We start from the raw sequence: 144179 nt of genomic DNA, 5'->3' as shown, positions 1-144179 counted from the left end.
GTCCCAGTATAAATTAATTATTTTAATGTTTAACCTCTCGCCTGGATACCAAACCTGATTATTGCCTCAACTCTTCATGATTGTCTCCAGAGCTGACGTCAAGGATCACGTGGTTACAATATGCAACCTGGCTGATACTGTGTCACCGTGCCCCGAAGCCGTGGGTGGGTGCTCATGCTGTCAATCACTAGTATATTTTGACTCGATTATTTACAGGCAGCATTATAACTGTAAGGTTACTGCGTCGAAGTCTACAGATATCTACGGGTGTCTGAATATATCTTAGATTCGAACCCATAAATAGTGGATCCTGGCGCGGAGAAGGCACGCAACTCTGCACATCCACACCCAACACCAATGACCGCCCGTACCAGTGAGTGAGTGAGTGAAATGGGGTTTAACGCCGCTTTTAACATTATTCCAGTTATATCACGGCGTGTCAGCTTAATGTGGGAGAAAAAGCCCGAAGTAATGCAGGTCTCAGACGTTTACCACTTCGGTGAAACCCAAGAGCACGGGTATGGTTCTGACAAACCTAGAAACATAATCGGGGCGAACCGTGATTCGAACCCACAATCATAGGTTTCTGGCGTGCCCATGGGACGCAACTCTGCACAGCGAATCGCGGCGCCTTAGACGACTGGGCCACCCGTGCCCCCGACCGCCCGTACCCAGGGGAGGACCTGCACCAGCCTACATGCACATATCATGCTGTGAACAACGTGCTGTTGTACTCATTCATGTCTTTTATTGGGGATGAGTGTATGATTTCAGGTATCCATTTCTGGTGTCCGCCGCCGTAATATTGCTGGAATATTGCTAAAAGCGGCGTAAAACCATACTCACTCACTTCAAGTCCAATCCGAACTCAATATGAATCGAACAGAAAGGTGTATGTTATGAGATCAAAATTTCAGAAAGGAACGCTGGAATGCCAATGCTTTACACGACAGCAGCGAAGCTACACAGACGATCTGTGGGAGACAACATCCCTTTAGAACACCCCGTGAGGGTACCGAGTTAGAGCTCCACCCAAACACGCCCGCCTCACACCATGCTAGTGTCCCCAAACACTTACATTCAAGGAAAATCGCTATACGTGTTGCCTTAAATTCTTTCTCTGTTTGATAGGATAAATACACCACGCACTTACACCAAACATGCATGCGTTCTGTGTTTCACGTCGAGAGTTAAATGCCCCTCGTCCGCAGTTTTTAGAAATGTGGATAAAAATCTCATACTTAATTACTTTTGACATAATACTTGGTATCAGAAATGTGGGAGAAAATCTAACTCTTATTTTTGGACCCAATACATGCCTATTTTGCCTAGAAATGCGTATAAATTTAATAATTAGTTTATTTTGGCCTAAAACATAGTACAGTAGAGTACGGTTATAACGAACTCAAAGGGACTACTAAATTTAGTTCGTTATAAGCGTATGTTCGTTATAAGCATATATACAGTATAACTACAGCAAATAGTCGGGACCTAAAAAGTAAGTTCGTTATATCCGTAAGTTCGTTATAAGCGTGTTCGTTATAACCGTAGCTTACTGTATTAGAAATGCGGAGAAAGTCTAATATGTAATGTATTTTGGCCTATTATATACCTGCCTTGTTTGAAACATCCGTTCCAGCGCGGAGGCGTATCACCTGTTCTACCACAGCAACAAACAGTCATGAGTTTAATCACTCTGTCAAGCTAACCTGTGCCTAGAAGAATCACCTGTTCTGTTTCATCCACATCTCTGATACAGAACATCAACAACACATCACCCCTTCCTCCGAGGGAACAGTTGCTACACTCGTGTCTTTAATTCACAGACAGACGCAAAGGTTAATTGACCTTGTGCGATGTAGTGCGTTACTGACTACGAGTGGTCACCTTCTGAACTTTGACAGAGGTTGTGAATCGGGTTGATTTGGGTTAAGCGGTGTTGCTATTTTCGTTGTTTGTTTGCCATTATCTATGGGTGTGTTTAAACATTGGTTTCGTCACCGTCTGGGGACTGAGTCATTTTCGTATAAATATATACAGTGTAATGTAGATGTATATGCGATAGATCCAATTGGTTTCTTGTTAAAAAATATGTACTCGACTTAACGTTATTTGATAAGTTTACTATTTCGGGTTAGGTAAGATGGCTTCATACAGTACTTAACTTCTTTAATTGAATTGGGTTTGGCTTGGAGTACGGAACCGTACACACATCCATTAAAAGATAACTTTAAACATTTGTCTAACAGGAAAAGCCTGAAAATGCCCATATCGTTGAGCTGATTAAACTGAGTATGTAAGTCACAAGCCTATTTCTAAAATTAGTTTCATGAAATATGAGCGATAAAAGGGTTTTATTGCACCACTTATTCGAGCAATGTCAAGCATGTTAACAACAAGAGTATGTTTCACACATTGTACACGTCTCGGGAATCGACCCCGGGACTCCAGCTGAATTAGCGAACGATTTAACCACTAAGCTTCCACACCACACCTTAGTGCAGCGGGGGGTAGCCTAATGTTTAAAGAGTTAGCTCGTCACGCCGAAGACTAGGTTCAAGTCCCTATATGAGCTCATTGTGTGACACCATGACCGTGGAATATATTTATTTTATGAAAAAAATATAATCTAGAAATGCATACAAAAGCAAGTCTAGCCAGCTCAAGCTAGCTCTATTCCACTCTGAAATCAGCAGTCAAGAAGGATATTGCGTAATATAAGATTTCAGAGACTAAATGTTAGTCTATGTGACACCCATTTCTGGAGTTTCCCGTCGTGATGTTGCTGAGACGTTGCTGAAAGCGGCGTAAAACAATTCATTCACTGATGAATGAAACAAGAAAGACAATCCTGTACCAAAAAAAGGAGGATCTGCTTCTATAAAAGACACAGTGAACAACATCGTGATAGGTCTTAATGGATGTTTTGCTGCATGTAGCGACAAATCTGACATCTAGCCAAATTCAGACTGGATCGTGTCTGTGTAATCTATTCTGGTACCTGTTCTTGAAGTGCCATGGTAACCTGCAACAGAAGCAGTATCCATCATCCGATCCACCGAATTCGTACCATCTGCGTTTTTGACCGAGATTGTTTCATTTCTGTTACCATGACATTAAAACATAAACACAATCGTATCAGAAATATATACTTAACTGTGTGATGAAAAGCCCCTGTAAGTGGTGGATCTATTCTACTGATTCAACTCATGGAAACAATTGCACTTAAACAGATGCTACATGGTCCCAGATGAACAGTAAGTGATGAATATGAGCGATTTAAGAAGAATTCTTGGCTAACATCGAGTTACAGACAACTTCATTGCACCATTTTTTACATCTTTTATCAAAACTTTCAAAAAAATAAATAATGCGGTTTTATCTACAAAACAATTCTTTAAATGTAAATCAGATGTGTTTTTTTAAAATAAAAGAATACGAATTGTAACCTATACTTACCAGTCAATGAAGAAACACGTCCGTGTATATAATATATGACCGTCTAGCTTACGGGTCCTTCTGAAGTATTATATAAACTATATTGCCTCTTGTATTTAATAAATGTCACGTTGAAGTTATTCCTCTCGCTCATAGCAATACAATGTGTTAATAATCGACCCAAAAGCTCCATGATATAAATTTGAGATTTCCACAAAAATAATTGTCAGCTCCTGATAAGAATGAATGTAAATGTTTTGCACGCGGGTGAAAGTTTAGTTGGTGTCTTCCGGTCGTGGATGGCTACAATGTGTTGCGTCCGTAACCTTCCCTCTCCAAACCCAGGAACACATGTGGTTGCACAGAACCCGACCTTCTCGCTCGGTGGCCATAGACTGGTGCCGCCATATGGCGGCGGCTGTGCAGCCTCTTTATGGCTGAGAAGCAATTGTGAACTATGTGAATGAACACTGTGATAGTAGACCTATCTATCCATCTGTCTGTCTGTCTGTCTGTCTGTCTGTCTATCTATCTAGACCTATCTATCTATCTGGCTGTGTATGGCTGTCTGTCCATCATTCTCTATAGATATCTATGTCCCTCAAATCTATCTATCTATCTATCTGGCTGTATATGGCTGTCTGTCCATCATTCTCTATAGATATCTATGTCCCTCAAATCTATCTATCTATCTATCTATCTATCTATCTATCTATCTATCTATCTATCTATCTGGCTGTATATGGCTCTCTGTCCATCATTCTCTATAGATATCTATGTCCCTCAAATGTATCTATCTATCTATCTGGCTGTATATGGCTGTCTGTCCATCATTCTCTATAGATATCTATGTCCCTCAAATCTATCTATCTATCTATCTATCTATCAATCTGGCTGTATATGGCTGTCTGTCCATCATTCTCTATAGATATCTATGTCCCTCAAATCTATCTATCTATCTATCTGGCTGTATATGGCTGTCTGTCCATCATTCTCTATAGATATCTATGTCCCTCAAATGTATCTATCTATCTATCTATCTATCTATCTATCTATCTGGCTGTATATGGCTGTCTGTCCATCATTCTCTATAGATATCTATGTCCCTCAAATCTATCTATCTATCTATCTATCTATCTATCTATCTATCTATCTATCTGGCTGTATATGGCTGTCTGTCCATCATTCTCTATAGATATCTATGTCCCTCAAATCTATCTATCTATCTATCTATCTGGCTGTATATGGCTCTCTGTCCATCATTCTCTATACATATCTATGTCCCTCAAATGTATCTATCTATCTATCTGGCTGTATATGGCTGTCTGTCCATCATTCTCTATAGATATCTATGTCCCTCAAATCTATCTATCTATCTATCTATCTATCTATCTATCTATCTGGCTGTATATGGCTCTCTGTCCATCATTCTCTATAGATATCTATGTCCCTCAAATGTATCTATCTATCTATCTGGCTGTATATGGCTGTCTGTCCATCATTCTCTATAGATATCTATGTCCCTCAAATCTATCTATCTATCTATCTATCTATCTATCTGGCTGTATATGGCTGTCTGTCCATCATTCTCTATATATATCTATGCCCCCAAATCTATCTATCTATCTATCTATCTATCTATCTATCTATCTATCTATCTATCTGGCTGTATATGGCTCTCTGTCCATCATTCTCTATAGATATCTATGTCCCTCAAATGTATCTATCTATCTATCTGGCTGTATATGGCTGTCTGTCCATCATTCTCTATAGATATCTATGTCCCTCAAATGTATCTATCTATCCATCTGTCTGTCTGTCTGTCTGTCTGTCTATCTATCTATCTATCTATCTAGACCTATCTATCTATCTGGCTGTGTATGGCTCTCTGTCCATCATTCTCTATAGATATCTATGCCCCAAAATCTATCTATCTATCTATCTATCTATCTATCTATCTATCTATCTATCTGGCTGTATATGGCTGTCTGTCCATCATTCTCTATAGATATCTATGTCCCTCAAATGTATCTATCTATCTATCTATCTATCTATCTATCTATCTATCTATCTGGCTGTATATGGCTCTCTGTCCATCATTCTCTATAGATATCTATGCCCCAAAATCTATCTATCTATCTATCTATCTATCTATCTATCTATCTGGCTGTATATGGCTCTCTGTCCATCATTCTCTATAGATATCTATGCCCCCAAATCTATCTATCTATCTATCTGGCTGTATATGGCTCTCTGTCCATCATTCTCTATAGATATCTATGTCCCTCAAATGTATCTATCTATCTATCTGGCTGTATATGGCTCTCTGTCCATCATTCTCTATAGATATCTATGCCCCCAAATCTATCTATCTATCTATCTATCTATCTATCTATCTGGCTGTATATGGCTCTCTGTCCATCATTCTCTATAGATATCTATGCCCCCAAATCTATCTATCTATCTATCTATCTATCTATCTATCTGGCTGTATATGGCTGTCTGTCCATCATTCTCTATAGATATTTATGTCCCTCAACTCTATCTATTTATCTAAGATGATATTCGTTCGCTTCAATATTGTTGCAGTACAGTTGACTACGGTTATAACGAACTCGAGGGGGACACTAATTTTAGTTCGTAATAACCGAAGTTCGTTATAAGCATATATACAGCATATATACAACAAATGGTCGGGACTAAAAGTAGGTTCGTTATATCCGTCAGTTCGTTTTAAGCGTGTTCGTTATAAACGTAGTTTACTGTATTTAGTTTTTTCGGCATTGAAACGTCATGTGTACCAAACATATCCGGTCTCTCGGTATAATAGCAACGTAGCAAGTTCAATCTATTAATGAAAAAAGCATGTGTTGTATTGCAAAATAGCCACACTATGGTTCTAGAAATCATATTCACGAGAGTTACTGAAAGTATCTGGCTGTGTATGGCTGTCTGTCCATCATTCTCTATAGATATCTATGTCCCTCAAATCTATCTATCTATCTATCTGGCTGTATATGGCTGTCTGTCCATCATTCTCTATAGATATCTATGTCCCTCAAATCTATCTATCTATCTATCTATCTATCTATCTATCTATCTATCTGGCTGTATATGGCTCTCTGTCCATCATTCTCTATAGATATCTATGTCCCTCAAATGTATCTATCTATCTATCTGGCTGTATATGGCTCTCTGTCCATCATTCTCTATAGATATCTATGTCCCTCAAATGTATCTATCTATCTATCTGGCTGTATATGGCTGTCTGTCCATCATTCTCTATAGATATCTATGTCCCTCAAATGTATCTATCTATACATCTGTCTGTCTGTCTGTCTGTCTGTCTATCTATCTATCTATCTATCTAGACCTATCTATCTATCTGGCTGTGTATGGCTCTCTGTCCATCATTCTCTATAGATATCTATGCCCCAAAATCTATCTATCTATCTATCTATCTATCTATCTATCTATCTATCTATCTATCTGGCTGTATATGGCTGTCTGTCCATCATTCTCTATAGATATCTATGTCCCTCAAATGTATCTATCTATCTATCTGGCTGTATATGGCTCTCTGTCCATCATTCTCTATAGATATCTATGCCCCCAAATCTATCTATCTATCTATCTATCCATCTATCTATCTATCTATCTGGCTGTATATGGCTCTCTGTCCATCATTCTCTATAGATATCTATGCCCCAAAATCTATCTATCTATCTATCTATCTATCTATCTATCTATCTGGCTGTATATGGCTCTCTGTCCATCATTCTCTATAGATATCTATGCCCCCAAATCTATCTATCTATCTATCTGGCTGTATATGGCTCTCTGTCCATCATTCTCTATAGATATCTATGTCCCTCAAATGTATCTATCTATCTATCTGGCTGTATATGGCTCTCTGTCCATCATTCTCTATAGATATCTATGCCCCCAAATCTATCTATCTATCTATCTATCTATCTATCTATCTGGCTGTATATGGCTCTCTGTCCATCATTCTCTATAGATATCTATGCCCCCAAATCTATCTATCTATCTATCTATCTATCTATCTGGCTGTATATGGCTGTCTGTCCATCATTCTCTATAGATATTTATGTCCCTCAACTCTATCTATTTATCTAAGATGATATTCGTTCGCTTCAATATTGTTGCAGTACAGTTGACTACGGTTATAACGAACTCGAGGGGGACACTAATTTTAGTTCGTAATAACCGAAGTTCGTTATAAGCATATATACAGCATATATACAACAAATGGTCGGGACTAAAAGTAGGTTCGTTATATCCGTCAGTTCGTTTTAAGCGTGTTCGTTATAAACGTAGTTTACTGTATTTAGTTTTTTCGGCATTGAAACGTCATGTGTACCAAACATATCCGGTCTCTCGGTATAATAGCAACGTAGCAAGTTCAATCTATTAATGAAAAAAGCATGTGTTGTATTGCAAAATAGCCACACTATGGTTCTAGAAATCATATTCACGAGAGTTACTGAAAGTTTTCGACTATTGACAAATCTACACACAAAAATCAATATGGCCGGAAATTTCAAGATGGCCGACATTGTGCCCGACATTGTGCCCATGTGGGGAATCGAAGCCGGGTCTTCGGCGTGACGAGCGAGCGCTTTAACCACTCGGCTACCCTACCGCCCCCGGCTCCGAGTATGTTAAGTGGGCTCGCGCTATGAAACCGGCATTAATCCGGAATAGTACCCACACACACGCACACACACATTTCACCTCACCTATATTCTGTTTCCGAAGTATTCCGGTGGTATAAATCATCTTTGCAAATCATGTTCACCTGAGGGAAATTTACACCGAGAATATATGACCTTTCCCTCTGTCCAATATAACCGTGCTTGTATAAGGGCGCCCTTAAAGGGGGGATCCGCGCCTGGTAAGCATGTCTGGTCTTCGAGGTTGTAACTATATAGTGCCCAATGTGAATCTGAGACGTCTCTATGAGATAAAAGGGTTAATTACCTGCTGGATTGATCTATATATATAAACAACTGTGTTTGTTTGTTGTTTAACGCCGCACTCAGTAATACTCCAGCCATATGACGGTAGTTTGTAAATAATCGAGTCTGGGCCAGACAATCCAGTGATTGACATTATGAGCACCGATCCACGCAATTGGGATACGAAGACATGCATCAACCAAGTCAGCAGCCCTGACCACACGATGCCGTTAGTCGCCTCTTACGACAAGCGTAGTCGCCTTTTTCGCATGGGTTGCTGAAGACCTATTCTACCCCGGATCTTCACGGGTTAGTCGGACATGTCAAATTGCCGCAGCCTCGCCTGCACCATCTTCGGTTATCCAGGACGTTATATCTCCATTCCATTATGATATATACTGACACACAATGAACACGCGTGATCATGTTTTTAAGGTGAGGTGAAATTGGGTTTAACGTCGCGTCCAAGATTATTGCACTGATATAGCGACGTGCATGCACGTGTGTGTGTGTGGCTGCTTGTACTAGTCCGGACTGATGCCGATTTATAGTGTTAGCTCACTGAGATACCATGCCGAAGTTTAACATGAATACCCCACTCAGACACAGTATACTGACTCCGAGCCGACCAGTCCTTGTTTTAGCCCCTTAATGTCGAGCGCCAGACAGGGTAACAACAAGTACCATCTTTCAACGTCTTTTGGTATGACGTGGTCGGGGATCGAACCCCGGACCTTCCGCTCTCCGGGCGGACGCTCTACCACAAGACCACGGAGGCGGCACGATCATGTTTTTAAGCATCAGACAAGATGTAATTTGGTGCTCAAGTCCATCTTGAAAAAAATCGAATGACATTCATACACCAAGCGAAAACGTTGTTGTTTTTGATTATCTCAAGGTTAAAGGCTTAATACCCAGAACACATTAATTAGATTTCTGTGGCAATTTTGCCAAATATGTCCCTCCCCTCACACCCCTTCTCACAAGCGAGAGACATTTTGAGCTACGTTAGAGGGATGGGGATGATGACGTCACTTCCGGAACGAAGCTTTTGTGGCACTTGTGTCCAGGATATTTATCATTGAACACTGGATAAACGAGGATGAGATTCCATACAAGAGACCGGTGGACAAATTTTATCAAATATGTCATGTATCTTTGCGCTCATCACAAGTTTTAAGAAAAGCGCAATGTGCTGTGCAACGTAATATTGTGAAACACGTCAACAAAATTGTAATAAAATTTGCAGGCTGCTATGGTAAATAATGGACAATCAACGTGTGATGTAAAGGGTACCTAACCGTGCGAATGGAGGTCAGAACAGCAAGGTCTGGCTAGCTCATGGGCAACGTACCGGTGTACTCGGCAGGTTGAATCATTTTCTGGACCAATTGTGCTGCGTCCTTGACCTACGTACCACAGGCGTTAACGGCAGGAAGGACAACCTTCGCGAAATACTGGTATCATCACTATCCATTTACAGTGATTCGTGCGTGATGATTGTTACATGCCTCCCTTCAAGTTTGTTGGACTTTAACTAAAAGCGAGCATTATTATAATACACTTAATGCGTTGGCATTTTAAACTTGTGTTTATGTCTTTGTGCCTACGAAGAGAATTGAATCCAAGCTCCACCCCCGCTCGTTACACGTCCGTTACTCTTCCGGTATCATCGCGATCCAAGGGCTGTCGCTGTGAGAATCTTCCGGGTTTATGTACGTAAAAGAGACCACATATTGATGGCCACGTGATATGATAGGCTAACATTTAGTCCCAGCAAGAAAGGTATCTCATTTAAAAAATATATATCCACAAAATAAGCAGTAAAATCCAAATGGAGCCTAGGACAATGCTTAATTTCGGTACTGGTCATTTTTTTAAGTAGGCTTCACAAATCATTCTAGACTTGAAATCGGACTCCTTTTTAACATATTCTCTTGGGTCTTGAACTGAGGCAAGCCAGATTACCAAATAATTCTAGACTTGCGTTGGGCTCGTTTGAAATATATTCGCTACAGTCTGGACTAGACTAACATCTAGTCTCCGAAATGAATATATCGTACAGAAAAAAATAGATGTTAAATTTTCTTAATACAAATTTGATAAAAAGGAGCCCAGAGACTCTCTTCATTTTCAGTATTTCCTGATACTGCAGAAATCTAGACTTGCCAAACATTATAGACTTGCATGGGCTGTAAGACAGACTAGGGTCTGGGCGACAGGTCAGTGATATGGCAGCGACATTAAGGCCACGCAATTCGCTATTGCATCCCTCAGGCGTACCAGAACTCTGTGATCGTAGTTTGGCATGTTCTGTCCATCATATGTTCTTGTCGGGTTGTAATCACCAAACGGGAACTTCAATTCATCAAAGTTACGTCACATACCTTTGTTGAGCCGCACTACCTTGTCATAAATTATAACATAACGTAATACCGTGACCGTGCATCTGCTTTACGCATGTCCCAATATATCATTGCCATTATGGCGGTCAATCATCAAGCTGCATGACGGGACTACGTGTCCCAGCGGTCTATTCTTCCCGTGACCTCAACAGCATTCTAAATCTACATAAAAGCTCATTACTCGAGTTTATGCAACTGTACCCCCTCACGGCACGGAGCTGGCTGACGGACGGCTGATGAATCAGAAGATATGACTCAATGGAATGTCGTCTGCCTCTGGGCAAAATGGCGGGAAACTATGGCAGTGACAGATCAGTATGGATCTCAACGGCTCGTTACGCGCAGATATGCACCATGTATGTGGCCCGCTAAATACTGCCAGCAATTATTGCTATCACTGGCTGTATGGTTGACATACCACATCATCGTATATCATCAAGGAAGTAGTTTTTCTGTGTATTTTTAACTCTGACATTATTTTATTATTCGTCACTCCGTGACTAGTTAATGTTAATTCTCTTCGTGCCCACATAAGGACTGTGTGTTGATGAGGGAGAAACATACCAAGACGATTAATAGCGTGACGTGAGTGGGTTTTTTCAGGCAGTCTTTGTGTCTGTTTGAAGAGAATTTAGAGTTAGCGACGTTATTGAAACTGTGGCATTGTCTCAGTGGAAATGGCTATCACTAAGTAATAGATAAAATAAAATTTGAGTTTGCAGACCTACAACAAGAATCAATCTAGCAGGCAACCACAACCAATGTCCCCTTTAAACTCACGACTTGATAAGTTTCCACATTTTATTATACCAAATATAGTAGCCAGGTGAGGTGAAATGGGTTTTAACGTGTCGTCCAAGATTATTGCACTTATATAGCGACGTGCATGCACGTGTGTGTGTGATGCTGCTTGTACTAGTCCGGACTGATGCTGATTTATAGTGTTAGCCCACTGTGATACCATGCCGCAGTTTAACATGAACACCCCACTCAGACACAGTATACTGACTCCGAGTCGACCAGTCCTTGTTTAAGCCCCTTAATGCCGAGCGCGAGACAGGGCAACAACAAGTACCAACATTTAACGTGTTATAGTATGACGCGACGGGGATCGAACCCCGGACCTTCCGCTCTCCGCTCTACCACTGGACCACGGAGGCGGCCCAAGGACAGGTAATATCTTGTTATTCAGTTCATGAAATTCCAGATTCGCATCCTTGTCATCAAGTAACTGCATGTCAACTCTGCTCTCAACAATGTGACGTGAAGTCATGCACATCCTTGTTCCGCTAACTTCAGCAAGCCTCACCTGACTGGAGCGCCGTATTTTGTTTCTGAGTAAATGGAATTGAATGTTGTGTTGCATAATATTGCAACTATATCCCGACTGTCTGTAAATCATTACGTGTACGCCAGGCAAACCAGTGACTGATAGTATGAACACATTCACAACGTCACACACGACGCCATGTCATTTTGGTCGATATACACATTAACTTTTAAAAAAAAGTCTTTAAACATAGAATTAAATATTTCATTTAAAACCTGAAATCTAAACTTGCGATAACTGTTTCGAATATTTTATTTCAGGGGTCCGTTCCACAAAGCGATCGTAGCGCTTAGGTGATCGTAACTCCAATATACCTTTAGTTACGGCCGTCGTACCGCTACGATCCCTTTGTGGAGCGGGGCCCTTTTTAGATGCAAGTCCTGCACCATGACCGTGGAATATATTTATTTTATGAAAAAAATATATCCAGAAATGCATACAAAAGCAAGTCTAGCCAGCTCAAGCTAGCTCTATTCCACCATCTGAAATCAGCATAGGGAATTATTTATATTTTTAGAGTCAAGAAGGATATTGTGTTATATAAGAATTCAGAGACTAAATGTTAGTCTACCTAGATGCCCGTATGAGAGACTAAAATATCACTTCGCGAGGATTTACATTAACTTCGTTTTAACCGATATCTCGCTTTTAGGCGATTTCGGTACATACGAACTCCACAAAGAGCATGTACTTTGATTATACTCCCTAGGGAGCTGAGAATGCATTTTGAAGGCGCGTTGATTCCTTGACCTGGATAATAATGCCCTGCGCATGGAGTGAACCCTCCGTTGTATGGCGTATTTTCAAAGCTGAATAAGAGGCCTAGTCTCATTTATCATTTTTGTATGTAATCAATCAAAAACAACATAAAATATGTTGCACAGAGCCATCACAGACAATAAACAATATTGTTTCATCCCTCTGCCTGAGGCACAACGATTATGAGAATAATATACTGCCCCGGAATATCTGCAATCCGAAGTTTGCTCTGAGTAGGTTTCAGTTTGAGGTGGCATTTTATTTGTTTGTTGGTTTCGTTCCTTTTTTGTTGGACAACACTCAGCAATATTCCAGCTATATGACGGCAGTCTGACAATCAGACAATCCAGTGATTGGCATCATGAGCATCGATCCACGCAACTGGAATACGATGACATGCAATAGCCAAGTCAGCGAGCCTGACCACCCGATCCCGTTAGTCGCCTCTTACGACTAACCCGGATCTTCACAGGCGGGGCATTTTATCATCCTCGATTGTCCAGGGTATATTATCGCCATATTATTTTGATAATTACCCTGGACCATTCGCCTCAATAACTTCGTTTTCAAGCCGAGTGAGATTGAGATGATGGTACTCCCGAAACAAAGCCTTGAGGCGAATGGGTCCAGGCTATGTATTACAACAGAATGGCGATATATTTCCCTTGACCACCGAGGATGGCATTTGATTCAGTATGTCCCCGTGCGTGGACAGATGACTGGAAGAGGAAGGCAAATGCCGGGGGTCTTCTCTTAAATGTCAGCTACACCGAACAAGCTTCAGTGTTCAATGCCCAAATCGGGAATTTACATTATCACCTACTCACGAAACGGACATTAGATAAGCTGAAAATAATGGCTGTCCATTGAGAAATTATGAGAATAGAATATATGGAATGGTTTTCGTTTGATTTCACACTGATTTTATTGATGTTAAGCCCACACCACGCTGTGTCCAGTTCGTGAAGGGGCGATAGGCTTGCATGAATTAATTCACTCGCTGAATCTGTGAGTGTAAATAAATAATACAATGAATAACCAATTTATCGATTATTGGTTCATATTGATATCATTGTAAATAAACCAGACATTTATCATAAAACGTTAAAAGAGGGTTATAAACCGTTCTTAATGACAGTAACACGATTCCATATGAACAATAATTATCAATTGATATGATTCCTACGGTGCTAAAACATAAAATTATTACTCCGAAATGCTAATGAATTGTTTGATTGACATCATGAAATCAAAACCTTACAAAAGAATATCTATCATTCACTTGAGGCAATATTCACGAATTATTTTCAGCTTCGTCAAAATCAGATAGCTAAAGTGCATAAAAAATCCCTTACTACCGTCCCGTGCTCGGACCGCGACAACTGACGGATGAGAAGAAATGTACAATGATGTCAGTATTCAAATTCAAATGTAACGCGTGCACTAGTTGCCAGTGCAATGGCGCCGGGCAATAAACATTGTTCTGGATGGCGCTCGCATTAGCTAGTTTATAGAAATAGAGGGTTTCCGGTCGGCTTTGTCAGACTCCCTTATTCCCGGCCCCCACATGGGCCCCAGCTGAATAAGTACATCGTCTATAGCATGTACTTTGCTATCAATAAACACCGCGGCCGTGCGTCTAACATTGGACGGGGGTTGTGCATGAGGTGTGGATTTCAGTTGTGGCGTTGTAATTGAGATTTGAAAGAATTACGATTGATTATAGGTGTGTGTGTGTGTGTGTGAGTGTGTGTGTGTGTTGGCATTTCATTGAGGGTAAGTGGATGTGGAGCGACCGGTCGATTGACAGTTCTGGCAAGTTTGTTGCAAGTCGTAAAAGTCTCACTGTTTATGGTCTGTTACTAACATAACATGGTCTTGATCAATATTCGTTGATGATTATGCCCGTTGTTTATAATGACACCCATTGGAAACCGTGGCCAAACTTGATTATTTTAGCTGGGATGTTGTGGTATACTGACTGCGGCGTAAAACAACAAACATCAACTCAAAGAATATGATACTTCATTACAAGATCTCCATATAGAAAACACCGCATAAAGTACGGTACATTTATTATAGGGGAGGGGGCCGGTGGAATTTGTGTTCGGGTTGGGTCAGGGGTGGGGTGAGGTGGGGTGGAGTAGGGTGGGGATTGTAATGGAAAAATGATAGGGGAGGCGCCAGAATGTATCGCAACTATGGGATGGGGTGAGGATTGCCATGGAAAAGTGACAGAGTGGGAGACGCCAGACATTTATCATAAGGGAGTAACAAACTGTCACAGTTCTATTTCTTTCTTTTTTTAAAGTTATATATTCAAAACTTATTCAGGTATCTGGGACTGGTAGGGGGAGTGGTCATGGAAAAATGTTACATTAATGGGTGGGGTTGTGGGTGGGGTGTCAGCAAAATTCCATACAGTCTTGAGACCAGTCTCACCGGCCCCCTACCCCCAATAATAAATTGCCAGTTCCATATAATCTATAAAAAATATATTTATATATCATAAACAACGATGAGGACTGAGTCAGGAAATGTTTGAATTTTCGATGGGGCTTACTTACACTGTTATTCCTCAACACGTTTTCAAACATGTTAAATATTGCCATGTTTGACCCATTTTCCGGAATAGATCTAATCGATTTGTCAACAAATGATTGTCAAACCTGACCTTACCACGTCCACAACGAAATAAACACTACAAGCGGGAATTAATGTTAATGCGTTGTTACCTCATTACAGTATCAAATCATATTCCATTTCCTTAAACTTCACGGAAACAGATACATACTAAACCCATGTTTTAAGCGAGTCCTCAGACTAGGATACACTTTCCACAGGATTCCTTGCAGCCTTCCACGCGACATCACTTCGTTATGTTTAAACAACAATATTGGTGAGTGTGCTGCAAAGGGTTCGGATCCCGACATTTTGCCTCTTAGTGTTGTCGACTAGTGACAGTATGGCGTTGTATCGAGACTCATAACGGACTGCAAGGGAAGTTGAGCAAGTCTAGGTGTTCGTGTCGGTGTTAGCAGCAAGGCAAGAGCATGGCGAGTCCCCGTGCTCTGTCAACAGCTGTAACACTGCGTTCAAACACAAAACGCGCGCCAGTGCCGAGTTCTTGGTGTCACGTGACCACCGTGCTTCTCCCCGCTGCTTCCGTCAGATTTGTCTTAAAGGCACAATCCGACATACATAAACAGACTTGCGGGTATTATTGAGGTAGATTCCCGTCGGTTGCAAATGGATTTTTCTGGGTATCAGTTATGCCGGATGAATTTCCGGGTTTCAAATATTCAATAACACCCGCAAGTCTAAAAAACACGTTATATTTTTGGACATAGTAAATACTGAAATTGTTTTCGGCAATTTTCCGAAGCACTATTTTTCTACGCGTACTTAAACAGCTGTGAATCATCCATGACGTCACTTTGGAATACTATGACATCTTTATACAATGGGTGACGTCATATGCTACAAAACCCTGCCGCGACTTAACCAAAGGTAGCCAGCCGGTCATGGATTCCGCGACCTTGACCTTTGAGTGAAAACGATTGTCATCTTAACTGTATCGCTGATTTAAAGTGAACATGTCGGGAAGAGGAATGACGGTCCTGCTTTTGTTGCAAACGTTATTGCTTTTTCGAATTTCGATCCAGTAAGTGGTTGTCTGTTGTCGAGAAGAATATAAATTTCGTTTAAAAAAAATACATCCACAGCAATGATTGTAAGGTGAAAAATAATTATTCACAAATGTTGACTATTTGGAGGGCTTCTATAACAGTAGAAGATCTCTTCTGGGATCGATCTACTTTGAAGTAGTATCTAATTTCTATAATCAATTTGAACGCGACGTTAAACCCCATTTAACGTCACCTCACCTCTATTGTATCAGTAAATAGTTGATATTTGAGGATTTGGGGTAGGACTTGGATATGTATTTGTAAAAACATCAAGTGTGAAAATTTATGTATAAACATAACCTTTTCTTACCTAACGTACAAAATGTAGATGCGGAGTATTGTGGTAATGTATATTGTAATGCTTTTGCTGTTTTATGTTTTTTCATAGTTTTCCTTGTATCAAGTATGTAAAAAACTTAATTTACGTCCCTATTGTGAATGTAATATTGTTCTCTCGAAACTGAAAAGATATAATTCTAACCACAGACAGTTCAGAACGGTTAAACTTTATAGATGATATCGACCACGCTCGCAATTAAATGAAAACTTGAATACGTAAATATTTAGTTTAGACACTCCTGTACCCCAAACTGTATTGTAAACATAAGAGGCAAACATCGACAAAAGAGAAGCCGATACACACAGCCATCGATTAATCTATACGAAGGCAAATTTAATTAAGTGGTATGTAACCATTTCAGTTTCAGTATCGTCTTCCTGCGCTCTTCTCTCTAAAACGCGGACATCAACGTCAATAAAGTATCCATTGTGGGCGAGCAGGCCCGACTGCAGCAGGCATGGCGTTTGTCGGGCGGGAGTCGCTGATTCATGTTCTCCGGATAATAACGATAGAGGGAGCTTTGCCAAGTCACGGATTTCCTCGAACGTGATTCAGATGTTGCATCAGACGGAACGTTCTGGACGTGCTGTAATACAAGGCACCTCCTTGTGTCTGCCATGTTTAAGACAATCGCGTAAAAGTAGGGAAAACTGAAGCCTCGCCAACAACCTTTTTCTTTTCGTTTATGTTAAGATTTCCCCCTGATATATCGAAGTGGATGAGTGAGTTGTTTTTTACGCCGTGTTTTTTACACATATTTGTGTGTCTGATAAAGATGTGGTAGGAAAGCGCAAAGTGAAGCGGGCCTACATTATCCACAGTATTATATCGCCATTCTATTATTTCAAATAATCATGAAACATTCACTGCCATAGCTTCGTTTTGAGTCCGATTGGAGTAGCTCGACGCTAAAAATAGCCATCCAATGAAAGTAGTCCCACGAGCGAAAGAGATTCTGTGCTAAGTTTGAGGTGAGGTTAGAGATGGAGGGATGTGGTTAGTGATGTCACTTCCGAAACAAAGCTATAGTGGCGAATGGTGCGTGTTATGTCTCTAACTAGAATGGAGATATAAAATACCCAGGCCCAAGACGTTTAATAATGGCTATTTATACTGCGCCAGTTTCCACATTCCCCTACATACCTGTGAAGATCAAGGTCAGAATAGGTCTTCAGCAAGCCATGATTGTCGTTAGAGGCGACTAACGGGATCGTATCCCATTTACGCAGATCGATGCTCATGATGTCAATCACTCGATTGTCTGGCACATACTCGTTTATTTTACGCCCGAGAAGATCCGGGGTAGAATAGGTCTTCAGCAACCCATGCTTGCCGTAAAAGGCCACTTTGTTTGTCGTACGAGGCGACTAACGGGATCGCGTGGTCAGGCTCACTGACTTGGTTGATGCATACCATCGTATCCCAACTGCGCAGATCGTTGCTCATGATGTCAATCACTGGATTGTCTGGTCCAGACTCGATTATGTACAGACCGCCGTCATGTAGCTGGAATTTTGCTGAGTGCGGCGTTAAACAACAAACAACAAACAAACACACACACACCCCAACATGCTCGCAACCGCTCAGCTATAAAGTTGAGGAATAAAATATACATTACATAAGCCTGTAGGATGTGTAATCCTGTACAATAGGACCGTAAATTTATAAGTAGGCTATTGTGAATAGATATGTATAACAATGTCCAGTGTAGGGGAAAGCATGAGGTTCAGAGGTAAGGAATTCCACAGAGTTGAGGCATCATGTGGGGAAACCTGTCTTGTTAAATGAAGAGAGACGAGTTTTGGGGACTGTTAGTTGGAGTCGGTCTTGTGATCTGAGCGTTCTAGCAGGAGTGTACTTATTAAGGACCTCGGAGAGATGCGCCTTGTCTTGGTTGTGAAGACATTTGAAGACAATATCACTTTAATAAAACCCAATACGGTGAACCATAATTAATATTTACTTCATCAAAGGATGAAACAAAATGTATATTTCCAACAATGAAAAAAATATTTGTATATGAATGTCATTTTTATTATCTGCGTGTATTTTCTACCATGCGCACCCCGTAATCCCAGCAACAAAGGGAAATTACAGTGTAGCGCCAGCGCAACATACCCAGAAAACCAGGATGTATTTGGGTCACGTGTTATTTTAGGTCTTCCAGCCTTTTTGGAAAACTCGATGACTATCTTTAACGACTTTTCCATCCGTGTCATATTTCACTATTTCGAGATTCAAGTACTGTTTCACAAATCAGAATTTCCAGAAAGCACACATAGGATTAAATGTCAAGTCTTACTTTCTTAGGTGAAATCTCATTTCTTTTAAAGTAGAAGACAAAGTATTTAGATTCTCGGATTTCATGCCCACTCTTTCCAACACTAGGTTTGTGTTTGTTAGTTATATTATTTGTTTGTTGTGAGTGATTGTGTAGGTGGGTGAACGAAGCATGTTTCCAGTTACATGTTATACATCAGGACGGACTGCGGATTATTACGTATCGAGACCGCCACCGTGATCTAGTGGTAGAGCGTCCGCCTTGGGAACGGAAGGTCTGGGGTTCGATCCCCGCATCATACTAAAACATGTTAAAAGATGGTACTTATTGTTACCCTGCCTGACGCTCGGCGTTAAGGGGCTAAAACAAGGACAGGTCGGCTCTGAGTCAGTATACTGTGTCTGAGTGGGTATTCAAGATTAATTGCGGCATGGTATCTCAGTGGGCTAGCATCATAGTCCGGACTAGTACAAGCGGCCACACACTTTTAAACCCCATTTCACCTCACCTCACATTTACGGATCGTAAACGCAAGTATCCCGATACATCGATACTAATTAAGAGCGACCTCTAGCAGTGACGCTGTAAAACACTTACCACAGTTAGGGGCCTGGGGCTGTCGTTATTCGATGTGAAGAGTTGCGTCCCTTAACCGTCCAGGATCCTCTATGTATTCGTTCGAATCCAAGAACCATGTCCCTATGTGACATTTGGCTGGCCTCCCTCATCAAACTGAAATATCCCCCTATAATATAACGGGAATACACTTCAGAGCGTTAAATGGGAACTAGCCTCTGGTCAGTTGGTAAACCTAGAAAGGCTTTCAAAACCTACGTTGATCGTCTGAAACACTATTGTATAACACTATCACTAAAGAAAACCCATAAAGGTACAAACTATTTGATATCATGGGGGTGTTAAGGGGATTGTTTTCAGGGGTGGGGGTCAAAAAGGTTTTTAAAAATGAAAAACAAATTGTCCCCATGTTTTAACCATAGAAGTAGATTGTTCGATGGGTAAGCTCTATGTCCTGAAACAAATTGCGTCATTATGACCTAAAAAATATCCTGCCTCACAAAAATGCCAGTGCGCTGAGAGAGGCTTTAATCTAACCTCACCGGTGATCGCGATAATGTTACATTACTTGTGTAAACAAGATCACAGAAGCTTGCATAAACACCTGAGACAGACAGCTGATATGAAAGCAAACATCAGCAATATATGAAAGTAAACATACAGCCGTAAATATATCCACCTTGTCAATAACATGTAATTTTATACAAATCGAGGGGTGTCCGAGTATAACTCGGTTAACCATTAACAACAGTATAAAACACGTTTATTTGTTAAAAAATCACACGTTTTGAGACACGTCTACGATTAATGCCCTTCTTGATATTTGTCACCTTCATGGCAGGTCCAATGAAATCCTCTCATTTGATCACGTGACTGCTTGGTAAAGATTGTGTATGGTGCTGACAAACCTATAAACATTATTTCGGCAAACCAGGATTCAAACCCACGATCACAGGTTTCTGGAGTGCCCAATGGACGAATCGCGGCGAAGGAGACGACTGGGCCACCTGTGCCCCCTACGAATGTTGAGGGGCATAACGCTACACGCATACTTTAATATCTTTATGTATGTCAAGTATAAACGCACTAGTGGAGATCATCTAACTGAAATTTACAACCATAAGCATGTTTATGGAATATTTATTCAGTTTCAGGCAAACGCGACATGGCATGTCATAAATTAGCTGTAATTTGTTATTCCTAGTTAAAGTATAAGATATACCTAAAACAGATATACGTGTGCGTGTGTGTGAGGGGAGGGGTGGGGGTGGGGGTGGGGGGTCACACAGAATATTTTCGGTCAACTACGAAACATTTCTGTGAGCAAACAATTTTTCAGAACTAGTAGTAGCAGTAGTAGTACAAGGCCGTAGTTACCCCCCCCCCCCCCCCCCCCCCCCTCCGGCTGGCTATGGCACGGTAGTAGTAGTGGTAGTAGTAGTAGTAGTAGTAGTAGTAGTAGTAGTAGTGGTTTTGTTAGTAGTAGCTTATTTGTTTGTTGTTTAACGCACTCCGCAATATTCCACCTACACGACGGCGGAGAGCGTGGATTCACTGCCCAGGAATACCCATATACCCATATGCCCATATACCCATATACCCATATACCAGTGCTGTGGGAATCTCGTTTTGTAAATCCCCCATTTTCACGTTCTCTGAATCGTTTAGAATCCGAGTGAGGTGTATGTTTTGAGGGATTGGTCACTTGAAACCTTATTGCTCTTGTCGCTAATAAAGTCTGTCTATTTCCCACCCGATATTTCATTGAGAGGAACTGATTAACATAGATATTTCTATAGAAAGCATCTTGTCAAAACCCCAGCGAGCGTCAACTGGATAGGCCATATCATACATGTGCGTATGCAAACAAAGTTTTCATATAGCCTATATAATATATTGACACGCTTTGTGAGCCTCTGTGGCGGTTTCGGTTCGCACTTGGTAAACTATGGAGGTTTCTCATCGGCATTCTTGGATGGTTGTACAGAAATGAATGGGAAGGTGGGAAGATGTTTAATGTGTTTGGGGCATAATACCGTGAGAATATTGTCCCCGGAGCTTACCTGAGAGGTTCTTAATCAAATCTAGCTTTCCTATGTGGACCCGTGAAGATCCGGGGTAGAATAGGTCTTCGGAAATCCCTGCGACCATGCGTTGTGGTAAAAGGCGACTAACGGGATCGGGTGGTCAGGCTCGCAAATTGCGTAGATCGATGCTCACGATGTCAGTCACTGGATTGTCTGGTCCAGACTCGATTATTTACAGAACACAGTCATATAGCTTGAGTATTGCTGAGTGTGGTGTTAAACAACAAACAAACAAACAAACACTCTTATTACCAATAGGCCAAGATGAGGGCATCCTTTATTGTCAATAGGCCAAGACTAGAATGCCTCTTATTGTCAATAGGCCGAGACTAGAATACCTCTTATTGTCAATAGGCCAAGACTAGGATACCACTTATTGTCAATAGGCCAAGACTAGAATGCCTCTTATTGTCAATAGGCCAAGACTAGAATACCTCTTATTGTCAATAGGCCAAGACTAGAATACCACTTATTGTCAATAGGCCAAGACTAGGATACCACTTATTGTCAATAGGCCAAGACTAGAATACCTCTTATTGTCAATAGGCCAAGACTAGAATACCTCTTATTGTCAATAGGCCAAGACTAGAATACCTCTTATTGTCAATAGGCCAAGACTAGGATATCACTTATTTCCCAATACAGTGGCCCTTTTTTCCAATAGGTATAACTTGGATACCTTTTATTTTCCAATAGGCTAGCTCTTTTTTCCCAATAGGTAAGACTGGGATATCTCTTATTGCCACTAGGCCCGAAGTAGGATACCTCATATTTCCTGTAGAATAAGACAAGGGCACCTCTTATTTCCTACAGGCCAAGATTTGGGTACCTCTTATTTCCTACAGGCCAAGACTAGTGCACCTCTTATTTCCTACAGGCCAAGACTAGGGCACCTCTTATTTCCTACAGGCCAAGACTAGGGTACCTCTTATTTCCTACAAACCAAGACTAACCCCACCCAACCCCCACGATGTTGCTCACGCTATCGACCACTGATTTTTCTGACCCATACTCGATTATTACCAGACATCCATGGTCGAGCTAAAATATGTTTTACTGTGGCGTAAAAAGACCAAAACATTACTATCATCAAACATCCTGTCTCCACTCGACCATCGTTCACACGCGAAGCTCCATGCATATATGTATGAACTGCGTGTACATAGGAATAACTATACAATCGAATATATACACACACACCTACGCCCAAGACAGGGACAGTGCACGTTATGCCCTTATATAGCTCTATTAATAGCAGTAGATTTGTGTGAGTACCGGCGTCAAATGAATGAAATGCCACATTGTGTGGGCCGGCCATTGATCGACTTTGTAAAGCGATCCATTCTCTGATCTGAGCCATCAAGGAGCAATAGCTTGGTCATGGTTCGAGTTGCAGGATTGACAATGTCACCTCTGTACACAATATCACCGTAACGTCAACTGGCGTGTATTTTATAGGACTTTGCAAACTCTGCATATTTTATTGCGCCTAGCAAGACAGCCATTCGAGTTTGTTTACCTATTTTGGCGAGTATCGGGTCGGTAAATATATATGTTTTCCTCTTGAACTGAAAACGTCATACTTTCTGGTTCTATAATTTATTCATGTTGCATTTTTATCAGAAAGTATGCAGTTGCTTTTTTGTACTTATTTTGCTTTTGTTTTCAAACGTTCAATCTGAAACATCTTTATAGAGCGGTAGGGTAGACTAGTGGTTAAAGCGCTCGCTCGTCACGCCGAAGACCCGGGTTTGATTCCCCACATAGGTACAATGTGTGAAGCCTGTTTCTGGTGTCACACGCCGTGATATTGTTGAAATATTGCGGAAAGCGGCGTAAACCCACACTCACTCTAAACATACAGTAAACTGCGGTTATAACGAACTCAAAGGGACCACTAATTTTAGTTCGTAATAACCTTAGTTCGGTATAAGCATATATACTGCATATATACAACAAATGGACGGGGCTAAAATAAACGTTCGTTGTATCGGTAAGTTCGTTATAAGCGTGTTTGTTATAAACGTAGTTTCCTGTATATGTAGGGTCATAATAAACTATCTGATAATCCTCCCAAAGGGACGCAAAACCTCAGAAATTAATAATATGTCATATACGTATTCCATCACTTTATGAAGCTAGAGACGTTCAGAAATATTCTAAAATAACACAACCAACATTTGAAAAAAAATATCCCCTCTGCGAACTTAATTAACGTAAATCCGAATATCAGATGAGTTTTTTTAATAGCTTTAAGTGGAATTTGTAACGGAACTGTACCTTCAATGAAAATATGAGGAATTAATGTACTTTATTCCCTTAACTCGTACATAGTTCAACAGTCAAGAGTTCATAGTTGCAATGCATGAACATTGTAACTAGCCTTGCTCCAAGGCTCTACTGAAAGAAAAATCCATGGATGTGTAGTGATTCTATCCTCCTAATAGGCAAGTTTAGATATGTGGACAGTACAGGACTCCAGTCTCTTATAGGGACAACTTGTTCTTTATATTTACATAATCTAGAACTTGTGATTAAAACTAATAATTATTGCCTTAGAGACTTGGGCAATTCAACATTGCAATGACAGTTCACTGGGTGACTGTGAAGGTCAGGATGGGAGGGTGGGGGGGTGGGGGGGGGGGGGGGGGGGGGTCATATATCCCCAGGGATCAGAACCAGGGGTACAGCAACTATCTGTTCCGTGCCTGGCCATACATCTGTCAAGTAATCGGAGTCTCAGACCGATTGTGTTACCTGTCGTGTTTACCTGTGCATGTAGATCACCACCGCTCGCCTTGCTTTACCTACAAACCTGTCACCTGAGCGTTAACGCTGCGTATGTCTACACGCTTTGTGGGTTTACCTGTTTATTTATTTACATATTCCCTGTTTAGATAGCCTATTTTCATATATCTAACCAGGGTGGAGTTTCGTTAGTATACACTCTTGTTGTGTCCACAGTGTGTTGGTCCTCTGGTGTTAGCACTCACTGTCAAATACAGCATTACAAGTTGGGGTTTATTGTCCTGGGTCGTGTGCAACCAGGGGTTCACTGTGAGTGTTCTTCTCCGGGGCAAAGCATGCTTGTGTAACATGGCACATTTGAAGTAGATATCAATGACTGTGGGGAACTTTAAATCGATTTGAATATTGCAGAATTTCGATCCGTGGAATTCGGAAGTCTATGACTAAATTGCATAGGCCTTAAGGTTTGCCTGACATTGTCTGCTTGTTCATTTTCACATGTGTCATGCTAACACGACATTCTATCTAAATTACTCACACTATTTTCCACAAAACTAATGTTCATGTCGTTATTAAGTTTAGTCCAAATGTTAATCTTAATTTTATCGTAATACTGCCTTAACTTTAGATATTGTCAAAGCAAGTATAGCAAATATCGAATTGAATTAATTAAAAAAGATATATTCTGAAATGTGATTAGAGGTTATTCACAATGGCTCCATCAACAAAAACATGACGGCTTAAATTAAAAGTTCAAATCCTCAATATACTTGATGAATTCAAGCATACACCTTATCAGTCTCATTAAAATCAGATCTAAGTTCTCGCTGCCGCTAAACAAAGCTTTGTTTAGCGATAGCGAGAACAAAGATCTGATTTTAATGAGATTGACACCTTATCACAGTGTTGTGTTGACCCCTAATAAAACATGTACATGACACACAACTATGATTTGTCGTGTGGACAATAGTTTGGAGAGGCAGTTTGCCTTTTAAGGGCACAAGTTGGCGACTTATTCATCACGTCTATACATACATATTTAGAAGTAGCATACGCACCGTTGCTTTATCGGCATGAGGAAGTGTTTTGTGTTGTGATAATTCAAAAAGCTCACAGGCGTCATTGATATGCCTGTGTGAAGGTCTATATTCTTTATAGCGCTTGTTGGGCAGATTAGGTATAGACAGGATATGTTCACGCCTCTCGAAGGTAGTCATGGAACGCTCTTCCCAATCGCTGCTTTATCCCAGAACGAGGCTTACATTACCGTGCTATCTGAGTCCGAACCAGTACGTTGCTATAACGCTGGTGCAGTGTGCAGAAAGGTAGCTGGGTTGCTGAAGACCTATTCTACCCCGGACCTTCACGGGTCGCTACCGTAGGTATTCCAGCCTTTTGCGTGTCCACATTTTTTAAGCACACGAATCACGTATAAGAAACATATATTTGAAAACAGTCCACATCAGCAATACGACCCGAGAAGATCCGGGCTAGAATAATTTTTCTGCAACCCATGCTTGTCGTAAGAGGCGACTATGCTTGTCGTAAGAGACAACTCTGCTTGTCGTAAGAGACTACTATGCTTGTCGTAAGGGACAACTATGCTTGTCGTAAGAGGCAACTAAGGGGGTCTGGTGGTCAGGCTCGCTGACTTGTTGATGATTGTCATTGTATCCCAGTTGAGTGGATCGATGCTCATGATGTCAATCACTGAATTGTCTGGTCCAGACTCGATTATTTACAGACCGCCGTCATACACCTGGAATATTAGTGAGCGCGGCGTTAAACAACAAACAAACAAACAAACAAACAAACAAAACACCAGCAATACAGCTCCGCCTCAGTCTTTTCATGCTGTATAGCTCCCCAAAGGCGGAAGTTTGGCTTACGAATGTTTTCCGAATACATTATTGGCTTTCACCTAGCATGTACCCCTGCATGTGTTACTTTGAACGTTTGAATTAAGGCAAGATTAAGGTAAATAGATTGATCATAGCCCGTTAAAGTTTACTCGTAGGTAGGTAGGTAGGTAGGTGGGTAACTACGTGTCATCTGATACGTCACTACGTGTCATCTGTTACCTCACTACGTGTCAACTGTTACATCACTACGTCTCTTCTGTTGCATCAATACGTGTCTTCTGTTACATCACTACGTGTCATCTGTTATATCACTACGTGTCATCTGTTATATCACTACGTGTCATCTGTTATATCACTACGTGCCATCTGTTACATCACTACGTGTCTTCTGTGACATCACTACGTGTCATCTGTTACATCACTACGTGTCTTCTGTTACATCATTACGTGTCATCTGTTATATCTCTACGTGTCTTCTGTTACATTACTTAGTGTCTTCTGTTACATCACTACGTGTCATCTGTTATATCACTACGTGTCATCTGTTACATCACTACGTGTCTTCAGTTACATCACTACGTGTCATCTGTTACATCACTACGTGTCATCTGTTATATCTCTACGTGTCTTCTGTTACATTACTAAGTGTCTTCTGTTACATCATTACGTGCCATCTGTTACATCTCTACGTGTCTTCTGTTACATTACTAAGTGTCTTCTGTTACATCATTACGTATCTTCTGATACATCACTACGTGTCATCTGTTACATCACTACGTGTCATCTGTTACATCACTACGTGTCATCTGTTGTTACATCACTATTTGTCTTCTGTTACATCACTGTGTCTTCTGTTACATCACTACGTGTCATCTGTTACATCACTACGTGTCATCTGTTACATCACTACGTGTCTTCTGTTAAATCACCCAAAACCAAAAGTGTGTGAGGGCGTTGAGACTCAATGGGTCGAAAAACGAGCATATGAAAGTGTGAAGTACATTCTGTAGACAGTTATTAATAGCCATGTATGTATATCCTGATCTCATCCAACTTATATATGACATGATATTAAATACATCGGTGTTCATTTCACGTCCTGGAAAGTTATCGCGGCACTCGAACTCTTGTACAAGGATTTAGCTTCAGATTGCTACTGTGTAATAGAATGAAACTACGTTCAATTTACTTCCGTGAAAGCCCATATAATAACGTCTGCACGACTGTGGATTCGTCCAAGCATGTCCGTGCACGTGTGTGTTCATGCTCGTGTACGTGCGCGTGTACATGTGCGTTTACGCTTGCGTGATCGTGTACGTGTGAGTCTACGCTTGCATGTTCTTGTGTGCGTGTATGCTTGTGTGTTCGTGTTTACGTACGTGAGTGCGTGTGCGTGTGCGTGTGCGTGTGCGTGTGCGAGATCAATTCTGCACTTGGACTTGGCAAACTAGTGGTTGATGGCATGAGTATTTCTCCACGTGATCAAAGTTCGATGCCAAAACCAATCTCCACTCTATTCTTCAGTCTGTACATACGACAATTATAGTGTATTGAGGCAATTAACGAAAACACAGAACAGACACAAAATAAGGTTGTTGTTTTTTACAGCTTTTTTTACAGATAAATATCGTAAACTATTTAACTTGTGTGTTCATAAATATATGTTCCTTGTCCCTTTATCAACAACAAAAAACATATAATAAACTAAGGGGAAAGGAAACTATACCTCTTAGTTGATTTTATCGCATGTTTGATTTTCAATTGAAAATATCTTAAGTTTAGTCAGCACTCAAAGAATACTTCCATATGTTTTTATTTTTTTAAATGTAATTTGATTGAAAAAAACCAGGTGGGTATCTTAGACATCTTATCATTGAAAATCAATACATTTGCTTTTCTCGGCACAAATTTACACCATTTCAAACATTGTAAGGGTCATGTGGTTGCAAATCTATTTCTTACCCCACTCTTCAGCGAACCATTTCATATCTACACAAACTTACCCAGCCACAGATTACTTTTTACAAACTGATGCAGGAATGAGTGATGGTTTAATAGACATAATTACCTTAAACAACACTTCTTTTAACTTTCAATTACATAAAGAACCCAGTATACTTCTTTTGTCCCACGGTTTAGATTACCCTGTTATTGATAAAAAAAAATATATGATATTATGTCAATTATCGGGTGTAAGTGAATGGTTTCTTTACGCCACAGCCAAGGCAGCATGCACATTATCGAGGCTAACTAAGGCAAAGTAGTGGATAACAGCATGAGCATTTTATTTATTTATTTTGTTTTTATTTTATGTATTTTATTATTTACTTCAAAATAAGCTTGCCAATTCGCAAAACCGAACGCATAGGTTCCAATTTTTCCCAGCCTCTCAAATTAAGTGACATTATATTGAACCGGTCCTTATTTAGCCCGTAGGTGCTGCTATACTGGTCGGGTGGCCCCGGGCTTATCGAGTGGAAATGACATCATATTTACATCAGTCAGTGCTGGGCGGGATGTTCACGTAGTGAATCTTGGTTACGAAACATGAGAGAGATGGCATGTACCGATTCAGAGATTTAAAAACACACATTTATAACTATATGAGAGAGAGAAAGGGGAGGGGGTGGGGTGGGGTGGGGGTGGGGTGGTGAATAATACGATTAAAATATGTATGTAAACACAATATTGTGAATTATTTAGAGAGAGAGTTGTTTGCTTGTATATTGCCCATAAACTCCAAATACACAGCGATAAGTGTATTCCTAAGGGGACGTGCGTATGGCATGCTCATCGCCGCGTCTCTTTGATGATGAAACAACAGATACATTCCATTAAACAATACTGACAAATGTCAACAATAAAGAATAAAATGCTGTTAATTTAGACAAAGAAATATGTTTCAACCATTCGGCAATAACGGCAAATATTTGCCCATAAACAGTGATCGTAACGGTATGTATTACTGAAATTGACACATAATAATAATGATCGATTGCTTGTCAAACTGACGTGACTGATGTGACAAATATACACGTAATGATTGACAGCTGGCCTGGGAGAGCGATGGACGCGGGTGGTGTAACGCCGTGACGTTTTGTCAGGTGAAGGGATCTAATATACAGGTGATACTGGCTGACCAACATCTCAAGGACGTAACTGGACACTTGACCTACAGGCGTGACGATGAATATACATATATGTATTGTTCGTCATTATTGTGGAAACAATAGGTTACCTGTGAAGCCTGGAGAGAATATGGCCATTGTTGAAAATGTACCGCGTAGGTCTGGGTGATTAGAGACTAGTAATTTATGGGGCCCATTAAAGCCCCATTATAAATCAATGGACAGAGAATAATAGGAATTGCCAAGAAAAGTATATGGCAAGTAGATAAAATTGAGTTATTTTAAATTAAATTGTTATTTGGCACAATATTTATATGAATTTCATTCTATAATTTTAATAGACTGCCAGGCAAATAAAGTATGAAGCAAACGATATTTGGTGCTGAAGTATTTGATACGAGTATAATTTGTGTTTTGGACCTTAAAATTGCTGTGTTCAGCCTAATAACATTTGTAATTTGGTAAAATCCATTTTTCAAGTGTATACTTTCTTATGCCCGGTAATTAAGCCAGAGAGTGAGTTAAAATTAAACGTTGCATCAGCATTATTTCTGCCATATAGCAACCCGGCAACTCTGGCAATGTTGCGTCGTTGGGAGTAAGTATACACATATTATTAGGGTGACAAGAATGGGTGGGGTTGGTAGTGTGTGAAGGGAGTGTATGTGGGACGGGGGTGGGGGTGGGGGTGGTTAGTATGTGTGTACAAAACATTTTCATTATGGATGACTCGATTATTTAACAGGCCACCGTGATGTATTTGGAATATGCTGACTGCGTGGGTGGCGGTGGTAGTGTGAGGGGTGTGTATGCGTGTGGTGGTGGTGTGGTGGTGAGGGGGTGGGTGTGTGTGTGGTGGTGGTTGTGGGGGGGGGGGGGGGGGGGGGGTTATAGATGTACAGAACACTTTTATTATGGAAATCGAAACTGTCCCCAACGGTTTCTGGGGTAGAATTTTATCCCATGTTTGACGTTCGACCCGACTTCGGATCGGGTGTCCACAGTGCTCCATCCGACCGCCTCCGTGGTCTAGTGGTAGAGCTTCCGCCCGGAGAGTGGAAGGTCCGGGGTTCGATCCCCGGCCGCGTCATACCAAAAGACGTTAAAAGATGGTACTTGTTGTTACCCTGTCTGGCGCTCGGCATTAAGGGGCTAAAACAAGGACTGGTCGGCTCGGAGTCAGTATATACTGAGTCTGAGTGGGATATTCATGTTAAACTGCGGCATGGTATCTCAGTGAGCTAGCATCAGTCCGGACTAGTACAAGCAGCCACACAAACACAAGTGCAATTATATTGGACGCGACGTTAAATCCCATTTTACCTCACCCCACAGTGCTCCATCCGGCTTATTGCGTGTGTCGTACATCGTTGCTCATAGTATCAACCACTTGTTTGCCTGGTACTATCTACAGGCCGTCGTGATGTATCTGGAATATCGCTGACTGCGTGCGGCATTAAACAACACTCCCTCACTATTCCGGGTAAATGTGGTATCCGGTACTTCGCACTTATGATATCCTTTATGTAATCAATGCGCTGTGTCTTTGAGGCATAGCTGCCGGTGTACAGAAATATGAGGACGTAGGAATAGCCGACAGTGAATGAAACAAGAACGTGATCAATAAGGGTGCATATCGTGGTATGGTGTGTTTATTTGTTTGTTGTTTAACGCCGCACTCAGCTGTTCAAGCTATATGACGGCGGTCTGTAAATAATCGAGTCTGGACCAGACAATCCACTGATTGACATCATGAGCATCGATCCACGCAGCTGGGATACGATGACATGCATCAACCAAGTCAGCGAGCCTGACCACCCGATCCCGTTAGTCGTCTCTTACGACAAGCACAGTCGCCTTTTACGGCAAGCATGGGTTGCTGAAGACCTATTCTACTCTGGACCTTCATGGGTCGAATGTCGTGGTATTCGAGCGAAATATGCCCGGTCACGATTCTCGTGTAGCATGTGCTAACGGAAAGCATATTCAATAATTATAGTAAACTAATTTTGTAAGATACTTATGCTAATAGTTGTAAAATAGACAGTTCATTGACCATTCCAGCTCGTGGAATAATAGTAGTTCAGTTGAATACTGAGATAATGAATAATTGTGCAAATACAATGCAAATTCGCGTGTGTTTATATTATTTATATTATTTTAATATTCTAAAAAGATGAATAGACCTGAGTAGTGCTTATCACAACAATATTGTATACACCGGTTGACACTGTATTTATCATTTTATCTTACGATAACAAAAACGTCAGTCTATATAAATATGCATTAACTGCATTTGCCTATCCTTTCTTTTGTCTTTAAAAACACACATATATAAGTATATGAGAGTGAGAGAGAGAGAGAGAGGTATAAATAATTCGATTAAAATATATATGCAAACACAATATTGTGAATTAAAATAAACAGCCACCATAATTAACTGCATTTGCCTATCGTTTCTTTTCTTTCGTCTTTTAAAAAACACACACATATAAGTATAAGAGAGAGAGAGAGAGAGAGAGAGAGAGAGAGAGAGAGAGAGAGAGAGAGAGAGAGAGAGATGAATAATACCATTAAAATATATGTAAACTCAATATTGTGAAATAAAATAAACAGCCAGCATAATGAAAATTGTGTTCATGACAAGTTCACCGATATTAACCTGTGTAAAAACGTTTGAAAGTACATCATACCGAAATCACCACACAGTAGGCCATTAAGTAAATATTTATACTGATAGCTTATTTAGCCTTTAAGTAGCTTATGGGCAAGATAAACATCCCAATCGCTCTAATAATCATGGCTGCTGTATGTTTTATCTGTAACCTTTATTTTTTCAAGACATCTTATGAGAACTTCAGGAAAGTTCTTTCATATTGGAAAAGAAAGTCCCCATTGTGTTAAAATTTAATATTCTATAGTGACAGCACCTTTAAACCTCTAGCTGGGCGTCGTCTACCTCCGGCGGAAGTCAAGGTGCGTGAATCAGAACGAGGCATTACGTCGTAGAGGGGTCTGGCTATTGATTGACATCGGTCCCCACCCTATGACGGCCATATTGCGAACCGGTGCTTTACAAAACTAGGCTATTCAGCATTGACAGTTCCAGGGTGAGTTAAAATCGGCCTCACAAGTTGCAGTACGGTGATTATCATCACTCTTTCTTGCGGTACAAGTGCGGAATATGCTTGAATATTGCTGATGATGTGCACAGCTTAGTTTTTTTCTGCTGGATACTTGGCAAGCCTGTCACTCGTTATAACTTGTGATTTGAGGTGTGTTCACGCACATGGATGTAACCAAAAAGTTTATGTTTTGTGCTGTGCAGTGTTTGACTGTTCGTTTTGGATTTATTTTACTTATTTGGATTACCCCTTTAGAGCGCTCGACCGTTGGAGCTAAGGCGGGGGTGTTGTTCCTTCTCCCACCAGACCGTGTCACACGATCATGCGAGAGATTTCTAGGGAGGCGACACAGTATTTGAGCCTTCGAGCTTATGGCGCAAATAAGTGGTTAAAGCTGCCGATTTGTGTGTGTGTGTTTTTTCTACGCTCCTCCTAACCCGTCGAAATATTCGATACAATCCTCCTCCTAGGGCTGTAGAGAGATATGGACCTTGATTTCTCCCGGAACATGTATCGTGGTTTGCGTTTTATTTTTAGAAATAATGAAAAGGCATGTCTTTGAGGGATAGTTCAATAAAACCGGGTCTATTTAAAGACCTGGCCCATCCTCAATAGCGTCTTAGGGCTTTTTCACATTCCAACGAGAATATTTCATTAAGGAAAGTACATGTACATTGTTTGTAAGAAACGTGGATATGCATAGAGATATAATGTACCTTTGGAAAGGGGTGACACACCCCTGTACCGGATCTTTTTTTTGAATGACCTATTTTTATGCTTGAATGATTTTCGCCAGCAAAGCCATTTCTATGTAGTCCCTACTTTTGTTGCATATAGGTCTTCAGGAGATTTGACAGCGATGTCACATAAAACATTTTGCACGTTGATTGTGATCTTTTAGGCATACCAAATATTTATTTAATGTTGGAATTTAGTATTTATGCTAACAATTGCTTGACCGTACTCGAGGTAAAATTCAAATTAAAGCAAAAACGTTTTTGAAGTAAGTGTTATTAGGCTATAACAGGAGTCTGTGGAAGACATTCCATGTTTAGATTGATGTGTCAGGACCTGTCATCTCAGTTTTATCACTAACTACATTGGCAGGTGTTTGAAGGTGCAAGACATGATTTTAATTGTTTTGAGAATATATTGCATTGTACAAAGCTGACACGAAAAATGTCCTTTGAGAGTTGATATCTTGTGTCGACTGATGAAGATCTTTTCATGGGTTGTTTGAGATGATATTAGCTGTCTATTCTAAGCATACTGAAATGAATTAAAATCAATGTGTCATTTGAATGTACTGAATAACCATGATATCAAAGCAAAATACATGTTTCAATCAAATGTCTTTTTTTGAAAGTTACACTGACTGACTGGTAACAGCTAACCCATATACTTGATCACACCCCTTTTCAACTACAGAGATTTATCAAGATAACAACAACTAGGAAACATTACAATTGTGATTAATGACGCAATTTGAGGTGGGCCTGATGTGTGTTTTACGAAGAGCAATATATACAGCTTGACCACACCCAGGCTCATGTCTACCTCGACTCCACAGGATGATGTCACTGCTGTAGAGGATCGAGGGGGAGGAATGTGCTAACACCCTTTGTATGTCTAACTTGAAGCACCACTCCAACAGTTCACTCTTCTTTTGCAGGGATTTCAACACCAATCTGGTTTCTAGGGGGATCTCTAACACATTTTGGTTTTAGACGGCGGCTGAGGGTATACAATCAAAATGCCGAAGCCGGTAAGTACTCTTTTAAATATTTACTCTGGTTTTAGATAGTTTAGAAGGAAAGTTTGTGTTGGTTATCACTCAGACTGACAGGCGTATTAATGATGTAGGGCTGTGCTGGTCATGTTTTATTGGTTTGCCAATATGTTTAATTGTAGAGTGATAAATTGAGGCTATTCCATTATAAGTGTTAATGAGCCTTATTGTACATGCAATTAACTTTCGGCCATGTAGTTCTGTAAATATTGAGTATCTTATATGATGCTAGTTTAAGTGTAAATGTAGAGTCTGGTCATTTCACTGTCCTTTGTTGACAGGTTTTTATTGTCTAAATGTTTTTTATTATGCCATAACCTTTGATAGTCACTATCAAAAATAAATACAGCCGATGTGTCTTTAAATTTTAACTGACCTACCCACTTTAAATAATTAAGTCATTTTGTTTTCATTTTGTTGGTTTACTTATGCTTATACACATGAAACCACCTAACCACATGACTAGCCGTTTACCATATTTACTGTTCTAAGATCCTCGAGATTTTGCCAGTGATAAGAATGGATCGTCATGTTGTAACCTTATGTTTATTATGTTTATGTGGTCAGAAAGTAGCCTCAGTTGAATTTAGTACAGGGGTCTTTGAAGTTTGATCCGAAAGTATTTGAACCTAAGCAATAAGCACCTCATCTTTAACCAATATGTTAGTATAGTGATAAAGATTGCTTGACTTCCATGCTCAGTTTAAAAAACTGCTCACATAGTTTTGAAATACAGATAGATTCTGGAAAGGGTTGAAGAAAAGAAAAGCCCAGTAAAGATAAGAATGTATCTTTGAATTCTAAGGAAGTAAACATGGCTAACCCAAAGTCAGAATAAATACCTCCCTCTACTGTGGCCCAGTTGTCTTATGTAAACATAGGGAGTGACCATCTGTCTAGCTGCAACAGTTTGTGAAACAAACCATCTCTTTTGACAATTTATACACATGTTATTTAATTAAACTAGTTTGACCTCCTTTCCATAATTTGGGGAAAGTATATAGTAAAATCAGTTTGAGTCATGACTGGTGATTGTTTAAACTTTCCAACTGAAAGTTCCTGCAGCTGAGCTGACATTTATGAGTCATCCTACGACTGAGATTTGAATAGCTCTGACAATGAACATTTGAAACAAGAGCTTGCTTCTGGCTTCCTCTGCCATCAAAAGCAGGCTTGCCATTTGCAAAGGCTTAAGGCTCTTTAAAAGATGTTTGGCCGCGAATAAACCAGAAATATGTAATAAACCTAACATTTAACCTTTGTTGAATGAAATATAGGTCAGGTTTATGTTACGGTAAATGAAACAGGTTCATATCCTGGCACTGGCCTAATTCATTTCCGAACTACTTTCTGAAATATGCAGCTGTGAATATAATTTCGAAAATGTGACAGCAGGTTTTCAAGTTGAGTGCATGAGAAAGACCCATTGAGCTGGATGTTGTTCACAGACATTCCCTTAATTTGATCAATACAATTGCCCTGTTCTTTCCTCGATGTAATGTTTGCGCTTTTTTTAGAGTGCATGAACTGCCTTTATTACTAGAAATCTTACATGGCTAATGTTCCTCACTTGATATCACGTTGCACATTGCAGTGCCAGACAGCTCTGTTTACACATGATCAGCTCTCACGCATCTAATGAGGTCTTGTCAGGGTCGGGGTGACCCAGTCTTAAGCGTTCATGTGCATGTCATTGGCTCCTTCATCTCATGCTTCCTGGAGCCTATTGCATCCTGAATAATTAATCATAATGACATTGTCAATCAATCTTCAAATTCAAATGCATAGTGTTAAGCGAGTTCTACTGAAAAAGCCCATATGTGGGTTGTTTATTTTACGAACTTCAATCAGAGCTTTGTTACATGTGATAATGGTATTCCAGAGAGAGCCACAAGTTGAGCTTGATGTGTAATTCAATAATGAGCATGGATTTAATGAGGATATTGCACAAAGGCATTGTTAGGACTTGAGGCATCATTGAGAAGCTGTAAATGGAGTGTGAAAAAAGACGAAACTTTTTATGTTAAAATTTTGAAAGTGCTGGCAACCCTATTCACATGCACGGAATATAATTATGTATGCATGGACATGTACTTTACACTACCATTTGATCAGATTCCTGGCCAAATAAAATCAGTGTTCATGGTATTTGAATCTGGGGACCCCTAAATCTTTAAATTTTGACATTAAGTTAATGACAAGGCCCCGTTGACTTTTCTGCTGTATTTCAGACACAGTAAAGGGTATTGCAAGCTTTAAAGTTCCTTGTGTTGGAGTGCAAATGATGCAGATAAAATTGTAGTGCCATGTTTAAGAGTTTGTGGATACAACTGCTTATTATCTAGCTCGTGGTGAAATGGCATTCGTTGAATGTATGTATGGACTCCAGTTTCTGCATCAGGGTCCAGACCATAACCAGTATTTTCATTATAGCTGTATAATTGAAATTGTTGTGATTGATAGACTTGTAATTCCATGTTACGGGCATTGACCAGTGACATTGAGTGTAATACAGTATTGATTGCAAGAATAAAAGACAACCATTTCCAATAACCTATAATTTAAATGTTCATTGATCAAAAGGTATTATTAGTACCCCACTCACATTCTATAGGACACTCACATTAGAATGTTTGTTCATTCTTATACATTGTATAACATTAAAAGCATTCTTGACTGGCATGTTGAGGAAAGGTTGAATTCTATGATAATGATAATATATTTGGATGTTAACTTTTGTTAAGATATTTTGAGAATGTGTGCTTGAATGGTACTCAATGTTACAACTTATCAGAGATATAGCTCACATATTTTATTTACAGGTCAATGTCCGTGTTGTCACTATGGACGCGGAACTGGAGTTCGCGATCCAACCCAACACAACTGGCAAACAGTTATTTGACCAGGTAGGTTTATACCTTTCTTTCTGTCTTCAATTTATCAAACATGCTATATGGTTTCTCAAGTTGAAGGAATTATTTATGATGTTCTAGGTGGTGTCATGTAGTACATCTATCACAGGTATTGTCAAGTAGTACATCTATCATAGATGTTGTCATGTTGTACATCTGTCATAGGTGTTGTCAGGTAGTACATCTATCATAGATGTTGTCATGTAGTACATCTATCCAAGGTGTTGTCAGGTAGTACATCTATCATAGATGTTGTCAGGTAGTACATCTATCATAGATGTTGTCATGTAGTACATCTATCATAGATGTTGTCATGAAGTACATCTATCCAAGGTGTTGTCATGTAGTACATCTATCCAAGGTGTTGTCATGAAGTACATCTATCCAAGGTGTTGTCATGTAGTACATCTATCCAAGGTGTTGTCATGTAGTACATCTATCATAGATGTTGTCATGTAGTACATCTATCATAGATGTTGTCAGGTAGTACATCTATCATAGATGTTGTCATGTAGTACATCTATCATAGATGTTGTCATGTAGTACATCTATCATAGATGTTGTCATGAAGTACATCTATCCAAGGTGTTGTCATGTAGTACATCTATCATAGATGTTGTCATGAAGTACATCTATCCAAGGTGTTGTTATGTAGTACATCTATCCAAGGTGTTGTCATGAAGTACATCTATCCAAGGTGTTGTCATGTAGTACATCTATCATAGATGTTGTCATGAAGTACATCTATCCAAGGTGTTGTCATGAAGTACATCTATCCAAGGTGTTGTCATGAAGTACATCTATCCAAGGTGTTGTCATGTAGTACATCTATCCAAGGTGTTGTCATGAAGTACATCTATCCAAGGTGTTGTCATGTAGTACATCTATCCAAGGTGTTGTCATGTAGTACATCTATCCAAGGTGTTGTCATGTAGTACATCTATCCAAGGTGTTGTAAAGTAGTACATCTATCCAAGGTGTTGTCAGGTAGTACATCTATCCAAGGTGTTGTCAGGTAGTACATCTATCCAAGGTGTTGTCAGGTAGTACATCTATCCAAGGTGTTGTCAAGTAGTACATCTATCCAAGGTGTTGTCATGTTGTACATCTATCCAAGGTGTTGTCAGGTAGTACATCATGGTACATAGACCATGGGCATAGTCAGAACTGCGATAGAAACCAGCACTTTTAGCCCACTTCTCCTTATAATGATTGCATACAGCAAATCCTTACAAATGGCAAATGTCTAGTAGTCCTTACCATACCTTAACTATTGGGCAGTTTGGCAAGGACTATTGTACTAGTGCCAATTTCTATCGCTGTCATACAGTTCATCTTCACAGGTGTTATGTAGTACATCTATCACAGGTGTTGTCATTTAGAACATACTGCACAGGTGGTTGAGGCTATATGGGGATTTCTAATGAGCATCAGACCCCGACACTATTCCAGGATAGAAATTAGCGCTAGCCTGCGTCTGTTTTGTTAATGTTAAAGGTATCCTTAGGTCTGGTTTGTGTGGATTGATGTTCATGAGGTCAATCACTGGATTGTCTGGTCAAGACTTGATTATTTACGGACCACCGTCATATAGCTGGAATATTGCTGAGTGCGGCGTCCCCCCCAAATCATATCAAAAGTACATGGTTCTCAACATTTAGGGGATTCAGAAAAAGGACCTTAGGTCTGGTTGAATTTCAAACATTTTGGGGGTTATTGCTGTATGTTATCACTCTTCAGGCTACTAGACTTTCTTGGTTAATTTCTATCACTGCTTTTGCTTGTTGCAAGAGGCAGTTAAATTGGTGGTCAGACTTAGTTCCCTGGTTGATTGCTCTTCATTGTATCCGACATTGTTGGAGGTTGCTTATAACATCACTAAGTCCAGTTACTCAAGGTAGATAAGATTGGGCGGTTACACTCTGTGACTTCATTGAGTGTCATTATACCCCGACAGCATGAATCATTGCTCACAATATCAAACACTGGATTGTCTGGTACAGACTTGATTGTATACAGACCACCGTCCTATAGCTGGAATATTGCTGAATGCTGCGTTAAACAACAAAGTGATATAGCTGGAGCATGATAGGCATGATGTGTTAATCAGTGGACACTATTAGAAATATAAATCTGGACAGTTATGTGCCACTCGTGAAGATCTGGTAGAAAATAGGTCTTCAGCAACCCATGCTTGCCGTAAGAGGCATCCAACGTCATCTAGTGGTCAGACTTGCTAACTTGTTTGGTGCATGTCATCGTATCCCAATTGCATGGATCGATGCGCATGATGTCAATCACTGGATTGCCTTTTCCAGACTTGATTATTTACAGACCAACGTCATATAGCTGGAATACTGCTGAGTGCAGCCTTAAACAACAAACTAACAAAAAAGACAGAATTGTGTGCCTGGATCAGTGATAAAGCTCGGATTGCAAACTAAGCGCCCTTGGCAGCAGAATTGGGAAAAAATTGTGATAATGTTCAAAATTAGATTTTCTTAATTCCCTTATTTTCGTAAACCCTGAGAAATTGGGAAATTTTAAATTCAGATTTGGAATATTTTCAATTATTTGTTGCAGACTAGGGCCCGAATATAGGGCCTCTGAGCAGTCATGATAAGTTCCTGCTGGATACTCCTGATTAGGGTGCTTGGTTTGTCAGCACCATACCCGTGTTTAGTGGTAAACATCACAACCTTCACCATGTTGGGCTTCCTCCCACATCTTGAAGCTGAAACACCCCAATATGACTCAAATACTTGTTGAAAGCAGGGTAAAATTCACGATTTTGATACTACTTGATCTGCGTCATGTTACCATGTGATGATGTAGTGAGTTTGAGGTTCTTTCATCTGTGGTTACATGAACTGTAGTTGATGTCTCTTTCTTTTCTTTCCAGGTGGTCAAAACAATTGGTCTGAGAGAGATATGGTTCTTTGGACTTATGTACATAGATAATAAGAATTGTATTACTTGGTTAAAATTGAATAAGAAGGTGAGTTGACAATGTGTACATGGAAAGAGTTGTGAAAAGAACGCTTGTCTGATTGGTGTCCATTAGTGAAGCTAAAATTACAGATCATGACCTGATGATGGCATTTCAAAAACTATTTTGATATCAATGTGTTGAAACCATTTGATTTGGTCAAAAGATGGATTTGATAATTAAGCTTACATCAGGAACAGTATTGACAAAACAGTCAATCTTTCTGGACAAAACTCAACTCGTACTCTTTGTTTTGTGATGTCGATGTAATATTGGGACTGGAATCAATTGAAGGGATTCTGTTTGCTGAACATCTCCAAACTTCACATTTCTTAACATCATTGAATGGGGAGAAAAAGAGATGTAGTCGTGTTTGTGTGTATACAATTGTTGTGCAGAAAAAGAATGCATACATGAACTGCTGAATCAGCACTTTTGGTAATTTGTCAGATTAATGATCAGTTCTACAAATTCTGGTTATATGGCTGGCAGAGCATACAATATATGATTTGTCCCCTTAAGTATATGACCAGAATACTTGGAAAAATCTCTTAAATAATGCTCCCCCACTCAACAATTTCAGTGTTTCTATTTAAGAGTTTGGAAAACTGCTAGATTTTGTCTGAACTGTCACTGTGCTCTAGTATTCTTCATTGGCAATAATTGGTGTGAAGTATTTCTTCAGCATTATGCTGGCAGCTATATATATGAACTATTACCACCAGAGTTACTTGTTTTGCAGGTGCTAACTCAGGATGTTAAGAAAGAACAACCTCTACAGTTTAAATTCAGGGCAAAATTCTTCCCAGAAGATGTATCAGAAGAACTTATTCAGGAGATCACACAGGTAATGCAGTATTTTGATTGTTAGTTTTCTTGACACTGGTCATTGTAAAGTGATAGGTCTTTTCTGCTTGTAACAGGCCATTGCGTTATTCATGGGTTCTTTTGGGCTCCAAATATATGTGCAATAATATACAGCTGTATTGTAACTTGTCATGTTTTGTAAGTCTTCATTTGCCCTGTTATCAGTGAAATAAGTAAAAAATGTTACAATAGTAATCATGGTAATGATAATGAAAGCCTAGCTTTAGAAATATAGTTCAAGTTTTGGAATTTGAACAAACTTGTATTATTTGTATCACTGAAAGAACATTGCTTGGCAAGTTTTTAATTCCAATTTGGGAATATTTCCTGAAACTTGATTCAGACTTGGAGCCATGATATGGTCCTCTGAGCAGGTCTAGATAATCCCTGTTTTAAAACAGTATCTTTTTAGCCAGACAAAACCCATTCAGCATGTCCAGATAAATCATCCATTTTTGTCAGACACAGACTTCCCTCATTGTCATTTATCAAGTAAACCTATTAGTGCAGTGATTGTAAGTATGAATGTATTTTGTGTTGCAGAGAATGTTTTACCTTCAAGTGAAAGAGGGCATCTTGAATGATGATATTTACTGCCCGCCAGAAACGGCAGTCCTCCTAGCTTCCTATAGCTGTCAAGCAAAGTATCATGACTACAGCACTGATGTTCACAAACCAGGGTTCCTTTCCAATGACAGATTACTGCCCCAGAGGTAAGACCAGCTTGTTGATATTCTGACTTACTCTGCTTGACTGCCCCTGTGCAGAATCTGGGTTAGAATTGCTGGTCGCAAGGGGCGATTTAATGAAGCGGATCACTTAGTTGACAGCATGTCATTGTACCTGAAGGGCGTTAGTGCTTGCTCATTGTATCAATCACTGGATCCTTTTGTTCATATTTGATTATTTACATTATCGCACTCATAACTGTATTATTGCTGCCGTGTGCAACAAATGCACACATACTCGGAGTGAGCAGGCATAGTTGTATTTGGGTTACTATCAGTAGGGGCATGTTGTTGCACTTCTGGTTGAAGAGGGCTAAATTGTTGTAATGGCATCACCAGTTTTCCATCTATGATTACTGGACCAGTGAAGGTCAGGAGTAGGATAGATCTCCAGCAACCCATCAGGATCGGGTGCTCAGGCTCGCTGACTTGGTTGATGCATGTCATCGATCCAAATTGCGTGGATTGATGCTCTTGATGTCAATCACTTGATTGTCTGGTTCAAACTCGATGATTTTCAGATTGCCGTCATATAGCTGGAATATTGCTGAGTGTCACGTTAAACAAACTCTGATTTCTGTTGGTTGTATCACATGTTTCTTTGATTGTTGATAAAAAATATTGATAAAATGTAGATAAAATATTGATAAAATGTAGATAAAATATTGATTAAACAAAAGCATGACTTGGTCCTTTAAAAATGGATTAACCGTGGTTTATTGTCATGTGAATTCTTGATACCAAAACAGTAGTTATGTGAGGAAATAGAGGATGACCATGTACCTATGCCACAAGGAAACTTTTGTTAAGTGATAGCCGTACAACTGTAGACTGCCTCCATGGTCTTGTGGGTGGAGCATTTATGCCCGGATAGTGGATGTCTGTAGGATATCGTTAAGTGCAATAATCTTGAATGTGACGTTAAACTCACTTTTCCCTCACCTTGCCTTGCACCTGCAAATTGTTTTGGGAAGACCAGGAAGTAGCGTATGTTTGAATGTGGCTTCTGTAATCATGGTACAAACACGCTGTGTGTAATTGTGTAGATGTGATATCAGCATTTCTGGCATGTGATGAGATTGTATTATTTCACCTTTTCAGAGTATACGATCAACACAAGCTGAGCCGAGAGCAGTGGGAAGAAAGAATCACAACCTGGTACTGTGAACACAAATCAATGACTCCGTAAGTTGACAAGTGTTTACCTTACATGTTTAGTCACATGTACGTTGCCATGCTTCTCGCCACCAACCACTAAAAACACCACCAACCCATTGGAAACATTAACATGGAACTACTGGAAACATAACCCACCGGCTAGAAACACCAACCACAAACCAGAAACACCACCCACCCACCAGAAACACCAACCACCCAACCAGAAACACCACCCACCAACCAGAAACATAACCCGCAAACCAGAAACACAACCCGCAAACCAGAAACACCACGCACCCACCAGAAACACAACCTGCAAACCAGAAACACCACCCACCCACCAGAAACACCAACCACCCAACCAGAAACACAACCCGCAAACCAGAAACACCACCCACCAACCAGAAACACCACCCACTAACCAGAAACACCACCCATTAACCAGAAACACTACCCATACCACTAGAAATACCACTAGAAACACCACCCACCTTACCAGAAACACCACCCACCCACCAGAAACACCACCCACCCTACCAGAAACACCACCCACTCACCAGAAACATCACCCACCAGAAACATCACCCACTCACCAGAAACACCACCCACCTTACCAGAAACACCACCCACTCACCAGAAACATCACCCACCAACCAGAAACACCACCCATACCACTAGAAATACCACCCATACCACTAGAATCACAGCCATTAGACACACAAACCAAACACAAAGAAAAAAATCTATTGCTTTGTTATATGGTATTGTCCTATGCCTTCCTTTTTGAAGTTGTACTTTCCAGACAATGTAATTAACTGCTTTCTGTCTTATATTACAGAGAAGATGCCATGATGGAGTACCTCAAAATAGCACAGGACTTGGAGATGTACGGTGTGAATTACTTCGAGATCAGAAACAAGAAGGGGACAGAACTCTCTCTAGGAGTAGATGCACTTGGATTGAATGTATATGAGAAGGATGATAAGTAAGTTTCTAACCATTACAACAAACATGACAAACACAAGTTAGTAATTTCTGTGAAGACATTGTGTTACTATTCACTTCTATTACTACGATTAAGACAAAGGGTTCAAGGTCAACTTATCATGTAGTCCCGACCAGTTACTTTCTAAGGCTGGTTTTATTGAGGTTATTTGTTGCCATTGTGTGACACACCTGATTGATGTGGTATATTTGAGAGGGGTTAAGTCTTGTCAGTTTTTCAACATCATCAGTGGAATATCACCCATCTTTGCACTGTTTGAAATTAAGAGGGACTGGGGGTCCATGAGGTCTTCTGTAGTACTGGAATCTAGGGACCCTTTAAAACTTAAGCTTTTGGCATTAAAGTTATAACAAGGACCATCATGCTTAATTTTGCACATTGACTTCAGCTAGAACACAATTGTTTTCTGCCTCTAGGTTTACATACTCTTATATTTTTATTTCAGACTAACACCTAAGATCGGATTCCCATGGAGTGAAATCCGGAACATTTCTTTCAATGACAAGAAGTTTGTTATTAAACCAATAGACAAGAAAGCACCAGTGAGTATTCTTTAAGGTAGAAAATCAGAATAGGGCTTTAAAATTAACGTTCTTGGGTTACAGGTTAACTCGGCACAAACGCATACATTTCTTACTGTTAATTTCTTTCCATATGAATTGACAAGACTGAGCAAGAAAAGTTATGGTTATCAGATTCAACATTCAGTGCCTTGTGTTTCAATTCCGATTTCTATTTATCAAATTTGTGGTAACCATGGTGTTATTTGATTTCAGTGCACTAAACCACAGGTTAAATATTATTCATGTGTTTCGGTAATATAATGAAAGATCTTTGTCTCTATGCTCATGATCTTTACCTAGGTAGTAAATGTGTGTCTTAATACATTCTAGTGACACTGGTTTGGTAACAAATATTCTCTTCAATTTTCAGGACTTTATCTTTTATGCTCCTCGCCTTAGAATATGCAAGAGAATTTTAGCTCTGTGTATGGGTAATCATGAGTTGTACATGAGGAGGAGGAAGCCAGACACAATTGAAGTGCAACAGATGAAAGCTCAGGCCAGAGATGAGAAACTTGCCAGGCAGAGGGAAAGGTTTGCATGTTTACACTGCTTCAGATAGACTTACACTGCTTCAGATAGACTTACACTGCTTCAGATAGACAGCAGGCTCGGGGCGTTGACCCTTCAGATGGACCCAGAATGAGTCCGCCTTTGTGGTTTAGTGGTAGTCAAAGGTGGTTCAGTAGAAAAGCTTGAGGTCCTGAAAACAATTTGGTATGGTTCTTTTTCTAACCAAAGATCACAAGTCGCAAGTATTAAATAAACAAATTTGTCAACGGCACCACTGTTGGCTGTCCCATATTCCTATGATCCTGCGATCGTTTCCTGGATTCACCCTGATAATGATAAAAGCGTAGTTATTATGTGTCCTCAAGGTTTGGAGCTTATGATATATTAGTTCAGTGCTATGTGGTTCATGCAAAAAGTAAATACTTCATGATATCTGCTGTCAGTGTTTTAGAAGCTTGGTGTACGTGGGCTGACGTAGCATAGAACCTTGCTTTTTTTACATGGCCCCCCCAAAACCAATACAGCACCATACAATTGAAAATGTGTAGAGCAACCTAGCTCAGAGATTTTATGGCTTAAGTTGCAAAGCATCTCCGTTTTTTTTATCTGTTGCTTGCACTGAAGATTTGGACAACAGTCTGTGACTTTAGGCACAAATTTGAAGCCTAAGTCAATTAGCAATCTGTGCCCAAAACTTTTAAGTCTACTAGCCCGAACATGGCTTTTAACTTTGTTTTCTGGAGATGTTATTTTTATGGACTACTTTGAGTTCAGATTCTCAGTCTTCGGGCTAATGGCTGAAGATGCAAACTGAAGTAAGATTATTTCGTTCTAGTAAGATCAGTTAATACTTGCCATTTGATGAGAGTATAATCTTCTGAAGTTTTGAAGCAGACTGAGACAATATACTTGATTGATGTGGTGCTGTTGTTATTGTACATTAAGACGTAGATTGTATGAAGAACTCTGGTTGTAGGGATGAGCTGCTGCGAGAGAAACAACAGCGAGAGATTGAGGAGCGTGAGAAGAAACAGCTTCAGGAGAGACTTCGCCTACTTGAGGAAGAGCGGGAACAGATGAAGCGGGATGATCGTGAGAAACAGAAGGGTAAGTGTTGTCAGGCTGTGAATATCTAACCGCCACTGTGGTCCGGTGGGTATAGTGATGGTTCGGTGGTTAGATCCTCATACCTAAAGATGTTAGAAGATGGTGCTTGTGACTGGCCGGCTTTGAGTCAGTGTGATGTCAGAGACCAGTATCCAAGCTGAACTGTGACATGGTATCTCAGTGGGCTAGCGCTATAAACTGGCTGAAATGGAATAAGCAGCCATACACACGTGTGTCCATGTCAATATGAGTGAAATTCTCTTTACATTCAATGTAGAATATTCTTTTCTGTTATAACAAAAAAAATATTCCCTTGGTTGCAGTGTGGAATAGCCCCTTGTGTCACAATGTGGAATATTCATTTGTGTTCCAGTTTGGTATATCCCCTTCTTTTAAATTGTACAATATCCGCTGGTGTTTCACTGTGGAATGTTAATTTGTTACAGTGTAGAATATCTCCTTGTTTTGTGTTGTACAATATCTCTTTGTTTCAGTGTAGAATATTCCCTTGTGTTACAGTTGTAGAATATTCCCTTTTGTTACAGTGTAGAATATTCCCTAGCATTATGGTGTAGAGTATTCCCTTGTGTTACAGTATAGAATATTCCCTTGTGTTACAGTGTAGAATATTCCCTTGCATTATGGTGTAGAGTATTCCCTTGTGTTGCAGTATAGAATATTCCCTTGTGTTACTGTGTAGAATATTCACTTGTGTTGCAGTATAGAATATTCCCTTGCATTATGGTGTAGAATATTCCCTTGTGTTACAGTATAGAATATTCCCTAGCATTATGGTGTAGAGTATTCCCTTGTGTTGCAGTATAGAATATTCCCTTGTGTTACAGTATAGAATATTCCCTTGCATTATGGTGTAGAGTATTCTCTTGTGTTGCAGTATAGAATATTCCCTTGCATTATGGTGTAGAATATTCCCTTGTGTTACAGTATAGAATATTCCCTTGTGTTACAGTATAGAATATTCCCTTGTGTTATGGTGTAGAATATTCCCTTGTGTTGCAGTGTTTGAGGAAATGCAGGCAAAGATGAGTGCTCAGGAGGTAGCCATTGCCGAGGAGCGTCGTCTCCAGGAGGAACTAGAGCGCACCCGCCTTGAGAAGGAAGAGGCCGAGAGGCAGATGCAGGCATCTGAGAGTCTCAAGGAAGAAGAGAGGTTAAAACTGGTACGTAGGTCCGCTGGGAACATGATGGATGGGTTGGGTAACAGTCCACTGACAGTAGGATGTGCCGCATGTAAACACTGCACAGTACCTTGAGCTGTATATATTGTTAATTCACTACAGATGGTAGATGACTTGTCACCTACTTTCATATCATGCAAGCTTTCAAACAAAAGATGTGAGCTTAAGTTTCGTTTGTGACATTCAACCTCAAAGACTTGCAAGTAAATCACTGATTGCTGGAGTGTATTTGCGCATGTAGTTTACAATGTAATTATTTAAAAGCATGGATGAATGCTCTTATGAAACATCACTAGTCTGAGACTCAAGTCTAATTCAATAAAATCTGTCATGATTTTACATAAATTGATGATGTTTTGCTGTTAAGTAAAACATAAGAGGAACATGTACACATAATCTTGAAGATTGATGATGTCAAGCCAAAGAAAGCATGACAAATTACATATAACACAGGGATGAGTGATGTACGGTACATGTAGCTGAAAGGTATTGAGTGTGTTCAAAGATAGTTATTTGGAAAAGTGAGGGTTAGTCTGACACAAATTTAATTTTATTTAAAATCACTTGGTGAGTGTTGACACAAATATTAGTTTCCACTTTTCAAGAATTGGTGGCACTGGTGCATGTATTATAAATAGCTAAATCGAGCCCTGTTTCTCAGAAAAGACATTCTGAAATGACTTGTTCTATCTCTGTAGGAACAAGAACTGTTGGCAGCTAAGGAAGCTCTGGAGAGCCGACAGAACGAGCTGCAGGAGCAGGTGGTGTTTGTCAACAACCTGAAGGAGGACCTGGACAAGACAAAGGCGGAAGCTGAGGCCAAGGAACGGGATCTGGCCGAACAGCTGCGCTTAAGAGAGGAAGAGCGGGAACGGCAGCTGGCCGAGTTGGAAGAGCAGGAGAGGATGCGTCGTGAGATGGAAGAGAGGCTCTCTGAAGCTGTCCACGTGCACGAACATGAGGATGATAATGAGGAACATGGATGTAAGTTGAATCTAGGTTTGAGGACTGTCTGGACGGCAGACTTATTTTAAATGTCAAAAAACATTAGTGTGGAGCTTTGGATATTGCTTGATGAACCTTCGGCACTGATCTGACTTAGCAACATATGTCACAGACCACTACCATTACTGTCTTCTTGTGGGGGGCGTGGGGGGCCCAGTCGTCTGATTCGCTGTGCAGAGTTGTGTCCCTTGGGCACGCCAGAAACCTATGATTGTGGGTTCCAATCCCGGTTCGCCCTATTTCTAGGTTTGTCAGCACCATACCCGTGCTCGTGGGTTCCACCGAAGTGGTAAACGTCTGAGACCTGCATCACGTCGGGCTTTCCTCCCACATTAAGCTGACACGCCGTGATGTAATTGGAATAATGTTAATAGCGGCATTAAACCCAACTCACTCACTCAATACTGTCTTCTTGCAATCTCTGAACCTTTATTTTTAAATCTCTCAAATATCCAATTACAGTTTATTCTTCGGCTTTGTGGCATTTTAATTGATTGAGGTGCTGGCTGACCTTCAAGAAGATTTGGCATGACTTGTATTACCCTTCAATATTTTTTACTTGAAATAGCAAGGGGATAAAGAAAGCTTATTGGTCTAACACAAATCTATTCAAATCTAGATGTTAAACGTTTTCATCTCTTCCTTTTTTCAGCCTCCGAACTTCAAGTGGAAGAAAACTACATGAACTTGGCTCGACCTGAAGAAAGTCGTCAAGTGATAGCTGATACTAACGAGTCTCTCAGTGCTAAGTTAAAGGTATGTTGCAGATTCATAGTTATGGAATTAAGGACAAAAAGATATTCAGTAGGTTACTGTTAGTAAGTGCCTTGGACATTTAAGTACCTGAAGTGTTGTGTATATTCTTCAAGATTTATGTACAAATGATGAAATTGTGAAACTTGCATTCCTGGTGAACTGTGGTGTGAAGATCTCTTTGGAGATATTTTGATGTAAAAAACAACAAGTGTCTTTCTCCTTCAAACTGCTATATGATGCCATTATATATTCACCAGCTAATCACTGATTACTAGGATTCATGAGATAGCATAAGTTTAAAATCTTGTTAGAAAAGTATGTGATTTCCATCTTCAGTTAAGTACCTGTAAGTCGTGTAACCAGCAAGGGGCGGTCGGGTAGCCTAGTGGTTAAAGCGTTCGCTCATCGCGCCGAAGACCCGGGTTCGATTCCCGACATGGGTACAATTTGTGAAGCCCATTTCTGGGGTCCTTCCCTGTGATATTGCTTGAATAATGCTAAAAGCGGCTTAAAATCATACTCACTCCTTCTTATGTTACAACTGATCCCATCTATTATTTCAGTCTTTGAGTTCTGAGTTGGACAATGCTCGTCATGAGGAGAAGATTACAAAGATGGACCAACTCCATATTGACAACAAGAAAGCTGGCCGTGACAAATACAAAACTCTAAAACAGATCCGTCAGGGCAACACAAAACGGCGAGTGGATGAGTTCGAGAGCATGTGAACAAGTACTATCATCTCTTTGACCATGAGAACCTCCTCCCCTCACCAAGAAGGCAATCCACTCGACCACTGTGAATGGGGTTCTCATGCTGAATATGTTTTATTATGGGAACTACCAAGAACTGACCTACCAGTTTATATAGCCACATTTCTATCTACTGTTCTATGGACCTACTATCTCTCACGATCACTCTAGACTGAGGTCTTCTCACTCAGGATATATCGTAAGGAGGCTAATTCCGTGCGTTAATTGCCGAGAAGCAATTTTTGCCTCATGAATATATGAATGGAGAACAATGGGACGGCAACTTCATGCAGGTGTCATTCAGCCTGGCATGGTCGGAGGTTTACTCAATATTCCAGATGGATTTTACTAATCATTAATTCCCTAAGGTCACCAGAGGTGGCATTTTACAGTAGACTTAGGATTTTCCAAGATAATGTTTGAACTTGAGTTTGAGTAAATGAAATCAAAATTACACAAGACAGTTTGGGTACAATGGTTATGTTTGGGTTGTCAAACTTGTCAGTATATATGTAAAATGATAACTTGTTTTAGCTGACTAGGTTTATCCAATAATGCCTTTTTGTATCTGATTTATATTTTGTAACCAGACTGTACAGATAAACAATTGCTTATTACCCCCAAGTAAATTGTTTGTGCTTTAGTTCTGAGTGCTAGCAGTGTGCAGGCAAGGTGTATGTCGTGCAACAACACAACACTTAAGTCTCATCAGGGTTCAGTCATACAGGCCCCACTCTTCACTCTGGTTTTCACGTGGTAAAAGTTCAACTGCAACAAAATGCCAGAGGACCGGTTCTTCGGAATCTGTTAAGGCCATAAAGACTTCCGGCGCTTCAAGTCAACAGTTGCTATTTTACAAATTTCCTTGTAGTTAACACACACTTGAATGGGAAACATGTAATGGGGGAACTGTCTTTTCTGCAGCTATTCCTTCTGTCATGAATACTGAGGCAGAACTATATATATATTGCCAACAAGGTTTGGAAGAGGTGACATGTATGGTACCGATGTTAGCGGATTTTTTTTTTGACAACATACAGATATGCATGGAGTTCATTTCTTACATAAATGTAGTATGTCTCTGTGCAGGTATTTCTGTGATAGTTTTGTTTAAATTGGAGCGACCAATATATCATGGCCAGTCAATTTAAGACGATTTTGTCAAGGCTTGGGAATTTCTTAACAAGAGCAGCCAGCCCTTTCAGCTGGTGAACAAAATTCATTCCTAAGCTATCTTGGAGCACCGTTTATTAAGACTCACCTTACTGATTTTGAATGCTTGTGATGCTATATGAACGGGAACATAACAGAAATCACTATTTTTGTAGCAAACGTTTAAATATATTTTATCATTGATGGCTATCCAGTTGAATTTAGATGGAAATTGTTTTGAGGATTGTGTTTCAAACCACATTTGTGTGATCTCATTGAAAGGAGCGCCATCTGGTGTTTGTGTTGTGGCTGTAATGAGAAGATAACTCCGATACTGGACCATCAAAAGGAAATCATATTCAGCAAAAATGTTATATATATACAATGAAGTCTTTTGGATTTTTTGTTTTCTCTGTAATGTAACATAGCACTTGTATACAGATTATACTATAGGCTTATTTGTTTTTTCTAACTTATTTTACTCTGATATTTCTGACATGAGATTTTTAGAATAATTTTCAAATAGTGTTCGATGAAAATGGATGGAACCAATCTTGAAGAATGTATCAAAGACAAATTTGATAATAAATTGAACATTAATTCCAATAAAATATAATTATTTATCTTCTGTTTTCTGTCTATTGTGTAAGCTTTTCCTCAGCATTATGTGTACAGAGACAGTAGAGGCTTCCAGGATGACTTTGGTGTAAATTCAAGAAAAACCATATTACCATTATATTCTTTACTTAATGTCTAATTATGCCAAAATTGATAGCTGAAATTATTATATTTTTTTTTCATTGATATTTTTTTACTTCTGTTTGTCATTCTTTAGAAGCGCCACTTAATGCCCATGCTATACAGAATATGAGAATGGGTCAGGCTGTACTATGTCCACTTGAAAGGTAATGGCTGGTCAGTTTGACTGAGAGCATTCTTCATAACCATATAGTCATAAGATGTCTCATCGAGTACGCTATGTTATCACGATTGGCAATAAATATTTCAAAACAGATAGTACATGTCTGTTGTCATTTCTCAGAAGCGTACATGTCATGAGCTGTAGAAACTTCACCGAACAAGGAACCTTTACATACGGATGCGAGCTCTTCTGATTCAAGGTCCACTGGGATTTGCACATGTGCTTGTGAGACTGTGTAATAGAAGCCAACCTGACAGTGAATGAATTTAATTGTTGGTCACAGTATGCAGACCTGTGACATGGCTTTATTGTGGTGGCCTGTAAACAGTCAAGTCTGAGACAGACAAATAAGTGCTTGAAACAATTGGCAATGATGATACAATGACCTACAATCCCCACAGACCAAGCAAGCAATTTCTGTCAATCAGTAATGGGCAATTATATGAGTATGAGACTTCTTGAAGTGTACGTTCAGGAAGAGAATGAGACCTCTTGAAGGACATATACAAGATGCAAATGAGACCCCTTGAATGATATCTTCAGGATGAGAATGAGATCCCTTAAATGATATCTTCAGGATGAAAATGAGATCCCTTAAATGGTATGTTCAGGATGAGAATGAGACCCCTTGAAAGGTATGTTCAGGAGAAGAATGAGACCCCTTGAATGGTATGTTCAGGATGAGAATGAGACCCCTTGAATGATATCTTCAGGATGAGAATGGGATCCCTTAAATGGTATGCTCAGGATGAGAATGAGACCCCTTAAATGGTATCTTCAGGATGAGAATGAGATCCCTTAAATGATATCTTCAGGATGAAAATGAGATCCCTTAAATGGTATGTTCAGGATGAGAATGAGACCCCTTGAAAGGTATGTTCAGGAGAAGAATGAGACCCCTTGAATGGTATGTTCAGGATGAGAATGAGACCCCTTGAATGATATCTTCAGGATGAGAATGGGATCCCTTAAATGGTATGCTCAGGATGAGAATGAGACCCCTTAAATGGTATGTTCAGGATGAGAATGAGATCCCTTAAATGGTATGTTCAGGATGAGAATGAGACCCTTGAATGGTATGTTCAGGATGAGAATGAGACCCCTTAAATGGTATGTTCAGGATGAGAATGAGACCCCTTGAATGGTATGTTCAGGATGAGAATGAGACCCCTTAAATGGTATGTTCAGGATGAGAATGAGACCCCTTGAATGGTATGCTCAGGATGAGAATGAGACCCCTTGAATGATATCTTCAGGATGAGAATGAGACCCCTTGAATGATATCTTCAGGATGAGAATGAGACCCCTTGAAAGGTATGTTCAGGAGAAGAATGAGACCCTTTGAATGGTATGTTCAGGACGAGAATGAGACCCCTTGAAAGGTTTGCACTGGATGAGAATGAGGCATGAAGGAGTTGTTGGGGAAACATTTATCTTTCATGATGACACCTTATGAAATATTTAGCGGAGACGCCAAATAGTGATGATGAAATTCAGTAAGAGACATGAATCGTTTATTCAAATTGGGATGCAAAATAAATGTTTCCTGGACATGAAAGTCTATATTGAAAAAGTTTTCATTTGGCCACAACAAATTTGTCTGTCACATTTTCTTGTCACAAGAGGGGGCACGGATGACCATATCGTCTGAAGAGCCGCGATTCGTTGTGCAGAGTTGCGTCCCTTGGGCACGCCTGAGCCCTATGATCGTGGGTTCGAATCCCGGTTTGCCCCGATTATGTTACTTGGTTTGTCAGCACCATATCCGTGCTCGTGAGTTTCATTTAAGTAGTTAAGTCTGAGACCTGCATCACTTCGTGATATAACTGGAATACTGTTCAAAGCGGCGTTAAACCCAACTCACTCACTTGTCACAAAGTGGACCTGCCGAGAACTAAACCATTATTACCTGCTTGAAAAGACGAAATATGCTATATCTTTCTTTTTACAACATAAATGTGAACGTGAAAAAATTACCAGATTAGTCATTGTACAGGGAAAGAACAGATTTTATTATGGGGACAGCTGCCTGCCCTCTAGCCAAATGCCAGTGATTTTTTTCTTGACCAGACAATCCAGGGATTAATATCATGAGCATCGATCCACGCAATTGGGATCGATGATATGCATCAACCAAGTCAGCGAGCCTGACCACCCGATCCCGTTAGTCACCTCTTACGACAAGCATAGTCGCCCTTTACAGCAAGCATGGGTTGTTGAAGACCTATTCTACCCCGGATCTTCACGGGTCTATTTGAAGGAGTTATGTCTGTCACCCGCGTAATAAGAAAAACAATATATACTGATGGTTACGGTGGCCCATAAGGGACACGGAGTCTGTTTTTCAATATTTTGATATTTCACTTACTGTTATCGTAACCTTTTGCAAATTAACACGATTTGTCTTACAAATATGTGATAAATCATGTGTAAAGAAGATATTGAATCGCTGAAAAACGAAACGAAAATGTCAAAAACACAATACGAAAATGTCAAAAACTAAAATGAAAATACAGAAAACTATTTCCACCGCGGTGTAAATATTATCACCGCGGTGGAAATAGTTTTCACCGCGGTGGGAATATTATCACCGCGGTGATAATATTTACACTGAGGTGGAAATAGTTTTCTGTGAATTCATTTTAGTTTTTGACATTTTCGTTTTGTGTTTTTGACATTTTCATTTAGTGTTTGACCTTTTCGTTTTGGTTTTTGACATTTCTATTTTAGTTTTTGACATTTTCACTTCACATTTCAGCGACTCAAAAGCTACTTAAAAGTACATTTTCTATGTTTTCGGATGTTTTTAGTCATGATTTATCACATATTTGTATCACTCACACACACACACACACACACACACAAACACACACACACACACACAATTTAATTCTGTAAATAGACAGAAGACCGAACTGGATGTGAATGTATGTTGTATGCTGCCGTAAGCAATATTACATCTACTTCGTGGTGGCCAGGAACCAGTGGTTAATAGTATGAGCAGCGATATGAGATAGATCATCAACTGCAACCACTCGATCCTCGTTTTTTGGTTCTTGAGACAAGCATTCGTTACCTTTCTGACCCATAATACCCACGAGGAAAAACTGAACATGGAAAAAGGAAAGGTTTTTAAATATATAGTTTCCCGCAGTGTATTCATTTATACGATGACTATCATTCGAATACAAGGTGAGTGAGTCACTTGTTATACCTCAGATTAAATTTTGGGTTGGGTTTTTACTTGATTAGATTCATGACCAAACTAAATGTGATCATCTCGTTGGTTTATAAATAACATTGTTGTCGTAGACATGTATATTTTGATGTGGTTTATTGTTATTGTTATTCTGTGGAATACATCATTGATATTTACATTTGTACATACCCGGAGCCACGGAGTCCCCAGTCGCTATCCGGAGTAGGATCGTATGGTCGTGTGATCGAATCTAAGGTTGGCACTAATTGAGATTCTAGGTCTGTCAGCATCATACCTTTGCTCATGGGTTTCACCAAAATCGTAAACATTTAAAACGTGCTGTTTTCATGCTTTCCTGAAGCTAACGCCATTACATAACTGAAATTTGCACATTGTAATACGCCATTAAGTGTAATAAAATCAAAAGGCGTAAATACTTCTAAAAAGACGTGCAAGTGGTACTAAATCTCATCGTCAATTTATTAATTGATAATTAAAATTTCACTCAGAAAGTATCAATCTGTCCGTCAGACATATCTAAAAGAACAGCACAAAATCTTGTGGCAAAATTAATACAATTTGTGCTGTGGGGTAACGAAAGACTATCGGGGCTTGGTCAAAGGGAGGTAATTCATAAAAGAATATTGTTATGATACAAGCGGCAGCAAATCGAACTTATTCAGATCGTAAGCGACCCGGTGCGACTTGGCAAATTTGTAGCAGAAGAAATATGTTTTCGTGGTAATTGTCACCATATTTTTGGCATTTATGGTGACATCCACCGCTCAGAGATTTAGGCAAAGAAAAGGAAATGCTTCTGTGTTAGTGCAAGACCTGGTGGCATTTATTCGTTTGTAATATTTATTAATCGATTTACATTGATTTTCTGTGACATTCTGTGAGAAAAACTGTCAAAACGAGTGGTCAGTGACTGAGTGACCATTGATGAATTTCCGACTATCTGAGTACAGCTGAATATAGTTTATCAATAACTTGTCCTTTGGATAATTCTAGTGGACGTGTTATTGTTGTGCTATCAGGATACTCATATACAGGACACACGTTTAACTTTTAATAAGTCTGCAGTGTGATAAACAACAGCCCACAACCGATAACAATATGGGCGTAATACCAGTCTACTGGTCGGTTTAAATCAAACGATATGGAGACAGCTGTACTCACAAAGCGGTAGAATGCAGACCTCGAGTTTGTTTGGTCTTTGTTTGTAAGTCCGTGGATAAGATTAACAGGACAAGATGAGGACCATGGAAGAGGTGCTGACCCATCTGGCTAGGGATGCATCAGCCCCTAAGATGGGTGCACTACGACAGTCCTGTGAAGCTGCTTTAGGTGGGTGTTATGTAGATGTATGTCCTGTAGCAGTGAAATAATAGCTGTTTACTTCGCTACTTTTACTGTCTGATATCTAATGTAACAAATTCGTAACTATGAATCTGGCATACCATATATCTTAAATTAGAAATTAAGCATAAAAGTAAAGGGATCTTGTCATGACTCTAATGCACCTGTGGTAACCATATCTTAGAGCTGCTTCCTATAAATGCTTTTGATATTGACCTGTTTCTACACCGAGCCATTGGCTATTTCATAGTGTTTTTCTTATATATTACTGCACTGACAACCATGCCATAATCCCATGAAAAATGCACCACACTTCGCTTCCTGAAACACTTCCCTTCAAATATCTGTGTGACCCCCTCAGTGGTCTTGTGGTAGAGCATCCACCCGGAGAGCGGAAGGTCCGGAGTTCGATCCCCTGGCTGCGTCATACCAAAAGACGTTAAAAGATGGTACCTGTTGTTCCCCTGTCTGGCGCTGGGCATAAGGGGCTAAAACAAGGACTGGTCGGCTCGGAGTCGATATACTGTGTCTGAGTGGGGTATTCATATTAAACTACGGCATGGTATCTCAGTGAGCTAGGACTATAAATCGGCATCAGTCCGAACTAGTATAAGCAGCCACACACACGTGCATGCACCTCGCTATATGAGTGCAATAATCTTGGACGCGACGTTAAACCCAATTTCACCTCACCTCAAATATTTGTGAACTTATAATTTTGATCATGCATCTTTCTATATACTTATCAGGTTGGGATCATTGAGAGGGTACAGATTTTTATGGATAAATAGAGGTTATCACGCTTGTGTGTTTGTGAATGGTAAATATCCTGCATTAGGAATAAACATTGTATTTAGCGAGCCTTTAGCGAGCTCGCCAAGGCTCGCTAAATACAATGTTTATTCCTAATGCAGGATATTTACCATCCCCAAACACACAAGCGTGATAACCTCTTTATCATATAATGTCATTCTTTAATTCTGTGCTTGAAAATCGCTTTCCCTCTCTCACAAACATTACCGAAACATTGTGAGTTTTCCTAGAATGTGCGCATTAATATTTATTACGTCTCAGGGTAAGTGATGTGTCAGTCGGACAGTGACAGTAGCCAATATAGTTCCAACTGAAATCTGTTTCTTATATAATGGCGAAGCAACAAATACACAAAACAACAATTGTTTTTAATTGCCTTTCGCGGCAATCCATTGGTCTGTCCGCTAGAGTAACTGTCCTTTGTCAAAGGGAAGGTACTCTAACCCTAGTCTATGAGACGTCGCAGCCACGGTCAGACGTTGTTGACAGTCGGTCTGTCCTGTCATAACGTTAAGAAGTGCAGTCAGATGTACACACAGCGACAAAACAAAACAAGGTAACAATTCAAACATATTTCGGCCAAATCCGACTATTTTAATTTGTGGAGAAGGTTTCAAGCCGCAGAGGTCTACAAGCACAGATATGGCTACTGATCCCGCTTGGCTAGGCCTCGTGCCCTCGCAAAATTGTTTCGAAATTTATATATCCAAAGTTGCCAAAACTTATAAAATGCCTTAGCTACGTCACAGTTAGACACTGATTTTCAGTATATTAGACTGTTCTTTTGATAATGTAGTTTATCCAGATTCCTGATGGTTCATTCTGACTTGATCGCCGAATGACGAGGGCGACGCCATGTTTAATTATAAACAGTGAAAGTAGTCCCTACTTGACCTTTGATATTTGCATTTCTATCCGGATATGACCCCAATGGATATCGTTTTTATCCGTTGGCTTTATCCTGCCGAGAAACCTACCCATTATATGATAATAAATCTTTATTGGTTCAATTTCCAACTTGATTGGTGAACTTTATATATTGTTGCACAACCTAAAATATATGTACTCGCATTTGAAGGCAAGACTCTTATTAAGAAGTAAATCATGTTGCATTTGTCGTTAGATCACAATGCATACACTTTGCTAAAGCATATAAGGTGTGATGCAGATTTGGATTGGGAATCTATTGGGAAAACACTGTAACAGCCTGTCATCTATGTGTAGTCAATATCGAAATCATGTAAGGGTGCAGCACGCAGATGCAGTACAGCAGCTGGACCCTATTGTTAAAATTTAAAATATAGGGGGTCCCAAGATTCAAATATAGGGGAAAATCATGAGGATCCTGGAGAGCCCCATTTTCCCCGAGGCAAGAGAATTAACTGACAATAAAAGTCCAGTTTCCAGTTGCCGAACTAGGCTGGTATTATGGAGTTACATTTTGTCTGGGCTAACGAGCCTATGCATAGTCTAATCAAAATCGCGCAACGAAATCTAAATCCGGTTCGTAAACTGCCATGCTGAGTTCGGTCAATTGCAGGATTTGAAAAGCATTTGCACTGCCAACTCGTCAACAGATATTTTTGAAATCTTTTCATGATTTTAATCAAGGTGCTCGTTTGATGCACTTTGCGATGTAAGACCCATTTTATCACAAACTAGATCTTGATTATCGATCAGATCATCTTGACTGGGTGCCGCCATTTTGTTTGAATCAAATACAAGTGATATGAGAGGTGGAATCTGATTGCTCCATAGGGAAGGTTTAGAAGGGACATAACTCGTAATAACCACTGGTGCCGCTACGATTGAGCCCAGGAATTCCAGCCTAGTTCGGCGAGGGTGGAAACTGGACTTTTACAGTCAGTTAACTCCCTTGCCTCTTGAAGATGGGAGAGTCCATAATGTCAAAGACTACATATCATTCTAATGAGGGGTGCAGTTTAAACTAAAACGTTTACCAGCCGGGGTAAAAAATAGGGCTGCAACGATACAGGAAGGTCACGATACGATACGCATCTCGATATTCTGGTCACGATAAGATTCGTATCTCGATACTCAATGATGAAAAAAAAAGGCTTAAAGCATGTCAAGATTGCACCTTTCATGATTTTGGAATAGTCAAAATTATTTTATAATAACAAGACTACTTGAGTTGTTAAGCTTCAAAGTGGAACTTTCTCTAACTTTCCTTCAAAACAATTCAAAGAATTTTCATGCAATGGTCGAAGAAATTGTATCTGAAATTATTATTTTATCAGGAATAATATATTTCAATATCATGTTACTTTAGTTGCAGCTTTTACTATATACATGATATATATATTTAAAATCATAAGAACCACAAGCGTAGTGTTTTGGTACTGGTGATTGCTGTTGCAGGATATTCTTACGTGTGGAACATTTTGACCAGTCACCGTAGGGACTTCCCGTGCTACATGTATTTCGATTGAGAAAACATTATGTTGACATATATTAGCCAAATTGCCACATATATGACTTTTAAAGAGTCAAAGTATGGCATTTTTAATATATGTATCCATTCTCTAGCAACTAAAGTTTGTTTCAATTTGTCGAAAGCGGTAATCTGACCGTGATTGCTGTATCTCTTCACACATGATTTCACCTAACTTAATGAAAACAATATTAAATGATATTTTGAATAAAATTAATAAAATATGTAACAAACACAAGTCCAGATATACAATGAACATGTTTTAATAACAAGATAGTATAATAATGGTATTAAATTGTATACTTCAGTTCCTATTTTCTGACTGGTATTTCAGGTGTTATGTGCTTGCAGGGATCAGCTGATAATGTTTTTTGAGATGGGGAAAAACATCTGTTTGTGCCAAACCTGAGCTTATTAAAAATGTAGGTACGTTTTTGGGAGCCATGTGTTACCGCCCGCTATAACCAGGTCAGCGGTTTATTGAAGGGCACAATAGCGAGGAAACGCTGTACTTGGGCTTTGCGTTCCGTATCGTGGCGTATCGATAAATGCCCCCACGTTTATCGGATATCGTATCGTGGGTTAAGTATCGCGATGCATCAGAATATCGGTGTATCGTTTCACCCTTAGTAAAAAAGAGGAGACATGTACTGTGCTGGTCTTTTCTTTTGAAAAGTACGCTTGATACAAAATGTTATAATGCGATGGGGGCACAACTCTCCCTCTCAAAAAAACTACTTATTGATCAGTTGCATAACAGGGCCTGAGTTTAGTTCTTTATTAGGACATTAACTGATTGTCATCAAAAATTGCCCTTAAGATACGCCCAAATTTTGTCATTATACAGAAGTTGAACAAGTTATGAAAATGTCCTTATGACAGTGCAAAACATGAAAGAATATATACACTTCCCAACAGCACCTAAATATACAGACCAGCAAAGAACATTCTACCACGGAATATTGATGACATGAAAAAATGAGGTCACCGGTGGCCTGCCTGGTCATCGAATGCACTGGTGGCTGTGCAGCGTTACATCCCTTGTGCATGCCAGAAACTTAGGATTGTGGGTTTGAATCCTGATTCACTCCAGTTTTGTTTCTAGGTTTGTCAACACCAGTACTTGTGGGTTTCAGCAAAGTGGTAATCGTCTGAGACCTGCATCATTTCAAGCTTTCCTTCCACATCAAGCTGACACGCCGTGATATAACTGGAATACTGTTCAAAGCGGCGTAAAACCAACTCACTCACATATAAGACCACACCTTAAACATGTTGAAATGCATGAACTCCTGCTATCCCTTGGGATAACTTTAACATCAGACATATGGATTCAAACTAGTGCCAATTTATATTCCTCCTTGACGAATCTCTCGTCACGATATGGCAGAAATATTGCCGATTTGGAATCCGTTACCTCACCCTTATGGAATCTGGAATGTACTTTGTTGAGAGTTACGTACCAGAAGAATCAACTTAGTCATGCCAGGGCAAGAGTATGCTTTTACTGAAAGTTGTTGATGTTATCTCATTCATAACTGTTAGGTATTATTGTACTTTCAAATCAAACATTTCAGTGTACCTCAGTTCAAGGTACATGGCTTGGACGCTTGGGGTTGTAAAAATATCCATAATATTCAATGTGCACTGATGGAAGCACAGTTTTGAACTCGATTGTTAGAATTTGTTAGAATTAGAGACCAATAAATATTTGATGGTGCATACGTCATTGTACATAGTGACAGTGATTTTACACCTTTATGTTTACCTGGGCATTTGCCGTAAATTAACAAAATCATTTATCTTGCTGCACTCTGGCTGCATATGTTTTTAATTTGCTCATTTATACCATCAAGACATGTTTATAGTAATTTGTTCTGAAATTAGTGAAAACAACTTATGCCATTGAAATTTATTAAATTGAAATTTATTAAATTGGAACCCTCTATGTGATCATGACATTTTTTTGTACCTCCCCAAAAATATTTCACTGATATGATTAGCCAAGCTAAAAGTATACCTTCTTTCTCTCCCTGCTCCCTCAGTTAACAAACCCAGTGAAAATTCTGAAGTAAACAATTATCCAGAACCCTATGTGTGTTATGATGGGCATCAGGTCGTTATGAAGTGGGTGTAGCTGACGTAATGTATATAAAAAAACCAGTCCTTTTTACGTAAGGACTGTGAGTAGGTTAGTTGGTTTGTTGCTTAACGCAGCACTCAGCAATATTCCAGCTATATGACGGCGGTCTGTAAATAATTGAGTCTGGACCAGACAATCCATTGATTAATATCATGAGCATCGATCCACGCAACTGCGATACGATGACATGCATCAACCAAGTCAGCGATCCTGATCACCCCATCTCGTTAGTCGCCTCTTACGACAAGCATAGTCGCCTTTTACCACAAGCATGTGACTGTGAGTAGGGTTAGCCAGGGTTAGGGTTGTGTTAGCGTTTTTTTTTATCCAGATCTTCATGGGTCGGACTGTGAGTACAGTCTTGGAAATTCATGCCAGGTCTCAAGCCCTAGACTACCGCTTGCTACGAACATGTGAAAACACAATGGCTGTCCTCATTGGCTAGTAGTATTTGACATGTTTGAGGGCTGTGATTCTGAACCAAATCTCAATACCTCAATTTTGCTACAAATTGGAACTGAACAAAACTGATAGAAAATGTAAACATGATAAACAGTTTTGTTTGCTACAAAGTCTTTAGCTATTAGTTAAACTCTGGTTTATGGCTTGAAAGGTTAAGTTGCAGTTTGGAGTGATAGTGTTGGTCATGCTATCATGGAACTGTTCTAGGTGAACAATACCTTCCAAATGACGTGCTGGTTTTCTTGGGGAATTAGTCAGCAAAGAGCCAGAGTCACAGGAGACTAATCACAATTTTATTTACAAGAACAATTAACAATTTACAATATACTTAGAAATAACTGAGGGTGCCACAGAGAGTCGGTACACACTCTGGGCTGTGGGAGAGAGGTCTGCTTGGTAAGAGAGTCAAACCCCTTCTCTGCTAGAACTTACTTACTTACTTACTTTGGAGATTTAACGTGCGCTTTCCGACTGATGCGTATTTCGCACACGGGCCCGGCCAGGCCATTTAATGTGTTTCCGAAAGGGGCGAGGGTGGTCTGTGCAACCCAAGAGGGGGCTTTAGGGGTTGCTTATATAGAATTTGGGAATTTTGAGATTTGGAATAGATGCCGATGGGGTTGGGGAGGAGAACTAAGGGAGCTGGGTATGGTGGATGATTGTTTGTTTATGTGATTTTGATTTGGTAGGTTATTATGGTTTTTTATTAGTTCCGTTTTTATTAAGAATAAGCCTAAGGCCTTGAAGTTTTCTAGTTTATTTTGTGGGTTTAGTATTGCTTCTAGAGTGAGAGCCTTGTTTAGATTGAGGGTGGTTTGTAATGCGGTTCGATGTGTTAGGTAGTGTGTGCAGTGGATGAGTGCATGTTCTGGGGTTTCTGGTTGTTTGCAGTGTGGGCAGTTACCTGTAGTGTGTTTTTTAAATTTTTTTAGGTGGTTATTTAGGTTGGTGTGTCCTGTTTGGAGTTTAGTGATTACTCTGTCGATTTTTTTTGATGGATGGAGAATTTTTGGTTTGGTTAGTGGTTTGCTGAGCACTCTTTTGATTTGGCTATTTGAGTTTAGATATAGGTTATACCATTTTTTGGTGATTTTTTGTTTGTTTACACTTTTAATTTCTGATTTTGAGATGGGTAAGTTTAAGCTTATTTCTGGGATTTTGAGGGATAGTTTAGCTGCTTTATCGGCGTTTTCATTACCGTATATTCCTACGTGGGCGGGTATCCACAAGAAGGTTATTTGTTTGCCTGCTTTTGTTAGGTCGTTGGAGCTTTTAAGTATTTGATTTATTAATTTAGGTCGGTTTTTGGTATTTTTGTTTTGGAGGGCTTGTAGTCCACTTAGGGAGTCAGTAAGTATTAGGATTTTTTGGTTGTTTAGGGATTCTTGATTGTGGAGGGCTGAGGCCATGCCCATTAGTTCGGCCGTGAATATTGATTGGTTATTTGGGAGTCGGAAGGATTGTGTGGTTTTAGTTGGTTGTGTGGTATGGACTCCGAAACCCGTGTGTTTGGAGGTCGGATCTGAGGATCCGTCCGTGTAAATGTGACACCAATTTGGCCAATTTTTGTGTATATATGCTAGTGTGGTAGTTTTAGCTATGTTTGGGTCGGTTTGTTTATTTATTTGGCTAGCTAGTGTTGTGTCTATTTTGGGTATTTTAAGTTTAGGGGTGAAGATATTTGATTGTTTGCAGTTTTGTTTAAGATTTTTAATTTGGTGTTCATTTAGGTAGTTTGTTATTCTTTGGGATATTGGGGTAAGTAAGGGGTGTTTACGAGCTAGAGCTTGGTTTTTAGGGCTGATGTTTTGGTTTATTAAGTTTTGGATGAGAGGGTTTGATTGGGACGCGGCCCAGAAATTTAAGCTTAGCTGTTCCCTGCGTAGACTTAGTGGCATTTCTCCTGTTAAGGCCTGAAGTGAGGTGTAGGAGGTGCCATGTTGGGTGCGTGTAATGAGTTTGAGAGCCTGATATTGTATTGAGTCAAGTTTTTTAGATAGAGAGTTGTTTAGGGTGTTGTATATGGCGCAGCCGTTGTCTATTTTTGATCTAATTAGGGATATGTAGAGAGAGAGGAGAGTATCTTTGGAGGCTCCCCAGTTAGAGCCAGTTAGGCATCTTAGGGTGTTTAGGTCTTTACTGCATTTAGTTGTTAGGTTTTGGATGTGAGCATCCCAGGTGAGATGTTCATCGAAAATAAGTCCTAAGAATTTGGTTTGTTTTTGAAATTTGATTGTTTGATTGTTTAGCTGGAGGATTGGGGAGGCGGGTTTCATGTTTTTATGTTTGAATACTATTCCTGTTGTTTTTTCTGAGTTAAGGGAGAAGCCCCATTTGTCAGCCCATTGTTGTATTTTATTAAGAGATTTTTGGAGTAGATTTTTGGCCATTTTCATGCTTTTTGTGCGGATCCAGATGGCTCCATCATCCGCGAATTTTGATGTGTTTACTTTAGGGGATAGACCCTCGAATAGATCGTTTATCATGCTAGAACTTGGCTACAGTATGTATTTAATGAAAGTTTGAACAATAGAAAGGAATGTGATTGGTTGATACACGATTGGTTGTGTCCTAAGCTAAATGGATGGCTAGACAGAGGGGAATACTAAATCCTGTTTATCCTGTTGGACTGGCACTAATCTTGTTGACATATTTACTGGATGCTTTGAAAGAGATTAGGGTGTCACTATAGATGAGCTTGTGTGGGAGCTAATCCTTAATGCCCTATAGACGAGCTTGTATGGGGGCTAATCCTTAATGCACTATAGACGAGCTTGTATGGGGGCTAATCCTTAATGAGTCTTAATTGAAGCAATGTTATTCTAATATACCCCGGTAGGTGATGACGGATATACTTAAATAAATATCCTTTGTCTGGGAGATGGGATCTTGATACCTTAGTCTAGCAACCATCTAAAAAGCTATAACTGAAACTACTGATATTTTATATATGCATTTTACCTGATGATAATTATTACTTGCTAAACTATAATTATATGAAATGGTGTATAAATATTACACCATGATAACTCATAAAAGCACTTGATGTAGATCTAATTATTATAAGATAACTTAGTATAAATGTTGTACCATGATAACTTCCCCTCCGTCTGAAAAAGTTTGGACCCCAAACGTGTAAAAATTAAAATAATTATGGCTTAGATGGACAATGTATTAAGTTAAACTGGTAGTATAGTAAATAACAATTATTATAGCGTCTCTTTGATATAAGGAAACATGATATAAAAATGCTGTCATCAGGGAATCTGGATGTGGAGCTGGCTTGTCTTGGCACTCTGTACTGGTGATGTAGGAGGCCTTGAGTTCCACATCCTGGATTGGGGTTGTAAGATAGTAGGCTGTGTCCATGGAGGTTTTACATGAAAACAAAGAAAAGAGAGTTAGCATGTTCAAATAATATGTCATATATAAATATATTTTATATATGCATTTTACCTGATGATAATTATTACTTGCTAAACTATAATTATATGAAATGGTGTATAAATATTACACCATGATAACTCATAAAAGCACTTGATGTAGATCTAATTATTATAAGATAACTTAGTATAAATGTTGTACCATGATAATGCTATCAACAACCAGTTTGCTTGCTTAATTATTTACAGTCTGAGACAATATTGTTTACGAAAGTTGCAGTGTAAATAACATTTACTTGCTTGCTCCTTTGAACAAATTATTTATTATCGAAGTTAGATGTTATGTGACAGATGTCAGGTGACAGGTCTTATCGTATATCACAGTTTGGATAAATCCTATTTTGTTTGTAGTTTTATGCCACACTCAGCAATATTCCAGCTATGTGACGGTGGTCTGTACATAATCATGATAATCGTGTCTGGACCAGACATTCCAGTTATTGACATCATGAGCATCGATCTACGCAACTGGGATACGATGACATGCATCAAGCCAAGTCAGCATGGTCAGCGAGTCTGACCACCCGATCCCATTAGTTGCCTCTTACGACAAGAATTTGCCTCTTATATCCAAACATGGGTTGCTGAAGACCAATTCTAACCCCCAGATCTTCACAGCTAGGTCGCATAAATCTTAACTGACCTTTGACCTACATCTGTGTATAAATGCTCTTCTCTTGATCCCAGTTGTTCATTTTCATTTGTTCAACATGCCTGGTCATTTGTTCAACATGCCTGGTCATTCATTCAACATGCTTAGTCATTTGTTCAACATGCCTGGTCATTTGTTCAACATGCCTGGTCATTCATTCAACATGCCTGGTCATTCGTTCAACATGCCTGGTCATTCATTCAACATGCCTGGTCATTCATTCAACATGCCTGGTCATTTGTTCAACATGCCTGGTCATTCATTCAACATGCCAGGTCATTCATTTAACATGCCTGGTCATTCATTCAACATGTCTGGTCATTCATTCATCATGCCTGGTCATTCGTATAACATGCCTGGTCATTCGTTTAACATGCCTGGTCATTCATTCAACATGCCTGGTCATTCGTTCAACATGCCTGGTCATTTGTTCAACATGCCTGGTCATTCATTCAACATGCTTAGTCATTTGTTCAACATGCCTGGTCATTTGTTCAACATGCCTGGTCATTCATTCAACATGCCTGGTCATTCGTTCAACATGCCTGGTCATTCATTCAACATGCCTGGTCATTCATTCAACATGCCTGGTCATTTGTTCAACATGCCTGGTCATTCATTCAACATGCCAGGTCATTCATTTAACATGCCTGGTCATTCATTCAACATGTCTGGTCATTCGTTTAACATGCCTGGTCATTCATTCATCATGCCTGGTCATTCGTATAACATGCCTGGTCATTCGTTTAACATGCCAGGTCATTCATTTAACATGCCTGGTCATTCATTCAACATGCCTGGTCATTCATTCATCATGCCTGGTCATTCGTATAACATGCCTGGTCATTCGTTTAACATGCCTGGTCATTCATTCAACATGCCTGGTCATTCGTTCAACATGCCTGGTCATTTGTTCAACATGCCTGGTCATTTGTTCAACATGCCTGGTCATTCATTCAACATGCCTGGCCATTCGTTCAACATGCCTGGTCATTCGTTTAACATGCCTGGTCATTCATTCATCATGCCTGGTCATTCGTTTAACATGCCTTGTCATTCGTTCAACATGCCTGGTCATTCATTCAACATGCTTAGTCATTTGTTCAACATACCTGGTCATTCATTCAACATGCCTGGTCATTCATTCAACATGCCTGGTCATTCATTCAACATACCTGGTCATTCATTCAACATGCCTGGTCATTCATTCAACATGCCTGGTCATTCGTTCAACATGCCTTGTCATTCATTCATCATGCCTGGTCATTCATTGAACATGCCTGGTCATTTGTTCAACATGCCTGGTCAGGCAGTTGTATAATGTATTGATTAATTCATTCATTTAGTAATAGAGAAATCATGAGAATATTTTGATGTCTAAGTTATGTAGAATTTTGTATGATGATTTGTTGTGTCAGTTTTACTTGTTAAAATCATGTTCAGTATGACCAGTGAATTCTCAGCTTAGAATCAACTGAAACAACGATAGTGTAACGTCATCATGATGGTTTACGACCTATGAATTACACCTAGGTGATCTGTTTGGGGATCCCACCTTCATCAACGGCTGTGCAAGGGTGGATTTAACAACAAGTTTGTATGTAGCCAACAGCGCTTGCTCATTTCAACATGTTTTAAAGTTAATGGCCCTTCTCCAAGCTAACTGGGGGCGCAGGTGGCCCAGTCGTCTAAAGCGCTGCGATTCGCTGTGCAGAGTTGTGTCCCTTGAGCACGCCATAAACCTATGATTGTGGGTTCAAATCCCGGTTCGCCCGTGGGTTTCACCGATGTGGTAAACGTCTGAGACCTGCATCACTTTCGGGCTTTCCTCCCACATTAAGCTGACACGCCGTGATATAACTGGAATACTGTTAAAAGCGGCATTAAACTCACCTCACTCACTCCAAGCTAACTTGCCTACAACTACATGGTTGAGGTTGTGAAGCGGCCACCTAGGTGGGCTCTTACAATTTTAGAACTCTTCATCCCTGAAGCATCTTTTCCTGCACTCTTGAGATTAAATATTGTCTTCCATTTGTCTCATTTCGTGGTGACTTATGAGCAAATAAAGATGTTGTTGGACCCAACATTACAAAATGGCCGGTTATCATTCTTTACAGAGATGATTGACATATATCTTTCTTTGAGTTAACCTTTCACAAGACTTCATCCCAACTAAATATTTTCTCATAAAAATTACACGATTCATGGGTATTGTCCAATTCAAAAAATTAAACATACATGGAGAAGGGGTGAAATTGTGACTAGGGAGACAGGCCATCTACTTTACATTTCAGCAAGCCCTTTGTTATTTTTACTGGGCACGGGCCAACAGGCCAGCAGTTAAATCGACCCCTGTATGCTGAGACGAGACAAAACAAATGCCAGCAAACATATATCAGGATGGTCTTACAGACCAACAGTTATTAAAAATGCCGGTTCTGGCAACTTTTCGACAGACAGGATGTCAAAACACTCACTGCTGAATAATAAAACATTAAACACAATAAACCAATAGTCTTTACTCTTACTACAAACAACTTTCTAGCAGGCACAGGTGGTAATACTATGCAGTCATAACGAACATATCAATCTGTATGTCCGTACTGAGGAGGCCAGAGGCTTATGCTATAGTACATACCGGTAATATAATTCAGGGGGCATAGGTGGCCAAATTGTCTAAGGCGCCGCGATTCGCCGTGTAGAGTTGCGTCCCTTGGGCATGCCAGAAACCTATGACTGTGGGTAAACATAACTCACTACATAATACAATTCATTCTGATGAGTGGTAGGGTTTTGTTATGTCTCAATGCAAATCGTAGTCACACCCAAAATTTTAGGGCATGTTGCTCAGTGTCCAGGTATGGGTTTTGTAAATGAATTTGTTATGATGTAACATTGATCAGATGAAGGACCAAATATTACCTTGTTATTTTCATCACTTTATATGAAGCACAGTTACTTTTTTCCCCGCTAGTATATATACATTGATATACAATAATTATTAATTTCCAAGTTTTATCAACAATGATAAAAGCATCAGACAGCTTGGTAATGAACCCGGTGAGATGATGTCTTCGTGTCCCTTTCATATAACAAAATGGCTGAAGCTGTATGAATTATTAATATTTTATAAAAATAATTACCATAATTATATTTAGTCCCCAAGGTTGATGATAAACTTGGACCTGAAGAGATTATTTATATGTACATGATGTATATTATCCCAGGGATTGACAGCATCTGAAATTACCTGTCATGGAAATATTTTACAGGTAAAAAAACAGTAAGTACTGGTTAATGAAAAAACTTTCAGACTTCCCACATAACCCAGATTCATCTGATCAGAAAGCTTCTAATGCAACAGTGGAATAACTTGATTGTACAACACCTGCAAAGCAAAAAGCGTTCACCGGAAACAATAGGGAACATTCCATGTTGAGGAACAGTTCTCTAGAAGACCTAATATTCTCAATGCCCATACTGCTATAAGACTTGAACAATAATATTTGTAATTGGATGAATATACTGTAAATCATGAAATAAATGCGTATCCATAAGAATGCGAATGCTGGCCCCTGGCCAAAAATGCAACTCAATATGAATGCGACACCCCCTCCTTTCAACTTACTTACTTTGGAGATTTAACGTGCGCTTTCCGACTGATGTGTATTTCGCACACGGGCCCGGCCAGGCCATTTAATGTGTTTCCGAAAGGGGCGAAAGTGGTCTGTGCAACCCAAGAGGGGGGTTTAGGGGTTGCTTATATAGAATTTGGGAATTTTGAGATTTGGAATAGATGCCGATGGGGTTGGGGAGGAGAGCTAAGGGAGCTGGGTATGGTGGATGTTTGTTTGTTTATGTGATTTTGATTTGGTAGGTTATTGTGTTTTTAGATGCGTTTTATTAGTTCCGTTTTGATTAAGAATACGCCTAAGGCTTTGAAGTTTTCTAGTTTATTTTGTGGGTTTAGTATTGCTTCGCCTCTCAAGCATCAGTGGATTTATATCTAAATAAAATGTCCTCTGTCAGGACATGCATGCGCGCTGGCTCGTGTCGGCCTTTGACTCAATCGCAAAGAACAAAGACACCGTGTCTCTGGACTTCCAGGTTTGATCAGTGATGACCCCAGTAGTGACAATTCACAGGATGTAATTAGTGTTTGAATGACATTGTTTATATACTTGTTACAAGTGCTGCTCAATAAACATTGATGTGGAATACATAGTTGTTTGTTTTCAGCGTATGTCTAAGTTGGTATTTCTGCTATCCAAAATGTCTTATTGTTGATATAAATGAGATGTTTAATAATGCGAACAAAGACCACTCGCATTTATCGCATTTAATTCCCGCTCACGTTAATTTCAAGATTTACAGTACTCAATCGTGGACAGGGCTAAACAGTGGCCACACTCTCTGTAGCATCATTGTTCCTAGTTGTTCATGAAGTCTGTGTTATGATACAAGATGAATGTAGACATGGGGAATCTTTGGACCTCTTTTTTTAATTTGTTGGCAGTCAGATTGTTTTTCTGATAGTGTAGGGCAGCTCTTCCCAGCACGTGACACCTTTGTGACAATTCCCGTAAAACATCGTTGCTGTCAGTGGTGTCAGCGACAAAAAAACCTTTACAGATGAAACCACAAACAAATAAATCCGAGATGAGGATCAGGGACTGATGCAAGTGAAGCCTGACAGTTTCCTGTTGTGTTTCAGCCCTGCTGGAGGATGGAGGGATCACAGCATGTACCCCTGCCTCCGACCTGCGGGAGAAGTGTCTCGAGCCGCTGCAGACCGCCCTGGAATCCCGGGCCAAGAGGCTGGCCGGTCATGCAGTGGCAGGGCTACAGGTGGGAACATTTGAACTTTAAAAAAACATTTTACCTAGTTTATGGACTGAAATACAATGTATGAACAGGTAACATTTAAATCCTTTTCTTAAAAAGTAATTTCTCGTAAGTATTGTTGGTTGGGTTCAATGAAGAAAAAATACTACTCTTACAAGTCACTATTTTCCCATATTGACCCATGTTCAAGTTTTTTTTCAGTGCTGAAATTTGTTAACAGACTAATCAGAAAAGTCTACTCTCAAAATTTAGCTTTTTTGTTGAGATTTTTGCGATTTCAGTAAGAAAATTACAAAACTAAAATTAACCTTCAAATTTGTTGTTAGGCATGTCACATCATGGCGTGTCAGCTTTAAAGAAAGCCGAAATGACACTGGTGGTGTATCACTTTGTGAAACCAGCAAAGGGTGCTGACCGATCATAATCAGGGTGTAGCTGGGATTCTAACTCAGGATCAGCTTGCTGAACACTGCCTTGGCAACTCGGCCACCTGTGCCACCTTTATTATGTGAAAGATGATGATGTCAGGGTTTTGAAACACTGAAATTGTCATACTGGGCCATCCCAGTTGTTGAATGTGACTCGATCGTAGTGCCACCAGTGGCTATTACGAGTTATGTCCCTTCTATGCCTCTTCTATTGACCAATCAGATTCCACCTCTCATATCACTTGCATTTGCTTCAAAGAAAATGGCGGTGCTGAGTCAAGACGATCTGATCATTAATCAAGATCCATATTGTGATTACAAAGTGCATCAAATCACATGAGCACCTTGATTAAAAACATGAAAAGTTTTGGAAAATATCTGTTGACGCCGTGTTTGCAAATCCTGTAATGGACAGAAATCTGCACGACAGTTTAAGAACCGGATGTCGATTTTGTATGCGATTTTGATTGGACTATGCATAGACTCGTTAGTCCAGCCAAAATCTAACAGTATAATACCAGCCTAGTTCGGCAAGGGTGGAAACTGGACTTTTAAAGTCAGTTAACTCCCTTGCCTCAGGAAGATGGTTATTATTTCAGTAAGCTGGATTTACATGTGAGACTCAATGTCAGATTTGTATAACAAGAATCTGTTTGGGGGTAGTATTCATCATCTCTATATTTCCACAGCAAATTTTGGTTGACGAGCGCTTCCAGTCGAGCTTTGAGTCTGAAAACAATGAGGAGAAGTTGCTGCCTGTTCAGATCCTCAATGCAGTGTACAGCACACCCAACCTCCCCGAAGACATCCAGGTGGAGATCATCAAGGTATGCTGTGGATGCTTTTTTGCATTTATTTAAATATAAAGATGCGTCACTCGGCAATATTCCAGCTTTTTGACGTTGATCTGTAAATAATCAAGTCAGGACCAGACAATCCAGTAATTGATGCATGTGCATCGATCTACACAATTGGGACACGATGACATGCATCAACAAAGTCGGCAAATCTGACCACCCTATCCCGTTAGTCATCTCTTACGACAAGCATAGTTGCCTTTTATGGCAAGCATGGGTTGCTGAAGACCTATTCTAACCCGGACCTTCCTGGGTATTTTAAAAGATATTGGATGTTCATTGGACTGAAAGCTAACCTTGTACTGCTTATAAGGTTTGGACTTTCTTTAGTCATAACATACAGGTGAGGGTACAGGTAAGTTTACCTGTCATTTACTGTGTAAAACAGCCAATCAGCAGTCCCAACAAATGTCCTGGGGGGGGTTCTGGATCAGAACTGGAGCCCAGCAACTTATGCTGACGTAGAGGCGACGATATGGATCGGCTGGTCAGGCTCGGTGCTTATAGTCTGGAAGGTAATTTAAGGTACCAATGTTTACTACAATATCTGAAACATGCACGTTGAGACGCCCAACGCTAACACCGCATTCGTGCGTGCATCCCCGTGCACCCTTTTGAGTTGAGTTGATTGGTTCAACTGTGTCATATGGCCCTGTGACGCAGAGGTAGCATTATGCAAATGGCTGTTTCAATGAATGCTCGTTCCACCCGTGACGAACAGGTCTGGTTGTTGATGAAATATAGTGATAGCTAAATAGACAGATTTTTTATTCATGCACCGATTGTCTTTAAATGTAATACCCAGTTATGTATGACTGTTTAATAATCTCATACCAACTTTGACTGGAGTAGGTCCGATAGTTTTTCAGATATTGTAGTAAACGTCGGTACCTTAAATTACCTTCCAGACAATAGTTGATGCTGTGGATCTTTGTTCACAGGATTGTCTGGTCCAAATTATTTACAGACCGTGGTAATGGTATATAGATGGAATATTGCTGAGTGCAGCGTTATAACAATAAAATACTTAAATAGTAGGTGACATGTTTGTTTTGATGGTTGCAGTTCTCACTCTCCGTCACTAATGGAATGACGTATTCATATTGTGACGCTCCATGTATTCAGTATGTTCAAGGCTCCAGTGTAGTATTTTGAGTTGAGAGTATTTACTCCCATGTTACAGTTCATACTGGGTGTTGATAGATTTCTTTGAGAATTCAATATATTTCACTTCCTTGGGTCCAGTCTATTGTGACGCATCAGAATTAAATAAACTCAATACAGCGACACCTGTCAGGGTTGCAATAAGCTGACAACAGCGACATGTCTGAGTTGCGATAAGCTGACAACAGAAACACATGTCTGAGTTGCAATAAGCTGACGACAGCAACATGTCTGAATTGCAATAAGCTGACAACAGAAACATGTCTGAGTTGCAATAAGCTGACAGCAGCAACATGTCTGAGTTGCAATAAGCTGACAACAGAAACATGTCTGAGTTGCAATAAGCTGACAACAGCAACATGTCTGAGTTGCAATAAGCTGACAACAGTGACATGTCTGAGTTGGAATAAGCTGACAACAGAAACATGTCTGAGTTGGAATAAGCTGACAACAGCAACGTGTCTGAGTTGGAATAAGCTGACAACAGCAACATGTCTGAGTTGCAATAAGCTGACAACAGTGACATGTATGAGTTGGAATAAGCTGACAACAGCGACATGTCTTGAGTTGCAATAAGCTGACAACAGTAACATGTCTGAGTTGCAATAAGCTGACAACAGAAACATGTCTGAGTTGCAATAAGCTGACAACAGAAACATGTCTGAGTTGCAATAAGCTGACAGCAGCAACATGTCTGAGTTGCAATAAGCTGACAACAGTAACATGTCTGAGTTGCAATAAGCTGACAACAGAAACATGTCTGAGTTGCAATAAGCTGACGACAGCAACATGTCTGAGCTGCAATAATTTGACAACAGCGACATGTCTGAGTTGCTATAAGCTGACAACAGCAACACCTGTCTCAGTTACAATAAGTGAGATGCAGCTGTGTGTTTGCATTATTCACTGCAGTAGAGTACATATATATATATATATATCAGATGCCTGCCTTTGATCAGTAAATAATGATCTGTACAGGCATACAGGTACACAATCTGACAAGCCTGAATTGCTTATGTGTCGTATTGATTATTTGTATCATGCATATTTGTTCTCAAGCAACTCAAAATTAATAGGGTTATTGTCATTTGTTGTGCTTAATTTAAAGAATTACATGACCCCACAGCGATTTGTCTAGTATTTCAAATTATGCCTTTGTAACAAATGTTATATTTGGGATAACACTTTCTCAGTATAGTACAGATTTTAGTACTTTTTGGGGTCGAGTCCCGTCCGGGATTTGAACCCACACTGCCAGAGTAAGACACCTAATCGCCAGCACACAAAGTCAGCGATCTAACCCACTCAGCCACTGAGGCTTCCACATAATGAAAGTCTGACAACTGGTGGTCTAGATCACGTACTTTGCATACCCCTCTGACATGTGTATATTGAAATGGATCCCATGGCTGATAGCTATGAACACACAATGCTATTGAGAAAGTGGTCAAATGTAACAAATGTTGTATTTGGGATAAGTACAGATACTAGTAATTTAGGGGGTTGAGTCCCATCCGGGGCATTGTGTGTTCATTAGTGCAAATTGGGAAGTTTTCATGTCACTTGCTGCAGATTTGGGGCTGAATATCGTCCTCTGAGCAGGTCTAGATAAATTGCTGATGCAGCGTATCTGGAGCTCATACCGTAGATCCACATGTGGTACAAAATTCTGTAAATGCTGCCCACTAAATTAGGGTAAATTTTAACTGGCATTCATCATACTACCCGTGAAGGTCCGGGGTAGAATAGGTCTTCAGCAACCCATGCTTGTCGTAAGAGACAACTATGCTTGTCATAATAGGCGACTAACAGGATTGGGTGGTCAGGCTCGCTGACTTGGTCGATACATGTCATTGTATCCCAATTGCGTAGATTGATGCTCATGATAGCAATCACTGGAAGGTCTGGTCCAGACTTGATTATTTCCAGACGGCCGTCATATAGCTGGAATATTGCTGACTGCGACGTTAAACAATAAACAAACAAATAAACATAAGGCATACACCATAAAATAGAGATACACTCTATTATTATAATACTCTGTATTGTTTGTGTACTTTCAGCTGCTGTTGAATATGACCTTCTCCGCCACCTGGTGTATGAATGCCAAAATAATCACCAAAGTCTGCCAGGTGAGCTATCATCCCTTATCCCAGACCCCCATGTAATAAATCACCACTGATGAACGAAATACATTCTTACAAGATAGTAAGAAAGCATTACTGAATTTACATCATTCAGCATCAAGTTCTGGACCTAACAATTTTCTGTATAGAATTGCATCCCTTTGGCATGCGTGGATCCAATAACAATGGTTTGAATCCAAGTTTTCGATCTATTTGCATGATCACTGATCCTTGTTTTGTGAGCTAGACTTCACCAAGGCGTGAAACAGTCCTTGTATTATCTTCATAATCCCGAGCACCAGACAGGGTAACAAGAGCCTCCTTAAGGGCGTCTTTGGGCTGATACCATTATATTACGTGACGCCTTGGTAAAAAAGACAGTCAATAATTAACAAAATTTGAAGAATGACACGAGCATCAGTGGTCAATTGGTATCTGAAATAAAAAGTTTTGATGAATGAATTCCCCTACTTGTTATGCCAGCTATAGTTGCATGGGCTCCGAGTTTTCTAAGCATGTTCACTTGCATGTTACTTTTCATTTTGACATTGTGATTTTTCTGCTTTTAAAGGTTTAATCGTGTTGATCAAAATGGAAATGTTACAAGCTTCATGTAAATAAGAAGAGACAGAAATACACTCAGAAATGAAATAATTTTGGATTATTTATTTCATTATATACTACCCAAAAGGAGTTTCACAGATGAACTATAGAAATATGAAGAATTCGGTGTTCCTTAACTTCTTTTGAGTTGTATTCAATGGGAATTTTTTGGTGAATCGGGAATTTTCTTTGGTCACTTGCATTGAAGGTCAGATGAGTTGAGGCATGGTCTGTTAGTCACACACCGGAGGTAACCTTGGTTACGTGGGAAATTCCTGGTACCCCCCTCCTTTTGTTGGCAGCAGGGCGTAATAAGGAACAGCAATTCATCTTTGTTTCATCCAGTCAAATTTGGGAACTTCTCCCCTTGTTGGGTAGCCTAGTGGTTAAAGCGTTAGCTCGTCATGCCAAAGACCCGGGTTCGATTCCCGACATGGGTACAATGTGTGAAGCCCATTTCTGGTGTCCCCCGCAGTGATATTGCTGGAATATTGCTAAAAGCGGCGTAAAACCATACTCACTCACTCACTCTGAATATGGCCACTGCTGCTGCAATGGGAGTTGTGCACTTTGTTGTGCATGAGATTTCAAGAACTGTTCATGGAAATTTGGTACAAATCTTTCTAATGGTGGGACATTGAAATGGTAAGGCTTTGAACGACCTTCGTTTAAGGTCAAGGTCGCTAGGATGGTCATGAGGATGGTCATTTGCAAGATTCTGTCTTTGTAGACTGGACCATCCCCTGTGTTTGTGTTTGTAAGAGCTAGCATCCATGTTTTCATTCTAGGAATAATGAAGCATGTGATTAAACCATTGCAGATAGCTTTCTCCTGGTGGTAGTTAGAGGCTTAGGACTTTATCTATTTTGAAGTTGTCTTACATTACACATGTGTTTCCAAAACAGGAATTGGTCAAAATAAACTGGAAGTACTTCATGGATGAATAGGATTGTTTATGAGTCACACTGCATATGACCATCTTCTCGAGGCAAGGGAGTTAACTGACTATAAAAGTTCAGTTTTCACCTTTGCCAAACTAGGCTGGAATTCCGGAGTTACATTTTGGCTGTACTAATGAGTCTATGCATAGTCCAATCAAAATCATGTAACCAATTAGGCATCCGGTTTGTAAACAACATGGATTTCAATGTGTAGATTCACGTTGACTGCAGGATTTGCAAAGCATGTGTACCGCCAACTGGGCATCGACAGATGTTTTGCAAATCTTTTCATGTTTATCAAATAGCAGTACTTCTGGATTATTCATATGAGTGAATCATGGGTATGTATAAATGTGCCTTCTATTACATATAGAGGATTCCAGCATTTATGGACCAGAAGACTTAAGGTTCAAGACTAATGAGGTTTCACTGTAGATCTTCTGTAATATTTACTGATAGATTTTCCAATATATGTCAGTGTTACAAGTGAAATATGGAATATTCTAAACATGCCAAATCAATACTTGCAAGACAATCCTCCTGGGTCAGTTGGTCTCAAGTAACAAACATGCCCCAATTGTATGCAGTATGCTTATACTTTTTGTCCCCCTCAGGATTCCTGGTTAGAATGGGTCTCTTGCAAGAGGCGACTCAATGGATCGGGTGGTCAGGCTCAATGACTTGGTTGACAACGTGTCATCATACCCTGATGACCTGGATTGATGCTCACAATATTGATCACTGGATTGTCTGTTCCAGACTTAATTATTTACAGGCCCCTGTCATATAGCTGGAATATTACTGAGTTCGGCATTAGACAACAAAGAAATCATACTTTTAGTCCCTGGTTTGGCCACATGCAGTTTGAAAAACATGCAATCACTCACTGTAAATCATATTCAGTAAAACCTCATCAATCTGAACCCTGTTAATCTGGACTCTCTACCTTCCAGACGATTACGGTGGCATTAAACAAAAAAACAACATACTTTTAGTCCCTGGTTTGGCCACATATTAAATAACATGCAATCACTCACTGTAAATCATATTCAGTAAAACCTCATCAATCTGAACCCTGTTAATCTGGACACCCTACATTCTCTACGATTACTGTTTGGAAGGCGTACAAAGCGACATTACTCTGCAACTGTCGTTTGTTAATCTGGTAAATTTAGCCAGAATGCTTCTGTTTGCATCAGCAGGTTTTCACTGTAGATATAATCCAAACCTGTTTCGCCTCCCTGTGCCATGGTTGTGTGCTACTAGGTGTGTTGTTTTACATTGACAGCTGTATATAGACTGCTATAAAGATTCTCCTAGAAGCGAGGCAGGGCAGGCAGCAGCCTCCAGCTTTGTAGACATTCTGGGAGGCTACTATGGCCGACAACTTGCCCTCCTTCAAAACACATCCAGCATGACCACCCACACACAGGAGGTAACCTTGGTTACGTGGGAAATTCCTGGTACCCCCCCTCCGTTTGTTGGCAGCAGGGCATAATAAGGAACAGCAATTCATGTTTGTTTCATCCAGTCAAATTTGGGAACTTCTCCCCTGTTTTTAGATTATTTGAATATACAATTTTATGAGGTGAAAGTATTGTGAATTTTGTAAATATGTTGCTTTTTTCATATTAATTCATGATTTTATAATTCTTAATATTTAAATATTTTTTGTTATGTATGTTTTCATTTTTATTTTTTAATTAAAGTATCTTCCTTCATTTCATTTTTATTGATTGAAACTTTTCTATTCATGATCAAAATTATTGAATATTTATTATAAATGTTGTGTTGGGTAAAAATGTTACCAAAACATTTTAGATCTCTCCACAATTCTCAAAATGTAAATGGTTAAACCACTGAAATAACTGTCAGTGTGGCTTTGATTAAACATGTATTCTTTCCTTTTAATCACTTTGTATGTAAATTGTTTTTTAAAACCTTTTTTAAAAGGATTGCTGGTAGAAATAATGATCCGAGGGTACATAAAAAAAACCAAGATTGTTTTTTTATATGATCTCACACAATTGTAAAATATAAAAGAAATGAAAAGTCAAAGAGTCACTTCTTTATCGATATCTGGTAAATACGTTTTTTGTATCATTTTTTCATTGTAAACAAAATGAAAGAGTCACTTCTTTATTGATATCTGGTAAATACGTTTTGTGTATCATTTTTTCATTGTAAACAAAAGGAAAGAGTCACTTCTTTATCGATATCTGGTAAATACGTTTTTTGTATCATTTTTTCATTGTAAACAAAAGGAAAGAGTCACTTCTTTATCGATATCTGGTAAATAAGTTTTTTTTTATCATTTTTTCATTGTAAACAAAAAGCAAAGAGTTGCTTCTTTATCCATAAATTAGTGTTTTTTTGGTATCATTTTGTCATTGTAAACAACCTCAGCAGAAAGAAAAGAAGACTGTAATACAAATGTTAATCTTATTCGACATGTGGAAATTTTTGGTGGGCAGTTCTGTAAATCAATTAATTGAGAAGAAATCTTATGAACAACCTGAATTGCATCTGACGAAGCAGCCGATGTGTTGGGACCTGGCTTGGCTGGTACTGCTTGGCAATGTGATGCATATGTAAAAGCGTGGGGATACGCGTCCATTGCTACAGTCAGTGATGTGGCAGGGCTTGGTGATGGTGCTTACGCTTGCTGTTAATTGTCACATCAGTGATGCATGATGTGTTGTGGGGAATGTTGGTGAAGGAATGTTTGACAAGATGTCATGAAAATGTCAGGATATCGTGACATGTTTCTCAGTGGTGTGTTGGATAATGTTCAATCTCGTTAAAATCTTATATCAGTTCTCGCTTCTGCTAAACACAGATCTGAGGATGTCCCATTACAGGTCATGTCAGAACAACCTTTTTTGAACTTTGACAGTCCAATGAAATAACATCAAGCAATCAGAAAATTTGAGCAAAATAAGCCTCAGTACCCTACTATGCGGCCCGGGACGTGCCTTCTGTTGACGGGGGAGTATGTAGCAGGAAGTGGAGTCATCCCACAGATGACACCCTTACCTTGTCAGCTTGCAGACGGGGTTAACCTATTTGGTCATGTGGACACGGCGTCCGACCTCTGATCAGAAGGTCCTTGGTTTGAATCCCATCACAGGACTCGGAAATTTTATGGCCGCTACACTATGAAAAATAATTTTACAAAGGTCTCGATTAGAAAACTGAATAAATGAACATTCTGGAATGTCTAATAGATGGCCGAGATTGTATGGCAGTACTTCCCTAATGCTATACAAAGTTACTTCTGTTCAAATGGTAATCCCATTTAAGCGAGAGATAGACGATGAGTCTGACAGATTAAGTCGTACAGCCTGTTTATGTCATTCAGAATTCCATGTGTTAAACATTTCGAAGTTGCATGATTAGAAAACAAATTCCGACTGTCACTTTCCTGATGTGGTAAGTGTCATGCTGATTTGTCGGATGAAAGGTTGTTCTGATGTCTTCATATCTTTGTGTAGCGGTAACGAAAACTATAATCTGATTTTAATGAGATTGGATAACATTGCAAATACACTCAGGGGGTCTGAACCTTCTGTAGCTCTAATCTATTTAGAGGAAGAAGATGCGTTATTGTGCAGACATTGTTTATGTCTTGGTTTAAGAGACCCGTGAGATCCAGGGTAGAATAGGTCTTCAGCAACCCATGCTTGCCGTAAAAGGTCACTATGCTTGTCATAAGAGGCGACTTACAGGATTGGGTGGTCAGGCTCGCTGACTTGGTTGATGCATGTCATCGTACCCCAATTGCGTGGATCGATGCTAATGATGTCAATCACTGGATTGTCTGATCACGACTTGATTATTTTTAGACTGTTGTCATATAGCTGGAATATTGCTGAGTGCGGCGTAAAACAACTAACAAATAAACAAACTTGGTTTATGAAAACGGGGACACAATTTGGCACTAGCCTGCTAGCCCGAGGCAGTTTGTCTAATGTTTAAGGTATGCTGAGGGGAAATAGAGTTTTCATGCTTTCAAAGGGTGTCCTTGTATGTTGTGACTATTTTGGCTATTAAATGTTTCAGGTTACGTTGCATCCCTGAAAAAATTTATGTTTTGTTATTCTAATAAAGTTGTTTCCACACCATTTAAAATGCCATTATGCTTTAGTTATCTAGTAGTGTTTGGAATTGGTAAGGTAAATTGTTATATTTGAGGCGACACTGTCAACTCGCATGTAGCTGCTGTCACAACACGGCGGTCATTCCTTTTGATTCGGATCAAGTAACCGTATCAAACCAATTAATCTGGCTTGAATGTGTATCTATATTTGCATGAATGTGTATGAATGCGCATAGCGCTGGTCAAAACTCTCGTTTTCCGTATTTAAGCAACATTTCCGTAGTTATAACAAGCGATTTCATTGGATTAAATTTTTTTTCTAATGACGCTTTCTTGCCGAAATCTGCTAGAAGTTTCGTGATTGGTCAATTTTGAGCACGTGACCTCAGGCAGCCAATCAAATTATAGCTGTGATACCAAGCTCGTGTTTGATAAATTTCAGAAGTTGGCGAAAGATTTTTGTTAAATCGTGTTATTCTGAACGTTTTAAGCAGGAAATCACGATATATATTAAAAATATGGAACTTCGTGAATGTATCGTGCTAGGTTACGAGCTGTGACAAAGATTTCTCATGCATATATTTTTGCATTAAATGTGTGTCCGAGAATTTTATTTTCAATAACATCGCGGGAAATAGTGAATAATTTTTTAATTAATCGATAAAAAATGATAAATTGAAATGGAATACGTATTTCAGACATTGTGAAATGTGACAGATTTAATAAATGAATGATATTACAGGTAGATCTAGGTCCATAAAAATATATACTATTTTGACGTGACGTGAGATAAACACATATTGATGATTTGAGATTTGCCGAGCGCGCTCCCCCGCCTCAGCCTCGGTTAAACAGCTCATCGTCTATAACGCCCACCAATTATTTGGACCCCATTGGTAGCGATGTAGCGAGGGACCACTGTAGATGATTGATCATCCCAACCGATTGTTCAAGGAAATTAATCTGTTAGGGTCTTTTTGCTGATTTTGAATGTTAGTAATACTAATTCACACCTCACTAAAGGAGACACAAACACACTCTTCAGCATGTCTTTTTGTGCAAAAAAATGGAGGTCAAACAAACTCTTTAACTATAGACAGGAAGCATTTGCTTCGTACTGAATACAAGTACTGTACAATATAAACAAGGCAGGCAATAGCTAGGACTGCATATGACGCATAACATCCTGTGTATGACCTAGCAGACAGGGAGCAGTGCAGATGAAGTGTAAATGTTTAGTTCACCATTCCATACACCGAGACACCTATCTTCAGACAGGTGTACCAGCTGGGAGTACTGGCAGCGATCAATACTGTGTTCATGTTGTGATGGAGCTCGTGTGTCTCCCCTTCACAACACAACTAAACACATCTCGCCGAAGATGACAGTTTATGTACATGAACACAATTAAAGGCTCTTTCAGGAAGTCGTAATGAAATAGACATTGGTTATCAGTGACATTACAACATGTTTTTATTGCAAATGTAGGGATTGTGTATGCTTTGTAGACGGGGTATATAAATTACCATCGATTTTTAATGGCTTGTACAGGGTTTGTATAGACGGCGATATATGGTAGGTCTGTGGTTGCTGAAGCAACCATCATGTGATGAGATACATATCTACTGTATCATTTTATCATTTATTTCTGTTTTATGACCTGGGGAAATATATTTGTCATTGAGTAGTCATATCAAGGTCAAGGTGATCCTCAAGGTCAGAGCTTGAGGAAAAGGTCATTTGAATTTAAGGAGAATGAAACTTGGTACATTGTGTACATGTCATCCGTGGGGCGGGGTTGTAATCATGAAAGGCTATGAATGACTTATGTATAAGGTCAAGGTCACAGTGAAGGTCATGCATAAAGTCATGCATAAAGTCTGTTAGCCATTTTCACTGAAATGCCCTTTTCTGCAGATTTTTAAAAGTGTTATGCTTTTAGTGGTAATATTGTTTGAGGATTTATCTCGATTTCACAGAAGACATTAAACCTAGACCTGAAGCGACACATTTACAGGAAATAAAGTAAAATGTGTGTACATAATCCATGAAATTAGAGCAACCAATTTCAGTTATATTTTTGGCATCCAAGCAGAAACAGAATGCTCTCCTGTATCGATCTTTTGACTTTTTATGAACAAGCATTGACTCCTAAGACCTTAGTCTTTGTAATAGTTCTTGTTAGACCATGCTTGGGCAGGCTGAACTGCAAAGCTTGCAAATTATTGTGTGTAGCAGTTTAGGAAAGCCTACAGCATTGTACAGTGCCATCTGTTGGCCAATATCACGCGGGACATTGCATTATGGATTGTAGACTACTCATGTCAGCTGTTACCAGTTGATTAGCCCCGACACTTTGATAGTGTATACATTATTACAACATTCACTGTATCGCCCCAGTTGGTATAATATCAACTGCTGTGTCAAATGAATGGCAGCCCTGTAATATATTATTATGTACAAATAATGGGTTGGCTGAGTAGATAATCTTGTCATTTCTTCTGCAACAGAAACTCTGTTGTATTTATTTTATTTTGCAAAGTAATGACTTGGATATGTATTAGTATTACTGAGGTTATGGTGTGAGTGTTAGGCATTTGATTACATTTTTAGAGCAATATGTGTATGTTTAATGGCTAAATGTGTATATCTGACAGAAAGCTGATATAATACAATTACCGTATTTGATGTAATAAGCGCCCACGGGGATATTTACTAATATATTAGCTAGTGTACAATCTCAATTAGCACCCCTTTCGATTGATCAATGCACACAAGACTTATATATTCGTGTATAATACGCACTCGTGTGTCATATGCACCCTTAATTATGGGCAGTTCAATTCTGGAAAATATATCTGTCATACGCACATACTTTTCTTTTGTATCATTTCAGGCTGTCAGCATAAATCACAAAGTTTACGATCTTTCAACTCTGTTTTTTCTCACCAAAATTATATTCTATTAAGAGCCCCCTATTTCTAATTTTGAGAGTACCACCGGGCACTTATGACGTCGAATACGGTATATGTATATGGGCGAGTGGTGTTGTATGTATTAAAATTGAATATTATTTATTAGAATTTACAGGAAGACACATACCTAGGTGTTCGATACATCTAGACTGGAAGCAGTCTCCTTTTTATTTTCAAAAATAAAACAATACTAGTCTTATCATTATTTATTTGATTATTTAAGATATTGTACAGCATTATTTGCATTTTATAATATTAAATAATACACACTGTAGGGTGCAATCTTGTTCAAGTTATCTTGTTCAGTTATTATTGATGCTGATGCTGTCAATGATATTAATGTGTGGCCAAAATGATTGTGTCATCACAGCCAGAAGTCATGGATCGATTCTCAATTCTATCAACCACTGGTCTGGTTACCCATATTTACAAGAATGTGTGTGTGCTATGATGATGATGATGATTATTATTATTATTGTGATGATGATGATGATGATGATGATGATGATGATGATGATGATGATGATTATTGTGTGATGTGATGTGCTGGTTGCAGGTGTATGTTGATACCTACGTGCAGAGCTCCCAGGGGGTGAAGGGGGCCATCCAGGCCAACATGACACAGGTGCTCTCTAGGTTCGCGGAGAAACTCGCCGATGCCGAGGAAACAGTGGTAGGTTCAACCCGTGACCGTACATTGTGTGGCAAAAATAGGTGTCATTATGTATTTCTTTAAGTGTTTTTGTAATCTGCTCTGTGTATATATAGATTAATATTAAAGGGGTAGTAATATGCCTACATCATATATCAATATAGATCGCTATACTTTAATCTTAATTTGACAGGTATCACAATATTTATTTGGAGCTGTTGCCTGGCTGACAAGGAAGTATTGCTATCAACCTGTTTATGATTACATTGGTTGTTAATTAGGCTTGTTCTGTTCATGATAATTGTATAATGCTTGCTGTAAAAGGCGACTATGCTTGTCGCGACGAATGAGATAGGGTGGTCAGGCTCGCTGACTTAGTTGATGTATGTCATTGTATCCCAATTATGTGGATTGATGCTCATGAAGTCAATCACTGGATTGTCTGGTCCAGACTCGATTATTTACAGACTGCCATCATACAGCTGGAATATTGCTGAGAGCGGCGTTAAACAACAAACAAACACTCACTGGTTACTGGAAATGCACAAGGCCGTGGAGCGTGGCACCTTCCTCATATGTCTCTCACTTTGTGTTGCAGGAGGAAGATGGAGATGATGTGTTGGCTGACTTCAGACCCTCTGCAGGAAAGCTGAGCACAACAGAGAGTCTGATGGACGATGTGGTCTCCATCCTCAAATACCTCTGTGACAAACTTATAGGGCTGCAGAGGTAACCTACCTAATTGTACACAGATTACTCATGCACAAACAGTTGGTTTTAAGTCAGCACTATACCCATGCTCATGGGTTTCACCAAAGTGGTAAACGTCTGCATCTCTTTGGGCTTTCCTCCCACATTAAGCTGACATGCCCAGATAAAACTGGAATACTATTAAAAGCTCACTTAGTTGGTTTTGAACATGCTTTGTGATAGATGGGAACAACTGTCCTACATGCTCTAGTTTAGATATTTGTACCTGAACAATTTCAACAGGCAAAATTTCTGTGAAGATCGAGGGTAAAATAGGTCTTCAGCAACCCATGCTTGCTGTAAAAGGTGACTATGCTTGTAAGAGGCGACTAACAGGATCAGGTGGTCAGGCTATGACTTAGTTGATGCATATCATTTTATCCCAATAACGTGGATCGATGCTCATGATATCAATCACTGGATTGTCTGGTCCAGACTCGATTATTTACGGACCGCCATCATATAGCTGGAATATTGCTGAGTGCGACATTAAACAACAAACAAGCAAACAAACAACAGGCAAAAGGATTTCTGGAGGATTTGAGAAAGATTTTCCTTTCAATATTTGACAATATTTAGCAACCAAAATGTCAAATGTGAATACAATTTTAAATATTCAGAAATATGATCTTGATATGCTATCCATATGGAGATTTGTAAAGATTTGTGGTATGGTGACTGGCTTGTCTTGATCATGATGATGGTGATCGTGAATCTATGTGTCCCAATACAGTGGCAGCCAGACGAAGCAGTCCCTCCCCCTCATCCTAGAGGGCATCCACGCCATTCTCAGCCAGGCCCCCCAGACACTCCGCAACAACGACAGCTTCCAGGAACTGGTGTGGTGAGTCCCTTTCCAGATCTGTTACATACAATAGTTTAATGCCCATGAAGATTCCGGGGTAGAATAGGTCTTCAGCAACCCATGCTTGCCGTAAAAGGTGACTATGCTTGTCGTAAAAGGTGACTAACGGGATCGGGAGGTCAGGCTCGCTGACTTGGTTGATGCATGTCATCGATCCCAATTGCATGGATCGATGCTCATGATATTAATCACTGGATTGTCTGGTCCAGACTCGATTATTTACAGATCGCCGTCATATAGCTGGAATATTGGTGAGTGCGGCGTTAAACAACAAACCAACCAATTACAATAGTTTACTGGTCAGCCAGGATAAGTTGAGTCGTGACCTGACAGTAAATGACTATGTATGAGGTCCTCCCACTGGCATGTACCATTGTAAAGAAAGGGGTAGCGGGTGGTCCACTGCAAGAAGTACGTTTGATATGTGCGTGTCCTGTCTCGGCTAACAACGAGTTAGTGGCGAGTTCAATAGCACATAATGGTATGCGCTGAGGTACCCGATGACTGTGAAAACGGTGACAGCATATTTGCAAAGGTAACAGCAATTGTGAAGTATCGTTGCAATGAAGGGAATTAATTTCCTGTATAAAAGGAATACCTGTTTTACCCCAGAGAGCAATAATGAATAACCGTAAGCTTTCTCTAGAACCCTCATGGTTCAAATCAGTTTTCATCATGTCATAGATACTGTCTACAGTTGGCAGTTGTTTCCCCACTACATAATAATTATGTAACAATTGGTGAACAGCACTCCGGTCGAAATTGTTGGGATTGTTGATCGTGAAAAAGTTGGGAATAATCACTGGACTCATAAAACTACTCTTGTCTTTGTCGCGAGGCGATCCCTTCGGCCTTGTTGCACTTTAGCGTTATTACAGACGGACCTGTGTCAATGCTAGCTTTTGACAGTGCTTGAGATTTATATGTACATTTCTTTCTCCATGTAATTTATGACATTATAGGCCAAGTCTCGAGCCTGAGTATGTATGATTTGGCCTTGCTTGCCTAGCTTTGACACGTCGATTTGTTTGTAATTAACTGTCAAATGACTTTTAGAGTGTTCTGGTATCGTCTTTTCACTTCAACCTCTTAATAGTCTTATGAGCAACACATGTGTCCATGGAAGCATAGTCAATCTCATCATCATGACCTGCATGTGGAAAACATGGGTACACCCTCTCTACCTGTACCAACCAAATATGTTGCCCAAATTCTGTGCACAGCCTACTTGTCTCAAACGCGTTTTGTGAGTTGGTTGGTGTGGTGAGTCCTGCTCCAGGTCTGTTGCAGGCAAAGGCGGTGGGTTAGCCTAGTGGTTAAAGTGTTCACTCGTCACACCAAAGACCTGGGTTTGATTCCCCCACATGGGTACAATGTGTGAAGCCCATTTCTGGTGTCCCCCGGACGTGATATTGCTGGAATATTGCTAAAAGTGGCGTAAAACCATACTTACTCACTGATGCAGACAACGGTTTAGATAAAGTGGGTGTGATGAGTCCTGTTATAGGTCTGTTGCAGACGATCGTGTACAGTTTAGATAAAGTGGGTGTGATGAGTCCTGTTATAGGTCTGCTGCAGACGATCGTGTACAGTTTAGATAAAGTGGGTGTGATGAGTCCTGTTATAGGTCTGTTGCAGACGATCGTGTACAGTTTAGATAAAGTGGGTGTGATGAGTCCTGTTATAGGTCTGCTGCAGACGATCGTGTACAGTTTAGATAAAGTGGGTGTGATGAGTCCTGTTATAGGTCAGTTGCAGACGATCGTGTACAGTTTAGATAAAGCTGATGGTGTGTCATGTATGCTGTTTGTCTGGTCCAGCACTGTTGCACTTTATGCACATTAAAGCTGTGTGACTTTCCCAGAATTGGTTCCATGATTTGGTTCCTTGCTTTGGTTCCTTGAAGTGGTTCCCATCATTTGGTTCCTTGATTTGGTTCTATTATTTGGTTTCCTGAAGTTGTTTCGGGATTTAGTTCCATGATTTGGTTCCTTGATTTGGTTACATTAATTGGTTCCTTGATTTGGTCCCTTGATTTGGTTCCATTAAATGGTTCCATGATTTGGTTCCATTAATTTGTTCCTTGATTTGGTTCTGTTATATCGTTCCCTGAAGTGGTTCCAGGATTTGATTACAGGATTGGTCCCAGAATTTGGTTCCAAGATTTGGTTCCAACAATTCCATATGGTGAAGTTTTATTAACACTGACCCTTTTTTGAATCAATGTAACTCATAGTCCATGAGGGAATTTTATCATCACAATGGTCTAATATCTGCATGCTGCTTGACTCCAACTATGGACTTGGATGGATGAGGTTCCACCATATCTCAACTCCCATCGTTTGATTCCAGGAAGCACCTGTGCCCGACCCTCATCTCTCTGCTAGGCACCCCTAAGGCAGAGAAGAGCTCCCTCCTCCAAAAGGCAGACGAGATGGGCCGGGGCTCTGGCTGCTCTTCCTCAGCCCCCAACATCCTCAGCTCAGCAGCTAAAGTCATATACAGGTAAGAGAGTGGCAACATCCTCAGCTCAGCAACTAAAGTCATATACAGGTAAGAGAGTGACAACATCCTCAGCTCAGCAGCTAAAGTCATATACAGGTAAGAGAGGGGCAACATCCTCAGCTCAGCAGCTAAAGTCATATACAGGTAAGAGAGTGGCAACATCCTCAGCTCAGCAGCTAAAGTCATATACAGGTAAGAGAGTGTCTGCTATTGATAACAGTGCACCTGGCCAACATTCTTAGAGGAGTTGTTCTCTTTAGGCTGTGACGACACACTTTGTCATCGCCTCATACATCACTGATAGGATTTGCAATGAGAAACGTCCAACCGAACCATTGATATTTGTGTCACTGGAGGAAACAGTGGCTTTAGATTTGTCTCGTACACACTGGCAGAAGATTGTATATTACTATCTATTTCCGACCCTTGAAGATGCGGGGTAGAATAGGTCTTCAGCAACCCATGCTTGCTGTAAGAGGCGACTATGCTTGTTGTAAAAGGCGACTAATGGTATCAGGTGGTCAGGCTTGCTGACTTGGTTGATGCATGTCATCGTATCCCAATTGCGTAGATCGATGCTCATGATGTCAATCACTGGGTTGTCTGGTCCAGACTCGATTATTTACAGACCGCCGTCATATAGCTGGAATATTGCTGAGTGCGGCGTTAAACAACAAACAAACAAACAAACAAACAAACAAACAAACAATTTATATCCATGTTTTATCTCCCCCAGGCTTATAAAAATAAAAGAATTGGTTCTCAGGCAATGGCTTTTGTTATTGTTGAACAAACTAGTATGTAACAAAATAAACATTTGTGTACAATCACCCTTGGCAAGGACCTCCCTACAATGATGTATTCCTTGATGAGTAAAATACTGGAATACAGTAATTGACTACCATTGGACTACCAGTGTGTGCATAATACACGCATACAATGAGCTTTGATTTTATTTCACAATGCAAAAACGTTATTGTGAGCGCACAACACAGGAAGATGCATGTCAACAAATCCGTACTGAAGTACGCAAGTAAGTCCTGTTATTACACTATCTGGCTATAAAAGTGTTCATTGTGTTTCTGGACGTTTGTAATCCATTATTTTACTTTTCTCCAAAATTTCATTCAATTTTGTTTACATGAATTTTAAAAAAAAATGGAAATAAAAACGAAACATGCAGCAGACTTTGTGATGATGTGGTGGTGCCTGAGAACCAAGACTACTTTTTTTAACCTTATGAGAACTTGCATCAATTTTGTGTCGATACATATGATCATGACTCATATTGTGAGAGTATTGCATTGCAGTGAATGTTCAGGGAATCATTACACCCCTTCCAGACCACCATGTTCATCTTAAAGTCTGATTCACTCACTCACTCACTCTTATCCCTCCAGTATTGCTGCGGAGCTTGTTCGACTGGTGGGCAACATTGGGTCACTGCGACCCGTGCTGGAGTCCCTCTTCCACCGGATGCTGCTGTACCCCCCTCCGCAGCACAGACATGATGCTCTCAAGGTCATGAAAGAGGTCAGTAGTTGTTCTGTCTCCAATGGAAGCCATGAAGACCATTTTGTGTTTTCTAGAAGACATTTACGTTACAGACCTGTTATTGTGTTGTATTCAAATAATGGTCACTTCATTTGTTGATATATATGAACGTATGAATATTTTATGTCAGTGTGCCCAGTATGCAGTGTTTTGCCATCTTGTACTCATGCTATACTTGAATGGAGACTAAGGCCAGACATCTATAAAACTTGGTTCATAAATCTGCCAACTCCAGTACATTGAATTGTGAAAAAATGGAAAGCAGTGGATTTTTTCATTCCTGTGACAAGAAATAAGTATGATTTTAAGAAAACAAGTCTTTTTCTGTTGCTATGAATATGAATAAATTTGTAAAATACTGTAATTAAGGTCTGTGGAAAATTTATCATAAAAATTTCAAAACACAACAAATTTGTATGAACCACAAGAGAAATTTTTTCTTTTTTTGAAAGTGGAATTTCTGTATTTTTATTTTTTCAACCTATCGACCTGAATTTTGGGGCCAAAAGAGAAGGTTCTGGCCCTAATTATGCTTCATGCAGTGGCTGAATTAAGTCAAAACTACCATGTTGTTTTTTCATCCAGTTGCTAGGAGACACGGAGAGAGTGATAGATCTAGCAGCTCCGCCGACTGAAGATGACAACCAAGCCAAAGCATCAGGCAAAACCTCCCATTCTGATGTAGCCTTGCTTAAACTGTGAGTTGTTTGCGTTTATGGACATTTAAACATAACCTTTTAACTACTTTCATATTGAAAGATATAAGGAGTGGTGGGGTAGCCTAGTGGTTAAGGCAGCTGCTAGTCACACGAAGACCCAGGTTTGATTCCCAAAATGGGTACAATAATGGGTATAAGTGGCATAAAACCATACTCACTCTCTCCTATTGAAAGACTGACTTCTACTCAGCCTTAAATCTGTTTAAGGTTCACAGTCTGGCTGACTGCATGTTATCTTTGCCAGCTTTGATGGATAAAAACTTCATCTACACATTTTGTAAATTGCCACAAAGTGTTTGATCAAATCGAACACTTTCCTTCTGCCTCTATGGTGTAATAGATAGAGCATCTGACCAGAGGGCAGAAGGTGTTAAGTACGGTACTAGCTGTTACCCTTCATGGTGCTCGGCATTAAGGGGATAAAACAAGGACTGGTCGGGTCAGAGTCGGTATAGTGTGTCTCAGGGGTATCCATGTTAAGTCCAGCATAAGTCCAGACAGATATATATAGTACACTAACACTGGTGCATGGATGTCGCTGTATGTGTGAGATAATCTTGAATGCTACGTTAAAACCAATTACACCTCACCTAAACACTTTGATGGAGCAGTGGTTGTCCGAGCTGTCATTGGTGCCACAAGTTGCCTCTCTTCAACCTGGGTTTGTTTCTAGCTTTGTCAGCACCATATCCAGGCTTGGGTTGTTGTAATGGAGGTCCACCCTGACATGGCTACTGTGTGTTGCAGGATAGTCGACAGTGTGCAGGAGTGTATCCACTGCAATGACTCGGGCGTGTGTTTCACCAGTGTCATGTGTGTAGACTGACTGTTGCTGTAATATAGGTCCACCCTGACATGGCTACTGTGTGTTGCAGGATAGTCGACAGTGTGCAGGAGTGTATCCACTGCAATGACTCGGGCGTGTGTTTCACCAGTGTCATGTGTGTAGACTGACTGTTGCTGTAATATAGGTCCACCCTGACATGGCTACTGTGTGTTGCAGGATAGTCGACAGTGTGCAGGAGTGTATCCACTGCAATGACTCGGGCGTGTGTTTCACCAGTGTCATGTGTGGAGACTGACTGTTGTTGTAATGTAGGTCCACCCTGACATGGCTGCTGTGTGTTGCAGGATAGTCGACAGTGTGCAGGAGTGTATCCACTGCATTGACTCGGGCGTGTGTTTCACCAGTGTCATGTGTGGAGACTGACTGTTGTTGTAATGTAGGTCCACCCTGACATGGCTGCTGTGTGTTGCAGGATAGTCGACAGTGTGCAGGAGTGTATCCACTGCAATGACTCGGGCGTGTGTTTCACCAGTGTCATGTGTGTAGACTGACTGTTGCTGTAATGTAGGTCCACCCTGACATGGCAGCTGTGTGTTGCAGGATAGTCGACAGTGTGCAGGAGTGTATCCACTGCAATGACTCGGGCGTGTGTTTCACCAGTGTCATGTGTGTTAGTTGCTGTAATGTAGGTCGACCTGACATGGCTGCTGTGTGTTGCAGGATAGTCGACAGTGTGCAGGAGTGTATCCACTGCATTGACTCGGGCGTGTGTTTCTCCAGTGTCATGTGTGTAGACTGACTGTTGTTGTAATGGAGGTCCACCCTGACATGGCTACTGTGTGTTGCAGGATAGTCGACAGTGTGCAGGAGTGTATCCACTGCAATGACTCGGGCGTGTGTTTCACCAGCGTCATGTGTGTAGACTGACTGTTGCTGTAATGTAGGTCCACCCTGACATGGCAGCTGTGTGTTGCAGGATAGTCGACAGTGTGCAGGAGTGTATCCACTGCAATGACTCGGGCGTGTGTTTCACCAGTGTCATGTGTGTTAGTTGCTGTAATATAGGTCCACCCTGACATGGCTACTGTGTGTTGCAGGATAGTTGACAGTGTGCAGGAGTGTATCCACTGCAATGACTCGGGTGTGTGTTTCACCAGTGTCATGTGTGTAGACTGACTGTTGCTGTAATGTAGGTCCACCCTGACATGGCTACTGTGTGTTGCAGGATAGTTGACAGTGTGCAGGAGTGTATCCACTGCAATGACTCGGGCGTGTGTTTCACCAGTGTCATGTGTGTAGACTGACTGTTGCTGTAATGTAGGTCCACCCTGACATGGCTACTGTGTGTTGCAGGATAGTTGACAGTGTGCAGGAGTGTATCCACTGCAATGACTCGGGCGTGTGTTTCACCAGTGTCATGTGTGTAGACTGACTGTTGCTGTAATATAGGTCCACCCTGACATGGCTACTGTGTGTTGCAGGATGGTTGACAATGACTCGGGCTCGTGTTTCACCAGTGTCATAAGTGTTACCGTAATAGATGAAATAAGCGCCCAGGGCGCTCTCAAAATTATAAATAAGGGGCTCTTATTAGAATATTATTTTGGTGAAAAAAAATAGAGTTGAAAGATACATTTCGTGATTTATGCTGACAGCCTGAAATGTTTATGTGTGACAGATATATTTTTCTGAAATTGAATTGCCATTAATTATGGGTGCATATAACACACGAGTGCATATTGTATGCGAATTAATAAGTCTTGTGAACATTGATCAATCGGAAGGGGTGCTAATTGGGATTGTTCACTAGCCAATATATTAGCAAATACTGCCGTGGGCGCTTATTAGAGCGGGGCGCTTATTACGTCCAATACGGTAGTTGCTGTAATGTAGGTCCACCCTGACATGGCTACTGTGTGAAACAGGATAGTCGACAGTGTGCAGGAGTGTATCCACTGCAATGACTCGGGCGTGTGTTTCACCAGTGTCATGTGTGTAGACTGACTGTTGCTGTAATGTAGGTCCACCTGACATGGCTACTGTGTGTTGCAGGATAGTCGACAGTGTGCAGGAGTGTATCCACTGCAATGACTCAGGCGTGTGTTTCACCAGTGTCATGTGTGTAGACTGACTGTTGCTGTAATGTAGGTCCACCTGACATGGCTACTGTGTGTTGCAGGATAGTTGACAGTGTGCAGGAGTGTATCCACTGCAATGACTCGGGCGTGTGTTTCACCAGTGTCATGTGTGTAGACTGACTGTTGCTGTAATGTAGGTCCACCCTGACATGGCTACTGTGTGTTGCAGGATAGTCGACAGTGTGCAGGAGTGTATCCACTGCAATGACTCGGGCGTGTGTTTCACCAGTGTCATGTGTGTAGACCAGCTGCTGGGATCCCTGGAGAGACTGAGCCGAGGAGAGGAACTGTCTCAGTCTGTGGCTGAAGACATCAACAAACTCTACCCCAACATTGGCAAAGGTTTGTAGCTGTCACAGTAAGAATTGCTCCGTGTTAGAATAGGTCCCCAGCTAGCTATCCTGGTCGATTGAGGCGACCAAATGATGACGTTGGTGTAAGGTTTATAAAGAAAGCATCACCACTGTCTAGATATTTGCAAGTTTTAGTTCAGGTTAAGAGTGAATACATATTGCTTTACTTTGGGGGCAATTTGCCACCTGTCCATCATGTTAATGGTAATAGATTATGATGATGAATACCCAAGAGTTTTCACATACATGTGACTTTATGATATTTCTGCTTCCACAGCAGTCTGTTAGGATACATGTTCAAAATAATTTTCCAAATATTTATCTTGTCAAAGATATACATTTTGCTTGTTCAACAGTCCGTAAACTCTGAATTGTTTGTAAATTTAAAATTTTAATTGTTACAACAATAGTATTTTACAGACAAAGGCACAAATGCTAGTCACTGATGTAATATGTCTGCTTGCTCAGCAGATTGTTTAAATTCAATGTCTAAATGAAACTTCCACAGAGGTGTTCGATAAGAAGGACCCAAGCAGCTGTGATGGAGGAGCAGCAGAAACACCAGATGTTCCAGACAAAGAGCCTGACACCACAGACAGTTCCAGTACCAAGGAGAAACCTGCTAAGGATGGGCAGGAGTCTGATGGCACCAACAGAACCACCTCGGAGAACTCAGAAGGGGTGAAGGAGTACGAGAGTGAGAGTGACCGAGAGATGGACATCCAGGCCACCATACAGTCCCAGTTGGAGATGCAGCTGAGGGAGGAGATGACGAGACGACAGAAGCTGCTGCGAGAGAGGTTCGAGAGCGTGGAGCGGCAGAATGCTCAGGAGTTTATTCAGAAGCTGCAGGGTATGCTGCCACAACTGTTGACTCTCGGCAGTGTGTACGATGTGGACGAGGCGCTGCAGAAGTTTGCCTCCGACTTCTGTGCAGGTAGGGTCCTCATCTTTTATTAACCTTAAGTTACACATGTAACAAGGTTGTGTTTAACACATGTAACATGGTTGTGTTTAACACATGTAACAAGGTTGTGTTTCACACATGTAACAAGGTTGTGTTTAACACATGTAACAAAGTTGTGTTTAACCCATGTAACAAGGTTGTGTTTAACACATGTAACAAGGTTGTGTTTAGCACATGTAACAAGGTTGTGTTTAACACATGTAAAAAGGTTGTGTTTAACACATGTAACAAGGTTGTGTTTCACACATGTAACAAGGTTGTGTTTAACACATGTAACAAGGTTGTGTTTAACACATGTAACATGGTTGTGTTTAACCCATGTAACATGGTTGTGTTTAACCCATGTAACATGGTTGTGTTTAACCCATGTAACAAGGTTGTGTTTAACACATGTAACAAGGTTGTGTTTAACCCATGTAACAGGGTTGTGTTTAACACATGTAACATGGTTGTGTTTAACACATGTCACAAGGTTGTGTTTAAAACATGTAACAGGGTTGTGTTTAACACATGTAACAAGGTTGTGTTTAACACATGTAACAAGGTTGTGTTTAACACATGTAACAAGATCCTGAAGTGGTGCCTTTTGTTATTTGTGGATTTTTGTTATTTTTATTTTCTCGATTTCCATGGAAACAATGTATACTTAGTCTCATAAGGAGGTGGATTTCGCTTCCAGAGCACAACTGAGGAAATGTTCAGTATCTTTAAAAAAAAAATGGCAGATATATCAACATGATCAAACAGAGTAGTGCCTTTTGCTTTTTTGCAGATTTTTTGCATTTTTAGTTTTCTCCATTTTGATGAAAATATTTGGACTTGGTCTCAAGATGGGTTGATGTCGATTTCAGAGCAGAGCTAATAAATCATGAAATAATCTTTTACAAAACATGCCAGGTTGATCAATCATATCCTTTATTTTGAAATATTTAGGAATATCTTCCCCCCGTTTCCATAGTGACAAATTGGACTTAAGTCTAAAATGGTATGGTGTTTTTGTGAGAGCAGAACTTGGAAGCCTTTAAATATCCTTATCAAGACTTTGAAAATGTGTTTCAAATAAAATAAAGATTTTGTGATTGGATTGTGTGATTTCGTTTTCATATTGACAGTTGTCAGGAGGGGTGTGTGGGGTGGGGGGTGGAGGCGGATATGTCATCTCCAGATGTCTACTGACTAAGGGCCCTATGTTTTACTGACATCAGATGTGTGACACCTCCACATCAGGACCCTTATGAAAAATATTGTTGACATCAGCAGCTGGGCCCCATGATGAGTGTGTTTCATGATGCAGGTTTGATTTCATCTAAAGAAGGAGCTGATGACGATCCTGAAGTGATATCGGCAGTGATCCTGAACGCTGACGGTGTCTACATTGCCGCCATGATGACGATGATCCTCAGTCTCAGACTGTCCATCAGCGGCTACTACACATCACGGGATCCTGCAAGTCTCGTCCTCTCCGAGGTAGGCAGCTACATGTGCATAGGATTCTTTTGAGAATATAGCCCAAGATTCCACACAGAAGAATTCTCAGAATGTTATTATCCAGGGCCCTGTTCACTCCAATCTACCGTATTCGACGTAATAAGCGCCCATATTGGCTAGTGAACAAGCCCTATTTGCATCCCTTCCGATTGATCAATGTACACAAGACTTATTTGTTCGCTATAATACGCACGTGTGTGTTATATGCACCCTTATTTATGGGCAATTAAATTCTGGAAAAATATATCTGTCGTACATAAACATTTCAGGCTGTCAGCATAAATAACAAAATTTATCTTTCAACTATGTTTTTTTCACCAAAATAATATTCTAATAAGAGCCCTCTATTTCTAATTTTGAGAGCCCCCCGGGCGCTTATTACGTCGAATACAGTATATTAAATCATGGGACACTTGTAGCACTAAGATTCCTTTGTGAAACAGCACTCTGGTATTTGGCTCAGTGTGTTTTGCTTTCTCTTTTTCCACGGCTCGATTTAGCTATGTAAAACATGCACAGTTCAACCTACTATTGTAAGGTGCAACCTGATATTTATATCTACGTGCACCAAGTGCATGTAAAAACAATTTCAAATTTTTATCTAAGCCTTACTTTTCCATCAGTAACATCAACATCAATATTTGGACATGTTTTACCTCTAGGCTTTGTTGACCATATAACATAACTAACTGAGAAATCAGAGATCTGCGATTTTATTTATTCAGACTAGTTTGTGCATCTATGTTTCAACTATGATTAATTGATGAGACCTGGGTGCAACCTGGTTTTGTCTGGTGCAAGTAGGTCTTCATGTCAACATGCACCTGGTGCACGTTCCTTAAATTGAGTCCTGGCTTTATAGGGAGTTGATAATAGTGAATCTGTCATGTGTGTCGAATATATTTAGAGGCTGTACTTGGGTGTACTTGATTTGAAATGTGTCTCAATTTGCTTTGGGATATTGTGAATATTGTCTTTGAATAACCCTCTGTTCACAGTGTTTGAATTTTAGAAAAAGGGCATTTTTGTGTATACATATGGTAATTAGTGGCAAAAGCTCAGCAATTTGTTTTCTTTGATTAAAAACTGCCTCAGTCTTCAATATCTCAAAACATAATAATGAAGATTACCAACCTTTGCAGAAAGAGTTCATGGATGATGTTCTCAGCTGTGGAGTCATGGTGTTTCTCTCGCCATCTTGGCTGAGTGAAGTGTACAACCAGGTGACCTACAGGAACATCCTGGACACAGGGTCACACCCAGGCTGGCAGGACACACAGCTAGTGTGTATGTTGAGAGGTAGGAACACAGTCAGGAAGGTATGATGGGACACACTCAGGCTGGCAGGACACACAGCTAGTGTGTATGTTGAGAGGTAGGTACACAATGAGGGGACAGTATGGTGGGACACAGGGACACACTCAGGCTGACAGGACACACAGCTAGTGTGTATGTTGAGAGGTAGGAACACAATGAGGGGACAGTATGGTGGGACACAGGGTCACACTCAGGCTGACAGGACACACAGCTAGTGTGTATGTTGAGAGGTAGGTACACAATGAGGGGACAGTATGGTGGGACACAGGGACACACTCAGGCTGACAGGACACACAGCTAGTGTGTATGTTGAGAGGTAGGTACACAATGAGGGGACAGTATGGTGGGACACAGGGACACACTCAGGCTGACAGGACACACAGCTAGTGTGTATGTTGAGAGGTAGGAACACAATGAGGGGACAGTATGGTGGGACACAGGGACACACTCAGGCTGACAGGACACACAGCTAGTGTGTATGTTGAGAGGTAGGAACACAATGAGGGGACAGTATGGTGGGACACAGGGTCACACTCAGGCTGACAGGACACACAGCTAGTGTGTATGTTGAGAGGTAGGTACACAATGAGGGGACAGTATGGTGGGACACAGGGACACACTCAGGCTGACAGGACACACAGCTAGTGTGTATGTTGAGAGGTAGGTACACAATGAGGGGACAGTATGGTGGGACACAGGGACACACTCAGGCTGACAGGACACACAGCTAGTGTGTATGTTGAGAGGTAGGAACACAATGAGGGGACTGTATGGTGGGACACAGGGTCACACTCAGGCTGACAGGACACACAGCTAGTGTGTATGTTGAGAGGTAGGAACACAATGAGGGGACTGTATGGTGGGACACACTCAGGCTGACAGGACACACAGCTAGTGTGTATGTTGAGAGGTAGGAACACAATGAGGGGACAGTATGGTGGGACACAGGGTCACACTCAGGCTGACAGGACACACAGCTAGTGTGTATGTTGAGAGGTAGGAACACAATGAGGGGACAGTATGGTGGGACACAGGGTCACACTCAGGCTGACAGGACACACAGCTAGTGTGTATGTTGAGAGGTAGGAACACAATGAGGGGACTGTATGGTGGGACACACTCAGGCTGGCAGGACACACAGCTAGTGTGTATGTTGAGAGGTAGGAACACAGTCAGGAAGGTATGATGGGACACACTCAGGCTGGCAGGACACACAGCTAGTGTGTATGTTGAGAGGTAGGAACACAATCAGGACGGTATGATGGGTAGCCTTAGCGTGTAACACTATTTACAGTGGAGAAATTTGTCCTTGTGAATACCATCTTTCAGTACTGAAATAATTTGAATATCCACTGAGACTTTGATGTCTTGAGTTGCCTATATTGAAGTGCTGTTGTTGGTTTAAGCGTTTTAGAGGTCGCCTTCTGCCATGGCAATTTCAGCTGACCTGTCCTTTGGGACTCATGTGTTTGTGTAGGGTACACATACACATATCTGTTGCGAGTTTTTGTATAATTTCTGTTTTTGTATTGACATGATTTCGATTTTCGTATATTGATATGATATCAATTTTAACTTTGGCTCTGTTTATAGCTGTCCATCTCTCACAAAAAGAGTTAGAATGGCCTTCCCTATAGCATCTCTTGGCTTAAGGTCTATGACAAATAGTGGATCTAACTGCAATTCTTGTTGTAACCCGAGCCCGGGCTGGAGCATGAATTTGACATTCCAGTAACAAGTGAGCAATGGATTCAGGTTGATTGCAAGATGGACAAATCTTGTCATAGTGCTTTTTGTGTCCGAGTCTGAGGCGTGATGGCTAGTTCAACTTTCCTTTCATTTGAGTATGAGTATGGCTTTGGTGGATCTTGGGTTGAATTTTGTATAGCCACAGTGCCAATGGAAGTGCTTGTTTTGCCACTGTTAAGTAACAGGTTGGCTGTGTTGCAGACATTGATGGCCTGGGCAGCCATGAGATGGGTGGCCAGATGATGAGCAGCTGTCGAGGCGGGCACAACATGCTGAGTGTGGAACACGAGCAGGTCAACATGACCCAGGTGGAGGCAGGTCAGTACAGGTCAAGTACCGAGGACACCCGTTTTCTTGACATTACTGTTGGGGATGTCTATAAACATATATATATACCACTCAAAATAAGTTAAAGAACAGCCACAATTGAAGTGAGTGAGTTGGGTTTAACGCCGCTGTTAACAGTATTCCAGTTATATCACAGCGTGTCAGCTTAATGTGGGAGGAAAGCCCGAAGTGATGCAGGTTTCAGACGTTTACCACTTCGGTGAAACCCACGAGCACGGGTATGGTGCTGACAGACCTAGAAACATAATTGGGGCGAACCGGGATTCGAACCCACAATCATAGGTTTCTGGCGTGCCCAAGGGACGCAACTCTGCACAGCGAATTGCAGCGCCTTAGACGGCTGGGCCATACCGTGCCCCCAGCCACAATTGGAAGGCTGTGTGTTGCAATACCCACCAGCCAGGACAGATTAACTATAGTCATGTAAAATCGTGTATGTTTAAACTTCTTTTGAGTAGCATTGTTTAAGGAAATTACTATTTATCAGTGACTCGTTAATACAGCAGTTCTTTAATTCAGACAATTTGACAGGGAACGGTACCATCCAGATTATCAGGGTTTCACTGAATGCACTGAATCCTGCTGCTGGGGCATTGGGGTAGTCAGTGTTGTGCGTTCTGTCGTGAACAGACAATTCATTAGATTTCTGATCAAATAACCCTGCCTGGACGCCAGGGCATTACCAGTAACCGATGTGGACGGGGGAATAGGATTTTGTTTGTTTGTTTGTTGTTAAACGCTGCACTTAGCAATATTCCAGCTATATGACGGCGGTCTGTAAATAGAGTTTGGACCAGACAGTCCAGTGATTGACATCATTAGCATCGATTCATGCAATTGGGAAACGATGACCTGCATCAACCAAGTCAGCGAGCCTGACCACGTGATCCCGTTAGTCGCCTTTTACGACAAGCATAGTCACCTTTTATGGCAAGCATGGGTTGCTGAAGACCTTTTGATATAGGAATGGGTGCTGTCCTTCCATCTGTCCAATTTCCGGAGCAGAATGAAAAAAAACTTGAGAACTTTCTTAACCAAACTTTGCACGTAGATAGGTCTAGTGTTTTTTTTGATAGTTTGGGTTTTTGAAAATTTATTTTTCGAATTTCCATGGCAACGACTTTGAAAATGTAGTGCTCATTTCCGGAGCAGATCTTGAAAACCAAACAATATTTCTTCACCAAACTTGGCACATAGAAGGTCTGGTGGTAAACTGGTACCTTTTGATAGTTTGGGATTTTTAAAAAAAAATTTTTTTCGAGTTTCCATAACGACTTAGACTGAATACGTAGTGCTCGTTTCTGGAGCAGATATTGAAAACCATACAATGATTCTTGCCTTGCACCTAACCGGACATGTCTTATTGGCGGGAGATATGAGTATTTTATACTTGTTGAATTTGGGGAAATTGTGTGTCATCGTAACCCATTGCTGTGGATCAGTGCTCATGCTTTCAGTCACTGGATTATTTGGTCTAGACTGGCTGTGTTTCCTTCCACCCCAGGTGGCAGTTGTTTACTTATGAAAGGAATATACTGTAAATTTAGAAATTAATCCATCTCCAAATTAATGCAACTGCTGACCCCTAGCCCAAAATGGGACTCAATATCAATGTGACTCCCCCACCCCATCTCCAGTGGAATGATATATATCCTTACCTTAATCAAACCAAACACAAATATCACTGCATATTAGCGCTGAGTAGAGCACTTCCGAAAAAACAATAAACAGTGTTTTCCTAAAAACAACACACAGTTTATATGTTTAATCTGTCAACTGGCATTTAGGAAGTTCAAAGGCAGTTAAATAATTGAACCAAGGCGTCAACAAACGTAAAGGCAGATGACAAGACAAAGGCTGTTGGTCGGAAGAGTGTGATGAAGCTTATCGGTGCATTTTGGGTCGTGTCGTATCTGCCTTTAACGAAGTGTTGTGTGGGTGGCATCTGCCCGGACCGGTGGAGTGGTCAATGATGCCTAGTTTGACACGAGTGGGTAGAACTCTAGACCACAGCAGTGATAAGTCACCGGTTGCCTGTTGTGTAATTCCTATTCTTTGATGGCCATTGTTATGTACTTGTTACAACAGCTGCTCAATAAACCGCGTTTGTGTTTATATTCAAGTTGGTATTCCCCCTATCCAAAGAGTGCAGTGAGGCTGTCTTATTGTTGATAGTCATTTTGGATCATTAATGCGAACAAATACCACTCGCAATTTTTCGCATTTAATTCATGCTCATGTTAATTTCAAGATTTACAGTATGTGACATGTGGACTGTTTATTGTAGCCATGACAGATAAAAACAATGGCCGAACAAAATACTAGCCATATCCTGCATACTTGTAAGGTCTAAAAGGAGGGCACCGGTTCCCCAGTCATCTAAGGCACCGTGATTCGTTGTGCAGAGTTGCATCCCTTTGGCACGCCAGAAACCTATGATTATGGGTTCGAATCCCGGTTCGCCCCGATTATGTATCTAGGTTTGTCAGCACCATACCCGTGTTCGTGGGTTTCACCAAAGTAGTAAAGTCTAAGAACTGCACCACTTCGGGCTTTCCACGAAAATCAAGCTGACACGCTGCGATATAACTGGAATACGGTTAAAAGCGGTGTTAAACCCAACTCACTCACACTGTAAGGTCTAATGAACTGTTGTGTTTGTGTGCAGGCATGAAGCTGTCTCGACGTATCCTGTCCGTGTGCTGGGAGGGGGTACTGGACGTGCTGTCGGTGTTGCTGAACGGCAAGAGTTCCTGTGGGGTGTCCAGCAGCCTGGCCCTGATGCTGGGTACGGAGGGGGCCAAGGAGGAGAGCATGAGGGCCCGGGACGCCATCTGTCTCAGCCTCAGCGGACTCCAGAGAGCCTCGAAACTCTGCTGCATACTGGGTGAGGTTTAACAGAGATCTTTGCTGTAACTTTAAGGTAAAGCGCAAAGTTCTGGCTTGAAAGCCGTCTTGATGTGTCTTCATAACCAGGGAGTACATATACTACTAAATATTTTCACATTATTTGACCACCTCATTGGTAGAGTGGATAGAGGATCTAGCCAGAGAGTGAAAGGTTGGTGGGTCACTTGTAAGACCAACGTTTGCCCATCTGCATACATGTTACTCCCTCTACTGTTTACTGTATAGGGAATAGGGCTGGAACGATTCACCTGTACCTACAAAGTCATCGATACTTAGATACACGAGATACTTGAATTGTTTGTTTGTGAGATTGCGATACGCTATAAATAGAACAGGAAGTAAGTTAGTTACCTCCCATCATGGCAGAAGTAGCACAGCGCCACCTGTAGGGATGGCAGAACACCACGACGTGGTAGCTGAGGATGTGCTGACTTTATAACCATCCCTTCATTTACATCTGTTTTGTTCTTGTGGTTTTCTTTGTTAAAGTTTTTGAGATAATAATAAATTAAGGAAGAAAAAGTTTTAAGAGCTGTATTTCGGATATTTCATCATTTCTTTCTATTTGATGAGGTGTATTGTGATACCAGTAGTACCGTCAGTCTGTATCGTGATACAAATCATATTGCAAGATACCAGGAGATACACAGCTCTAATAAGGAAATCAACTACAGTGTTAATATTATTGTGCCAAGTCTCATTAATAGTATCTGAATACTTTGGAACTAAGACATGTGTCTTTTGACAAATACTGTATCTTTTACTATGACTTTAGAGTTCATTACTGCCAGCTGAAACCTTTCGTATCAGCATTTGATTGACTTAAGATATGCCCTAACAACATTTATGATACACGACAGTTCAAGTATAACAGTGAAAAACATACCAGAAAATATCCTTACAGATGACCATCAAGCACTCAATCCAAGCTCTGCCTAATGCCAAAACAAAGTTTATGTTCTACTATATTTATCGTCAGGGCTTTCTTCATGTAAATCTGGTTTTGCAAAATATATTTAATCAAGGTGTAACACTGTTATTGTGTGAATTCCACTGTGACACATCTAGGTCACATGTTACTTTAGGTCTGCCAGCCCTTTGGTATTGCTTGATGGCTTCCTTTAACAAAGTTCATCTGTACATGCATTGATATAGTAAAAGAGAACTGTTTTCACCTTTCCTCCTGTCAACTCTCCCCCAGGCCTACAAGAGAGGTGTGGTAGTGCCTTCACTCAGCTGGCAAACACGTCATGTGTGAAGGAGGACTTGAGAGCAGGACCCAAGCCCAGTGACGGGAAGGTGCCGGGGAAGACCTCTGTGTTGCCGGGGCGACCCAAGCTGGTCCGGCTGCATGCAGCTCATGTTCTCAGTATGGATGTTGTCATGACAACGGGGCTGGAGATGGGCAGCCATGCTGCTGATTGCTGGAAGCACGTGTTCAGGTTAGTTCACCTGTAGTCAGATGGGCTGGTGTGGAACAGCCTTCTGTTATCACGGGATTTCTGTATTGAAACGCAAGGTTTAGTCCAGAATCAGTACACACTGAATTGTAAAATTAGTAATGACCACACAAGATCAATGAATAATCAATAAGTTTCAAAACAATACGGCTGTGGCTGTCTTTGTGACTCTGGCTGTCTGTATCTGTGATTGTGTCTGTCTGTATCTGTGATTGTGTCTGTCTGTATCTGTGATTGTCCGTCTGTATCTGTGATTGTGTCCGTCTGTATGTGTGATTGTGTCCGTCTGTATGTGTGATTGTCCGTCTGTATCTGTGATTGTGTCTGTCTGTATCTGTGATTGTCCGTCTGTACCTGTGATTGTGTCTGTCTGTATCTGTGATTGTGTTCGTCTGTATCTGTGATTGTGTCTGTCTGTATCTGTGACTGTGTCGGTCTGTATCTGATTGTGTTGGTCTGTATCTGTGACTGTGTCATGTCTGTATCTAATTGTGTCCGTCTGTATCTGTGATTGTCAGTCTGTATCTGTGATTGTGTCCGTCTGTATCTGTGATTGTCAGTCTGTATCTGTGATTGTCAGTCTGTATCTGTGATTGTGTCCGTCTGTATCTGTGATTGTGTCCGTCTGTATCTGTGATTGTGTCTCTGTCTGTATCTGTGATTGTGTCTCTGTCTGTATCTGTTATTGTGTCCATCTGTATCTGTGACTGTGTCTTTGCTTGTACCTGTCACTGCACTTGTGATAGATTACCCCTGTGACTCTGCAGATGCTGTGCCCACATCTCGGAGCTGGAGCACACCTACTTCAGTGGCGGCAACAACCAGTCCAGCCTACCCAAGGTGCACCAGGAGCAGAACCCCGAACTCAACGCAAACACAGAGATCGAGTAAGCTACAGTAATCTTGCCAGACATCACGTGTATTTCCAAAGTGGCGTCAAGATGAGTAAAGTGATCTTGTCGTCATTTTCATGGATTCATTTTGATTGGAATAAGAAGTATTTCTCATTCTTGAAAATCATCTGTCTTTCATCTTTTTTATGTCTTCATATTGTAATACACTCTTTTTGGTGTTAAACTGTTGATCTATGCTTTGCTTAGGAGTGTTTGTTTGTTTGTTGTTTAACACTCAGCAATATTCCAGCTGTATGATGGCGGTCTGTAAATAATCGAGTCTGGACCAGACAATCCAGTAATAGACATCATGAGCATCGATCCACACAATTGGGATAAGATGACATGTATCAACCAAGTCAGCAAACCCGACCACGTCATCCCGTTAGTCACCTCTTGTGGCAAGCATAGTTGCCTCTTAAGGCAAGCATGGGTTGCTGAAGACCTGTTCCTACCCCGGATCTTCATGGGTAGCTGAGGAGTGATGTAATGCGTAATATGTAAAATATGATTTTTATAATTCTATGTAATTTTACATCTAAGAACCTTTGTTTGTATGCTTTGGTACATGTGGTGTTTCCTTAGGCAAGTGACTTTGTTTGAAATGGGCTTCCATTCACCCAGCAGCAAATGGGAATGCAAACGTTCTAGCACCTCACAAGCAGCTTGGGTTGTATACTTCCCAGGGAGCTGAGATTGCAATTGGAAAGTGTGTTGATACAGAGGGTATGTGTGGGGATAGTAATGTCATCTCTGTGTTTTGTCTTCTAGTTAGTCCCATGTTGCCACATCACACATCACCTATTGGCATTGTTTGTTTCAGATGTGACCTGTATGCCAGTCCTGTGGCTTCGGTTATACCTGTGGCCCCTCGTATCAATGTGGCAGAGCTCATCCGACAGAGTAGTGTAGAGTCAGGTTGGGACAGTGCATTGTCAGGAGGAGGGGTGTTGACTCCTGCTCAGGCATCCAAAGCTTTGTGTGGCTTGTCACAAGAAGTGGACAGGTACAGTTGTGAAATTTAATTAGTCCATTAAAATTCAAGTTATGTAGAACTTGCTCTGCTCCTGTTTTGAGATATGACAAGCAAAATATTTGAGGAAGGGAGGCCGGCAAAGTGTATGTTTAAAGAATTAACTATATGCAGTGTGAAATTACAGATTCCTGAATGAATTTATTTAGGAAATACAGTTCCCAAGTTTTGATCATTTCATCTAGCATGGACTTCAACATTTAATCATAAGGATCAGTTAATCTGTGTTCAAGTTGTAACAAGGAGATTCGATAATATGGCAGTTTTTTTTGTAAAGAAAACATATAATATGTAGGTTTCTTGATCACAAGAAAAAAAAGAGTAGGTCAGTGTTCTTTGAACAACACAATAAATACACTTAGTGATGCCATGAACAATAAATAATGCCATGACAACGATGTACAAATTCAAATGTTTATTGTATGATAGGCCATAGGCCCAAATACAATGCAGTACAGGATAATTTTACAAGTAGAATCACATGTTTCATTTCTGTACATTTCTGATCTTGACGGCATATTTGAAATACAACATAACAAATTCTAAATCTTGATAATTTGAGGCTGCCATAAGGCAAATAAACTGTTGGACTGACGGTTGAATTACATATTTATTTGTGATGTATTGCTTTCGAATATCTTAAGGATGGACATACAAAGATGAAATGATACAGATCTTCGATAATGTTTAGATTACAATATGTACAAAATCTTTCAGTGCTGTTGCTAAGTGCAGTCTCAAAAACAGTGAAAACAATAAGTAAGCACTAGCCAATCATCATGAAGCAGAAATGATACTTTTGGGAGACTGAAGGGACAGAGCTTCAGATAAGCTTTTGGTATTTTACCCATGCATTTTAAAATCATTGGGTATCAGTAATTCTATCTGGGTATTCAAATTTCTGTTACCCACTAGTTTTTACACATGTGGGTATTTAAGTTAAATATTTAAAAGCACTATTCATCTAACCCCTGCAAACTGGTGTCGTGTGGGTTCGACAGATTTATAGGACTCAAAAATACCACGATACTTCCACAAGAAAGTGTGATGGCAAATGATCATGATGTAACTGTCATCGTGGAGTTTGGCAAGGTTGACGGAATGCCCTTTTATAATTTCAAAATAAGTTGCTGATTTGCTGATTGAATACGCAGGGTCACTTCACAATATTTTGATGATACTCACAAGTTTTAGTTTTGTAGCGTATCTGTGATGTTCATTTGATACGCTTGGATTTTATTTTACTGTGTATTTCTGCATTTCTAATGCGTATTTCAACAGATACGCAGCTTATTTGGAGCTCTGAGGTAATAACCTTGACATCCTCGTCCTATGTGCTACTTTCTCATCCCACCAGGATATTCGAGGATGCAGCAGAGAAGCTGAACCTCCAAGCTCTGCTGAGTTTCCTGGCAGAGCTTGGGGAAGCAAGTCGGTTTCAGCTGAGGAAACATGCAGGTCCCGACATGGATGGAGGGTTCCCCCGCCTCCCCACCAATGCCCTTCACCTCTACAGGCTGCAGGAGGTCCTCATGAAGGTCGTCCACAGTTCACGACCTCTTCAGCATCTTGTCCGAGTGTGGAGCGTCATATCACCCTACTTGGTCGATGTAAGTTCCTGAAGAGGCCCTGCCTCATTTTATTTCATAGTGGGGATCGGTCGGGTAAAAGTGGTTAAAGCGTTCGCTCGTCATGCCAAAAACACGGGTTTGATTCCCGACATGGGTACAATGTGTGAAGCCCATTTCTGGTGTCCCCCGCTGTGATATTGCTGGAATATTGCCAAAAGCTGCGTAAAACCATACTCACTCACTGGTGATTATTAATAAAGGCCTTGTGTAGATTAGATGTGGAGCAGTGGTCCACAATACTTTTTTGACAGCTACAAGGGATGTATCGATATGCCAGTTTCATGTATCAATAAATATATTGTTATGCCTGAGTCATGGTAAGATACATGTTATAATTTATAGCAGTATCACAAGGATTACATTTGGTTTTTTGAGTGTTTTATGATTTCTAGCAAGTGGTATAAAGCCTAACGAGGAAAGCATAAAACACCATGTACCCCGGGTGATCCTGCTACAACGAATTATCTTCCTGACCTGTTTTAATGTGATATTGTAAAAAGAATTACCGGTCATTCATGAGAACCTTTTATGATGTTTATGCTAAACCTCAGTTATCTTTTATAAGTAAAACTATTAGTAAAGATGGTAAGACTGATTAAAGGGTTTTAACGGCAATGCATACATATATAACTTTTGGAGGGGGATACGGGCAGAAATCTTTCCAGAAATATGTTTTTTGATATTTGGAAGTGGAATATATGTAACAGACCCCATGTTGTTCCTCTGTTGCTAGGCAACTGGCAGTCGGGACAGGAGCATTTCGAAGATGGCTGTCACCTGCATCCATGACTTCATTGTGGCAATATTGAGTAACCGTGAGGAGCGGCCACACTTCCACATCAACGAGTTCCTGTGTAAGACGTTCGAGGACATGCTGTGTATGGACCTGTGTGATGGGGATGTACAAGACCAGGTAACCATGGTTACACTTTCAGACGTGACTACATTTCCTGTGTGATCAAGATATTAGACTGTGGATGTTATGTATGTACAGTTTAACTGTGCCAAACATTATCCCATATTACGCACACCTGATCTGACTTTGCCTTATATTGAGCAATTTTGCAGGTTAACATCTGTGACATGCAGTGTCCAAAATAACTGCCTGCTCTCCTGCCCGTGGCTACTAACTTTTCTGTCGGGCTACATTTATTTTTTTCCCAACTGGCCGACTGTCTGGCAGATAATTTGGACTACTTACGTGTTCAATTTTGTCATTACTTCTCGTAGATTCTCAAGTAAGGCATTGTATTATTTCAACTGAATCAAGACGTGATTTGTCTCATGTTTGTTTCGTGGTATTTCAATATTTATAATGTTTACAATGTGTGCAGGTAACTTTGAAGATGGCCAAGTGATATTTATGGGTCACCTTCCCGATTGTCTTGATTGGTTTTATAACTATTTCAAACACTGGTGACATGTCACCTTTGGCTATTCAGACTTTGGTTATCCTCTAACATTAAGCCTTTGGATATCCTCAAACATTAAGACTTTTGCTATCCTCCAACAATAAAGCTTTGGCTATCCTCCAACATTAAGACTTTGGCTATCCTCAAACATTAAAGCTTTGGCTATCCTCCAACATTAAGACGACATGCCATGATAAAGCTGAACTTCTGTTCAATGAGGCTTAGATTACTGTATTGATATGTGTCCTATATCAATAAATAATTAATATTGACAAACAAAGAAATCAGATTGATGGCAGTATGTTCTATTGAACTGGATCAAGCATTCTACTGAGTGATGTCAGCAAGTTCTATTCATCTTGATCATGTGTTCTATGGAATGATAGAAACATGCTCTGTTCACCTAGATCATGTGTTCTGTGGAATGATAGAAACTTGCTCTGTTCACCTAGATCATGTGTTCTATGGAATGATAGAAACATGCTCTGTTCACCTAGATCATGTGTTCTATGGAATGATAGAAACATGCTCTGTTCACCTAGATCATGTGTTCTATGGAATGGTAGAAACATGCTCCGTTCATCTAGATCATGTGTTCTATGGAATGATAGAAACATGCTCTGTTCACCTAGATCATGTGTTCTATGGAATGATAGAAACATGCTCTGTTCACCTAGATCATGTGTTCTATGGAATGGTAGAAACATGCTCTGTTCATCTAGATCATGTGCTCTATTCAGTGATTTCATGCTCTGTTCATCTAGATCGTGTGTTCTATTGAATAATGGCACCATGTTCTATTCATCTAGATCGTGTGTTCTATCTGTGAGCTGGTGGAGGCTTGCACAGCACAGATCCAGTCAGGGTGGCGTCCCCTGTTTGGAGCTCTTCGGTCAGTGAAGATAGAATACACAGCTAACGAGGAAGTGAACGAGGCTAGACAGAGACATGTGGCGGCCGTGCTGGATGTTTTCGAGGTGTATCTCAACACGGACAACGTGCTGGTGTTTGCCAATGCCACGGTTGACTGTATTCTCTGTCTGCTCAAGTATGTCAATGGCCCAGGTGAGATGTGTTCTTGTTGTTCATTATAGGACGAGAGTTTAAAAAAATATTGCGTCATTAAAATCAGATCATTAAACCCAACTCACTCACTCATGTAGATTAGTTGGTCAAAGTTTGCTGAGGATCACCTGAGAACCTCAGAACTTGACACAAATACGTATTATTTCAGAGTGAATGATCTGATGTTACCGACATTGGGTAGTGAGAAGAAGGGTGTTATATGTCAAAGACGTGAGAATCTATTCTTATATAATTTGCAATCAAAGCTTCAAGACTTATGGGTTCATTTGTTGCTTATTTGCAATCTACATCTGACTTCGCCATATCAAAGTTTTCGTCTATGTTTGTAAAATAATTAACTTCAAATGTTTCAGTTCAACTGAAACAAATCAACAAAATTAGAAGAAATATGAAAGGGTCACATACCCCTGATTAGAATTGTCTCAAATCTGTGTGTTTTCAGGCATGTTTGAGGAGATGAGTGACGATGAGTCTGACTCTGGCAGTGACATGGGTCTGGGTGGTCCTACAGGGGAGAACCTGTGTATCCCCGCCCTTCAGTATCTGCGCCGGTGTTGCCAGATCCTGGCCTCTATGTGGAAGATGCCTGCGTGTCCCAACTTCAAAGGTGCTCAGAGGTAAGAGGGATGTAATCACGGTGTATTCAGTTCTCTTACAGTGTTGTTCGTGTAATGTGCGAAGTAAATCTGAATTGATGCACATAGATGGTGAAAACCCAAAATATGTTTCTGAGAACAAGTACTGAAAAAGAATAAATACTGTATTCAACGTAATAAGTGCCCAGGGCGCTCTCAAAATTAGGAATAGGGGGCTCTTTTTAAAAAAACAGAGTTGAAAGATAAATTTCGTGGTGTATGCTGACAGTCTGAAATGTTTATGTACGACAGATATATTTTTCAGAATTTAATTGCCCATAATTAAGGGTGCATATAACACACAAGTGCGTATTATGCGCATAAATAGGCCTTGTGTACATTGATCAATTGGAAGGGGTGCTAACTGAGATTGTTCAATAGCCAATGTATTAGCAAATATCGCCGTGGGCGCTTATTAGAGCGGGGCGCATATTACGTCGAATACAGTAGGTTAAAAAGATAATAGGTTCTCAGGCATCATCAAAAGGTCCGCTGCACGTTTCGTTTTTTTTTTCCGTTTCCTCCCCCCCCCCCCTCCCAAATAAAATCCTTAATCCTTAAATATTCCACACCTCGAACCCATCATTTCCTTGTAGTGAAATGCTACAATGCTTAAAAACAATGCAATCCAATATAGCATGCAGTTACTTCCCAATGTTTAATACACAGAGATTAAGATTATGTGGGTATTTGTCTTGTAAAATAAGCCGGAAATAGCAATCAGCCGTTACACATTTTCCCCCCTATCTTTGGGTGATTTAGGTTATAAAATACTTAATGTTGTGGCCAATATCCTAAATGAAAAGCAATTTCTATACAGTGATAGGAAGACCAAAGTCATTGTATCACTAATGAATAATGTTTGTTTCAAGGCAAGATCATAGTAAGTTGATGTGATTTCCCGATCAGTTCATTCACGAGTTTGCCGAAATTAATGTAAACAAAACAGAATGTAACCTTTGAAAAAAGTAATATTATGGATTACAAACGTAAGTCTAGATATACAATGAACACTTTCATAGCCAGATAGGGTAATAACAGGACTAACTTGCATATTTCAGTACGTATTTGTTGACTTGCTTCTTCCGGTGTTGTGTGTTCACAATAATGTCTTCGTGTTGTGAAATAAGATCAAAGCGCATTGTACGAGTGTATTGTCCACACACTGGTAGTCCAACAGTAGGCAAATATTGTCTTCCAGTATTTTACTCATCAAGGAATACATTTATGGAGGTAGGCCCTTTCCTAGGTTGATTGTTCACAACTGTTTATTTGGTAATATACTAGTTAGAACGACCCCCCCCCCCCCCCCCCCCCCTCCACCTCACCCCCCAAAAAAAAACCCCAACAAAAAACGAAAACAAAACACATGGCCTGCTTGCACTATAAGCCGTATTAAATTCCTATACACGATGGGGATTCCGGGTTGAACTGGTCCTCATCAACCTGACCACATCGTACGAAGCGACATTCTGTATCAGGTGGTCGGCTTGGGGACTTGGTTGATTCCATGACTTCATACCTCAATCATTGGATCGTTGCTAATAATAACTGGTGTGATTGGCCCAGACTTGATTATTTAGTGGCCACTAAGTGTAAATAAACAAACAAATTAATTGTTTAAGGGATTAACAGTAAGATGCAATATTCCCAGGATACAGTTGGGCTCCACTGTCCGCCTCGTCGACCCCGTCATCCCCAACATGAATTTTGAGTCCTTCTCCAAGAGCTTCACAGAGTGTGATGAAGCAAAAACAGGCCCCGTCTTCCAGAAAGAAAATTCACTCGATGATGATAAGCCAAAAGGACTTCACATATCCGAACTGTCGGACCCGGTATTTGACTCACAAAGTGTAGCATCAGCCGATTCAGGGATGCTGGATGCTTTGTCTCCAGAAACACACCAGTCTCAGTCAGACCCTAACCTTGTTGACTCCGGCATTAAGTTGGCGTCTGCAGACACAAAATGGCAGCCAGTGCCCCTGGATGAGCTGGACAATCCATCTCGGATCCTGCATGTGTGGTTTCTCTTGCTGGACGGTCTGGCCACTTCCATATCCAGCTGCCCCAAGACCTTCCAGCCCCAGACGATGGAGATGCTGTTCGAGCTGCTCCGATCAGCTGCTGATGTTCCAGGTAAGGATGATGGGATTCAAGGCTAGACACTCCTCCTGATGGGAATTGGCCTGAGTTTCGCATTGCAATTTCTTGCAATAATGATTCATGTATTGCGATATGTACCTCAATATGGTGCATGTTTTCTTTAATCTGTAATTTAATTTTCTGATCATGTTTTCGTTTTTAGTCTTAAATGGACCATACATCCGATTTCCCTTGCACCTTTTTGACAACTTCAAAGTTGTCCACCATTTTGTTGAATGTCACAACACATGTATAATGGACCAATTATATACAGGAAGCTGGTCATAAATATTTTTTTTCGCTTTTTAATCACTAATTGCATTGATGGATTGCTAATTTCTGAAATTCATAATTTCATAAATCATCTTTTGTGTTCATTCCCAAAGGGGAATTCAAATAAATACATAAATATACACAGTCAAGCTTTCGACGTCCTGGCTTTCATCAGGCATGCACTTTACGTATGACATCAGTCAAGATCCTTTTTCAACCATTGCTGTAACGGACATCATTACTAATTGTGACGTCGTAGCCATTGTCCATTGTGATATCATGTCCCACAGAGTGCCTGATGAAGGCCAGAAGGCCGAAAGCTTGACTGTATATTCATAATTTCAATTTGACTTGTGACTTATGGTTACTTTGCCAACTAAATGAATCTATGCATGATTTTGAAAAATGCAATAAACTGGTATTTTCCAAACGTACTGTAATACGTATTCACTGTGTACCTCTACAGATCTAAACGATTCTTGTAAATAAAAGTAACAACTGTGAATGTTTTCAGTACTACTGGTACTTCCATTCCATTCGGTATTCAGGGGGCATGGGTGGCCCAGTCGGCCAAGACGCCGCGATTCGCTGTGCAGAGTTGCATACCTTGGGCACGCCAGAAACCTATGATTGTGGGTTCGAATCCTGGTTCGCCCCGATTATGTTTCTAGGTTTGTCAGCACCATTCCCATGCTCGTGGGTTTCACCGAAGTGTTAAACATCTGAGACCTGCATCACTTCGGGCTTTCCTCCCACATTAAGCTGACACGCCGCGATGTGACTGGAATACTGTTAAAAGCGGCGTTAAACCCAACTCACTCACTCACTCACTCAAACCATTCGTTATTCATGCAACACTGTCAATGGACAAAATGTCAAACTTATTGGTGATTGACCTAGATATGTAGACGTACCCAGAGTCCTGTATATCATGGTGACATCGCAGTAAGTTTACAAAGTCTATGTAGAATATGTCTTCAGCAACCCATAGCTAGCACTATAAATCGGCATCAGTCCGGACTAGAACAAGCAGCCACACAAACACACACACGTACATGCAAGTCGCTATATAAGTGCAATAATCTTGGACGCGACGTTAAACCCCATTTCACCTCACCTCACCTCTATCCTAAGCTTCAGCTGACCAAGGTTAAATATTGGCTGGCCGATGTGCAGAATTTGATTTATCATCCAAAACTAGCTTCCACAGGAGATATCTCTTGGGTAAGATCAAGAGATATCTACATTGTAGATATCGCTGCAATGAATTTTCATCACAATGCTTTGCAGACCTTTGTGACGTCATTGGTTACAATGACGTCACAATGAAATGACATCACTAAAGGCACTGCTACTGAAGCTGTTAGCAGTACTTTTACACTTAAGACACTGTTTATTACCTTCTACAAACTGAAAAAGTTGGAAGAATGATGTTGGATGATGAATAAAATCTCATCCTCGTGTCTTTTGATGACAAATGTATGAATGTTCATTGATAAAAGTGGATAAACTCCTTGGCAAGCCTTGGAGTTTTTCCACTATTTTCAACTCGCGTTGATATATTTGATATCAAAAGACACAAGCGTGAGAATCTCTGTATGTGATGAATGTTTCAGGTCCTCGGTTTGCTGTGTACAACATCAACCACCTGCTTCTGCCCATGCTGCAGTCGTGGCTCCGGAGGGGCTCCCGTATCCATGGTTACTGGGAAGTTGGCGCTGTCAACTTCAAACAGTGTTGTGGAAATATGTCGGACCTAGTAGTTGAATATTTGTCCAAATTCATAGGTAAGTCATGGTTTTCACTGAAATTTTATTTCAGACATGTTGAGCCTTCCTGTTTGTTTTTCTGAGTTTTCAGATTTGTTTTCAGTTTGTTGGTCAGAAATATGAATATTATTTACTGGTGAATAAACATGACATGAGTATTGTTGTATATAGACAAATCTGAAGATAAAAGTTTTGTTTGAAAGAAACTTACTTACTTTTGCCCTATTTTTAATCCTTTGACTTGAATTGATTGACTGGAGAGGGAAAATCACCAACTATTCTGCATTTGTGACAGTGTATGTTTGTTTGTGACTGTGTGTTTGGAACTCCATGTGACTGTATATATAAACTTGTGTGTTTGTGACAGTGTTTGTGAGTGCATTACTGTGTATTTGAATGTGTGTTTGGTACTGTATGGGAGACTATATATGACTGTGTATTTTTCGCTGTGTGTGTATGTGACTGTACATGGTTTTGTGTGTGCATGTGGCTGTGTATTTGACTATGTGCCTGTGTACGTTGCTGTGTGAATGTATGTAACTACATGGCTGTGTGTGTGTGTGTGGCTGTGTGTGTGTATGTGGCTGTGTGAGTGTATGTAACTACATGGCTGTGTGTGTGTACGTGGCTGTGTGAGTGTATGTAACTACATGGCTGTGTGAGTGTATGTAACTACACGACTGTGTGTGTGTATGTAACTACATGGCTGTGTGAGTGTATGTAACTACACGACTGTGTGTGTGTATGTAACTACACGACTGTGTGTGTGTATGTAACTACATGGCTGTGTGAGTGTATGTAACTACACGACTGTGTGTGTGTATGTAACTACACGACTGTGTGTGTGTATGTAACTACATGGCTGTGTGTGTATGTAACTACACGACTGTGTGTGTATGTAACTACATGGCTGTGTGTGTACGTGGCTGTGTGAGTGTATGTAACTACATGGCTGTGTGAGTGTATGTAACTACACGACTGTGTGTGTGTATGTAACTACACGACTGTGTGTGTGTATGTAACTACATGGCTGTGTGTGTATGTAACTACACGACTGTGTGTGTATGTAACTACATGGCTGTGTGAGTGTATGTAACTACATGACTGTGTGTGTGTATGTAACTACATGGCTGTGTGTGTGTATGTGGCTGTGTGTGTGTATGTAACTACATGGCTGTGTGTGTGTATGTGGCTGTGTGTGTGTATGTAACTACATGGCTGTGTGAGTGTATGTAACTACACGACTGTGTGTGTGTATGTAACTACATGGCTGTGTGTGTATGTAACTACACGACTGTGTGTGTATGTAACTACATGGCTGTGTGAGTGTATGTAACTACATGGCTGTGTGAGTGTATGTAACTACACGACTGTGTGTGTGTATGTAACTACATGGCTGTGTGTGTATGTAACTACACGACTGTGTGTGTATGTAACTACATGGCTGTGTGAGTGTATGTAACTACATGACTGTGTGTGTGTATGTAACTACATGGCTGTGTGTGTATGTAACTACACGACTGTGTGTGTATGTAACTACATGGCTGTGTGTGTATGTAACTACATGACTGTGTGTGTGTATGTAACTACATGGCTGTGTGTGTACATGGCTGTGTGAGTGTATGTAACTACATGGCTGTGTGAGTGTATGTAACTACACGACTGTGTGTGTGTATGTAACTACATGGCTGTGTGTGTATGTAACTACACGACTGTGTGTGTATGTAACTACATGGCTGTGTGAGTGTATGTAACTACATGACTGTGTGTGTGTATGTAACTACATGGCTGTGTGTGTATGTATGTGGCTGTGTGTGTGTGTATGTGGCTGTGTGTGTGTATGTAACTACATGGCTGTGTGAGTGTATGTAACTACACGACTGTGTGTTTGTATGTAACTACATGGCTGTGTGAGTGTATGTAACTACACGACTGTGTGTGTGTATGTAACTACATGGCTGTGTGTGTATGTAACTACATGACTGTGTGTGTGTATGTAACTACATGGCTGTGTGTGTGTATGTGGCTGTGTGAGTGTATGTAACTACATGGCTGTGTGTGTATGTATGTGGCTGTGTGTGTGTGTATGTGGCTGTGTGAGTGTATGTAACTACATGGCTGTGTATGTACGTGGCTGTGTGTCTGTATGTAACTACATGGCTGTGTGTGTTTATGTAGCTGTGTATTTGCCTGTGTATGTAGCTGAGTGTGACTATATGACAGTGTTTCTGTGTTTGTGACTGTATATGACTGTGTTACTGTGTTTGTGACTGTATATGACTGTATGTGACTGTGTTACTGTGTTTGTGACTGTATATGACTGTGTTACTGTGTTTGTGACTGTACATGACTGTGTTACTGTGTTTGTGACTGTATATGACTGTGTTACTGTGTTTGTGACTGTATATGACTGTGTTACTGTGTTTGTGACTGTATATGTCTGTGTTACTGTGTTTGTGACTGTATATGACTGTGTTACTGTGTTTGTGACTGGACATGACTGTGTTACTGTGTTTGTGACTGTGTTTCTGTGTTTTGTGACTGTATATGACTGAGTTACTGTGTTTGTGACTGTATATGACTGTGTTACTGTGTTTGTGACTGTATATGACTGTGTTACTGTGTTTGTGACTGTACATGACTGTGTTACTGTGTTTGTGACTGTATATGACTGTGTTACTGTGTTTGTGACTGTACATGACTGTGTTACTGTGTTTGTGACTGTACATGACTGTGTTACTGTGTTTGTGACTGTATATGACTGTGTTACTGTGTTTGTGACTGTATATGACTGTGTTACTGTGTTTGTGACTGTACATGACTGTGTTACTGTGTTTGTGACTGTACATGACTGTGTTACTGTGTTTGTGACTGTACATGACTGTGTTACTGTGTTTGTGACTGTATATGACTGTGTTACTGTGTTTGTGACTGTATATGACTGTGTTGCTGTGTTTGTGACTGTATATGACTGTGTTTTTGACTGTATATGACTGTGTTTCTGTGTTTGTGACTGTATATGACTGTGTTGCTGTGTTTGTGACTGTATATGACTGTGTTTTTGACTGTATATGACTGTGTTACTGTGTTTGTGACTGTGTTACTGTGTTTGTGACTGTACATGACTGTGTTGCAGGTCGGAAGGAGGAGCAAACACACCTGGAGTTCATGCTGAAGCAGACCCTGGATGTACTGACGGAATGTGCTGCCCAGCCTGTGGAGAACATCTCCCGCCTTGGGTGCTCCTGTCTCCGGTGAGTGACGATATTCCAGCTGTACCACTGTGTTCAATCAGACAAACCAGTGCCTGAAATTTTAAACAATGATCGATGCCATCGGGACTTTGTCAAGTATAAACAGTGTCCGAATAACTGCCTGTCTGCCTGCCCGTGACTGGTACCTTTTCTGTTGGGCTGCATGAAATTTTCCTTCACCTGCCCAACTGTCTGACAGTTAAATTTAAAACTATTTTCAAATATTTATAAATACCCGACCACTTGATCCTCCCAAAGCTCTCTCATGACAGGCATGCAATACTTCCGATCAAATTCACCCTGATTATGATCCTTGATGTGCCAGCACACACCCATGCTTGTGGGTTTCACCAAATTGGTTTAGTCTAAGACCTTCATTACTTTGGGCTTTCCTCCCAAACTAAGCTGACACGCCGTGATGCAACTGAAATACTGTTCCAAGTGGCATCGACCGCCTCTGTGGTCTAGTGGTAGAGCATCCGACCAGACAGTGGAAGGTCCAAGGTTCGATCCCCGGCCGCATCATACTAAAAGACGTTAAAAGATGGTACTTGTTGTTACCCTGTCTGGCACTCGGCATTAAGGGGCAAAAACAAGAACTGGTCAGCTCGGAGTCAGTATACTGTGTCTGAGTGGGGTATTCATGTTAAACTGCGGCATGGTATCTCAGTGAGCTAGCACCATAAACTGGCATCAGTCTGGACTAGTACAAGCAGACAGACAAACAGACACACAGAGACAGACAGACAGTCGCTATATAACGTATTAGACGTAATAAGCGCCCCCCTCTAATAAGTGCCCAGGGTGATATTTGCTAATATATTGGCTCGTGAACAATCCCAATTAGCACCCTTTCCGATTGATCAATGTACACAATACTTATTTATTCGCGTATAATAGGCACTCGTGTGTTATATGCACCCTTAATTTTGGGCAATTGAATTCTGGAAAAATATATCTCTCGTATATAAACATTTCAGGCTGTCAGCATAAACCACGAAATTTATCTTTCAACTCTTTTCGACAAAGAGCCCCCTATTTCTAATTCTGAGAGCGCCCTGGGCGCTTATTACGTCGAATACGGTAAGTGCAATAGTCTTGGATGCAACGTTAACTCTCACTTTAAATTTCACCTTCACCCTCAAAGTGGCATCCAACTCAACTCAGTGGTTGTGTTGTATGAATGTTGCAGGCATGTGATGCTGAGTGGCGGCCCACTGCTGACGGAGGAGATGTGGCAGATGAGTGCAGCAGCACTCCAGAGGGCGCTGGACGTGACCACGTTCAACATCCGACAACTCATGGTGCTCTTCCACGCCAACTCGGAGAACTTCTATGGCGACATCGGCCAAGTGAAGGTGGCGACCAGGAAGGACTGTACCAAGATGGAGTGCTTCCGGCTCAAACAGCTGGCTCAGCAGGTTGGGTGGAAGTAGTTATCCAAGCTTCTGAAAGAGAGTACAAAAAAACTAAGGGACTTGAGTGATTGTTGGTGAACGTTGCAGTCAGCAAACTCTCAGCATTTGGCCGTCATATTATTTTGATTCTTGATATATGATAAAATAGTCTCAGTTAAGACGCTTTCACTCACTGAAATACTACATATGAATACGCTGTTAAAGAGAATCGCCTATTTATCAAATCATGCCGAAATGATTTGAAGTCCATGTTTGTGTCCTGAAACGCTCATGTCAAGAAACACAAAACTTATTGGGAACATTAGGCAATCCATGGAGCTTTTTAAAAAAATTCTTCCAAGGTGTCCTCATTTGCATGCATATATCGCAATATGGCTGTAACGTTGGAGGTACGATGTAAAATTTTACAGTCACACATTTGCATACAGTAAATTAACGTTGTAATGAACTCAGTATGCTGAAATCACCGTAAAACCATATTCACTCTCTCCAACTGGCTCTTGTTCATTTGGTATTTTGTTCCTTGTATGCATCTCGGCACACATGTCCACCGACACTGTTGTAGGTGTTCCTGTTGGAGAGCCAGATGTCCCAGATGCCGCAGGTACAGTTTGACATGGAGGAGGACCAATCATATGTCTTCCTGCTGTACCCACCAAACCACAAGGACAGCCTCAACCCTGACCACATCTCCACCAGGTAATACCCAGTACCCTGACCACATATCCATCACATCTCCACCAGGTAATACCCAGTACCCCGTCCACATCTCCACCAGGTAATACCCAGTACCCTGACCACAACTCCACCAGGTAATACTCAGTACCCCGTCCACATCTCCACCAGGTAATACCCAGTACCCTGACCACATCTCCACCAGGTAATACCCAGTACCCTGACCACATCTCTACCACATCTCCACCAGGTAATACCCAGTACCCTGGCCACATCTCCACCAGGTAATACTCAGTACCCTGACCACATCTCCACCAGGTAATACCCAGTACCCTGACCACATCTCCACCAGGTAATACCCAGTACCCTGACCACATCTCCACCAGGTAATACTCAGTACCCTGACCACATCTCCACCAGGTAATACCCAGTACCCTGACCACATCTCCACCAGGTAATACCCAGTACCCTGACCACATCTCCACCAGGTAATACCCAGTACCCTGACCACATCTCCACCAGGTAATACCCAGTACCCTGACCACATCTCCACCAGGTAATACCCAGTACCCTGACCACATCTACACCAGGTAATACCCAGTACCCTGACCACATCTCCACCAGGTAATACCCAGTACCCAGACCACATCTCCACCAGGTAATACCCAGTACCCAGACCACATCTCCACCAGGTAATACCCAGTACCCTGACCACATCTCCACCAGGTAATACCCAGTACCCAGACCACATCTCCACGAGGTAATACTCAGTACCCTGACCACATCTCCACCAGGTAATACTCAGTACCCTGACCACATCTCCACCAGGTAATACCCAGTACCCTGACCACATCTCCACCAGGTAATACTCAGTACCCTGACCACATCTCCACCAGGTAATACCCAGTACCCTGACCACATCTCCACCAGGTAATACTCAGTACCCTGACCACATCTCCACCAGGTAATACTCAGTACCCTGACCACATCTCCACCAGGTAATACCCAGTACCCTGACCACATCTCCACCAGGTAATACTCAGTATCCTGGCCACATCTCCACCAGGTAATGCCCAGTACCCTGACCACATCTCCACCAGGTAATACTCAGTATCCTGGCCACATCTCCGCCAGGTAATGCCAGATATTATGTAGGTAGTGGACTAAGTTAAGTAGACCCGAGGACCACAGATGTAAACTATTTCTGAAGTGCTATGGTATAGCCTTGATGAAACCAAATTTTGTAAATTGAATTGGCAATTGGATAGGAACTCTTTCCATTGTATTCAAATAATCTCAGAGAAATTCCTGTGTGGATTCTAGGTTAGAATACATTGACAGGTTACTCCCACAATTCCTTCCACAATTAGGTGTGAGTGTTTTGAATGTGAAACTTTATTTCCAGAGTGCCATTCCGGAATTTGGTGGTGGGTCTCCTGTCCCACCAGCTGTTGCTGCAGACTGTTGGCTACCTGCTGCTAGAGGGCACCGAGGGTCAGTCTGCAAACAACCGCAGCGGCAGCAGCTTGACAGGTACCTCTAATAGAGTTGAAAGTGCAAGTACCAAGTCCACAGTTCAATGTTTGTTTTAATTGGTTTATGATCTGTCAACTCTAAATTTCACAAATATGTGGTCATATAAAAAATTGTTAGCAGTCTGTTTCTTTCCACTCTTTTTAGTAAGGAAAGAGTAGGTCAATATAGAAAGGGAAAATAATCTTTTACTCGACTTTGAAAGAAAATATTTCTTTTGGCAACCTTTTTCTTTACTCTCCAGGATGCACTTACATAAAAAAAAATTGATTTGGTTTGATACCAATCAGAATGTAGGCATAGTTGCCGTGAAAGGTGACTATGCTTGTCGTAAGAGGCGACTAACGGGATCGGGTGGTCAGGCTCGCTGACTTGGTTGATGCATGTCATCGATCCCAATTGAGTGGATCGATGCTCATGATATCAATCACTGGATTGTCTGATCCATACTTGATTATTTACAGACCACCGTCATATAGCTTGAATATTGCTGAGTGCGGCATTAAAACAACAAACAAACAAACAAACAAACAAACAGAATGCAGGATTCTGAAACGTCATGGTTCAGTCTGAATCTGATCGTTATGTTGTGTCCAGGCCTAATCTCCTGCATGTCGACCCGGAACGTCCTCCAGTTCTTGGATATGCTGCACAACTCCTACAAGCTGGCCTGTGACTTCGACACTCGGCCTGGCCTCAAGTTCCTCATCCAGAAGGTGGCGGGGCTGGAGGTGGCAGCCAACCTGTACAAGCATGCCGGGTCCAGCATCATCTTCTACATCCACTCGCTGCTGGAGATCTGTGCCCATCTCAACAGCCTTACCCTTGAGAGGACACGCTCCTTTCTGGACGAGGTGCTCAAACAGGGTAGTCCGGACAACGGGGAGATTGATATGAAGATCAAAAGCAGGAGCTCTGTGGAACCGATCGATGCCAACCCAGCGGCTTTCATCCAGTTGCTGCAGAGCACTTGTGATGAGCTGTGTCAGACCTATGTGGATATTCTGCTGGACAAGGACGGGATGTCCTGCTTTGACCGTATGGCTGACCAGTCTTTGTTCTTCCTCATTGCTCAACCCGATGACGCCAGTGAGATGATGGAGAGGAAGACGGCTGAGGAGGAACCAAGGACCGATGTGACTTCCGATGGATTTGTCACCATGACTACTGTTGCTGTGGAGACACAAGAAGGTTAGTGTTATCATTATATAGAGCTTTCAGTTTCTGTTGGAGAAGGCCAAATGTATTCTTGTTTTCATGGTTTTTTTTAAGACTTACAGGGTAGGGAGATTTTTGGTTACTGTGTGACCTCTCTAGGCCACACCTGCCTGCTGCTCGAAATATAAAGAGACAGGCCTGAGTTTTGGTGTATCTTGTGCGCCCTGTATTTGATCACAGCTAGTTCAGAGCGATAAGTGTCCGCTCATCACGCTGTACAATGTGTGAAGTTCATTTCTTGCTGGAATATTGCTAAAAACGGCATAAAACAGTACTCTTTCTCTCACACACTCACTCACACACACTCATAAAACTCCAACCCAACACTTTTATCATGTTTATGTGGTTTCTGAATTTCAGAATCACAGGCAGAGACTTGCCCGGAGGATGCCACCACGCCTGCCCCCGTGGAGGAGCGGGCCGACACCCCGTCTCCAGTGCACACCCGCAGCAAGCGGGAACTGAGAGAGGAGCACGAGAGCAAGGTGTACACGGTGGCCACAGACAAGTTCATACAGTCCCTCATGTCCCAGTACAAGCGCCGCAAACAGCAGCACTCCATGCCCTCCTTCGTCAAGTTCACCAAGAGGAAGAAGGACCTGTCCAAGGCAGGGAAGAAAGACGGAGTGGATGATGAGATCGACAAGCAACAGAAGAACTCTATATTAAAGGTGAGGGTTTTGTCATGTTGAAATTGATCATTCTTACCATTTGGGAATCAAGTTCCTTTCATTGTTTTCACTACATGACTACAAAAGGGATGGAACGTAACCTGACATTTTTCCCAGCCTGTAAATTAAACAGAACACCTCATGTGGAACGGACGGACATACTATTGGCTATATCCCCCCGTCATTATATGTCGGGGGATATAGCCATCAGTATGTCCGTCCGTCCGTCCGTCCGTCTGTCTGTCTGTCTGTCTGTCTGTCTGTCTGTCTGTCTGTCTGTCTGACTGTAATCATTGTTTGTCCGGAGCATATTTCCTAAACCGTACAACCTAGCTTCACAAAACTTGGTACACTTACCAATCAGGCTCAGTAGTAGTGCCTTGTGCTATTTAGAGATTTTTAGAATTTTTTATTTTTGTCGTTTCCATGGAAATATGATGAACTTAGGAAATTTGAGAGTAGTGCTCTTGTCCGGAGCATATTTCCTAAACCGTACAACCTAGCTTCACAAAACTTGGTACACTTACCAATCAGGCTCAGTAGTAGTGCCTTTTGCTATTTAGAGATTTTTAGAATTTTTTATTTTTGTCGTTTCCATTGAAATATGATGAACTTAGGAAATTTGAGGGTAGTGCTCTTGTCTGGACCATATCTCCCGAACCTTACAACTTAGCTTCTCAAATGTTTTTACACCTATCAAGCAGGTTATGTAGTGGTGCCTTTGCTATTAACAGATTTTTTCTTTTTTTTTTCTTTTTTCAATTTAAATTGAAAATTGATGAACTTAGGGTAATGTCCTCATCTGGAGCATATCTTCTAAATCATGCGACAGAGATTCACCAAACTTTATGCACATATCAATCATGTTCACTGCTAGTGCAGTTTGTTATTCATAGATTTTTAGTCTTTTTAATTTGTAGCCCCTGACATATAATTCTAAGGTGTACTATTTACCGATATCATATACTATATATGATGTGAGCTACATAACCAAGTACATTCTCTTTATGCCTTTGTGTCATGAGGCTACTACAGAGCTTTTCATATGTGAATCTGCGAAGTTATTGTTATTACAATTTCATGAGATCATCAGAAAGTGAGCTACATCAACCAATATTTAATAACCTTCATTATATTTCTGGTTTTGGCATCAAGGAAAAAGATGTCCTTGCCAATCTAAATACATTTGAAGGTACACACAGTTTACCGACATGCCACATCGGGAGATATGTCATCTTCGGATGACTCTTGTGTCAAGCTTGATGACACCTTCTGCACATACCAATCAGTGAACTATTGTTGGTTCAATTATTTTATTGCCTTTGAATTTCGTAAAGTCCAGTCAACCGAGTAAACATATAAACTGTATGTCGTTTTTAGGAAAACACAGTTCATTGTTTTTACGGCAGTGCTCTACTCAGTGCTTATAAGCAGCGCTATTTGCTGTTTATTGGATTAATTTAAGGAAGGATAAAGGTAAGGATGTGTATCATTCCACTGGGGATGGGGTGGGTCACATTGATATTGAGTCACATTTTTGGGTAGGGGTTAGCAGTCACATTAACTTTTTGATGCATTAATTTTCACATTTACAGTATGTGTTTTTTCTGACTGTTTGCATATGCCGAGTATTGTATATTCTTTTGAAGATTATGTAAGGATAAGAATTTATGGATGAACAACTTCTTTATTACAATTAAGAGCGACATTTTGGTGTAGGATCTAACGCAGTTATCAAGAAAGTGAAGGTTGTTGAGTTGGTTGATGGTTGAGATTGCCACGTCTCCATTAAGACTACGAATAACTTCTTTGATAGGCATTTAGAAGTTGGAGTACTAAGTAACTATAAGAATTTATGGATGAACAACTTCTTTATTACAATTAAGAGTGACGTTTCGGTGTAGGTTCTAACACCGTTATCAAGCAAGATTGTGACGGGAAAGTGTGGTAGCTAGATTCTCTAAAAGGTAATGATTTGTGTATTCCAGGACAGTGAGGCACATGTGATGTCCTGGTCGGAGATGCTGTGCACCATCCTCCGTCTGTTCCTGCAGCTTCCGCAGCCCCAGTTCCGTGCCCTGCTGCCCGCAGTCTTCAACTGTGTCAACCAACTCATCTGTCATGCCGAGGACCCCAAGCTAAAGGAAACCTTGGCAGATTGGTTCTACAGACTTGGGAGCATGTATGGCTTTTCACTGGAGAAAGCTGTCGACTTGAAACTAAAAGATGAGGGGCTAGCGCAGAGTGAAGTCAGCACGTGCTAGCAGGGAAATTGTCTTTAACATTTGGTTGTATTCAACAATTGTGATATCATTTGTAATTGTGATACGATGAACATGACAAACAGAAACTTCTGGTAACTGGTATTTGGCTAAAAATGATGTAATTCCTTTTGGTGTGCAGGCTTTCTATTACAGTAAGCGTCCAGGGCGCTCTCAAAATTAGAAATAAGGGGCTCTTATTAGAATATTATTTTGGTGGAAAACAACAGAGTTGAAAGATCGTAAATTTAGTGGTTTATGCTGACAGCCTGAAATGTTTATATACGACAGATATATTTTTCAAGAATTTAATTGCCCATAATTAAGGGTGCATATAACACACGTATTATACACAAATAAATAAGTCTTGTGTACATTGATCAATTGGAAGGAGTGCTAATTGGCATTGTTCACTAGCCAATATATTAGCAAATATCGCCGTGGGCGTGCTTGTGGGTTTCACCGAACTGGTAAACGTCTAAGACCTGCATCACTTCGAGCTTTCCTCCCACATTAAGCTGACACGCCGCGATAAAACTGGAATACTGTTAAAAGCGGCGTTAATTAAACCCAACTCACTCACTACTGATAAGCATCTCAGTCATTTAAACATATTTTCATTACATGGAAAAATATCAATATTATGTTTGTCGTGACAGCCAAGAAACCGAGCTTCTAGGCTATTACTGAGGGGAATGTCTGTACAGATACAGATGGGAAGTGTTCTGTACCCATGAGTATCTGGAGATAGTCCAGATATGGTGATGTTGACGATTCCACCGCTACCATTGCCATCAGCATTCCTGTTCATTTGAGATGTTGAATTTTCGACAGATGAAATAGTCAACTTATTGTTTTGCGATGCTACCAGCAGAGAGTCACTGCTTCGATATAACTCCTGGCTTGGATAGTATCTTGACAACTGTTCATGGTGTGGATCGTTGATGATGCTCTCAGTTGCAGGTTTGCCTGGTCCCAGTTCTCTTAGGCTGGCGTGATATGGTCGGAATATCACTGTGTTATTCACATTCACTGATTGATAGATCATATTACAGGGGATAGGGCTGTAATGTTGATTCCTCAGAATTCCTGAGAAGCAACCAAATGGATTGGGTGGTCAGGCTTGGTGACTTGGTCAAAGACGTGTCTTCGTACCAGATGGATTGTTGTTCGCGATGTCGGTCACTGGATTGTCTGATCCAGACTTGATTATTTACAGACCGCCATCATATAGCCGGAATATTGCTGAGTGCATCGTTAAACAACAAACAAACAAACAAACAAACAAACAAACAGGGTAGATGGATAATGCTTCTTGAGGAGATGGTTTATCTTTCCTTATCCCAAGTTTATGCTTAGTACCAGGGTGAACTGACCACAAATGAAAGTACCTATTATGAAACTATTTTAAAGTATATTTTCCTATTGTATCTGTGTTGTAACGGACCTGTGAGTTGTGTATGTTATTCCTGACGGTGTCATATATCTGCTCAGTAGTTTTTGGTTGATACTTCTGATGTGAGAGGTAGTGGTATCAGTGTCATATCATTTCACATATACTGTATCATTAGCATCATGGTCTGGAGGAGATGAAGATGCTCTCCACAAGTGATCACAGCATTGCATGTGTTTCAGGTCAACGTCCTGCATACAAGGCTGTAGTTTAATGTGTGGGGATTTCCGGGGCTGGAAAGGATGATAATCCTCCAGTTAGACTCTTGTTAAATTAATGGATGCTATTTCCTTGTGGACCATCACTTTACCATTGGGTAGATGTCATTATTGCGGACCAGTGAAAATAGAGTTTAATTTCTAACCTGTTCTCATCTATGAAAAATATCTTTGTGTGACATACCTGACCCTCTGGGATTAAAGCAATTCTCATCTGGTCCAGATAACCGAGGAATGCAGAAAATTGGGACACTTGGGATGCACATAGTTTATCTCTGGGCTTAAGGTTTCACCCATTCTTATTGTGTCTTAGTTTATTCAAAATATAAGCTCTGGTCTTGAAAAAATCCAAAACAAGGAGTTAGAGACAAAACATGACCCTGAATTTAACGTTTCAAGTTTAATGAAAAAGTTGTATGTTTAGATAAATTGAATAACATCAAAGTTTTGCTCTGTTGAAAGGGAATGTGACAGTGACATAGTTTTTCACCAGCGTGTGTCATATGTGTTAAAATTGTCACAGAGAGTCTCCAATAAGTCACCTTTTTGAGGTACTGTAGGTGTCGTGAATATCTTGAAGCGTCCAATAGCACTCGCAGTGTGGGACTGCCCAAATTCACAATGCATGAATTAAGAAATAAGCGATGAGTGGGAGTTGTTTATCATACAATAAAACAATGCAGGGAGAATAAACCATGAGGCGCAGATATCAACATTTTGTACAGACTTTTTAAGGATGTCAATAAAATGTACAAGCTTTAAAAACATTTACCTGTATGTAAATAATGATGACCCTGAATACAATCCGACCTCGGCAATGTCGGACCAGTCCATTTTATGTACGGGGGGGTTAGGTTTGGTATGCTCAATAATTTTCACGGCGATTATCTGCACCTTTTCTCTCAATCCCGATTGTCATATCTCGCCCACTTCCACTTTTGGATGCGATGGTTTGGCCATAGCGTATTCTGCTTGGTCCAGCTACATCTATGGGGAGCAACTTACTAGACACTTCCCTCTCAAAAATAATGTCGTCCATTTTACATTTTATGACGTCATGACGTTCCAACACATGTTCGAATCTCCAGAAATAACGTCATGATAAAACAATGTTCTTCATTGTTCTTTGCGATTTATCCAATAGCTATCTTATGTTATGATATAAAGATGTAGTTTTCTACTGCAGGTGATAGTCAGAAATCTTTTTTTTTCAAAGTCTGCATCCTTAGAGGGGAGTGTGCATATGCTTGGGTGTGCACTATAGTCAAGAAAATACAGTACACATTTGAACATATGCACAAATGTTTATCTTTCTGTTTTTTAAGCACATGGCCCAAAAAAGGAGACTTAAATATGTGCATTCCAGGTTTGATTGCTCGAGATGGCTACAGATTGAGACTTTAGATCATTGTAATACTGAAGTCATTTGTAGGAGAGTTGAGCTCAAGAACGTTAAGCTCACCTAGTTCATTCCAATTATAAAACCCCTTCACCTCTCATGCTCTCATTTTAATTCTTGGATCATCATCCATGACGTGTTATCTGACAATGATTGTCAGCGAAATGATTTTGAAAATTTCAATCTTTGTTGTTAAGTGTCATTGTGATAAATATTTCAGATGTGTATATTTTTAGTTGTGTTGATAAGTACACCAACCTGCGTTGTGTTTACAAGGTTCCTTGTTAGTATTAGTGTTGTGATGATGCAAGGCAAATGTAAGATTATTATGTAGGTGCATTTCTTTATTTTAATTTATTTCTCAAATTGGTTGTGCTTCACATCAGGTTGGGTTATATTTTGCAGCATTTTCAGCAACTGTTTGAAATAGTATTGATTTTAAATATTGTACTTATTATGTATGATACACTCAGAAATCCATTTGTTGTGCAATATTATTCTTTACTTAATCCTGTCATTTACATTTTTCATTTTGTTGAACCCCCAAGAAAATGCTTTTATCATGAATCCTTGAACCCATTACATAGGCTGAGACTGAACAGCTTTGAGGAGCCAACATTTGAAAATATTTTTGACCAATGTCTTTTTTTTCTGTCACATTCAGGAATTAGTCTCTGAAAATTTATACTTTGTTGAAATTGTTCAAAACAGAAAGAGGTTTGTATTTCTTGTTTTCGCTTTAGTCATGTTCCAAACCTTTTCCAAAATTTTTATGTTGGACTAATTTCAGAAATCAAAACTTTGGTCGCTTATACATATTTCAGTAGTCCAATCTGGGTGTTCTTAGTGCTCCCTATAGAATAAAACTGATATATATCTCTCTGTGGTGACCCGGGTGGTCTCTCATGAACAACCTGAAACAATAGAATCCCATGCAAGTCTATAATAGTCTAGATTTCTTTTGTGTCAGGCCCTGGAAATGAAGAGATTCTCTGAGCTCTTTTTTGTGACACAAGCATGTGATATTTCCATCTGTAATTCTGTTTTTTCAATCTCCGTCATCTCTCCCACCATTCTTCCGCTATGGACCTGGGCCATGTTCCACAAAGCGATCTTAGTGCTACGTTGATCGTAAGCCTAAGATAATGCATGGGAGTTACGACCAACTTAGCACTAAGATTGCTTTGTGGAACAGGTTCCTGGGCCCCGTTCCACAAAGCGATCTTACGCTAAGATGATCGTAACTCCCATACTTTCAACACAGGCTTACGACAATCATAGCACTAAGATTGCTTTGTGGAACGGGACCCTGGTTGCGGGCTTATGGCCCAGTTGTTCAGCCTTGATGACTTGGTTGATTGCCTGTCTTTAAGTCATGATGGTGTGGATTGTTGCTGACAATATTGATCACTGGACTGTCTGGTCCAGACTCGATTATTTACAGGCCGCCATCATATTGCTCAATGTGGCGTGAGACGACAAACACGTGAGACGACAGGAACATATTTTCAATAACATGTGAACCTTTACTTGCATTCTTTGTTCTGTGTTCACATAAAGAGGAAAGGGATTATAAATTAGGAACTATTTTTCCTCAGCCTATGTATATGTGCTATATTGTGTAAACAGAGAATCAGGGTGCCGTTGTACAAAGCGATCTTAGCACTAAGGTGATCGTAACACCCATACTTTAACATAGACTTACGACAGTCGTAGCGCTAAGGTTGTTTTGTACAACGGCACCCAGGGCAGGCTCTCAACGTCAATATCATGCAAGTTGAAGTTGCTGCCAAAATATGTACTACTATGTATAAAATATATGCAGTATAACCCTAAATATATTATTGTAAGTTTCAATCACAAATATTTATCAAATATTTATGTATGTTACAATCAGTGATTTAAGATGGGTTTGACAAGACTTTTCTTTGATGCCATTTTGACATGTTATGATGCAATTTTGTTATGATGTTAAGTTGTAAATTGTAAGGGTTCTGTTTCACAAATCAATTGTAGGACTTCTACTATCACAGACTGTGCCAAAAATGTTTGAGTCTCCCAGATGAACCTGTCACTTGATATCATTTTCAGTAGATCTCAGTGTTAATGTATGGACTTTTATTTGCAAAGGTTCCAAGATCTGACGAGATTTTGCTTGACTCTGGATTCTGACTTGTGCCTAAAGTCACAGACTACTATCAGTATTTAAGTCAGTGTTAAGTTATGGGGTTAAGTTCGTCACAGCTATAGTCTGGGAGGTTATTAGTGTTGTGGTGTTTGTACAATTTAGTTAAATATTATTCATCCCACTTTCTTCAAACTTGGTATGGGGGCGGTCGGGTAGCCAAATGGTTAAAGCATTCGCTTGTCACGCCGAAGACCCGGGTTTGATTCCCGACATGGGTACAATGTGTAAAGCCCATTTCTGGTGTCCCCTGCCATGATATTGCTGGAATATTGCTAAAAGCGGCATAAAACCATGCTCACTCACTCACTCACTCAAACTTGGTATGGGACTAGGAAGTATCGTTACATAACTAGATTTCAGCAGCGTTGATAATCATGCAAACATTCCTTCTATATAAGCCACCTGTATTTTTAATCCTTTTATGCTAACACTGTCAAGGGGGTTAAGGGTCATGTATTTTGCACAGTTCAAGGTCGATGTTAAGGGTCGTGTGTTATGCACAGTTCAAGGTCCCTGTTAAGGTTAATAATTTTGTTTTATTCACATTGACAGTGTTATCCCATGCCAAGATTGAAGTGTCGTGTCAATAGCATTGGACTAAATTGTACAAACATCACACCACCCAATTACCTTTAAGACGATACATTTGTTTTATGAAACAGGCCTTGATATTTATTTCATAATGGATTTTGTGTGCAATACATTCCGGTCTGGGGTACTCTGTATTACTTGTTTCAGCCTTTTTGTTGACTTCATGTTTATTCTTTGTGTTTATATACACCCAATATACAATCAACATTCCATCTTCCAGATGTTTTGCATAATTAACATATTTGATTGGCTGCTTTTCATATTTACTATTTGAAAAGTTTCATGACAGTAGTTATGTCCTAACAGGCAAAATCATATTTACTCTTTGTTTTGCAGTTTGTTTGATTGTTTATGGTAATCATTTTAATGTCAGATGATATTGAGACTTTTCTGCATTTTTCCTTAAAGGAAAAAAAAGAGAGTTAGGGATCATGAATATTTTGGGGGATATGTTTATGAAATTGTGTGTCCTGTCCTACTACAAAATAAAAAATATCCCCAAAGTATTCATGATCCCTGACTTTTTTTGTACAGTATGTTTCCTACATTTTCATGTGAAACTAGGTACTGTGGGGTAGGCTTGTGGTTAAAGCGTTCACTCAGCATTCAAGTCCCATGTTCGGTTCTCCACTTGGGTCTGATGTGTGAAGCTAAACCCAGGAGTCTGACTGCTGTGTGAGAGTGCCATAAAACTCTACTCAATCACTTGAGAAGGATGCTTGTATTAAAGCACATTGTCTACTAAGACCTTAATGTTCTTATTACGTTTTCTCTTTGGTCCATTCCACAATTGCCAGTGTAGGGTTGGTGCTTGGTTGTATAATTTTGCCAAAACTTCATAAATCTCTCTTACATTGAAGCTTTTTAGGTGGTAAAGAATCACAATTTCATCAACAAAAAAATTTGATTTTACGAAACATGACTATTTCAACTTCGTTTACAAATCATTGACATTTAATTTTTGTCTGTAGACTATTTTGATATCCAGTAATCTCGGGTATAAGAATCCGCAACTTTGAAATACTTTATTTGTTTCCGTGTTTCACTCTGTGTCTGTGTAAAATGTTCTTCCAATGTTAACAAGAGGAAATGTTGTGCACATAGATTAACTATGGTAATATGAAAGAAACAGTGTCCTATTAGCCCTGACAGATTAACTATAGTAATATGAAAGAAACAGTGTCCTATTAGCCCTGACAGATTAACTATGGTAATATGAAAGAAACAGTGTTCTATTAGCCCTGACAGATTAACTATAGTAATATGAAAAAAACAGTGTCCTATTAGCCCTGACAGATTAACTATAGTAATATGAAAGAAACAGTGTCCTATTAGCCCTGACGGATTAACTATAGTAATATGAAAGAAACAGTGTCCTATTAGCCCTGACAGATTAACTATAGTAATATGAAAAAAACAGTGTCCTATTAGCCCTGACAGATTAACTATAGTAATATGAAATAATTGGGTGTTTAGCTTCTTATGTGTAGTATATATTTTAGGCAATGTTACTCCTCATTAATGATTTGTTGTCACCTGATAATTTAAATAGATTTCACTAGGAATGGGGCAACCAGATTAACAAAGCTTCACTGTATATATTCAGCCTTCGAAATTCATGCTAGTCCGCTAGACCGAGACTACTAAATTGTGCTGAGGACAATTAAAATCCAGTGATGGTAATCCTCAATGACTAGTAGCATTTAAGGGCTATAATTCTAAACCAGTTCTCAGGGCTTCAATTTTGCTACAAATTGGAGCTTAAGACTGACAGTAGTACACATTTTTGTCTTGTTCAAGCAGGGCTAACTACAAACTCTTAGGACTAGTCACATAAGGTTTCTCTAAGGCTCTATGTTATTGCAGATGGAGGAACTAACAAATTGTTGTTTAATTTTGTTTACATATAGAATATTTGAACTGAAGTAAAATTATTCCTTAGGCGTAATTTTTCAAAAGATAAGTGATTGACAGCTGTGGCAAAAATCAGATCTGAAAAGCACTCTTTTTATTCAGACAAACATTTAGATATTATATTGGTTGAGTTAATTACTGATAATTAAGGTCTTGATATTATCATGATCTGTTATCACAACAATTGTAAGATAAGTTAAAGATCTTTTTCGATACAATGAAGTGCACCTTGTACATTGTGGTTATTGTTATATTGAGATTGTTCTGTTGTCAAAATATGTTTTTACATTGTTGAGGTGTTCACAATGGCAGAGGCTCATCTGGTGGAATGATAATAAACTCATCCTCAAGAAGCTTTTGTTGATGTATCAACCATATCAAGGAGATCAGATCTCCAGTGTCCAGTGCTGGTCATATGAGCTGACCCTGTTCAGATTCCAGGTTAGAATCATCTTCCTGAGGCAAGGGAGTTAACTGACTGTAAAAGTCCAGTTTACACCCTTGCCGAACTAGGCTGGTTTTATGGAGTTATCTTTTGGCTAGACTAAGGAGTCTATGCATTGTCATCAGAGTCATGTTACGAAATCAACATCTGGTTCATGCAGCGTGCAGATTTTCGGTCGACTGCAGGTTTTGCAAACCATGTGTACCGTCAACTGGACATCGACAGATATTTTCCAAATCTTTTCATGTTTTTAGTCAAGGTCCACGTGATTATTGCACTTTGCGAGGTAAGACCTATTATATTACAATATAGATCTGGATCATCGATCAGGGCGCAACCATTTTGTTTGAAGCAAATGCAAGTTATATGAGAAGTGGAATCTGATGGGAGGGACGTAGAAGGTACATTACTCGTAATAGCCACTGATGGCGGTATGATCAAGCCCAGAAACTCAAGCCTAGTTTGACAAGGGTGGATACTGGACTTTTAGAGTCAGTTAACTCCTTTGCCTTAGGAAGATGGGTTAGGACCAGCCCTCAGCAACCTATGCTGGTCGTAAGAGGCAACTTAATGGGTCCGGTGATCAGACTTAGGGACTTGCTTGATAGTGTGTCCTTGTACCCCGAGGATGTGGATCTTTCCTCACAATCTTTCACTGGACTGACTTGTCAAGAATATTTACAGATTGCCATCATATAGCCGAAATATTGTTGAGTGAGGCATTTAACAACAAACAAACATAAGAGCAGTCTGATGTGGATTGGTTGGCCACAATGTATGTGACCTGGCTGATAGTGTGTCATTGTGCTCTAACAGCATGGACCATTGCTCATGACACATGATCAGCTGAAGTGGTTCAGGGTGGAAGGAGAAGGTAATCTACGTATGAATACATTAAACTAGCTGAAGCTGGGAGTGTCTGCCCTCATGGGGATTATGGAATAGATCCCCAGCAACCTATGCTGGGTGTAAGAGGGGACTAAATGTATCACTAGGGAAATACCACCGCTTGTATATGTAATTTGTGTATTGATTACACTGATTCCACAAGGACGATGTTTCAGTGTCACTATTTTGTGGACCCGTGAAGATTCCGGGGTAGAATAGGTCTTCAGCAACCCATGCTTGCCGTAAAAGGCGACTATGCTTGTCGTAAAAGGCGACTAACGGGATCGGGTGGTCAGGCTCGCTGACTTGATTGATGCATGTCATCGATCCCAATTGCGTGGATCGATGCTCATGATATTAATTACTGGATTGTCTGGTCCAGACATGATAATTTACAGACCGCTGTCATATAGCTGTAATATTGCTGAGTGCGGCGTTAAACAACAAACCAACAACAACAACAACACTATTTTGAGTTACTTCAACTAGAAGTGTGAAGAAAAGTGTGTAGAAAATATGGTCTGAGACTTAATAAGCGGTTTAAGTTTAACAATTGCTTATTAAGTCTCAGACCATGTCCTTGGACAAGTGGATGTGTAAGAGTGAATATTATCCTACCCTATTTTTTATCCCGGGGATGAAATTCTATAGTGTCAGGATGATACTCTCTAGTGAATTTGAACCCATACCAGTGTGGCACTAAGGTAGGATCCTATACTTTAGAGTAAAACTTCCCCAGGGATAATATTTTGGTAGGACAATAATCCTTGCTTACAGATGCAGCGTTTGCCTGGAGGGAGGAAGATAATTAGACTGGTGGTTCAATCACCGACAATGTCATAACAAATGACGTGTTACTCTGCCTGGCGCTCGGCATTAAGGGGCTAAAACAAGGACTGGTCATCTCGGAGTCAGTATACTGTGTCTGAGTGTGGTATTCATGTTAAACTGTGGCATGGTATCTCAGTAGCACATTAAAACTATAAGTCTGGACTATAAAACAGACACACACACACATCCATGCATGCACGTCGTTGTGTAAGTTTTGAAATCTTGAACATGACATTAAACCCCATTTAACTTTACCTTTCACATCACATTTTTCTAAGGGAAATTTCCCCGGCCGTGTCATACCAATATACGTTAAAAGATGGTACTTGTTATTACCCTGTCTGGCACTTGGCATTAATGGGCTAAAACCAGGACTGGTCGGCTTGGAGTCATTATACTGTGTCTGAGGGTGGTATCAATGTTAAACTGTGGCATGGTATCTCAGTGAGCTAGCACTATAAATCAGCATCAGTCCGGACAAGCGCACGCACGCACGCAAGGATGCAACGTTATACCCCATTTCACCTCACCTATAAGGAAATACAAAAAGAATTATCTCCCCTAGTTGGCGCCTTCACCTTACTCCCATGTAAGTTCTAATGCAGTCGAAAACGATATTTATCTTTAATACTCCCACTGACACTTTGTCAGTATTGACTGTCAGTCAACTCCTACAACAATATTCCCATAACCTTTTCCAGGAAAGGTTAACACCAGCTATGGTGTCTTACCTATGTAAAGAGAAAGTAGTTCATTGTATAAACACTAATCCCAGTACCTCAGCAATGTGCCCAGGCCAATACCCCTAAATCTGTCACCAGCCACCAACGGGTTACCACCAAGTAAATTCAGCTGTCTAGGAGCACCGGATTGGGCTGACTTAGTGGTGTCCTGAGTCTAGCCTTCCCACCGTGGCTGATAACTCAGACAAGAAAGCCTTCTGTAGGCTGTTATCTTCAGTGGGGATTTCTCTACCGTGTTTGTGTTTTTCAGTGGCTTTAAGTATTGCTACTTATGTTCCAGGCTGTCTAGCTCCTGATATCCTTCTATTTTATTTTAATGCCCCCAGATCAGGGCATGCTACTGTGTAGGTAAATGTTGATTTGAGCAGTGTTTGATAACGGTCACCTTTGTGTTCTCGTGCGCTTCGGTACAGTTCACTGAGTGTGGTCTTGACTTCATGGGGTAGGTTAATGTGTACATGTATACACTGTCTTGGGATAATTGAGTCATAAGGGAATATTTTAACTTTGGTTAAGTATGTTTAGTATGATATGAAGCTTACATTTTCTGTATTTTTTCTCACTACAATACATCATCAGGCTAGACCTGTCATGCAGTTTGTGATATTTGATATGTGATATGAAAATATGCAGGATATGTGATATGAAAAGATTCAGGATATCTGATATGAAAAGATTCAGGATAGCTTCTGAAAAGATTCAGGATATGTGATATGAAGATATTCAGGATGTGTGATATGAAAATATTCAGGATATCTGATATGAAAAGATTCAGGACATGTGATATGAAAAGATTCAGGACATGTGATGTGAAAAGATTCAGGATATGTGATATGTAAATATTCAGGATGTGATCTGAAAAGATTCAGGATATGTGATATGAAGATATTCAGGATGTGTGATATGAAAATATTCAGGATATCTGATATGAAAAGATTCAGGACATGTGATATGAAAAGATTCAGGATATGTGATATGTAGATATTCAGGATATCTGATATGAAAATATTCAGGACGTGATCTGAAAAGTTTCAGGACATGTGATTATGAAAAGATTCAGGACATGTGATATGAAAAGATTCAGAATATGTGATATGATAAGATTCAGGACATGTGATAAGAAAAGATTCAGGATATGTGATATGAAAAGATTCAGCACATCTGATATGAAAAGATTCAGGACATGTGATTATGAAAAGATTCTCGTGCGCTTCGGTACAGTTCACTGAGTGTGGTCTTGACTTCATGGGGTAGGTTAATGTGTACATGTATACACTGTCTTGGGATAATTGAGTCATAAGGGAATATTTTAACTTTGGTTAAGTATGTTTAGTATGATATGAAGCTTACATTTTCTGTATTTTTTCTCACTACAATACATCATCAGGCTAGACCTGTCATGCAGTTTGTGATATTTGATATGTGATATGAAAATATGCAGGATATGTGATATGAAAAGATTCAGGATATCTGATATGAAAAGATTCAGGATAGCTTCTGAAAAGATTCAGGATATGTGATATGAAGATATTCAGGATGTGTGATATGAAAATATTCAGGATATCTGATATGAAAAGATTCAGGACATGTGATATGAAAAGATTCAGGACATGTGATGTGAAAAGATTCAGGATATGTGATATGTAAATATTCAGGATGTGATCTGAAAAGATTCAGGATATGTGATATGAAGATATTCAGGATGTGTGATATGAAAATATTCAGGATATCTGATATGAAAAGATTCAGGACATGTGATATGAAAAGATTCAGGATATGTGATATGTAGATATTCAGGATATCTGATATGAAAATATTCAGGACGTGATCTGAAAAGTTTCAGGACATGTGATTATGAAAAGATTCAGGACATGTGATATGAAAAGATTCAGAATATGTGATATGATAAGATTCAGGACATGTGATAAGAAAAGATTCAGGATATGTGATATGAAAAGATTCAGGACATGTGATATGAAAACATTCAGGACATGTGATATGAAAAGATTCAGGACATGTGATATGAAACGATTCAGGACATGTGATATGAAAAGATTCAGGATGTGTGATAAGAAAAGATTCAGGATATGTGATATGAAAAGATTCAGGACATGTGGTATGGAACGATTCAGGACATGTGATATGAAAAGATTCAGGACATGTGATATGAAAAGATTCAGGACGTGTAATAAGAAAACATTCAGGACATGTGGTATGAAACGATTCAGGACATTTGATATGAAAAGATTCAGGACATGTGGTTTGAAAAGATTCAGGATGTGATATGAAAAGATTCAGAATATGTGATATGATAAGATTCAGGACATGTGATAAGAAAAGATTCAGGATATGTGATATGAAAAGATTCAGCACATCTGATATGAAAACATTAAGGACATGTGATTATGAAAAGATTCAGGACATGTGATATGAAACGATTCAGAATATGTGATATGATAAGATTCAGGACATGTGATAAGACAAGATTCAGGATATGTGATATGAAAAGATTCAGCACATGTGATATGAAAACATTCAGGACATGTGATATGAAAAGATTCAGGACATGTGATATGAAACGATTCAGGACATGTGATATGAAAAGATTCAGGATGTGTGATAAGACAAGATTCAGGATATGTGATATGAAAAGATTCAGGACATGTGGTATGGAACGATTCAGGACATGTGATATGAAAAGATTCAGGACATGTGATATGAAAAGATTCAGGACGTGTAATAAGAAAACATTCAGGACATGTGGTATGAAACGATTCAGGACATTTGATATGAAAAGATTCAGGACATGTGGTTTGAAAAGATTCAGGATGTGATATGAAAATATTCAGGACATGTGATATGAATGATTCAGGATATGAAATATGCCAAGTTACGAAACATACAATAAGCAAAGATTTAGACTTTTGTCGAGATGCAAGATGCCAAGTTTCCTAAAAATGATCCACTTAAATCACAGCCAGCCCGAATTACAATCAAGTAATATTCATGATGATATATGTGATAGGACACATATTTAGGACATTCGCACCTATGAAATAAAAACTTTGTCGGACCCTGCTAAATATTATGATACATCATATTCACATAACCCTAATCCAAACAATATGCATGGCCACCCAAACACCAAGGTGGCACACGATCTGTCTAGCAAAGACCACTCACCCCTTCCTTGCGTTAAGACGTCCATTGTGTATGACAACAACTTTAGACGATAAAGTATTTATTTTGAATGACAAGATTTCTGATTGATATGGAGTACATATGAAACATAGAAAGTCAGTAGTATCAAATTAAACAAATACATCTATATACACAACTAGCGTTAAATAAAATATGGAAAGGTCGAACTGTGGAGACTGATTGGCAAGAGTGAACTGACACTGTACTTGAAGCCATAGTAAACTGATACTGTACTTGAAGCCATAGTAAACTGATACTGTACTTGAAGCCATAGTAAACTGATACTGTACTTGAAGCCATAGTAAACTGATACTGTTCTTGAAGCCATAGTAAACTGATAACATCAAAATCTGAAAATAATGTCGAATCAATACTGACAAACATGCATATCTGAAGATCAAATTAATAATTTTTTAGTGCAACTGATGAAAACATTTTTTAGCAAGACCATTTTTCGGCTACAACATCAATTCCTGATACTTTAAAGTTTGACAATACTGTTCTTTCTTTGCCTTTGATCTACTACTATCATACGGAATATACATCATATATCTATCTAAGTTACATTTTATGTGTTTTGGACGGACGTCCTAATAAATAGCAACATTCATATAATAACGTTTTATATATCTTACTATATCTACATTTTGAGACAGTTTGGCCACCCAATATGAAAAAAAGTAAAAATCATAAATACTAGCTACCACGAATGCATAAATACTAACACAATGTCCTAAGCTACAACTTGCTTGTAATACAGTATCGTGGATCATATTGCTTACAGTTTATCGCTGGGTAATGTACCAGGCACTTCGACTCTATTTTGACAGGTAATTGTTATATATTTACACACGTTAAATAGAAACACTTGTAGGGTTCCCGATCTCTAAGCACGCACTGTTGCGTGCAGGCTGCGTCATTCGGTCCGATTTGAATGAAACTGGGATAGATGTTCCGATTGAAACTCACACAGACACGACTGTTCGCCTGAAATTCATATCACTGTTCCTGCATCAGAATCGACCCTTTACTAGTGGCGCTGGCCTTTCGTTATCACAGACGTTACGTTATCACAGCGATCCATCAGTGCTGAAAGCAATGTCCTCGAGCACGACCACACTCCATCCCTGGACCAAGCTTCATCAATACCCATTATATAGTCGGTCTGTCTTGACCTCGCCAATAAGATGGACGTTAGCCTTCCAGAACTCATGATACTGCGACAGCTTCCCACAGTCTATCATCTTATCAATATCGCCTTCTCGAATGGCTTGCTCCATCTCATCCGAGGGGCTGTACGACCATAGGCGCAGAACTGGGCGATCCTCGTTCAGATGGCAGATCAGAAGGGACAAACGAACCTTGTCAGGTCCTTCCAGCCCGTTCTGGATCGTCATAGCCTTGCACATGCACAGCTCGGCGAGGTCTATAGGTCGCGGAGTCTCCTGGCCCGTGACCTTCACATTGACGACGTACAGATGGCCATCGCGTCGACACAGAGCATCAATTTGACCATTTAGGACCCGGGTAAACGTGGAAACCTTGACGTGGGCCACCAGATTGACCGCTAGTGCATCAAAAGTATCAAACCATGTCTCCACTTTCTTGTCAAACAGCTTACAAAGATGGCCGCTGAACGTCGTCTCGACGTCCTCATACGGCTTGAGATGGCGGAACATATCCACAGCGCCCTTCTTCCTCATCATGGCGAGCACTGCTGCGTGGAACTGTCGACCCTGTTCTTCTCTTGGCGTGCTGTAGAGAAACTGTTTGTATTTCTCTCGCGTTTTCTCATGTCGGTTGAGATCTAAACGACACGCTTCCTTCCGTGTGAGGAAGAACTCCCATTTGTTCCTTCGCTCGTTGTTGTACGTACTGTAAACTAAACTTTCACCTAAACTTTCCACAGCTATGAAGATCTTCATGGTCGCTAAGTCATAATTGCGAGAGAGCTTCTCCAGCCTTTTTATCAACTCGTCCTCGTGGAGTCCCTTTGAAGACATAAGCGCCATATTTGCCTGTCTTTTGTCAATGTCTGGCTTTAACCCCCAAGGTGTATCACAGCCGTCAAACCCACCCGTACATACAAACCATATCGCTAGAACTTGCTCCACACACGTGAAGCGGCAGTATCCATGAAAGTTTACCTGTATCACATGAAACGGTCACAATAAGCCAGTAGCGGCTGTCACCCTGATCACGAAATGTTTCTCAGTGTCTCACACAAACAAACAGCTCTGTCAATACCCGCACTACACCACGATCGCAGCGTATCCCAGGCTTGAAATAGCGCAGCAGTCAATTATCCGGTTAAAATAACAAGTCCCGAATAATCTGCCTCCGAATTTCTTCATGTGTTCTAGCAGTACGTTTACAAGAGAGCTAATTATTGACACAATGGTGTCGGTAGGGGGCCCCGAACGGTGTATACACGAGGAATAACATGGTCAGCCAGGAGACACTGAATGACATATATTAATCCAACACAAACGCTTTCAATGCACAGCGCGAGACGTGCTTTAACATGTATTATCAAAATGCTGTATATATACTATCACTGTGCTAAATCGTACGCTTGGGGTGAGACAAGGATCTCATCGAAGTCCCGCGTTATTTTGCATTTTTGATTATTTTTTAAGAAGAGACCTATACCACCCAAAAGAAGTTAAGGACCACTCGATTGTTTCATATTGCTATTATTAATCTGTCATGATATGACAGAATGGTAGTATATGGTAGTATACCATATATATATATAGTCTCTGATATGCCGATTTCTTTTACAATATGAAATGAACAATGACAATTTCTTTTACAATGAATGCAATCGTTATATTATTAAAAAAAAATTATTTGGTGTATTTGATATTTTAGTCTAATATATGAGAAGAAATACAAGAGTTTATGCCTATTAATTATTCAATGCATATTGCATTATATAACATATTAAACGTTGAATAATATCATATTAAAATGGAAATTAATATAGAAATAACAATAATGTTCACCTGATGAAAAGTAGCGCTGAAACGTCGTACAAAGAATAAAAGATGTTGCTATCCATAAAAAAAAGTGTCATGTAGACAATATCATTGGTTTTGAAA

General features: G+C 40.2%; 3 protein-coding genes across 4 annotated transcripts; 2 read left to right on the top strand and 1 right to left on the bottom strand.

Annotated features, from left to right (window-relative positions):
• Positions 1-32628: 32628 nt before the first annotated feature.
• On the top strand, positions 32629-52263 carry LOC139475889 (radixin-like). Of its 2 annotated transcripts, none has more exons than XM_071259106.1 (15): positions 32629-32735; positions 34423-34515; positions 37362-37445; positions 40354-40449; positions 41183-41287; positions 41851-42020; positions 43137-43220; positions 44032-44178; positions 44645-44741; positions 45133-45296; positions 46252-46382; positions 47403-47563; positions 48280-48565; positions 49239-49342; positions 49906-52263. In XM_071259106.1, the coding sequence occupies exons 2-15, from the start codon at positions 34504-34506 to the stop codon at positions 50068-50070; spliced, it is 1806 nt and encodes a 601-aa protein (XP_071115207.1). In that variant the 5' UTR covers positions 32629-32735; positions 34423-34503; the 3' UTR covers positions 50071-52263. The 2 variants fall into 2 exon arrangements, with proteins under 2 accessions (XP_071115207.1, XP_071115208.1); XM_071259107.1 differs by lacking the exon at positions 32629-32735 and adding an exon at positions 32795-32900.
• A 3817-nt stretch (positions 52264-56080) lies between these two features.
• LOC139474563 (brefeldin A-inhibited guanine nucleotide-exchange protein 3-like) lies at positions 56081-127916 on the top strand. Its single transcript, XM_071257625.1, has 32 exons — positions 56081-56717; positions 71415-71548; positions 72663-72800; positions 76058-76126; positions 85295-85411; positions 85989-86119; positions 86874-86984; positions 89358-89510; positions 90911-91043; positions 91650-91762; positions 94878-95050; positions 95570-95998; positions 97323-97495; positions 98659-98815; positions 100784-100900; positions 103599-103817; positions 105042-105282; positions 106068-106187; positions 107017-107199; positions 108584-108836; positions 109591-109770; positions 111079-111334; positions 111798-111972; positions 113645-114126; positions 116022-116192; positions 119311-119428; positions 120621-120849; positions 121412-121545; positions 122927-123054; positions 123652-124245; positions 124633-124943; positions 126932-127916. Exons 1-32 carry the CDS (start codon positions 56624-56626, stop codon positions 127205-127207), a joined length of 6312 nt encoding a protein of 2103 aa, XP_071113726.1. The 5' UTR covers positions 56081-56623; the 3' UTR covers positions 127208-127916.
• Positions 127917-141155: 13239 nt separating this feature from the next.
• Positions 141156-143525, bottom strand: LOC139474277 (uncharacterized). The gene has a single exon (XM_071257222.1). It carries the CDS (start codon positions 143085-143087, stop codon positions 142218-142220), a length of 870 nt encoding a protein of 289 aa, XP_071113323.1. The 5' UTR covers positions 143088-143525; the 3' UTR covers positions 141156-142217.
• Between the last annotated feature and the right edge of the window lie 654 nt (positions 143526-144179).

Source organism: Haliotis cracherodii, unplaced genomic scaffold (genome assembly GCF_022045235.1).
Source record: "Haliotis cracherodii isolate W230 unplaced genomic scaffold, xgHalCrac1.p SCAF_3, whole genome shotgun sequence".
Taxonomy (NCBI): domain Eukaryota; kingdom Metazoa; phylum Mollusca; class Gastropoda; order Lepetellida; family Haliotidae; genus Haliotis; species Haliotis cracherodii.
Note: the sequence above shows the minus strand (reverse complement) of the source record. Positions and strands in the feature narration are given on the sequence as shown.

What these genes read in the sequence shown, in the direction of transcription:
- LOC139474277 (XM_071257222.1), bottom strand. Translation starts at nt 143,087, where the DNA reads ATGGCGCTTATGTCTTCAAAGGGACTCCACGAGGACGAGTTGATAAAA.
- LOC139474563 (XM_071257625.1), top strand. Translation starts at nt 56,624, where the DNA reads ATGAGGACCATGGAAGAGGTGCTGACCCATCTGGCTAGGGATGCATCA. An exon ending in AACGCAAACACAGAGATCGA is followed by an intron (nt 106,188 to 107,016) that starts GTAAGCTACAGT and finishes TGTTTGTTTCAG; the next exon opens with ATGTGACCTGTATGCCAGTC. An exon ending in TGCTGTGGAGACACAAGAAG is followed by an intron (nt 124,246 to 124,632) that starts GTTAGTGTTATC and finishes TCTGAATTTCAG; the next exon opens with AATCACAGGCAGAGACTTGC.
- LOC139475889 (XM_071259106.1), top strand. An exon ending in GCAAACAGTTATTTGACCAG is followed by an intron (nt 37,446 to 40,353) that starts GTAGGTTTATAC and finishes TTTTCTTTCCAG; the next exon opens with GTGGTCAAAACAATTGGTCT. An exon ending in GTATATGAGAAGGATGATAA is followed by an intron (nt 44,179 to 44,644) that starts GTAAGTTTCTAA and finishes TTTTTATTTCAG; the next exon opens with ACTAACACCTAAGATCGGAT.